The sequence below is a fragment of the Anomalospiza imberbis genome, chromosome 1 (genome assembly GCF_031753505.1).
Source record: "Anomalospiza imberbis isolate Cuckoo-Finch-1a 21T00152 chromosome 1, ASM3175350v1, whole genome shotgun sequence".
In the NCBI taxonomy this organism is placed as follows: domain Eukaryota; kingdom Metazoa; phylum Chordata; class Aves; order Passeriformes; family Viduidae; genus Anomalospiza; species Anomalospiza imberbis.
Genome location: NC_089681.1, coordinates 91,505,015 through 91,649,193, shown reverse-complemented (window position 1 = coordinate 91,649,193; position 144,179 = coordinate 91,505,015). Strand labels below are relative to the sequence as shown.

The 144,179-nt window shown below is 41.3% G+C and overlaps 1 protein-coding gene and 1 long non-coding RNA gene across 2 annotated transcripts; one reads left to right on the top strand and one right to left on the bottom strand.

Moving 5' to 3' along the window:
- The first annotated feature begins 25,567 nt into the window (after nucleotides 1-25,567).
- On the top strand, nucleotides 25,568-81,658 carry MBOAT1 (membrane bound O-acyltransferase domain containing 1). Its single transcript, XM_068200010.1, has 13 exons — nucleotides 25,568-25,725; nucleotides 48,315-48,460; nucleotides 48,984-49,061; nucleotides 52,320-52,415; nucleotides 62,672-62,727; nucleotides 64,910-64,964; nucleotides 67,703-67,886; nucleotides 69,499-69,691; nucleotides 72,414-72,517; nucleotides 75,293-75,357; nucleotides 76,695-76,827; nucleotides 77,976-78,127; nucleotides 79,850-81,658. Exons 1-13 carry the CDS (start codon nucleotides 25,636-25,638, stop codon nucleotides 79,980-79,982), a joined length of 1,485 nt encoding a protein of 494 aa, XP_068056111.1. The 5' UTR covers nucleotides 25,568-25,635; the 3' UTR covers nucleotides 79,983-81,658.
- Nucleotides 81,659-86,903: 5,245 nt separating this feature from the next.
- Nucleotides 86,904-89,838, bottom strand: LOC137479496 (uncharacterized). The gene is made up of 2 exons (XR_011002295.1): nucleotides 89,482-89,838; nucleotides 86,904-89,407 (listed from the first exon to the last, which is right to left on the bottom strand). It is a non-coding gene; the product is annotated as an uncharacterized lncRNA (long non-coding RNA).
- Nucleotides 89,839-144,179: the final 54,341 nt, after the last annotated feature.

The following is a 144,179-nucleotide window of genomic DNA, read 5'->3' as shown; positions in this document are numbered from 1 at the left end:
TTGCCTTTGCTTAATTTCTGGCTCATTAGGGTGGGACCATCTTAAAGGTGGAGGAGGTCATCCCTGAAAAGCAATTGATCTTCTGGTCTTCACTCCATGACTCCCACAAGACTCTCCCAGTCAGATAACTGGCAAAGCCAAAGTCTGTTCTCTTTCAGTCTGGATAGTGATGCTATTTTTTGCTCCCTCCACTGATGATTGCCATCCTTGGAGGACATCTTCTGAATGTCTGCTAAACAGTTGTGAGCTGAGATGTTTTGTATGTTTTACTTTCAGAAAAAAAAAATCAGAAAAATTGTATTAGATTTACTCTTGATCAGATTTCGAGGCTTTACTTCAAAGAAAAGCCTGTCAGATTTTTTAAAGACAGCTTGTTTTCCTTTGCCTTGATTCTCAAGTGATTTCTATATAAAATTTCAGACCAAATTATTTAGCTTTTAGAAGGTGACAGAAGGTTGAAACCTGTGTCCTGGAGTAAGAAATGCTAGATAACCTTAAGAATAGGCACATCTACCCTCCAAAAGAGTAATATTCTAGGGAGCCTTTTGAGAATAAACATAAATAAAAATCTGAGCAATTTCATGAATCACATCTACCCTTCTAAAATTTACAGGGATTATTATTATCATACTTTCTATGATATAGACCAAATTTTAAAAAACAGAGAAATGAAACTAAAACTAAATTTACTTCCTTAGTCTGTAAATTCTTCTAAGAATGTGATCTGAGAATTTAGAAGTGAAATGACTGTTACGAGTGATCTGGTTACTGCATGTATTTACCTAACAGTTTCTGGAAAAAAATTAAAGGATTATTATCCCTTAATTTTTAAAAGGTATCAACCTTGAAATGTCACTTTGCCATAAAATTGTTTGTACACTAACACAATTTTTTTTAATTAATGAGACATCTCTCCTATTTCAGTGGTTTCAGGAAAAGCAGGTGACCACCTAACTGGAGGAAGGACATACAGTTACGGAGCATCACTTGGTAGCATCTCCTCATTATTCCTGTGTAACATCCATTAAACCTAAATATTAAAAGAACTGCATGGTCAGAAATGATTGCCTGGTTCAGATGAGTTTACTTTTCAGGGTTAATGATTTTTTTTAACTCTAGGCAAGGTTATCACACTCTGTTGATATTCCAAAAGAATTTAAATTCTTTGCATGTAGCCATGTATTTATGTTTAAAAAATCCTGTATACATCTATAAACTTATCAATGTCTTCCTTTTCTAGATTTCATTACCTACATACATTGGTAAACATACAGTTTTGATTTGCAGCAGATTTTACTTATGAAAATAAAACAAAAATCACACATGCATTATAAATTCTGTATGTCAGCACAGTGCTGCTTTGGGGAGGGTTTTAGTGAGGAATGTCAAGACTGACCATCTGCTTGATGAGAGGGAAGGGCGCTATGCCCCTATCATGGAAAGACAGAACATACACTTGACCTTATGCAGGCTAGTTATCACAAGGTGACTTTAAGTGTCTGTGAATTGCAGGATTAGGGGATTGGCTGCTTGCTAGACTGCTGGTCCTTCTGTTGCAACTTTCTGCCTTTCCCTTTGCGAGATTACTGCACACCTCACAGTTCTTACCCTCTGAGAACTGTGGCAGTGTGTTTCACTGCGAGTGAGAAGAGACATCAGGTCTGTTCCTCTCTGTGCAGTTCCAGTCCCTTTTGTCAATTCAGTCCGACTCTGCATAAAGAGTTAATGTCCACAGTAGCCTCTTGCACCATGTCCTGACACAGTAATCAATTGAAACTTTGTTCGTCTTGATCAAGTGTTACTTAAAACACAAAACAATTTAATGTAAAGCTGCTCTCAAGCCATCTAACCTCATAAGTCTATTCCTCAGACCTTCAATCTTCTAGTTGTTTCAGCCTTTGTCTAACTGAACCATTTGCCTCCCAACAGAACAATCTCCTTGCAATAATCAAGGCTAAGCAACTGTTTGTAAAGAGATTCTGCACCCAGAGGGGATTGCTTCACCTCAGCTCCTTGGCCTCTAGAGTATGTAGATGTCTATGGGACAGCTATTCATGCAGACACTGAACCTCTCATGCTATAAATTTCATGAGAACAACTTGTTTTCATAAGTTTTTGAGAACAGGTATATAATATTGACAATATATGATCCGTTCATTTTTGTGTATTTTTGTATTAAATGTTTTTGTTTTAAAGAACAAGTTGTTTAGTGACTTTTTGGAGGAGATAGAGTTTCAGGGCATTCTGATTAGGCATCTGTTTCAAACTTCTGGAGTTTTCTTCAGTTTTCCACACTAGACCAAGTGCTTTAATCCAGGTTTTTAGTTCAGTTACTTGAAATCATTTGTTGAGGATTTGCTCTGACAGTGGTCTGGCTGGCAGTGGAACTCCTTCAGAGGGTCCCCACAGCCCGTGCACTTTCCTAGGGCAGAGACACATGTTCAAACCCATGTTCCAAAGTAAGCAGAACACAAATTTGGACCCAGGCCTCTGATATCCTTTGTTGTGGGTAAACAATCAGAGAAAACTACAATTTCTGCTCAGTAACTTGCTGTGAAGAACTGAAGTAAGATCCTCTCTGAAGCTTCCTGCTCATTTTGTTGTTGGGCTTTTTTTTTTTTTTTTTTTTTTTTTTGCGCATGTAAGGACAGTTCTTAACTTCAAGTGCCTGTTTCTCTCCACTCAGTGGATAGGAAGAGCTTAAGTGTTTGGTTCAGACCCGTAGGCTTCACTAGGAGGCCAGGAATGTTGGCTGAGCACACAGCTGCATGGTAGGAGCCTGGGATGGGGGTGAGCTTAGGCTGCAGGCAGAGGATGAGGCAGAGTACCAATGGCCGAGTGGCTGGGAGACTCTTTCCTTCCTGGAGTCGGGGCCTAAAAGACAGGAGCCACAATATTCTATTTATATCCCCTCCATCAATCCAGCTCAAAATTACCTCCAATTAGAGGATACATGAGCAGAACTACTTTACTAGGGCACTGTCTCTTCTGTAACTAGAAGACTTTCATCTCTGTGTACACAAGGTCTCCTTTATCCTTCTTTAAATTATAAGTGGGCTTATTGTAGGAAAGTTATACTAGTGGAATGCCTTAATTCAATCCAGGTTTGTTAAGTCTCTTTTCCACATTCGTCCAGATCAGATAAATCACATGCTGTATTTACTTTTTTGAGTAGTTGCCTAAAATGTTCAGGCACGGAGGCTGTTTCTCATAATGTGCTGACTTTTGGAATGAACTCTTTATTTACAGGCTTTGGCAAAATAGTTAGATGTATTATTTATTAACCAGAAAACCAACAACCATTTCTCTTAGAAAGGTGCAGAGTTGCATGAGGCATACTGTGCTATCAAACTTACAAGTTTTGTTCTGGATTTTTTCATAATTCATATTATCTATGGTTTGCTAGATGTAGAAATTACCATTTTTGGGGAAGGAAATCCTGGTCTCCCTTCTCTTTTGCTTTCAAACTTCTCTAACACTTCAGGAAATCTTTTTGCCTCAGAATATTTGTAAAGTTTGCTTTGAGATCACAGATTTTCTGTGCCTTGTGAAAAGGCATTTCTTTACTGTGTTATTAATCTTCTTCCTGAAATAAATCCACCTTTGACCTCACAGTGGTTTTCTGTAAGTAAAATTATGCTCATCATTATCTTCCTCTTTTATATGGTGTATATAATATCAGACAATATTTTTCTTTGATTTGATTTACCAATATGGCTTTTGCAGGAATATGGCCTTACTTCTCCAATACCTGAAAGTTTGTCCAAAATCTCAAACTTCATCATCACAGGAATGCAGCTGCAAGAAATGCACTTTGGAGGCATCAGAAGTATTTACAACAAATAGTAATACTTTCAAATTATACTTCAATATTATTTCAGCACATAAGGGCTTCAGAAACTCATTCTATTTAGCCTACAGTGGAAACCAAGTTAGAAAAACCCCAAGGTTTCCACATATGATCAGAACTACTCCTACGGGACTCTCTTCTGCCTTCCCTGCTGTCAACGTGCCATAGTGCTTATGAAGACATTTGGGAATTCCTGTTTCTGACTTCTGGCCTCTTGCTTTGTCTAGAGCTGTTCAAATTAGGTACCTTTTGGGGACATATGAGCATGGGGTATAGGCAGAGCAATCAGTCGTTGCTCCAACAATTCAGGCTTGAGCACTGAGCCTAAGAGCCTCTGCTCTGGGGCTGTGGTTACATGCACAACCTGAGCTGGCAGAAGTTCTCACTGCCAACAGCAGAAGCAGTCCTGCCTTTCACTTATCAATTGTTCCTGTTCCCGTGCTACCCCTCCCTTTTGCTTGTGGCTGGAGAACTGATCTGAGTTAGAGCCAAATTTTACTTGGGCTGGGTTAGTCTTAGCTTGTATTGTGTTATAAATGAAAAATGATCCAGCCAAATTAAAAAAATAAAAAGAATTTATTTCAGCAATAGAGATCTAACTTAGCCAGCCACACGGAAAAGGACAGTGCCGAGCCCGGGATCGGCGCTGGGTGCAAGACACAGAGATCAGCCTCAGCAGAGGTTTCACTCTATGCCCCCACACCACCATCCTGGTACAAGCGATTTTTATAGGGAAAATTTTGCCTGAAGCCAGGATTTCGGCATTCAGTCCTTTGTTTCATTCAAAGTCCCATAAGTTGATGAGATTTCCTTCTAGGTGGCAAGGCAGAACAATTTGAAGTCCGGTGTCGTTGAAACTCTTGATGAAATTTACGGGAACAGAGTATTCACATGTATCGGCCCGGGGGGATGTTCCTGATGTCCATCTCGGGTCGTTCACGCGATGATCAGCGCCTGGGTGTCTCCATATCGCCTCAGATAAGGCCCATCTCCTGGCGAGCCACATCCCCTTGCTTGTAAATCAGGTTTCAACACACACCTGGTTTTGCCTGAGAAGGGGGGCTTCTAATGGCAAAGGGTACATCCTAACAACTATTTAATATTATATATATATCTATCATGCAAAAAAAAGGCGCGAATTATACCTGTTACATATAACATATTGGTTCCTGATCTGTTTCACTGTAGTGCTGTAGAGAATTTTTCTCATGCCAACACGAGAACAGAAACAACGTGGAGACAGGGATGAGTGAGGTGCCGGGGGAAAAGGGAGCTGAGATGACAGCAGCTAAAGAGTTAATGAAACTCCAGACTTTTTATCAACTGTGCTTTGCAAGAGTTCAGTTAATGAGGCCAGTGAGTTGAATTTTTGCTGTCTGGCCACGTTCCTCATCCGTTTCTGTACAACATGTGACTCACACAACTTCCCATTCCTCTGGGCTTAGCTTGCCTACCATTCCTGCTTTCCAGGATGGGACGTTAGGAGCACCGAGTTCAGCGGAGCCTTGCGTGTCCCAGCTGTCTGCATCGCAGGCAGGAGAGTGGAGTCTGGCGGCCAAACAGAAAACTGCAGCCAACGAGACCTCACCTGCCACCGCAGGGCTCAGCAAGCAGCTCCTGCTGCACCTGCACAACAGCCCCACACAGGTTTCCTCTTGGCTGAGCCACAGCTGGACAAGCTGCTAAACGCTGCACTACCAGCAGTCTCGGTTCTCTCTAGAAGAGATCTTAACAGAGCTGATGCATTCTGGTTTTGCTGTGGCCCTGGGATGTGTTTGGTTTGCTTGAGTGCAGCTGCAAAATCAAGTTTGCTCAGACCTGGCAGTAAAAGCTGACATAATAGAGACCAGCTTGCATTGTCCCACTCTCCAGGACTCTTCTGCATAAAATGCATGTAGGGGTGATACCATCTACCCTCAAACTCGAGGGAAGAACCAGCAGCAGATGCAGCTGGAAGAACCAGCTCCAGGAGCAGCTGTTGATTGGTCTCTTACTCTCAGTTTTAATACACACCTATCCCTGGCAAGGCCCTATATGCCTACTTTTCTTATTATTTACTTAGGTTGTTTTTTCTCAGAACTTCCACCAAACCAGGCCATTTCCTGCCACCAAATAATGATTTCCATTTGCCTTTGCTTTGATCTCGCCAGTCTTTGGCATTTTAAAATAAAAATAGTCTTTTTATAACCAACTATCATTGCACTCCATGGTTACCATTGCAAGAATAAGGATCATAAATATATTATAGTTGGCTGTTGAGGTTGTGATTGATAATGGTGAGCTGGGAAAGACTCAGAGTAACATCACTGGAGAGGTGGACAAATCTTACTCCCTTCTTTAGAGAACTCCATATGCATACGTGGAAGTGCAATGGTGTGGCTGTCAAAGTTTTATACAAAGATGAAGCTCGTAGAATGGACAGTTGTGAGATAAGACACTATTGCAAATTGTTCTTTACTTCTAGAAGGAAACAGTGTCTCTTGTGATGTACTCCTTCCCCACAAGGAAAACCTCTTGTCAGGTTTCCTGGTTCCTTTGTGTCCCCATGTTTCAGCACAATCTGGTCATGCATAAAGGTTTTAGGATTCAATTCTCAAAATGATCAATCCTGCTATGCATCTTTAAAAAACCCAAAGAGATTCAAGTCCATGAGAATCTCATTAGCTAGACATCAATATTCTGTGACTAAAGAGAGTAGCTGTTGGAAGAAACATACAGTTGCAAAGCATATAATTTTTTATAAATGTTTACAAATGGGAAATGTTTCTCTGATTCTATCTCTTTTATTCTTTTAGGTTTTTTTTTAAGTATCCTTTTAAAATGAGAACAAAGATAATTTGTGTCTTAGATTTAAACTCTAAACTTAGCAGAATAGAAAATAAAGTCTTATGCTCTGTTTTTCATAAACAATTTATCATTTCAATTTCAGAAAATTGTATGATGCAGAAGGTTAAGTTAGCTTTGCTGGGGTATAAATGCATTCTTGTTTTGGTCCTTAATTCACTTTTATGTCTGACTCATCTGGGAAGATCTTGTCTTTCTGGGAAAGAGATGACAGCAAATCAGTTGGGAAATGAACAGATTTCTTCAGATCTGACATTTTTCTGATTTTGTGGAATGCCATTTCTAAGCTTGTGAGACACATGGGAAACCTTAGGAGCCTGGAAACTTTGGAGACTGTTGCACTGAGATTGGTGAGATCTTCATGAACTAGTCAACCACTTCATCAGTGTTATATCAAATGTTATGTCTCTGCATTCCAGGAATCACCATGGGTAAATATGCAATCTCTCAGAGACACAAGAAATCTCATTTTTTAGGTAAAGGGCAGCAAAAACAATAGGATGATTACATACTCCTGATTTACCCAATGGGGCAGCACTACTGAAACACACAAAAAGCCTGAGGAACTTTACAAAATGTGCTGTCTTAATGTTGCTTCCTTGATCTAAGGACTGCCAGAAGCCTCTGAAAGGGTGCCACACTGCTGCACAATGAGCCAAGCATTGTGTACAGGTGCTTTACAAGTCCACATGCTGATGATAGAAGATGCTGGTGTTAATTTAGCAGAGAGTTGCAGAAGCAGAGAAGGCTGCCAGGACACGTGGTGGTTGCGCAGGTCAGTCTCCTCCCTGGAGCTGAACTATTGCCTGACTAGATCAAGTCAGATGTCACCTTGAAATGGAAGCATTATGAGAGAAAGAACACTCCCCTGATTGTTAGCTCCCCAACAACTAATTGTAGATTTTGTTTTTCTTTCACAGGCACCGGTCAGAACTTTACCCATATACACTTCCTCAGTTCACTTACAGTTGTCTGTTCCCTTCCAATTTATAAAGCTCTACTCATCGACCAAAACACCTCCATGCAAAATAACAACAAACAAAGAAAAAGATACATATCCAGGTTTTCTCAGCTGTTTCTCAGAATCTCTTTCCACCCACTGCCAGTGTGGATTATTGTGTACTTAAGAAAGCAAGGATAGCTACTGAGAAAGTACTTAGAAACTTAATAACTAAGTGCTAACTAAGCTTTTTTAGGAACTAGGTTTCCTTGGTGGTGCCTATTTAGGCTGACTGTGACTTAAACAAAATTGGCCGTGCTAGTACAAATATGAGGTCAGTGAATAATTCTGTGAATACTGATTTGACAGGAATGACAGCAGAGTATGTTAATAACATGAATGCTGAGCAATACAGCTTGCCTCTGCCTGCTGTTGAGGCTTTTTGTCTAAACCAGGGCTGTCTGTTTCAAGTGCATCTTCTTGTGCTCATTGACATTATAACAAGTTAAAACTGTTACTGCACCTGCCCTCTCCTAGGCGTCTGAAGACAATGTTAAAATGAAGTGACCCTTCATACAGAGTTAACTGGTTACATCAAACTGACATACAAGCATTAATGGTTTCAACTGGGATGTAAATGAGAGGAAGAGCAGAAGTAACCCTACTGTTAAAGATATGGAACAAAAATAATGCTGCTTCTGAATGTTGATATTTCCTCATCTTTTGTTTCAACAGGACCCATTTACGTTCAGATGATGCATATCTTGAGATCTTTTGGCACCAAGTGTGCAATATTAACTGTCTGGGCAGGGTACATTTAGAAAACAAGGGTTGGAGGGTGCTGGGAAAGGAATTGTTTTCTTCTTTCCCTTCCCCAGCTGGCTGGAGATGGGCCTGAAGAAGGAAGGATGAGATGAGTGGGTGTGTCAATTCGATGTTCTGTACTCATAAACTGTTCCAATGTGTAATTTTTTTCCTGGGTTTTGTGTAACTTACAATTTTGCTGAGGAAGAACTTAATTTTTGTGTGCTACTGAATCATGTGATGTTGTATCATATGATGTTGCATCTTATACCTGAATTAATAAAATGGCCTAATTTCTGCCTTCTTCTGTAAGAAAGAGAGAAATAAACTAAGAAACCTAGATGCAAAAATCTCAAATTATGCTATCTGTCCAGAGACTTATGTGTTACTAAGAAATTAAAAAGCATCAGGTAACTCTTCTGGAACTCTTGATTTTTTTTTTTTTTTTTTTTTTTTTTTTTTAATTTTAAATGATATAGAATAGTTGCTGGCATGATTATGGTCCCGACTAACCATTATCCCAAACCAGTTCTGGGCATACTTCAGGAATTGTTTCAAGCCTGGGACCATTTCTAGTAAACCACTTGAATGTGGCCATTCTTTTTCGGAGGATATTTTGGATTCCTAATTTGGACTGATATCTCCTACTACTTCAATCAATATGTCATATTTTATTAGAATACTACACTTCAGTTCCTGGAAAGAAATTTAAATTATGTTTTAATATCAAAAGAGATGGAACATTCCCCACTTTTTGGACAATTTATTCCTAAGTCTGTTTTGAAGTACATGGCTCCAATTTCCAGCCACTGATTGTCATTTTCATTTTCTTTTCAGTACTTCTTTCTTCAGAATATATTATACACTGTAATCAAACATGATTTTTATAACAGATTGTGTTTTTCAGATCTTTGTCCATAAGGCATTTTCTATAGCTCTGTAATAAATAATGCTGCTGTCTTCCATATCAATACCCATTTTCAACATCTTTTTAAATAATGATGGCTAATGAGGTTTTTATAGAATCATAAAATGGTTTGGGTTGGGAGAGATTTTAAAGATCATCTAGATTCAACCCCCTGCCATGGGCAGAGACACCTTCCACCAGCCCAGGTTGCTCACACCCCCATCCAGCCTGCCCTTGAACACTTCCAGGGATGGGGCACCCACAGCTTCTCTGGGCAACCTGTTCAGTGCCTCACCACCCTCACAGAAAAGAACATTCTATCTAATATCTGCCCTAACCCTTGTGAAAAATCCCTTTCCTCTTGCAGGCCCCTTCATTGTACTGGAAGGCTGCCATAAGGCCTGCAGTTGTGCAGATTTGTGGTGCTCTTCATTCTCGGCTCTCTCTCCTCCCCACCATTTCTCTCTGCATCATTTTCCAAGCCATGCTGAACCTCAGCATTGCACTCATTGGAGGCTTTGTTCAGCTACAGTTTCCTGCAGTTCCTCCTGGAGTCACCACCGCCCAGTCTGCAGCCTCCCATGCTGCAGGCAGAGCCTCTGTGCCTTGTGAAACTTCACCTTTCGCTGCATGTTGTTTGAAAAGGTCCAGGTTGTCCCAGAAAGACTCAGACCACCCTGTAGGAGTGCCTGTCCCTTCAAGTAACTGTGACCAGGCAAAGCTTTGTTGTCCACAGATCTTATGGGAAGTGGGACTTACAGCCTTGAAACCATTTTTCCTTCTTCATTTAATAGTATCCACAAATACAATAAAAATGTCAGACTAACAAGGCCCTGAAAAAAATATCTTTCTGCCACAGCAATTCATTGATCTTTATTTCCATTTAAAAAAATGTATTTAATTTTCATTCTATGTTGGGTTGCTATATCTTCATTCCTTTTCCATTTATTAAACATTTATTTGAATACTGTCCATTTTTATATGGAATAAAAATATGGTTTTATATGGGTTTTTTTCTTTAAAAAGCACTATTAATAAAATAGTAGAATCATTAATTTGTAAAAGACCTCCAAAATCATCAAGTCCAACCTTCATTCAGCATATATTTTAAAAGCTACTACAAATCAGATGTTTAGTTATGGTATTCAAGCTTCAGCATTGTATTTTTGGAGGCAGATTTCTGTGGGTGTGGATCGTTTCTTAAGATTAAAAAACCCTTAGTAAGGGAAAGTCCCGAGCCAGTTTCACTGTGAACTGTAAGGGGAAAATGTCAAAATGGAGCTATCTGGCAATGAAAATAGTATTTGAAAATGCAGGCACTATTGTGGAGAAAATTTTGCCTTTTATAAAGTATTTATCTAATTCTAAAAAGCAATGTATTAGAAAGCAAAACCCTCATGTTTTAATCTAAGAAACAGTTGATGATTATGACTGTTGTAAATCTAGAGTAAAGTAGAGGTTAAAAATTTTTTCCTCACATGTTCTGATATACCAAACCGAACAGATCCCTCCACAAAGTTCAAGGTTCTCAAGTTTCCCTAGGCCAAAGATATATACATAGTTTATAGAGACAAAATAAACAATTAGCACAACTTTTTAAAAATGGCTAATGTGTTTCCATGTGTTATTAGCCCAGCTGATCAATAATTTGCTGAGAAGCCTGTTAACCATCCAGAAGTTCCCACTATTGTGCCCCTAACTATGGATAATATACAGCATTCAGTGCTAACTATTTACAAGAGACTTTACACTTCAGCAGTTAAATGGGCACTTGAAATATTTGCTTGGAGTAATAAGTACTTTCCAGACTATATTTTCTAGCTTTTCCTGTTCACGGTCTTGAAATTCCAACATGAACTTCAAGTGCTAGAAGGTGTTCAGTTTTACTTCTCAGCCCTATGTAACAGGGGCTATCTCATAAGTTACAGAAATTCCCACTGGATAAGCTGCAAGCAAAACAATCTTCAAGTACAGTCACATACTTAGGAAATAATTTCTGGTCTTTCCTTATAGCTAAGAAACAGTAGCTGGGTTTTTGTTGTGCTTGGGCTTCTCAGCCTGAGGAACCCCAAAGATGATGCCAGAAACTAGAAAGTTATTCAGTGATGCACGGGACAGCCTCAGACGTGTTGCCGAGACACAGGATGGCTTTTTTCTCTACAGGGAACGTCCCTGCCATTAAAACTTCTGCAATTTGCAGAAGCTATACAACAGAGAGTTAACACCTACTGAAAGGACCACAGTTTTCAGAACAGTGTGGTTTTTGGATCCTTAGCTTGTTTCATAATTCTTAGTGAGCCATAATATCTTGACATCACAAAAATATTTTAATAACTTAGTGGTTTTAATTTTGTTTTCTTTCTGTTATGTCTCTTGGGAATATTAGAATTACCTGTGTGTTTTGCACTCTTTGCCACATCCAAAAGTGAAGATGAATGCTACATCTGCAGGGATCTTGAAACAACAAAATTTGGACTTTGTAATTTTTTTTGTCTATTTCATGGTACCATTATGTGTGAGAAACCAAAGAAACAGTTCAAGCAAGCAGTCAGCACTTAATTAGCTGCACACCAAACCTGAGCTGAATTAGGCAGAGGCAAATTAGAATGGGAGTTGCAACATTAGGTCATAATTTACCATACTGTAAACACTAGCACAGGTTAGTTTTAACCTTCCAGAAGTCTAATGTAAAACTCCGGGATGTTTTTACCAACCAACCTGTCCTGCCACTCCTGTGACCAGAAAAATCTTGCAGAAGGAAGATTTGCAAAGAGGACACGCAACTTTGTTTTTTCTTCCCTAGAGTCAAAACTACAGTGTAGGGACACATGGAAAAGTTGGCAAACCCAATGGAAAGAGGAATCAGGGACAGCTCAGGGTCAATATACCTTCAGCAGTGTTAGTTCTCTTTACACTCTATTGTTTCCTCCTGGACATCTCAGGAGTCAGAGTGCCTTGTGGGGAGAGTCAGGCCACAGCAGCACAGTCGCTGAGGAAGCTTCTCCAAGGTGGCTGAGGAGAGGGCTTTGCTGGCAGACATGGGAGCTCAAGACGGATGTCCCAAGTATTGCTGTGCTTCAGATGCTGTCCCACTGCCTCTTTCTTTCCCTGGTCCCACAGCATGGGTGTGGAGAAGATGCTTTCCACTGGTAGGCAGAGAAGAACAGTGGAGTTGAAACCATTCTTTGTCCTCTTCAAGACAAACAATTGGATGCATCCCTCTGTTTACATGGCAGATGTAAACTGCAATCCTCTATGGTTTGAATTTAAACCAAAATCATTATATTGCTTGGTTTCAAGAAGTCAGGAAGCTCTCTCTAAAAATCCAAGCCCAGGCCCCTAAAATCATTAGTGACATTTGAAAAACTCACATAGCTGGAATATGTTGCCCATAGTGGCACTGTGCAGCAATCCATAAGATATTATCTGCAGTCTAGCTGGAGAAGATAAATTCAGGTTAGATCAGAAGCCTAAATGCTTCCTTATAGGGATAACTCAGGCAAGCTGCAGACATCAATGGAAACTACAGGACTACAATAACTATGTAATGATGATCCCCCTCATTGTCAGCCTTGCCTATGCATGGGATGGGAAAGGAGACCTTTCATTAACTATATAGGAGGCTGGCACTACAGCAGATCCATATCATACCCTGTCACATAGGATGCAATTTGTCAGTTCCTGCGTAGCGAATTACGATGATATCTGTTTAAGAACACGTTTGCAAGCAGTCAGCTGGCAAGTGCATTGTGCACTGGCCCATCTGCTACCACAGTAATTGGGTCATCCAATTCAGAAGAAGCTGTTTTGCCCATGTAGTGATAGCAGCAATGACCTCCTATAAAGAAAAGCAGCACTGGACCAAGGATTCTAACAATGGGATAGAGGAAAGAAAGTATTCCTATGGAACCAGCTGGAAACAGCAGAGGCCTCTTAGGCACGTATTCAACTGAGGTTCTGGAGCAGGTCTAATTGCTCCTAATTGCTCCTCAGAAATGATGCAGAAGGAAAGCACAGAAAAAGCTTCTGAGAATTATTATTACCAAGGGGACTGCATCCTGCCAAAGAGAAGGTTGCCAGGACTAGCTGTCTTCATGTCCAGTACCACAGATCACCAGCTTCAGCACCCTTCTGTTGACATCTGATGCTGTCCATGTGAAAAAATGGTACTGGGAAGGAGATGGAAGGTATTTTTAATTTGTAGGTTGGCATTCTTGTTTTGGAATTTCCTATTTAATAAGAGTTAATAACAGAGTTGGTATCTGATTTAAATACAATCAGGATTGTGGTTACAAATATTACAAAGTTATACCTTATATTTTACCTGTTCATGACAGGAGAATCAGTCCTTCCTCTACACTAAGTATTTATTTTTCACCTCTCTGTCTCTCAGGGCAAGTGTCCATTAAAACAGCTTCAATAGGACTATAACTCTGTTCTATCCCTAGCAATTTTAAAAGCTAGAGAATCTGCCTGTCTAAAGTTAGGCTCCGGTCTGAACAAGAAATACTTGTTACAAAAAGCTGATTTTACCACATCACTTGGTCCCCCCCAACCCCCCACAATCTTTAACCCCTAAACCTTTTAATTTTCTGAGACAAGCTTCATTACCATGCGTGCAGAATGAGTTTCTGAGAGTTGAGGTGTCCATGATGCCTTGGCCACTTCCATAGTACAAAGTAATGTAAAAGCTTTTTGGAGCAAAACTCAATGGTTTCTAACTAATGCAGACATAGGGAAAACATGTAAAGAAATCTGCAAAATTGACCAAAACTTCTCTTCAAATGTAAGGGAAGCAACTTATGGCTATAATTTTTGGTGCTTAATTTCTACACATAGTACATTTTTTCCAAATGAATTCCAAAGCCTATTTAGTGTAAAGAAAACTACAGAAGGAAGACAAAAAGAAAGATGAATCATTCTAAAATGAAGCTTGTTTAGACTTCATGATCATCAGGGTCACTTCTGGCCTTATAGCCAGTAAATCTCTACCAGCAATATGTGAAGAGTGAAGCTTTCAGCTACATTAACCATTTCCATTGCTTATTTCACACATTTTAAATCCCCTGAAGTATTTAAGAGAGTCATCACTTGAACAAGACAACAGTTATTGAAAGTCAGTAATTTTTGACTTAACCTAGAAGAGTGCACCACTGCCGAACAACCCATTTCTTCGATGAGCTATAAAATATGCAGTGAAAAACATTCAGCAAAGACAAGCTCATCACATTTCTGCCAGTTTAGGTAAAAGGCTTCTTGCTAGTGGTAAGGGAGTGATTTCTGAAAGAGGAGCTAAATAGTAGGACTGAGGCAGAGAGGGAAATACTCAAACATCTTTCCAATAGATGCAGTCTTGTTATGCATATAACATCTAGCCCCTCATTTGAAGGATCTTTGTGTACTTTTCTGTTGCACCATTCTGATGGCACTTGGAGGCCCAATTTTCTGTATGTCATCTTAGCCTTGTGGGAAATGCATGCTGTGCTATGGGATTGGTCAACCTGGACCACTAATAAAGCTAAACTGCAATTTGGATGCCCAGCTTTATAGTAGGACAGATGATTACTTTTTATTTTATTGCACTGCTAAGAAACCTGAAATTTGTTCACTTAATACTGTAGGCATGGTGCTCTCTCTGAGCAAATGCTAAAGCAGACAGTGGCCAACTTAATCTAAATTGTTCTCCTTTACTGTGCCTCCTTTTTTAAATAGAAGTAGTCTCACACTTACGAGACAGCCAGAAGGTGTGCTAACATCCATGATAACTTTGCAAGATATCTGCTGACAGATGTGATTGACATGAGACTTTGAATGTGAGCATTTCAGTTTCTCTTTCTTAAAAGTATTCACAATTTTTCTTTGATTATCCTGGCTTGAGGCAGCAAAAAAAGACTGATCCATCCAGGAAGGTCTAGTAAGTGGCTGCCTTTAAAACAAACATCATCAATGTTTTACAGATCGATCAGCAGGGGTCCTGCTTTTGCCAGTGATGAAAATAAACCTAAAGATCTCATTGTTTACTGGGTCATGTTCTTTCTGGTAGGAGTTTATTGGGTGTTGGATCCAGACCTTTTCCCCACACATATAAATATCACATGCATAATGATAATCCCAGTGGTAATATGTTTATTATATTATTATCACTGTGCCAAGCAGCTGCATTCATGGAGGAAGACCCTGTTTTGCTGGATGTTACACAAGCTCAGAATAAAGCAGGCGGCTCTGGCTGAAGGGGCTAATGATCTAAGTAGGAGGCAAGACTCAAAACTGGATATAGACCAGCTGGCATAGAAGGCTAAAGAAACAATAAGACAGCACTAATCAGTGAATATGCTGTGATCTCAGCATAACAAGTCTCTGTTGACAAGCTTTCAGTAGAAAAGCATTTCCCCCTCCCCCTTGAAACAATAAGAAAAAGAAAAGTTTTAAGAAGTAATTAAAAAGAGGATAGTATTTTAATCTTGCATGGTTATTGGGGTCAACTCCTAATTGTAAAATGGCAAGTTTAGAAGAAAAGCCAAGAGTGCTCATTTGAAAATCTAACATAAGGGCTAACGCTTGTCTTAGGGTGGATGAATAGACAATGGGAACCTAGAAAAGGAAGAATGGCATGAGAAGGAGAGAAGCAGAATATGCAAAAATAAGAGTGACGTGTTCTAACAAGTGAATTTGGAAAATACAATTTGCAGTAGCTTTCTGATAGGACAATGTCCTAATTGCCAATGCTGGAGGAAAAAAGTTTCTGTAATCACAACAAGAGATAGTGAGAGGGTGCATGAGATTTTAGCTGAGCAGGTGTTAACTATATCTCCACAGGTATTCACACAAGCAGGGTAATGAAGCACCATTTTAAAGAAGAAAAAGGCAAAAAAAGTTAAAACATCTTTACAACCCAGAATTTCTTGTAATTACATAATTAATATATTGGTAATCTTAAATAACATTAATCAGCTTCAAACCATGCTTATCCCTAATTTTTTCTTTTCCTTCAGATGTTATTTGGAAAAGTAGTGACTATCCACAGCTAGAACAATAATGCACACAATTAAACATCTGAGGGACAAAGTGTTCAGTTAGCACTAATATTACTAGATATTTTATTCAGACTATACATGTTGCTGATCACTGTTATCCGATAGCATTAGTAGACAAAAAACTTTGTAGATCTTGGCTCTCATCTATACAACAGTACTGTATGATTTCTGCAATATAATTGAATCTTTTCCATAAGACTTTTAACTACAGTTGACAAGGCTTGTTTGATTATACCAGCTTTTTTCTCCTTCTATAAAACTGTAGTATTACACCTACAGCTTTAAAAATTCTGAAATATCTTTCCACTAACTCTAAGTCTTAACTGGTTTCACCTTTTTTTACCCACCTATTATAATTACTGAAAAAGGGATTTCTGGGAAAAAAAAATATTTATCTAACTTTCTGGAAAAGTTAAATTTATTTTTCTCTGTGCTGTACAGTTTCTCCTCTAGATGGTAGCAGAGAACAAAATCTAAGGGACCTGCACTGTGAAGACTGGGATGATATTAAATAAAAACCTGCTGCTGGTGAATTATGATTTAAAGAAGCTGAAAAGTCACTCTATAGTAAATTATCTTCATGTTCGGTTTTCATTTGACATAGGTAAGAAGAGTTATACTGGACACACCGATAGTTTCTAGTAAACTGGAGTTTTGAAAGGCTTTTATTATCAAAAACCTTAATGCACTATGATTTGCCTTTACACAGCTGTTATGCAAACCTTTCCTTAAAAATACAAACATCATTATTTGAGTAGTCCTAACCATCTTCTGTTTTCTTTATAAAACCTTCTCTTGATTTTCTTAAATGTAGTTGAACTGAAATCTCCAGCCATGTCCAGTAGTTACTGGATCCTGAAGTATTTGCATGAACAAAGGTTCATGCAAACTTTTTTTCATATTAGCTATGAGGAATTCATATTAAAGTTCAATATTTACAGTTTCTCATTTTGGACATCAAAAAATACCCTTCCAGGCTTTTAGTTTCAAGCTGTATTACACAGGCTTCTACATCTCAAAATGTTTTGGAATGAAGAGTAGTAGAGCTCACAAAAAGATCCCATGTAAACCACCTTCTTTTCAATTCACTAGTAAATGAAAAAAGAGAATCCTTCTATAGGTACATGTGCCTGCCTTATGACCACTGGTTTTATTAAAGTCAAGACATCCCTCTGCGCAGCAGGAAACTGCTGCAAAAAACTAGGCTGCAAAATTATCTCAAGCCTGGACACAGAAGGCCTCACAAGCTAAAAAGTGTGTGTAAGCCTCTATTAATTGTCTTCTGTTGTCTTTAATTTTGCATCAACAGATTCCGATTCTAGTTCACTATTATATGCAAATATTAAAAGTCATTATCCCATGATCTCTGAAGACTCCTTCAGCAGGCAACATTCCTTTTAGATAAGGGTGAGTGCTCCTTCGCAGCAGGAGGGATCGGCAGCAGCAGCAGCAGCAGAAGGGGCTGTGCTGGCCCTTTGCTCTGTGGTGCTCTGCAGTGGCTGCTGCCCAGGGCCCAGGCCAGGTGAGCTCCAGCTGCAGCAGGGCGCTCTTCGGACAGCCCCTAGCATCCCCCTGTGAGGAGGATGGCATGCTGCCCTGGCCCATCCAGCTCCTTGGCATCCTGCAAACAAGAGGGACCTGTGAGGGAGGGGATCTTCCGCAGAGCTGCCAGCAGAATAGCCCTTCATGAGCCAATGGAGATCCTGGACGCTGGCGAAGACAAGCTGTGCTGCTGCTGGCTGACCTCAAGGTGAGCCCTTCTGACCTGATGCTGGAAGAGCTCCTTTTTGGCCAGCAGTCTCCAAAGGCTCACTGGGAACCCTTGAAGGACTTCCTGCAGAGCATTCCTGACAGAGTTTCTCATGACAGAGCTCTACAAGGAGTGCATGGCAGCCATGCAGAGGAGCAGCAAGCAGGCACAGCTGGAGCAACTGAAAGCATAAGCATGGATTGCAGCCTGCCAGATGAGCAGGCACTGTGAGGGGACCTGCACTTGCCTGCCAAGGGACTGGCTCCTTCAAAAGCTGGTGTTTCTGGTAGCTCACCTTTGCTGGGGTGGACTTGTGTATTGGGGAAAAATGCGTGGACAGAAAGCCTTCTGTAGTGTGGGCTTGGCTGGAATCAAGTGCTGGGAAGCAATGCTGGGCTTCCTTCCTTCCTTAAGCACAGAGCCCTGATGGCTGGCTGAGAGCACCTGCACAGCTGTGCAGCACAGCCTCCTGCCCCAGGCCAGCTCTGGGACTGACTCGGTGAACCTTGTGCTGCTGTTCCCTCAGCGTGGCTGAGAAGCCACTGGCAGCCAACCTCTTCCTGAGGCATCTGCTGGCCTTCTTTTAGCACACGGGCCTCAACACCTGCAAAATCCCGCCAGAAAGACAGCTTTCCAAAGCAGAGTCTTCCACCACAGAAGGTGGCATGGCACCAAAGGGCTCTCTGTCTCACAAGAGCAGAGGAAACCCAGTGGAATAAAGCAGGCAAACCTTTTCTCAGCTGGAGAGCGATTGCAGGCTCCCTAACCCATGTGGTTCCCCAATGAGCCAAGGATCATCTTCCCAGTGAGTGAGCACTGTGCTCCTGAGAGAGGCCCTTGGAGAAAGGTCTGAAGCAAACCAGGCCAAGGGATCTTCTCTGCAGAGCAGAGAGGAGAGTGGGACAGTGTCTGTTCCTGCTCCAGGCTGTCCCTTGCCACCTGCAGACTCCAACACTACTGCTTCAGGCACATGTCACTTTGTCTCCAACCAGCCCAGAGACTGGGTTAGGCTGTCTGGTATGTGCAGGAGAACTGAGGAGCCTGTCAGAGGAAAGAAGGTAAAGGGAGGCAGCTTTAGTCAAATCAAGAGCTGACTGCAGTTGATCCTACCTATCCCTATCTCATCCCACTGTGGGGTAGAAAGCTTTGTAGGCACCTCACAGGGAAACAAAAAGCCAAGAAAAAGGAGGAGGAGTGAGTCCTGGGCAGAGGAGAGGGAATGGCATCCAGCAAGGAAAAAGAGAAGGAGGAGACTGAAACTAAGCACAGAGATCCAGAAGAGGAAGGGACCCAGTTGAGTACCAGGCTCTGCTGCCCATTTTTCCCAGCTCTCAGCCCTGCTCTAAGTCAGTTCAGCTTGCTGGCAAGGGACAGCCAGGACACCATCTCTGGATGGTGCTGCACAGGGTTTGGGAAGAACTCCATGGCAGCTCCCCAGGGGCTCCATTGAGTCCTGTGCCTTGGCACTGGGGCATTGTGCATCTCTGAACCTGCATGGATTCCTAAGGACATTATTTCCCACAGGGATGAGGTGCCAGAGACAGCCTGTCACTGATGTCAGCACTAGCTCTTTCTTCTGGGCTGTAAAAGATTCCTTGTCAACCATGTTTCCCAGAGAAAGGGGAACCAAGGCATGCCTATTTCTGCCTCTGGAGGTTTATCAGTGCTGTCTGGCTCTGTTGTTGCAGGTACTGATCTCCTGTCCCTGGCTGAACCTCTGTGACCCCTGGGGCTCCTGCATCCGATGTCCACCAAAATAAAAGGGGCTTTTCTCTCTCTCTGTTTTACTTTCTCTCTGTCCTATAATTTGTGCCTGTTGCTTCTGGTGGTCTCAGTGGGCACTCTGGAGAAGAGCCGGGCTCCCTCATCTTCATTTCCTCCCAGCACATTTAGAAAGAAACATATATTTCAGTTTTTAGTTTATGTTTCTAGAGAGGTACATAATGATAACATATACACCCTGTCCCATAGTGACAAAGGAAAGGCTTTCCCTGAGAAAGAGCTGGCAGTGGGACGCTGAGAGGGAGGAAATCCTCACCATGATTTTGGTGGTAGGTGGGAAGTTCTGAATCAGAGAGAGATTGTCTGTCTTCCAGAGCACAGCACCGGTGGCTGTACCACAAGTGCTTTAAAGACCCAGCTGGTGCTTTTTTACACACTTGGAAGCCTGGAACATAGCAGCACCTCTTTCCTGGAAACTACTAGTGTTGAGGCTGTAACTTGGGAATTCTGGAGAGGAATTTAGCCTCAGACAAACTTTTTCATAACTTATTTTGGAGTATGGAGAAAGTAAATGCCTTGAAAAATTCTTCTATGGAGGGAACTTGGATTAGAAACTTTTCTTCACCTGCTGCACATCAGTGCTGGGTGCAAAATGTGCGGTCCAGTTCATAAAAGTGAATGTCCAGTGAAACTACTCTTAAAAGACTTTTGTAAGGCAGTGGTTTATACATTGAAATGCATTGACACTAATCAGAGAGTTCACAGTATAAATAACATGTATAAAACTTGTGCCTTTGAAAATCTGTAAACCATAATCATGAAACTATATGTTCTAGATATACAGAACTGTAAATTGTTTTACAGAGAATTAGTTCCCTTCTAGTTTATTCCAAATAAGAGAATTTTGAAACCTTTTAAAATTAAAGAGTGGAAGTTCTCAACAAATAAAACATTAATTTTTAATTAAATTTTGTTCCTACTAAGGACAAGGGATACGTAGGGATTCATTTATAAAATTGCAAATATTAGTGCTAAGTATCATCACAGGTGTAGGTGACAGCAGGAAAAATATGAACATTTAAAGGCATTCCTGGTAACCACAGAGGTTGTTGGAAGTCTGCCTACTGCTTCAAAAAACCCTTTGTTTAAGTCAGATGTTCCCTGCACTGTACTTAGTGCTAAAGACCTTTCAATGTTTGGTATCACATGTGGTAGCAAGACTTGTACTTTCTTTCTTGAATTTTCCAACTCCTGTCCACTTCCTTATGACCTGCATAGCTCCCAGTTGATTTTAGGCTGCTATTTACATTTTACTTCAAGGCTTCAAGAATTCTCAGCTTGGTTCAGCAAAGCACCAGTGTTCATATAGCATAAGAAGATAGAAAACCGTTTTCATGAGGTTATTACTAGATTTAGGTGGATTTTCTTGTATAATTATAGCAAATTTCAGCGACATCCAATAATATTTTCCCATTGCTAACACTGTAAGAAAATTAAACTATTAACATGCACACGAGATATGTGTGCAGTGTGTGTGAGCACACAGCAAATGCCTTCAGTTTCAGCACTCACACACATCTGTAAGTTGATGAATACAAACGTGCACACACAGAATAATCTTGAGTGCAGATGGCTCCACTGTCTATTGCCATGTCCACAGCAATTCTTTTGATTAAAACTTAGATTGAAGGCTGTCAGACACCCAGAACAAAACATCCTTGAGTGCATCCCATTCAATCATTCTGATTGCAACTACTTAATAAACACACCCTTCCTGGAGATACTTCATTTGGTATTTATATTTATTATCTAATGGTTATTTTAATGTCTATTTGGGGTAATCAATCAAAATATCCAAGCAACAATCCTCTCCCTATATTTTCAAATAATCAAAATACTCATACTGTTCTATTCTTCACACAGGTTTGTTTCCCTGTACTTTATATGAGACTGAGAAGGGATTATATTTTCCTTATTTTCACCCATTCTTTTCCACAAACTAACTTTATTTTGGCTCTGACATGTCAAGGCACCAAAGCATTAGTTAAAATTCAATGAAAATTGCAGTCCTATGGGATTTAAGCCTATGCTTTAATGCTTTGCTGAAATTAGGAGTCTCTGCAGGGAGACATATAGAAATTTGGTAATTTTCCCAGGAATTGCCAGTGAACAAATAAAACTCACATCATTTGCTGAGTATTGCCTGAACAGTACCCACATACCAATAACCCAGGCCTAATCTGAATTGTGACATTAAAAAACTCCCTGAGCAAGTTTAACTGCACCAATAGTCTTACATTTATAACTATGTATCAACTAAATTGTCAACATATTTTCTTTCACAGCTGCAATAGGAAAGCTACCAAATATTTTTGGGATTTTTCCAAATTTTAGTTATGGGAGAATTCTATCAGCTGCAAAATTGCGAGGTTTGTAAAGTTAGTCACCAAAAAATAGATTTACTATCAAACAGGCCTTGATATGAAAGAGAACAGAGGAATATCTGTATGCTAGTTCTCTTTAATAGCAAATTACTTTAAAAACAAAACAAAACAAAGTCTTAAAAAGCTTACAGCTGCATATAAGTTTAATAACATTAGATAAGCTTAACAAAATAATGTGTTTATCAAATAAAACTCAGTTAAGTCATCAAACAGCGCAAATTCATACAGGAAAACTATTAGCAAGACCTAATTGTTTCTTGCAGTTTCTTGCAGACAGTTTCTTGCCTAATTTCTTATTTTAATTCAGAATTATTTGTTACTCATTAACAGTTGGTTTCCCTAAAAAAAGGATCCTGATACAAAATTCATGTTGTCAGTGTTGCAAAGTGAATGATAAAATGGTTATATCTCTATTTCCAAACAGTCTGATTTGCTTTTCTGAAGAAATATATCCTGTCTTTCTTACAAGGAAACAGAGGGGGAACCATTTTAAAAGTTTAGTAACACAGGGATTTCATATTCCCTTGAAAGGAAATTATAATATTGGACTGTACTAAAATTCAGTGTAAGCTTTTAAATTACTCTTGTTGATGTCTGTGAGTCTTTTAAGCATGGAAGGCACACAGAAAACTATGATATAATGGGGAAACTATAGTCATTGTACAGAAGTTATATATCACAAATCTATTAGTGTTCTCTAAACACTAAGAGTGATCCTGTCAAGAAAGTATATTTGTATTTCCAGATACAATAGGGGGTAAGGTTTCACACCCGAAGACATTAAATAATCACAGAATCACAGGAAATATTTCCCCCTGGTTTACTAGGTGTTCAAAATAAAATAAATAAAGGATGAGAATAAATGCTGAATTGGAAGTTAATACAAAGAAATCTGTCCTGTTGAACACTTTAAATTTTTGAAAAGGGAGATAAGAAGACCAAGTTAGCAAGGATATGAAGTAATTCAGCATATTCAGAGCTTTCTTATTGAGCTGAAATGGATTTTACAATGTTGTATGTGGTGCAATTTAAAGAGTGTTAACATTTAATATTGGTAAATGTAAGCAGGAAAAAGCAAATCTTGATTATACATACACATTAGGCTGTAAATTAGCTACAACCTCTGAGAAAATAGACTTTGAAGTCCCTAGGGATGATATTAGAGATTCTTGGTAAAGGAATGAAGAACAACATATTTCATTGCCACAAAACATCAGTCTCTTCCTTTCAAAGAAGTGAAAAGGAAGGACAAAGATACCAATAACTTCCATGTAATGAGAGATTAACTAGAGTCCTCAGTGAGGACAAGAGGCAACTCGGGGTATATGAAGTTATGAAAAGCATGGGGGAGATTACTTGTTTATTTCTCAGAGCACAAGAACAAGACAGCCCTCAATGAAATTACAAGGCAGCTGCTTTAAAGCAAACCAAGGGAAGCACTTTTTCATGCAGCACATAATTAAACAGCAGAACCCATGGGATCCTGTGGAGGTCAAAAAGATAAGTTAATTCAAAATATATAAGAAATGTAAGATTGGCCTATCAGTGGCTATTAAACATGATATTCCAGATGAAATTTCCATCTTGGAATTCCTGATGGCTACAGTACAAGGTAAAAGTACTGCTCTGTTCCTTTGTATCTGTAGCCAGCTTTGCTCTAGTTCCCTTCCCCGGGCTTCCTGTGCGAACCCACTTCAGAGTTGCCATCTCCTTCCTTCTTGTGCTCTTGTGCCTGACTTTCTCCATCTGTCTTTCCCTCCTTCCAGCTGTTTTCCAGATCAGCTGTTTTCACCACCACACACAGCCCAGATGGCTGAGCACTGTATACAGAGAGACACGTAATTCCTGTGCCTGGAGCTGTGTGATATCCCATCCTGCTCCTCTAGTGGCAGAAATAGGTGGAGTCCAGTCACATAGAGGAAATACGAAGGGGAGAAGAATGCTTATGGTCTTCAGAAATACTATGTGCTGACCCCCTGAGTATTCACATGGATTATGTGTGGCTTTCTCCCCAGAACTCTGGCAGTCGATGGCTCTTAGGCAGTTTCACAGACACAGTGAAAGGCATTTCCTTGATTCAAAAAAACTACCACGTCTCAACCTGAAGTCACCCTCCCAGAGGTACTAGATTTCCACAGTGAAAAAAAGCTTTGATATTATCTGTACTGTGTGTGTCATAAATCACTTTTATTCTGTTCCCAAAAGCAGATCAATGTTTTTAGCCAAAGCTCAACAAGCTTGTGGCAGACACAGCCCATGGAAAGTTCCATCCGGAGAGTTTCAGGCTGGCAAATTTTAAACTGGAAAGAGCAGTGTATAATGGAAATCATTAAGAACTCTCATGCATGCCTATCCAGTTCTTCCAAACCTCTTACTTTCTCCACTGAAAGTATGTGTGTGCATGTATGCATGTGTATACTTTCACATACATTCAAACTGGCACCACTAAAATGATACCAAGAGAATGTAGTTTCTGTAAACCTCCTTCCCCACTGAACAGTCTTTGCCTGGGTTTTCCAGCACAGCACACCCTTGCAGGGCATTTGAACATGGCACAATACCATTTTAAGCCACTATTACAGTTTCAGCTACCACAGTTGGCAATTACTTGAAGAAAAGGAAACGACCGGCCTATTGATGAGCGTGTAACCAAGGCCGCAAGGATCCTTTGGGATATTCCAGGTTCCGAGCATGCCAGCAGCTGTGAGCTGAACAGAGAGCTTGCAGCGCTGACCAAGCTCTCCTTGGAACACAGTACCACATTGTCCGGGGCAAGCGTAAGAGCACTCCTTCTGCAGATAAGATGAGCTTGGCAGAAGAACTTGCAAGATAAACATATCACTTAAAGCTTACTACTAATTTTTCCCTGTTTTCCCCTGTGAAGGGTCTCCGTATAAATAAATGAGTAAATAAATACTTCTTCCTGGGACTGTTTTGGCTGTGACACTCTAGCTCTCCCCTTCTTGGGGCAGCTGCGAGCTCTGCCGGTGCCTGACAAGCGTGTGCTTTTGGCAGGAACCTGGGGCCGGGAGACTCCGCTGGGCCAGCGGCTGTCTGTGCGCACCCGGCCGCACTGAGCCCGCGGCGAGCGCGATGCCACCGCGCCAGGGCACCGCGCCCGCGGGCGGCGGGAGGCGGCAGATGCGGCCCCGGGGATGGCGAGGGCTTCCCGCTCCCCGCCCCCGGAGCCCGTCCCGCCCCGCCCCGGCCGTCGGCGGCGGCCCCGCCCCACGGAGGGCCCCGGGGCGGGCGCGGCGCGGCGCGGAGCGGGCGCGGCGGCGGCGGGAGGTGCGCGCAGGTGGCGCCGGGGCCGTGCGGCGGCGGGAGGGGGGGATGCGGCATGGCCGAGCCACCCAGAGCCCCGCACCGCACCACCGGCTCCACCCTGCTGCACCCGCTGAGCGCGCTGCTGGGCATCCCGCTGGACCAGGTGAGGCTGCGAGCCGCGCCGGGAGCGGCGGGCCCGGGCGGCATCCTCAGCGCGGATCCCTGGCCGGCAGGGACGGCGGGTCCGACGCTGTCACGCCGTGTCTGCCCAGGGGCCTCGGGAGCAGCGCGGAGAGCCCGCGCTAGGAGCGGGTTTGGGCGGGGGTCGGGCTGCTGTCACCGGGGAAGCGTTTCGTTTTTCCCGGCAATGCCTGGCGCTTTTCCTGCTCTCGCAAGAAGTCGCCGCTGGATGCTGCTGGCTGCTGTCAATCACGGTGCTGGGCTGACTGGGGCAGAGTTTGGAATGCTTCAGGAGCTCGGGTGCTGGTCCACCTCTGGGAACCGCGTGCGGAGATGCGGGGTGCCCTGTAGGGAATCCTTACGTTCAGGCACTGCTTTCGTGGCTACAGGACTGTAGAAGGAAAGCTCAGAAGCCGCTTCCAACCTAGTCCAAGTGCCTGATGGAGTTGTGAAGTGCATATATGGAGATAGGCAGAATACACAGACACACAAGTGGTCTTCTGGGAGGGCAAGTTTGCATTAAATCCTTAACAGCATCATAGATTTTTGGCTGTGGTTGTGTTTGCTAATTGTTTATAGTCTCCTAGTTAACTTTATCCCTGACAGGCAGAAAAACGTTGCTCTCCCCTACCCCCTGCCTTTTATTGTCTCTCAAGCCTGCATGCACCTGCTGCCTTCCTGCATTCTTTCAGCAACAAGGAAGTTAAGTCTGGAAGTTTGTGCTGAACAGAAAAAGACTCCACCAAACTACTAGGAAGTTGATCTGTGCTCTAAGAAACCAGGGCACCAGAGGTATGCTTGGTAAAATATCAACAGAAGATTGAGATTTATTTGCTTTCTTCTGTTTGCAGAGTGAGTGGTGCTATGTGTCATTTTTTACTACTGTTTGTTTTTAAAGCTGAGTAAGGAATATGTCATTTTGTAGATTAAACTCCTTCATCTATCCATGCCAGTTTTCCCTTTTTTTGACAGAAAACAGGTTTTGATGCAAGAAGACAGATATGTTGCTCAACACTAAAACCGTCAAACAATAAAGGCCTATAATTATCTGTGAGCTATTAGTTTAGGAGAAGGCACATGAATAGTGATAGCTTCTTTTCTGAGGTATTCCATGGGATGATTGATGTATACAGTAGCACCAAAGAAACCAGGAATAGCAAACATTTACTGTTCCGGCTTGTTTGTGGTGCCACAGTGTACATACAGTGTTAGGCTGACTCGGTTCCCAAACAATGAAGTCTTGACAGACTGCAGTTTTTCTTTCTAAACTTTCAAAATCTTGCCCTTCCGTTCAGCTGAGGTGATACAAAGATGGTGTTTTCTGTGGAGAAGATTCTTCTCGTGCTCTTCTGGGCCTGAGGATGCTTCACTGCATCTGGTTATGTGCTGTGTTTGTCCCTGGGCTCTGGTCTCATGGGTGCTGGTGGTGGGCACTTCTGTGTTTGCTGGTTTGTTTCTTGAGCCCACATCAGAAAGCAGGGGCCACGTGCTCTGAGGTCAGCAGTGTGGCTGGGCTGTGTGAGTGTGTGTGCAGGTGTGGGTGCTGTCCCTGCCCATGACCCTGCTGGCTCAAGTGGCATGGGGCAGTGATGGGCCAGGAGGAACCCCCCTTTTGTGGGGTTCATCATAGAACTGCAGCATAGCTGCAATGAAATAGAACTTCCTCACCTGAAAATCCCTCTATTTGATTGTCCCTGTGAGATTATGCCATCGATGCTTTTTAAACCCCCCGCTCCTCTTGTCCCACTGCTGTATGCTGCACCATGCCAAGCATCAGGGACTTCTGCTGTCCTGGAGCAGGATATACCCAGATTGTGGGTACGTGTGGAAGCACTGTGCCACCACTGTTCCCTCAAACTGTATGAGTCTCAACTCTGACCTGCAATCTAAGGCCCTCAGAAGCAAAATAAAATCTTTTTTACATGACTTTTCTGCCAGGTGGATTGCTTCCCTTCCTTGTAAGAATGAGAGAGTGTTTTGCTGAAGCAGAGAGAAGTTCAGTCACATGCTCCTCTGCACAGAATGGAGCTCTGTATATGAAGGACAACTTTGCCAGATCTGAATCCCATGTGGAGCAGGGGCTGGTTTTACAGAAGCCCCTTCCTGCAGTGCTGACAGGCTCTCTGTGCCTTCTGCTTGGTGCCCAGGCTGCAGCAGAGGAGGTATCTCTGGTTTGCCACTCTGCGTCCCTGTCATTGTGCTTGGCCTGCTCAATGGTGACAGCCCCAATCTCCCTCTGGTCCGTGCAGCTGGCAGTTCCGCATGGGTGGCCCTGAACCTTCAAAAATTCCAGGATGTGCCTGGAAAGCAAGAGGTAAAGTTGGAGTTTAGACCCTCCAGGTCACTGTAATATGTGAAAGCCATATGTCTCTGTGTTAAATGAACAGAGGACTTGTCCCTTCTTTTATAGAGATGGTTTTCCAAGAGAACTGTGCTATGAGAGAGATTTCACTCAATGTAAAAGACCAGAAAAAAAGTTGAGCTGAAGGTCTGAGGAATGAAGGTTGTAATCATTACCCTTCCATGGCTGAGGCAGAAAAGCTGTGGCAATGGTACTTGGAAAATGTTTTGTCATCTCAGAAGCAGCTGTTGTGTCACTCAATATGGAAAGCATGGATGAGTACGAAAATGTCGTTTTGCACATTGGTGGTTTTCTTAAGAAAAAAATTGCAACTTGGGTTTAAAAGCAGCCCAGAATTACAGAGGATGGAGCTCCTCTCTGCACTGTGTACCTGGCAGACAACTCACATTTTGTCTAGGAGACAGTGCACTGCATGAGGACATAATGGTGTTTTCTGCTTTAGATGCTAAAACAATCCTGATGTGTCAGCATGTCTCTTCAATGGATGATTATCTTTGAATTTAGCATTGAAATACTATTTCTTAAGAAGTGCTATATGTGGTAACAAGATTAATGATCTTGAAAGAGGATGAAAAGACTCTCTGTGTTCAATTAATTCTCATATCTCAGGAAAGCAGACTTTGAAGTTTAGCTGACTTGTGCTCTAAAAATATCTGTCTAGGTCAATGGTATACCTTCAGCAGCATTTGCAAAAAAATTTTGGGGTGTTTTTTATTTCCATACCATGTATTCCCCAAATCATTGATGCTGGAATTTCGTCTCTCCCTTTTGCTTATACAATGACTTTTGGCAAAGTATACGCTTTTTTGTTATACATGCTCAAAATCACCAATTTCGGGATATAGTTCTCTACAATAAATCAGTGAGATATGGGAAGTTAAACATTAAACTTGATAGTGTAGTTTATGTAAACAAAGCATGTGCATGTAAAAATACTGTGAAGAAATAAATATACTATTTCAAGCTATATTAAAAGTAAATTTAATGGCATTATTTATTCATATGCAGTTTTACCATGCCTTCCTAAACTCTAGGCATCTCCAGAAGTAATTCAGGCTCAGAGGGTTAAGACATGTGATTAAAAAGTTTCTCTTCCCAAGGTTATTTTGTAGTACCCTTGATACGCCAGGTTACCTATTGCTTTAGAAGTAGCAACTCTAGTGCAAATGGTGAACTGCTGTACAGCAAACCTTACATTTTAACAGGCCTTGTTACCCTGACCTATTGTCAGACAGTACCAAGGCTGTTAACTTTGAGGGAAGTAAGTTCAGAGGAAATTCCCTCAAAAACCTGTATGAGCATCTTCTCATGTTTCTGTCAGATGGCTTTTAATTTTGGTGTTTCCATTGATAAGGCCAGCCATGTTTCCCCAAAGTGGAAAAAAAATTCACTTGAACTTAATTTTGTCTGCTGGTGGGAATGAAAAATTTTTCATTTTAATTCTTTCATTGTAGGTCATCTACATATTTATATTTTGGCAGCAGTTTAAATAAAAAAACTAACTGTGGAGGGATTCTGGGACATGCCTCTAAATCTTGGGATAGTTGGAGTATTAAAAATGTCTTTCCACCATTCCTTAAGTTTGAAAAAACTCTCTGCACAAAACATGCTGGTAAACTGGTTTAAAAAGGAGAAAGAAGAAAAAAATATATGTATCTTTTTTAACTTTTACAAAAATCAACATGTATTCTAATCCCAAATCAAGGATGGTTTTGTTAGCTTTTTTTCTTAACGTTTTTCTTTTACTTTTTTTTTTCTGTCTGACTTCAGTTTTACTTCTCTGCTTTTTGATTTAACTAATCAGAAGATCTGTTAGTCCCAAGCTTCTTTGCATGACTTTTCTTATCCAGTTTTTTGGCAGTGTAAAGTCAAATAAAAAACTGTCTTTCTAGGAACTTAATGGACTTTAGTCTGTGAACTTTGAGGATCCTTTAATGGTTGTCAATAGAGACATTAGAAAATGTAATGCTGAGGAAAGAAAGGTAATTTGTCATAGACCATAGTGAGATAACTGAAGGTGGAAGTTCATTAAAGATTTAAGCAGGGTTAGTATCAGGTTTTTAGCAGAAAAAATGCTGCTCTGAAGCTCTGGAAAAAACTGTCATGGTTGGTATGAACTATGCTACATTTCAATTTCCTAATGTCATTATTTTACAGTTGAAAATTCTACATTTCCATTTTGAATTGCAGCAGTATTTGTTACATTAGATCCCTCCTTGCCTAACACATTCAGCTACAAAAAAAAAAAAAAGCCATGTAAATCTTAGTTATTTGAGAAGAAAAAAAAAAAAAAAACAAATGAAATTTGAATTCAACACATTTATAGAAAAATATTATTTACATTGCCAAAACCAACTTTACTTTTGAGCTTTTCTGATTTTTGAATACTTAGGTTTTGTAAAACTGTTTTCCTTAAAAGAAACCATTAGCTTCTTATTATAATGCCATGAAGGAGAAGGCATGATGTAAAGAACAGAGTAAGAATCTTACTGACCCTCGTTTGGGTCCCCAGTTAAACAAGTGCATGTGAACAGGGCAGTTCATAGTGCATTTACAGTAAATTCAGTCTCTGACTTGTTTCAATCACTTGTGCAAGGTCCAGGAGTCTGTATCCTCCTGGGACAGTCCTGGGACAGCGCTATGATCCTTTCTTCCAAAGTTTAGGGCTCCAAAGCATTTTTTTTTTTCTGTTCAGGTCAGCTATGACTGACAATTGCAATAAATACACTTTCTCTGCTTTGGAAATGTGTGCTGCCTTTTCCAACATGTTCTCACTGTGTTTGGCACTGTAGTTTTGAACCTTATGGCTGATGTCTTGATACTATGAGTGTAAATATTTCCACATCCCTCATGCCTTAAAAACAAAGCCTGTCCTAAAACTCCATCCTGGAGTTTTTTAATTTGGCAAGGGACAAAAGTGCAACTGGGATCAGCTGCTTACAATTTTCCACCTTTTAAGCACTTTCCTTCTCATCTGTGTTAAACAAGATCTGGAAAAATAAACATTGAAGGGCTGCATAAAGCTCCCTGAAACCTTCTCTGCGCATTAATCATGCCAGCACTGATTTAGTGGTGCTCTGCAGCTATTTTGAGAAAATCTAAAGTAGTGATGAAGATTCTTGGGCTCCAGCCTAGGGGTCTAGGCACTGAGCACAGAGCTGGCTCTGTGTTTTCGGGGGAGCCCCTGATGCTTAGGGATTTGCTGTGCGTTTGCCAGCCTGGCACGGTATTTAACACTCTGGCTGCTCCTTGGCTCCAGTTACAGCTCACAAGGATGGGCAGCGCTGGAGGCAGGCTTGCCAAACTACAAAGTGCTGCTGCTAGTCCCTGGGCAGGGGAGGCTGCAGCACTGGGCTTGGCATTACTGCAGGAATCCAACCTTTTGTACTTGTCCAAAATCAAGTAACAGGTAACTTGATTTTTAAAACATGTCAATGGGCCACATTTTACTTTGGAGTGAAAAAAATCTTTCTCTGTGTTACTTAGTAGTTACAGATAACCTTGAGGGTACCGAACTTCATCTCCTGGATAGTCTAGTGGAGGTCATTAAGGAGCTCTTCCAGAAAATCAGGCCCACTCTTAAAAGTTCAGCCTGATGCAAAAATTTCCACAATTAGTTCACTAATAGTGATGAGATTGTTTATGTTAAAATGTAGTTTGGACCAGGAGTGTGCTTTTGGAAGGAAGTCCTTGACTGTCCCCACTGGGCACACTTTGGACACAAAATGGCCCTAGAGCATCTACACAGGGTTCCTTTCTGAGAATGTGAAGCCAGAAGGTGCTCCCCAGGGACCTGCAGTGCCTCAGCTGTTGAGGGGCACACAGCACTTGAGTTCAGCTCCTCTGACCTGAGACCCTCCAGACAATGAGTCACAGGAAGGAGGCACCTCACCCTCACCTGCTTTGCTCTTCAGTGCCATTTTTGCTCCACCTCAGCACTTGCTGAGATGGACATAGTGGAATTCTTTGACCTTCATCTGGTGGTTCCTTCAGCATGCAGCACTGGTCAGGCTTGTTTGGTCACTCCTGAATAGGTGGAATCCAGCCCGTTCTGCACAGGACTCAGGCAGGTCAGCCAGGCCTGCCTCTGCCAACAGAGAGAACGAATGGCCCATGGAGAAAAACAGCGAAGGGAAGCCCTTTGGGTGGTCCTTTCCCAGAGCAAGATTGCATCACTCTCCCTTCTTATGACCTTGATTGGGAATGTTTATTTTCACCAGTCCTTTTTTTCCCCCAGCTTAAAGCATTTTAAACAGCTTTTGCAAAATCACAGGTGAGCACAGATGCACGACCAAAAGCACACATTCTGACATAAATGGTTTTTTTAGAAGTTTTTTTGGATGGGGCCTACTTACAGTATGTTGCATCCTTAATGGAGTTGAGTGGAAATATCTTTTCTCTTGTGTATTTAGCTTCCCTCATGATAAGAAAACTTCAGGCTTTAAAAAACCAATCCTAATAGTGTGAGGAGAAAAACTCTTGTAAATATATTTTTGAATGAAATATGTTGAATCATTTCCAAATTTCCAAAGAATTTGTTCTCAATCATTCCTCTAAGTGTTAGTAAAATACTCAAATAGAAGGCAATTTTTAAAACCAAAATCCAAAGTATTAACTAGACAGCTTTTCCAGCCAGGAATTATTTTTTTCTTCAATGGGAAAAGGTACTCATTGTTCTGAAAACTTCTAATAAAGTTAATCAATCAGTCTGTAGAATGAGTATTGCCATGCTATCTGGTCTGAGGCAAAACAAATACTAAACATCAGAACAATTCTTCATTTCCCTCTTTCTGGTTGCTTTGTCCTTGTGAGATTTGGTGTTTCCCTTGTAACAGACTGGCTGGATAATGGGAGTTTTGCCTGTACCCTCATGTCACACTCTGCAGTGTAGTGGGTGGAAAGCTGTCTCAAAGCATGTGAGCTGCCTACCTAGATGACTTAAGCAAAAAGCAAATTGACCTGAATGTGTGCATCTGGCTGCTAAATCCCAGACAAAGACCTGGCAACCCTACGGAATAGCAAGTTTTAAATTTTTGATCAGTGAGAGATTATATTCTGTGGTCTTCAGTGAGTGTGTTAGGTTGGGGACATCTGAGATGGAAAAGGGAGGCAAGAAAATACTCTTTTAAATAATTTCTTTGGATTACGTGCAGAATACTAGAAAAGCTAAATAACAACGTCAGGCCAAGAAACAGACCTCAAATGCTGACTGTCATGAACAGGGTGAGCGTTTGCTGCTTCCATAGGCCCTGGTCTGCTGACAAAGCTCTAATTGGACCTCAGCAATTTCTTCATTTGTGGTTTCTTGTTCAAGTGCAATTTGGCCCTGGTATGTAGATAGAGCAGGAATGGGGAAGGCAAAATGTCAAGGCAAAGCCTAAAACAGTTGAGGACCCCCCGCTTTCAATATTTTTTGAATAATTCCTGTGCTTGTTTTCATGCTCATGTATTGGTTTTAAGTAAAACTTTTTATTTTTAAAGGACCACAGAGTAGAAAAGTTTTCATTTTTAACTCTTACATCTGGCTTAAATGACATTATAAATTGGTGAAAGTAGTTTTTTTCCCTATTACCAGTGCGAAGTAGTGTTAAAGAGAGTACAGTAGTGACTGTTTATCTCATGTGCACACACACAGAAGGCAGGTTCAAATCCCTGACTCCTACAGTTTGCCTTAAGTATTTATACCAGCAAATTCCAGCTGATAGATCAGTAATTTATCTGTTGTAGAGAGAGTTTTATAATTACTCTGTTCAGTCATAAGTGGTGTTTAAGTAGTCTGACATTTACAATTCTTATGTGCCAGGGTTTCTCAGGATATTTTGCCAACTATGCTGTATTGAGGGTGAAAACAAAGTGTAGACAAATGGAGACAGTGACTGAGAAGTTAAAGTTCATTTTTTAAAAAATTAAATCCAGTTTTTGATGGCAGCATTAGGCATCCAGAGCGAGTTTTAGGCATGGTTAGGACCCACAGCTGTCTTTGCCTCAGTATGTATGTTTGTGTTCATGCTAATTCTCTAGAGGCAAAAAATTGTGGTCTGTAGTTGCCACAGCAACAATAACACTGCACTCAGAGTATGGGTGGGTTTTCCCTACTTTGTACAAGATTGTTGAAAGTGTAGGCATATTGCTGTGAGAAACTGTGCAATATGATAGACTCTTGAGAGAGAAAACACTTGTTTGTTTTTTGTTCAGAGAATATAATTTTAATTTTGTGTTACCTTTATTGCGACTTCTCTGATAGGGTGTTATTTCCCAATTTGCAAAGCTAGCATTGTAGAGAGGAAAATGGGCTCAGCAGTTTGGGAAAAGAAAGTTTCAGAGGTGTTCTGCTGATGCTAATCAGTAAATAAAATGAGGATTAGAACAAAGAATGGTCAGGACAGAATGACATAACTATATTTCTGTTCCACTGTGGTTGGTTTTGTCAATGAAATGATGACTGTAGCTGTTCTTTGCCATGAACCAGGATGAAAATTTGTACTAGATAAAAGAAAACAAATACAGGGTAAGCTTATTTTCTTAAACCTGCTAAAGCAAAGTGAAGTCACGGAGAGGTTTGCTTTAGAAATGACTTTTACGAGGGATCATGGTGAAAGTGTATGTGAGCAGCATGGAAAACATCGATCTAGGCCTTAGATCATGTCATAGAATGTGTTGAAAGATCATTTAGCTTCAACCCTGATGCCAGGGAACTTCCACTAGGACATGTTACTCAGAGCCCCGGGTGGCCTTGAACACCTCCAGGGATGAGTTCACAGCCTTTTTGGTCAAGCCAAGAAGGGACTTATTCACTTCTGTCTCCCAGTGTTTTTTCACGTTCAGAGAAACATGTGATAGGCTGCAGATTCAACAGTGATTAAAATTAAGGTGTTTTTCATGTAGTCCAGACCTGGCTGTGAAACCCTTTCAACAGGAGGCTGGGAAGACCAAGAACTTGGCCAAAGCCAGAGTGCACTTGGATGTTTATCTGAAAGACATGAGTTTCTAGGGTAAGCATAGCTTAAAAGAAAAACCTTTTGGAAGTACCTGTTTTTTGCTGGCTCCTTTCAGGGCTTGTTCCCTCTGTAGGCACTGGTTTCTGTCAGCCCTGCCTCTGGTGTTGCTGATGCCTTTAGATTCCCAAATCACTGCTGACAGTCCAAAGCATGGCTACTTCTGTTATGGGTGGGTGGCTCTGCTTGAGTCATCATCCCCTCCCAGACCTTGACTAATGCTGGATTTATTACTTGAGTTTCTTCACATGGTGATAATATAGCAGGAAGCACCAGATCTCTGCAGGGAAGATTAGCCAACACCCAGGAGATGTCACTTCTCTCACATCCCGCTTTCAGGCAGCCCCATCTGCAGCTGTCCTTCTGTTTATTAGTTAATATAAGAAGTAACTGGCTCCTTATATGATTTGTAATGTATTCCCCTGTTGGGTTATCCTCTTACTTTTCTGTTCTGATTTTTAACTGCTGGGGGATTTTTGTCCATATGCTGAGCACTTCCCCTCTGTTCAGCTCATGCTGCATATCTTTAATGCTGTATTTGATAGTTTCGTGATCTGCATATATTCTTTGAATGGATTATGCCAGCAGGTGTCTGGTGAAGTCTGCCTTCAACCTTTGATAGGGTTCTGACATCCTGATCTGTAGTCTATTATCTATCTGTTTATCAGTCATACATTTTTATGTGCACCATTACCTCAGTTGCCTAGGTGTCTCAGGCTTCCTGTTTATTTTTTTGCCTAGATAGAGTTGAGTTAGTGTTTAAATGATTATCAGGAGAAAATAGATTCTGTATCTGCCTTCTCTCTTTCTTTTTCCTGTGGCACTTCAGTTTTTGAACACAGTCACTAATAAAGATGACGTACCTGCCCAATTTTAGAAGGCCCTAAATGGCAAGTGTGCCTGTTTGCTGTGTCTAGGATCATGTTTCTGCAATTGCTTGGAGAATTTCTGCCTATGAGACAGTGGCCTCATTTATTTGCTGACAGGTGGAACTAGTGGTTTGTGCCCTGGAAAAGCTTCAGGTGGTCTTTGGGAACCCAGGTCGCTGGTCACCTCCAGCTCCTGAGTCTCCTCTCCCTTGTCCCATATAAACTCCGTGCCACTCGTTACTTGGGTGACTTCCAGCATCAGAGAAACTGAAATGCTCCCCAAATCTGAATCTGCATCTTGGTGTACAGCAACAGCGGGAAGAACACCATGTGCGTTTTGAGATAGCAAAGTTTGCTAAAAATCAGACCTGAAATGCTTTCTCAAAGTGTCTCTGAAGTATCCAGATGTTAGTGGTATAAAACCTTGTGATAGAGAGGTGGAAGTACATTTTCTAAGCCAGCTGGGCAGATCGTGCAATGTCCTAGTTCTTTCAAAGCATGTTTTTTAAGGCTTTATGTGTAAAGCGCTTACTTGAAAGGGAAATTATAATTGTTTATGAAACTTAAAGGATTGTTGAATTTCTTTTCCCTGGCAATGTTCAAATTCTTACGGTACTTTGAGAAGAGTTCACTTGGAGTTTTTGAAATTTTTGTTGTTGTACATTGTTTCTTGGATAAGAAGTTGCCTGTCACTGCACAGTAGGAGCATCACTGTAATAACTTTTAAATGTAAGGACATTCTCCTCTTTTTTTCCTAACTGTTGAAGAGGAAAAAGTGAGACTTATTGCTGTTGCCTAAGAAAAGCAAGTTAAGTTTCTGCTATTGCTGACTCATAAGCATGGCAAGAATGCAAAAATACCATGATTAAGCAAAGGTGAGTGAGTTTTTTCCTCCTCATATCGCAGTTATCTTTGGAAAATATCAGTGTTATAAACCAAAGTTCTGCTGTACTGCATGCAAATAGAACTACAGAGCTCCAGTGGGGGGATATGGGGGGGATATGTGAAGAAGACTTTAATGAGGCAAGGGAATTAATTTTTTTTCCTTAAATATAGTATTGTGCAAATAAAATTAATTTCTAGTAGGAGCCAAATATCTCTTCTTTTTTTTTGTTTGTTTGCATTTCTTTATTCACCAACTGACGCTTGTTCATGCTGTGTGTTTTCCTGTTAGTTTTTGTTTTGATTTGGTTGCTAAGTTTGAAAACTAGGAAATGTGGGCTTTTTTCATTTTTTGTTATTTGTTTGTTTAATTTGATGGGGCAACCCCTCAAATTCCTTCAGAGCGCGACTTCTGAAAGGTACTGATGATTTCCAAATATGTTAATTTAGCGGTGGTTGAGATGTTTGACTTGTGCCAAGTCCTGAGCACTTGTCATCTCCAAGTTACTTGTTTTCAATAGTGTCTGAAGCTGAGTGCCTAAAATTAGACGTGCTCCAAAGTTCAGCTTTCAGAGATATTTGCTGTAGATGTAAGGTGCTTGTAACAGGCATAACTAAACAGCTGGGATTATGTTCTTGTCTTTTTGCATGGTTCACAATCCAAAATATGACCATGAAGCAAGTATGCTGCAAATTCTGAGCAGAAATAAGGAAGGAGAAAAAAAGCCACAACAGGATATTGTCACTGTGCACATTTTTGGTGTCTTCTCTTCCTGCCACGGTTCTGAAGGGATTAAAAATAAGTCTGCAGCTCACATAAATGAAGGTTAGATAAACATGTCATATATTGAAAGACAAAGAGTGATAATTTCACTTTTAAACTGTGGAACAATAGGAAGGACCAGTATTTTGTGGTTGTGAAAGTGAATATCTGGAATTGGAGTTAAGAGAGGTTTGCAGATTCTACATTGTCACTGTAATAGCAAAGGAATTAAATTATGATAATTGTGTTTGAATTAGGAAAAAAAAAAGCAGCACATACACAGTATTTTGGAAATAGGCTAAAAATGAAGAAAATAGTTATCTAGAAAATCTGCTGGCCAGCAGAATCAAGTGCCTTGGGGGAAATGTGTGACTCGGCAAGCTGCTGGAAAATATAAAGTTTTCATTGTTTTTGGAAGCAAAAAGAATGAGTTTTACTATCTCTTATGTTTGCAAATATAATTGTCTAAATATAAACTGATTTTCCCAATTAAATGGTTCTCACTAAGGTTTACTGCCAAAAAATGTGGCTGTGCATATATTTCCTGCCCTTGTGCCATGCTTCTTTTTTTCCCCATGTGAAAAACCTCTCTAGTGTGCATCTGGTTGAGCATACTGAAAATTAATTCTAAAGAAAAAAAATTCTCTACAGATTCACTGTATATTTTCCCTGCTCTTTACTGCTGACTACCCAAAAGTTTTGTGTGTCCTCTTCTGCCCATGAAAGGTAGCTGGGAATACTTTCTGTACCTCTTTCACCAAATTCTGTTGACTGCATTAGTGGAGAGGGTATGGTCTCCCTTTATTTTGCGAGGCTGGAGCATAAGGCAGCAACACAGATCTTCACCTTTCCATGTTGATGTACCCCAAAATTCCATTTCTCTGCTTGTTTGAAGCATTTGCTTTGTTCTTCACTCCCTCTGCAAGTGTTGTTCCTGTGTATTTCTGAGACAGAAAACTGCTTAGGCAAGGAAGAGGACCGGAAGAAGTGAGGTTTGTAGCGCCTACTTGGGGAAGCAGGAAACTGAGTGTATTTGACTACACCCATTGTGTGGGAGCATTGTTACCCTAAAACTCTTCCACACATATCCAGCAATAGATATACTAGTTTGCTTTGACTGGCACCTTTTTTTGGTTGGTTGGTTTTAGGTTTGTGTTTTGTTTTGTTTTATCCCTGTTCTGTTTCAGGCACTTGAAATCAGTGTAGAGTACCAGCTTCTGGAATATGATACCTTTTTATGGTGTCTTTAAGTGTTAAACCAAAAATTGAAGCATGAGAAGCTATGGGTCATTTTTGAAAACTTTGTTTCTTAAAACTAAATTAAGTCCAGTTTCACAATCCAGGGATTTCTTTTTGCTTCTGGTAAAGTTAGTGTGTGTAGAATAAATACTGTTTATAAGTCTGCACTGTACATTTCTGCATCTAAACTTTCTCATCTGGAGTACTTTTACAGTAGAAGTACCTGTTTTAGAGTTATGCTTCAGGATTTGATGAACTGCAACCGAGAATTGCCTTTTTTCCCCATTGAAATGAAAAGAAATTTAGATTGACTAGCTCTGCTATTGCGATGAGAGTAAGGACAGATAAAATCTATCCTTTTCTCTAGCAAAGTCCATGCATAACTTTTTAAGCTCATCCTAATATGCTAATCTTTACAGCGCCCTCGTTTTAAGCTACTATGAACATGACTGAGCATTTAAATACAGGATGTTCCAGATTTTCTATGTTTAAGGGCCTAATAAAGTGTTACATAATACCATTGTGATGTCTGAAAAGTTTAGTCTTTGATCAAGCCACTCATTCCAAGGATAATGTGCTTAAATTTAGCACAGTGCAGACAGTTTCTACAGTGGGGAAAAAACCAACTTTCTTTTGGCATAGAATTACCTGTCAAGTTGGCACTTTTTTCCCCTTACCTAATATTTGTTTCTTTCTGTTGTGTGCACTTTCTGGGATATCACTGGGATAATGAGAACAAAACTACTCTGTTTATATTGGTTTGTTTTTTTAAAGACCACTGACATTTTTCTATAGAAAAGGAACTGAAAATAGAATTGCACAGACATTGCAGCAGCAAGAATTGGGCAAGTTATTTTAGATGTGCCAGTTCCCATTCTAGTGACGGATTGCACTTTAAGCCTACTGTTTTATTTTTAAATTGATGAATATGTGCAGGCTCAAGGCTTTCATATGGCCTGAAAGTTAAGTGTGTTTGTGAGTTGGGACTTTACAAACACTGCTGTAAGGATCCTGCCATCCCTGCATTCAGGCAAGCCCTCTTGGTATTTGGGGAAGATAATTTACATTGAAGTCACGGGAGGGTGGTTGGGCAGACAAACATTTGTCTGTATTCCTTCTTTGTGTTTTGAATAAATCAACTGTGTACTTATCAGTTACACAGACAAAATGTAAAGGTGCTTGGATTACTGTGTTTTGTTCTAAGTTTTTAAAAACTAAACCTTTAAATGTGATGGGAGAAAAATCAGGTCTGTGTTGATGCTGTTCTTAGTGCTGCTTCTTTGAAGTTATTTACTCGAGAATACAGATGTAGAAACTGGACTGAAATCTCAGGATCAGTTAGTGCTTGAGGCTGGAGAACTCGAGCTGGATCATGTCTAATGAGACCTGTCTTGGTCCTGCTTCCTTTTTGGTGCTGTGAGTCCATCCATTGTCTGTGTTGGATGAAGGAACAGAGTGTTGTGAATTGGGAGCTCAGCTGTGCTCTTGAGAGGTGGTATGGAAATACCTGTTTGGGATTTGGGGCACTCATCACATCTGAAAAGACTAGCTGGGGTCAGCATCTGTTACCCAAGAACTCCTTTGTGAGAAAAAGGTGGGGAAGTAGTGTATTTAATGGTTATGGAAACCAAGGATCCAAGCTCCAGATAGGTGCCTGAGCCCTGCAGGTGGCTTAGAAAGAGAGGGGGGAAGCATTGCTGTGGTGTTCCCACCCTGGGAACTTCTTAGAATTCTAGGGACTTTCAGAGAAGGCTTTGCAGGGACTCAAGTGTCTGCTTTATTTTACTCTCCTGGAGTTGTTGTCTTCCTTGTCTCTGTTAATTTTCACTTAAGCATCTCTCTCCTAACTTTACATATGTTTAAATGGAGCCTTCTGAGCATACCTGACAGAAGACCTGGAGTTATGGAGTAATGTATGATAAAGTCATACATACAGTCTATTCCCTCTCCATCTATGCATAACCAAGGAGGGTGGATGTTACAAGATGCCATCTTTCCTATCAGAAGTACTTGATCCAAGTACCTCTTTTCTGAGGAAGCAAAGCTGGTAGTTCTGGTATTGGGGTTTTTTTTCTTGTTAATTTTTTTTTTTTTTTTTTTTTTGTGTGCCAAACTTCTTGTTTAGATAACACTACTTCAGTCCTCTTTTCCTTTTCTTATTAAAATACCCTCTATACTCTGACCTCCTAGCTGTAGTTCTGCTTTTAGACATGTCTGACACGTAATACTGTAAAATACTCCACCTGCACAGAAGTATGTCAAATTATTATTTTAAAGTATTTTTGGACTTAAAGGTATTGTAATTAGTGTGCCTCATTGCTGAGCAGCCTGAAGAAGCAAGACAGATCTTCTAATAACCTAGAGGTGTTCTGGTTTAAAATAATCACCAGAATGACTTAAGGCTCCAGATTGTTTGATTTTCCTGCTGTTCCTATTACAGGTAAGAATTAGTGCTGACTATCTTAAATACCAGGGAATTTCATAATTTGGCATCACTCGCTGAGAGAGCAGTAATTAATGAGGTACAGGTAGTGGCAGAACATTGCTGCACATAAATGATCATTGCTTAAACATCTGTTCAACATACAGAGTCATTACAGCTCAATGTGAGAGCTGCTGACAGCAAGCTAAAGCTGTTTTTGGATCAGGTCCACATATTAAATTTATCAAAGGTAAGTGTATGGGAGTGTGACTTTGCATTATGATGTAGATTTGACTTCTCAAGCTTACATTTGACTTAAAAGTTTTTCTTTTAAAAATTTTGATGACTTAGGGTTTAATCTATAACTGTATTTTGCATCCTGCTAGTGATTATTCTGCTAGTAGTTTCATAGAGGTAATCCAGAAAGAACATCTGTTTCAAGTTTACAGTCTAAATCATGGAAGGATATTTGACCCTGTAAGTAGGGAAACAGAATTTACCCAGGAAAACAGCACAACAAGCCAAAATACTGTCAGTTTTGTATATTCTACTTCACCAACTCCATCTTCTGCATGCAACTGCACAAAAAATGCCAAGGCTATGACAACTTAGTGCTGCTTCTGAAAAGGACAATAATCTTAAATTAGTCATGCATATACACTTTTCTCTCTCTGTCTCTCCCATGACAGAAGTTCTATTTTCAAGCCTTTGCTTCTGCCCCCACAAAAATCTTCCATAGGACTCCTACAACACAAAGCCAGAGAAATAAGTTGTTTCTGTATAGTACTGGAGATGTGACATGTCAGCAGTGGAATCAATATTTCCCTGATATAAATTATTTTTTCTCCTCTCTGATCCATGCTGATTGCAGTCCGCAGTGCCTGGCTATGAACAGAAAGTACAGCATCCTGCAAGTGACAGTCCGATCTGCTTCCTTTACAAATAAATACCTGTTTGTGCTGGCTCTCAGTGCACTGAGTTCTGTGCAAAGCAATACCACTGTGGGCAATAAGGGGAACTGCATGGACAATGTTACACAAATCCTTTTCCTTCATGGAAGCTAGGTCAGAATTCTAGCAGTGGGAAACATGATCTCTATGGTATTGACCTCCTTTTTGGAGGTGCTTGTCCGCTCCCTGTGTAGAGCTAAATGATCTCTGCAGAGGATATTTGTCCTTATGGTTCATAAAAATAGTCTGGAAAATCAAAATATTTTGAGAAATTTCAGCAAGTATCAGATAACTTTGAGATCTGATTAAAGACTATTCCATCTCTCATTCTCAACACGTCCCTTCTAAATATCACACTCTAGATGTTATGAAATGCTGTAATAACAGCAGATCTGTTTCTCAACATCAAAGTAGAAATGTCTCCAGCAAAGTGAACTTAAACATCTTGTTTGCCAGGTGTCTTTGGTTATATGTGCAAAATAATATTTTAAACATGGAAAACAAATTACTGCATTTCTGTAGTTCTTGCTTTTTTCTTTGGGAGAAAGGCATCACCCTGGAAGAAGGGGCTGATCTCTGGCAGAGTGGAATGCTTTATTATGGCATTCCTTTTCCAAAATACTACCCAAGTACTGTTGTACTCCACAGACAGTGGTTTGATTTGAGTTGCTATTGCTGGCAGTAGTTTCTGTTAGCAAGGTTCTTTATGCTTTTCCAAATAATGAAAAGAGCTATTTGGTAGTTCGTGGTTAAGTTTGTGAATAGAGGACAAAGTCTAATTTACCAGATAAAAACCTTGTAACAATCACCTAAAGTACAGTTCAGCAGCTCATTAAAATATGGTAACAGAGTATCTTGACCATGAGACGCAACTTCATCTTTATTCTGAACCACCATGAGAGGCCTCTCTTGTACTTTTGCTCAGCAAATGAAATGCAGATTCTCTCATTTGGCTGGTAAGTCTAAGGCCTGGAATAAATTAGAGGTATCTTCTGTCATATCTATAACCTGATCGCATCATCTGCTACATGTTGAAGTGGACATGGACCTGAATGCTGGCTGGGAATATTCTGACAGCCTGGCTGTGCTCAAACACACTCGTACCTCTCTCTGTGAATGTGCAACGTGCCTGGTTTTTATCTACAGATTGTGTGCTCTTGAGGATACACCAGCACCTTATCATCCAACAAGGGGCAAGTTAGCAGTGTGACTGTCTGTAGTGATTTTCAGAGTTACAGCATTAATAGGACTTTTGTTACAGAGGATGGTCTGGTTTGGGTAATGGACTTAATTGGCATTTGGAGTTTAGAGAAAACTGCGTGGTCAATTTGTTACATCCTCCTAGATTTTTGGAAAGTGAGATCAGATTTTCTGCAAGCCTAAGGGAGGAAAAATGCAGTAGAAGAAAAACAAAGTATTTTTGTGGTCAAAACAGAATGCAGGATATTTCATTCCAATACTTCACTGTAAGGAAAAGGTTAAAAGCACTAAAATAAGAAGCTATGTGTTTGTGCCTAACTAACTCTTCCTCGAGTGTGATCTAGTAGCTCTCAACTGTGTATTGCCACTTTTTTAAACAGGGAGATTTGCAGATGCAAGGCTTATGGGGTGAGCAGAAATGAAACTTCCTGAAGTAGGTTATCAGTAGCCTACACTTCACTTACAAGATGCAGTGACCAAGACTCTTTGTAATGATTTGGTTTAAAGGAGTATACTCAGGTTTTGAATCCTTTCATATTTTCTGTTTCCCATTTCAAGAATTTCTAGCTAGGAAAAACACTTTCTCTTTTCTCCTTTTAAGATTTTGGTGGGATTTTTTCCAGTAATTTTTCAGTGTACCAAACAACACATTTACCTCTCTCTTTGGAAATCCTCTATGGCTCCATGGCTTTTCTTTCATAGGGATTTGACAAGTTACTACTTTTGTTTGAGGTTTTTTTTCCCCTCCCCAGCCTTCACCATGGAGCCAGTTTGCTTCCAGCACAAAAAGTGATAGTTGTTCCTATTCAGTGTTACTGACATCAGGCTCATGTCCTGCAAAGGGTGAAATTTTTAGATGCATCTATTTAGCTCCATGTATTTAGAACCTTTATTTTGTGATTTGCCAACTGGCATTTGCCCTTAGAAGTGCCCACTTGCAAATGGTTAATTAGATCAAATAAAATACTGAGAAAAAAATTGTATGGATTTCCTCTCAGAGTGGTTAGGAAGTTGAGGAGATAACTTTCCTATGGAAAAGGCCCTGCTTGTTGATGAAGGTGACTGAAGGTGGTTCCAAATCCCTAGGTGTTAGTGTTTCCCCTTCATACAGTACCAGTCCAGTATTTGCCAAGTTTCACCCTGTTAAAAATGGGAGAAGATACAAAAGCTCAAGACAGATGGAACTGACCTTTTATGTACTTTGAGGGATAGGATTACAGCATAATCCAATAAGGGGATCTTGAAACCACTGTGTTTGGCTATTCTTGCAGCAACATCTTGGGTGCTTGGTGGGTTGGTTTGACCTGATTGCTAACTTTGTGTAAAACTCAGATTTGCAATCTAAACATCACTGCTGAGTTATTGCTACTACAGAATTTGAAAGAATACAGGGAGGAACTACAGCTTATTTTTTTCCTTTGTTGTTCATCCTACTCTGGATCCATCAAGCCTTTTAAAGTTGAGACTAATAAAGAATTAAAGGATTCATTAACCAGACAACAATAACGATCAACTCGGTTGCGCTGGAGCTGTTCCAGATTTTCTCTCTCTCTCCAAAAGTGTGGATATCTTGTTTCTGTGTTGCAAAGCTGTCTCCAGCTGGCTGTGACTCAGATACAAGTCTTCCAGATGTCATTGCAGAATACTGTGATGAGACTGCCTTTCTGTGTTCCAGTGTTTAATAATGGAAAATGAAAGGAAGATACTGTCTTCTTTTGGCAGCATATCATGTGCTCTGGTTCCTAATTTTATTACATCTTACTCTCTAGAGCATGGAAGAAAGTGACTGTAAAAAGCAAAGGTGTTTCCTTTCTGCTAGGAAAGTTGAAACCAGATGTGCAAAATTTTGGTGGCAACACCAAAGAGACCTGGCTAGCTAAAACCACATATCAAATGACTTGCAATTCTGAAAAAGGTTAATTGGTATATAATTTTTATTTCCATGTTATTTTTGCCTGGATACCATTCATCAGTGTTCAGAAGCCCTGAATTTTCTGTTTATAAAGTGTTTTTAGCAACAGTGGAAATAACCAAAAGGGATTAGTATGAATCCTTTTCTCTTTGGAAAGGGAAAGAAAGGAAAGTGTGACTTAGTTCACTTGTGATGCAGCACAACATTTGTTAAATTCTTAGGGATTTGTTTACTTGGATGCCTTAAGTATGTAGAAGGAAGAATACAACTAATGTCAAATGGAAGGCAGAAAGTCACTGTCAGATGAACTCTCAGCCTTTGTGCGTATGCATGTGAACACTGCATGTGTTTAAAATGGACGTAGAAATAAGTAAATAGAGGAGGTTATATGAAAAGCTGTTGTGTCCCTCTATTCCTATGTGTAGAACAAAGCAAATGTGGTCTATTGCCAGGTTATTGCTTGCTGAGTGCATGGGGTCTGTGATGTTTGGCTGCTCTGCAGAAACAATCCTTATAAACCAAAAACTCATTGAAACATAACAGCGACATTTTGATTTGGTACGAGGCTTTGCACTGACCCTTGCAAAAAGAGCACAGAGTCTTGGTCAATTGTCTTGGTTAATTTGCACAATAAAATGAAGATGTGACAGTGGCATGGTTGGTAGCACAGGTAACACATACTCAAAGGCCAAGGCAAGCAAGAGCACATGTGTGTGAGGCTGCTGAGCTGCCTTTGCTGGATGTTATTGTGATGAAGTCGCAGCTGCTTTTTTGCTGCTGCTGCCACTCTCATTCCCTACCTTAGCTGTTTAAATAATGTTGCAAGTGTGTCTGCTCTGGGGTCTTACACTTTCCTTATGCTCTGTCTGTGAACCTCTGAGATCCCAGCATCCTTAACATCTCAGACTGGGCCTACAAGAGTCGGATGAAAGTAAAGAGCAAATGCCTGCTTATCATGATGGCTTTTACTGGTGCAAAGTTTCCATGAGTGGCGCTGCACAGAGCGGGGCATTGTCTTTCAAACAATCAGCCACGTCAGTTTCTGTGAGTCTTTGCTCTTTCCTTCTTCATACTAGATCAGAGAAGCTCTGCATGCCACAGAGTTGAGCTGCACTGGATGTACCAGTGTGACCCTGAGTTGGAGCAGGATGAGGGGGGATTAAGGTTCATTGAATTCGCACTGATAAGTTGGCACCCATCAGTCTTGGCAGCTTGCTTGGAAAGCATACAATCAGAGCCGCCCTGTAGGAGCTTCAGTGGTTTCTGATGCACCTCTCTCTGTGGAAGGGTGGGAGCAAGGTGTTGGAATTTGAATGTAACTCTGTGGTAACAGACAAGATCAGGGCTTACAGCATCAGGGTTTTGTGAGACCAGTGCAGTTTCATTCTTTTGTTCTTTTTGTTCTGTAGATCTTGCACTAAAAATGAGAATTACTTGCTTTGGTTATAATTCTATTCATTATAAATGCTGGTTGCTTGCATGAGCAAGAAATAAATTGATATTGTCTCTGCTCCAAACAACTAGAATTCAGCATACCTAAATATTTAAATTATTGCATTTTTCTATTGCATGACTGCCTGCATCACTGAAATAAAGCAACCGCACCAATGAAGCCAACAAAACTTTATAGGAAGCATTTGCATGAAAAGCTAACACCATGTTGGATGTAGTCCACCAGAATAAAAGCACTTTGGGGCTATAGTGTCTTGTTAAACACATTGTAAATATTTTTGACAAGAAGCCTGGCAGAATCGAACCAGCCCTGGACAACCAGCATGTCAGAGCATTTCCGAGTGAGATGTATTATCCTGTGCTGGACTGATAGCTTTGGATAATCCTCTAATCCAAGCGATTGCTTAAATGTTGCAGCCTGCTTAGTTTTGCTTGGTCTGGGATGACTTGCTGCTGGAGAGCTCAGGGTGAATTTAAAAAAACCCCAAAAGATTAAAAAGAAAAAAAAAAAAAAAAACAAAACAAAACAGGACTGTGACACTGTATATGAATAAATGAATTTACCTCCAGCTGTCCAGAGTCCAGGCTGGACTTAAGGATGTTGTATCCCAGTGGTGTATTTGCTCTGTTAGACACAGCTTCTGGCTCTGTTTTGACTCTGACTTTGATCTGTTTTTCCTCTGACTTCTGGGATTTTTGCTGAGGCTGTCAAAGAGAAGGTGACTTGAAGACGGCAGCCTGATGTCAGTTTTGCTCCGGAGGACACTGAAGCTTTTGCTTGTCCTTTTGTCTGACAAGAGTAGCCTCTATTCCTTTACTGTTTGCCCTCTGCATGTCTTGTGCTCCCACTTCCATCACTACCTCTTTGCTGCAAGGCCAGACTGATTTTCTCATGCAGTAGCCAAAGAACATTTGAGAAGCACATTCCTTTAGATGTCTGCTTGATGGTAGAGCAAGATTGTTTTCTTTGCACTCAAACCACAAAACAATGGGGAGTTGGAAGTTCTGTGTGGAAGATGCTGTGGAATGGAGGAATTCAGCTAAGGCAGCTGCCCTGTTCTCACTGCTAGTGAGCAGTGTTGACTTTGCCCTTGTGTTGGGATGGGGGAGAGTCAGGTACTGAGGTAATATTTCAGAGTCCCAGACTGCTTCCCGGCCCCTGCTTCTCGCCAAGAGGACTGAGAAGGGGAGTGATGTGCCCTGGGCCCGGCTGGCAGCAGAGCAGAGCCTTCCTCTGATGAGAGAGAACCACCAGAGCCCCACCAGCACCCTGTAGTAGCTGGAGCCTGACTTTCCTCATCTGGTTCTGGGTGGCTGTATGCCTGTTTAATCCCTTCTGTCACTGGCCAAGAAAAGTTACCACACTAGTTCACAAGTGAGAATGCTGAGAAGCAAAAGATTCATAGCTCACAACTTCCCCCCCTTTTCTTACCTCTGTTCTTAACTGTTCTGAGAACAGAGAGAATCCTCCCCATCCTTCTTCTCCAAGAATCAAAACTCTTTTTTGTTTTTCTTGTCTTTTACAGATCAATTTTGTAGCCTGTCAACTGTTTGCACTTTTGGCTGCATTTTGGTTTCGTATTTACTTGAGTCCCAGTCATGCCAGCTCTGCTGTTCGCCATGCGTTTGCCACACTCTTTGGAATATACTTTGCTGTCTTCTGCTTTGGGTGGTGAGTATTTAGTCACCATTTAGACAAGCCTTGGGTAAAAATAATTTTAAACTTCATATAAGCTTTTTTTGGATTATATCTTTTTAATCTGAAGGCTCTTAATGCTACCTTAAAAAAATATCCTAACCAACATAACCATTCCAAACCCTCAAAGTGGAATGACTCATTAAAGTATTTTTAAGTGAAGTATTTAATTTAATTTGTGATGTTTGTTCTGGAAGTAAAGGCTGCACCAGTCTGCTTTGAAGATACCTCTTCTGGAAAAGATGTATCCAACTTGAATGTGCACTTTGAGCCAGGATATTCTTTCAGTTAAACATATGGATAATATCTTTTTAATAAGTATCAGTCTGTGTTGGATAGTCAGGCTATAATGATGTCCTGTGGTAATCCAGGTTTACTGGTACCCTGATATAACATCACATTGATGTCATTTGCATGGAAAAATATTCTCTTGCTCTGAACTGCCAGCACTTCCAGGTAAAATAGAAATTATCTAAATATTCACTTTGTTGTCTTCAAGGTATTCCATTCATCTTTTTGTCCTGGTGATGATGAGCTATGGCATTATGAATATGGCGAGTATTCCCAACATCCACAGGTGAGCTGATGGGGCTGCAAGTGTGCAGCTGTCCCTCTGATAACTTCTCTGCTTTCAGGGAGAATCATGAGAAGTTTTTAGAACCACCTCTTCTTTCCTTCCCTTCTTTTCTTTCCCAGTTACTTGCAGGAGCTTTGTTCATGGAGTTACAGAAGCAGCTGTAATCTCAATTTGTGTTTTTTTTGGGTTGATGTATTGCATTTTCCTATGAAATTGCTGGCCTCAAAGTTTGACTTTTGCAGGCATAATAATTTATGGACAAACCTTTGATTTCTTAAACATAATGAAGTCATGTTCTCCTTGGTCTTGTATTCTTCCAGATTGCATTTGATAATCCTTTCTAATGTGTTTTCCCCATTACTGTTTGGCCTTTAGGTATTTTCCACTTATTCTTGAGTTAGATTGTTCAAATAAGGTCACTGAGGCATCTTAGCTTAGTGATCCACAAAATGAAGTCTTGCTTTTGGTACTGGGCTTTGTGAAAAAGTAGAATACCAGAACTGTTATTGCTTAAAGTAGAAGCTTATGGTTTGAGTGTGTATCAGGTGTTTTCTGTCTCTGCACTGTCTGACTGTCTCTGTAGCTGCTGCTGTATGCTCAGAATCCACATAAATCTGGGCTGGGGAATGAAAAACCTTTCTTCACTTGCCTTCATGGCCAGGGCTGTCTAAGAGTCTGATGGTCAGATAATTTTCTCACCTTCCTTTTTCTCCTGAGAAGACCCCTCTCTAAATGGGAACACTACTTATGATTTTTCTAATATTATTTAGAAATGTGAACTGTAAGAAACAATCCTGTCTACAGCAGTTACTAGCATTTTGCACCAGCAAAATAGGGTATTAACGAGGTATTTTTTCCACCCTCTCACAGTGTGCAAAGCCCAGAAGTCTAGAGGTAATTAATAATGTCATAAAAAAGAAAGGTAATTGGACAATGTGTGTTACAGAAATGCCATCCAGAGACCAAAATAAAAAGGAGTTAAAAATTTGTAGTATGGTTTCCTGGTCATTGTCCCTGCATGTCACTTGAGGCAAATGCAGGAGTTAGTGGCTGTAGATCAGAAGACCCAAGTCTACAAAGGAATCATCCACTAGTTATTTACATGTTCCCTGACAGCTTGGGGTGGTGTTAAGGAAAAGGACACAGCTTCAATGGGAAACCCTCTCACTCTTCCTCTTTAGCCAATTAGCCACAGTGGCTAACAACAAAATAGCTTTATACTGAAATACAAATCAAGCCAGTTTGTATAATGTCACCCACTGCTGCAAGACAGTCATGTGTTGATTTGAGTCAATGTGAAATGCCCATCCAACATGCTGAAAAACCTCAGGAGTTCTGAGGGAGGATTAGGTTCGGACTTTTCTATTGTATTCTACTAGCCACAGCAGTGTGACTCATAGTGCATCCACATTATTAATTTTGGCAAAGTAACAATGTATTCAAACCAGCTGAGAGTAAGCTAGAACAAGGCCACTTTAAGGTCTCCACCTGTTCATACAGGGAAACAGATCACTGAGTGGGGCTTCAAGACTTGGCTCTTTATTCCCCCAGAAAAACACAGTGGAAGAGAACAAATTAAATAAACTGCATAATTTAACCTTCATACTCTTTCCCCAGGTTATTTTTTGCTAGTTTGCTCTCTGGTGAAGCTGCTAGCCTTCAAGGCCTATAAATGGACAAATTAATCCAGCATCAGCAGCAGTTCAGTGTATCTCTCCCTGCTTGCCCCATTTCAATCTAAGTGCTTTACACCTCAGCATGGGGGCTTATTTTAGATCTTTCATCCTGCCTCTCACTTTTACATATCTGAGCTGGGTGATTTGCCTTTGGATGGATGCTTTCCATTCTCTGTTGATGAGAGGAGAAACCAAGGACCCTGCTGAGGCAGGACTAGGTGCCTGACCCAGATAAAATGCGATATGTTCTACTCTGAATCTCCTGAAGAATCTGTCATGTCCCTTCAGCCTTTCATCCAGCTGTTTGCTGTGGGCCACATGACCTGCAGGTTGCCTTGTGATCTATCACTGTCACTCACACTGCAGTTTATTAGCCCACAGGGAGGAAAAACTAATTTCTTTTAAAACCAACCATAATTTGATGCAGGTCTGGCTCTTTTTCAGTTCTCTTCTGCCTGATCCTCTTGTCTGATTTCACCTTTAGTTCTCCCCTGTGGTGGATGCTTTCATGGGTCTGTGGAGGACCCTTCTTGGCAATGTGTGCTGACCAGCCTCCCGAGGCTCAGCCCTACCAGGCATGCAGGATGTGCCATCTCCTTCTGTAGTCTGTTGGTCTTTGCCTCTTCTCTCCTACGAGGATAACCTCTGCTGTGGAGGACACCAGTAGACCTGGTCCTGGCCTGTCCACATGATGCCAGCCTTTCATTCTGGTGTCCTAGCTCTCCATTGCACAGTGTAATTTGCTTCATGTGTCAATCTGTCTCCAAACATCCATCCACTTCTTTCCTCCCCAGTATCCTCTTCCTTGCTCATGTAAATACAGGGAAGAAGTTACTTGTATGAAAGGCTGCATCTGCCCACGCAGACACTGCAATATTTTCAGTCTTCAGACTGTTCAGCTGTTAAGATAGAATCATGCTCCTGCCTTGCCCAACAGAAGTGTGCTATCATCTTGAAACACAGAGTGAATTTGTCACATCCTACCTAAGGAATGCTTCTGAAGTGATCTTCTAGGTCCTTTCCAATCTATCTGATTCTATGATTTTTCTGGAAGATGGTGTGCTTCAGTATGGAGAACTGAAAAGACTGGGCTATGTGCCATCATCTGCCTTTATATAAAATCATGAGAGAGAGAATACCTTAAGCTTGAAATATTTTAGTCTTTGCTAGATCTGAGAAAGAGTTGTAAATAAAGAATATTTACAGACAAAAATGCAATGGATAACTTCAGTGAATGGCATACAGTGTCATCTGGTTTCAAATACTTAAGTTGGACAGAAATTTCAAAATAATATGTGAAGATGGGAGCTTTGAAAATTCAATTTTGCAACTTGAACTGATCCTATTTCTTCTTCCATTATTCCCTATCCCCAGAATGAGGAGACACCTCTGTAAGGTTTCAGCTGAGTACACAAAACCATCAGCCCCCTTTGAGAATTTCTTCCAGGTCTTGTAGCATAGCTCCAGACTTTTTAACAATCTGATTTGAAAAAATTGAAACAAGCCCAACCCAATTTGAGTGATTGTAGTTCTTGTTGGTACTTGTGTTGGTAACTATGTGTTCTGTGTGTTATGTTTTTAGGTACTCCTTTGTCGTAGCTATGGGATACCTCACACTGTGCCACATAAGCCGAATATACATATTTCATTATGGTATTCTCACTACAGATTTTTCCGGGTGAGTGAGTCTGCAAACTGGGTCCTGTGTCAATCAGTATTAGTTGATGTTAGTAAACTGTAAGAATAATTTTTATTTTATCTGTGGAGTACCTGAAATTTTGTTTCCCTTAAGCTTTTTCTGAGGCTTTTGTTGTGATCTTTGAGGTTCTGTTGGGGTTCATTTTGTTTTGTGTTTGGGTGGGGTTTTTTTTGTTTTTGTTTTTTTTTTTTTTGTTTGGGTTTTGGTTTTGTTTTTTAAAAAAGGAAGAAGCAATGTATGACTTTTGTACTGATTTGTTGTTTCTATTGTTTTCTTGCTATAAGCTGTGTAGTTGGGAAGGTAGAGCTTAGCTAGCCAGGTTTCCCTGCAGAGCAGCCTGGGAGGATAAGTTGGGCAGTCTCTCCCTGGAGCTGTAGGAGTGACTTCAGTGGCTGATGCTCTGCTCCCTGGTGGTTTGCCCTGAGAGGTGGGGTGGGCTGCTCTCCTTCCAACTTCCTAGGCACAGCTGTCAGCTCTGTGTCTCCTTTCCTCCATTGTGATTTATCTTGAAGCCCCAGCTGGGAAGGTGTTTCCCAGCCCAGTCTCTCCAGGGTGTGAGGGCAGGACTTGGGCAGGGGTGAGTTGCTGGTGGAGCTGGGTGAGTAACCCAGGCAGAGAGACAAGAGATAGCTTGGGTTGTCAGCACTGGTTCTCTGATGGGGCCAGCTTGTGGCTGCTGCTTAAATAGCACAACTTTTTGTATGCTGTGATATGTGTGAAACGGTTTTCATACATACTGTAGTCTCTGATTTCACTCAGAGAAGCAGTGGAGGATGCTTTGCAGAGATAGAGACAGCTAACACTATGTGCTTTGTTTGTGAGAGGAAGGTATGCTTTTGTGTGATTTAAAACCAGCGTGCTAATCTGTATTCCACTTGTTTAATTGAATGTCTGAAAGCATAGTAATTAGTAACATACCATGAAAAATTTCTGTAAACTCATACAGTAAGTTTTACACAACTCTTCCAAGTCTCTTTCATCTTACAGGCACAGAGTAGGAGAATGAAGGTTTTTGCTGTCTTTGTGCCTGTCTCTCTCTCTTTGAGGTGGTGGGTTTCAGCATTTAATTAAACTTCAGGTGGTGGAGGGGAAGTTTCTCTCAAACTCCTGAGGTTTTTTATTAAGGAGGCTGCAGTAATGGGACCTTATATCTTTAAAGATATTTAGTTCTGTAACTTTTTCTGCAGTTCTTTTAATACACAAAAGCATGTCCTCAAAGAGCATGTCATACCAAGAAGGCTATAAATGGGATTGGAATGCTATAGCTCAGTGTGTTTAAGAGACAGAGAAAGAAATGAGAGAGATCATGCTTTTCTGAATACTGTGTTCAGAAATGCACTGTGAGGCATATTAACTCTCTCTCTGAATACATTTAATAAAGATCCAGCTGAGACTGGGGGTAAAAGAAAAGGAATGGGGGCTGTTTGTTATGGATTAGGTAGTGCTCTCTGCTCCCTTGATGGAAAAGTAACTACTCTTATTTAATGATGAGCTTGAGGATAATAATGGTATTGAAAAAAACAATGCTTGAACTTACTCTGTTATTTGATTTTGACTTGATGCTTCAAGATACACACAGATTCCTAAACTTCAGTCAAAAATAAAACTACCAAGTAGTAAATAAGTGGAAAATGTACTACAGATATGAATTGCACCTTCATGGTATATTTTAAAAGCTAAGAATAAATAAAAATACTGTAGTGGTATCAATAAAAACTTGCAATCCAAAGTGTTGAAATCCAGATCACCCTCATAAATCTGTCTTAAAATCTGTTTTCTTCAGCTGTAAATATGTGCCCATTGAGGCTTTTTGCACATACCTGAACAGATGTAATGACCCAGAGAGCCAAAATATACTCCCTGGACAAAGTTTTACCATGTTTGAGCAGCAACTGAACCTCCTCTTGTTTGTTCTTCCATATTTAATGGTTCCTCATCTGTTGCATGTGATAATAGGGAATCATTAGGACAGGGTCTGGCTGGGAGGATGGCATTAAAGTTCTCCCTCGGGGTTTCAGAAATGCATCAGACTGAACCATGGAGCTGTACCCATCTCCCTCTGGCCTCCCACCATTTTGGGTGAATGTGGCTGGGGATATATGTTAAGAATGCAAGACACTGGATTTGGAGGAATCTTTAAGACGCAACAAAAAACCCATCAGCTGTTGACTTGTATTTGAGGTTTCAGTACCCCCTAAGTCTGGTGATATCTGGTTGCAAGGAGGAAGTTTTAATCCACATCAAATAGGCACATAACCAGTTCTATTGCCATCAGTTTCCAATGTCAGTTCCCTAAAGTGATGAGCCATTGAGTGTTTCCCAGTGGCAGTGCTGAAAGCCAGCATCTGTCATTTGCTCTCTTGATTTGCCTTGTGCAATTAACAACTTGCATGCATAACCCTCTTGAAGTGTACTTGCAAATACATTTTTGGGGTGTTTTTCTAATAGCTGGTCATGCTATTTGTTTGGAGCCCTTCCATTTTGAGAATAGAGCTTGTAAAATGCAGGTAGACATGGAGAGAGCAAGGTGACTTTTGAGTCATATCTTAAGCAAACTGGATAATGAAAGATCAAGCTGTGGCATATCACTTCCAGGTTACAAAATAAGAAATAAGGGACTTCTTACCTGCTGGTGACTAGTTAATTCTTAACACCTGCAAAGGGGAGGTTTCATCACTGGGTCCCATTGTCAAAACTGTATTCAGGCTGCTTGCAGCTATTTCTTGATTTAAGAATTTTTCATGTATTGCATAGCACTTAAGGAAAAACTCATGGCTTTTTTTAAACTACTGCCAGGTTTTAAGGAAAAAAATTTCCAGCTTGCTGCACTTAAATTTTAATTATTTTTAAAAAAAGTGTATATATTTTATCAAACTTCTTTCAGTTATATTATCTCAACTAAGTGATGATATAATTTAGGAATTTTCTTTTTTCTACTTCCTCAAAAATCCTATTTGTTTTTGAATGCTAATTGTAGAGTGACTGAATCCTGTGCTTCCCCCTTAATTCAAATCAATCTTTGAGAGAAACATGCATGTTTTATTTTGCTTGGTTTGCCATGACATTTGTACATTGTACCTGGAAAAACTAAATCCTAACTCTTTCTCTCTCTTGTTTCTTCTTTATGCTAAGAGGATTATGCTGGTAAGTTGCCTGCCTATACAACTTTATAAAAACACTAATAATATCATACAGTTTGTGTTTTTTCCCTTTGTATCACAGGGTCAGATTGAGTATAGCAATATGATAGCTTTCGGGAAAACTATTTTAAAATAAGGAATCTTGATTCTGATTTTTGGAAAGTAGAAGTAGATAGGGTTTCAGTCTAGCAAGCTTCATGACCAAATGCAAGATGGACATGATCATCCAGATAAAATTCAGAAGGTATGGAACTTGTGTCTGTTTCAATCCTTTGCTTGATTAGGGCCATAGAGCTTTTTAGTTTCCTCTTTGAATTCTTGTAGTGTCTGAGCAAAATTTCCTAATATTCCAGGTTATTCAGTGAAATATCAGAGAATGATCCTGCATACGGGAGTTTTTTTCATTTATGAGTAGTGGCTGAGAGATCGGGGGTTATTTAGCCTGGAGAACAGGAGGGACCTTATCATTCTTTACAGCTGCTTGAAAGGAGGTTGTAGCAAGGCTGGGGTAAGTCACTTCTCCTATATAACAAGTGATAGGACAAGAGGAAATGGTCTCAGGTTATACCAGGTTATACCAGGTATACCAGGAGAGACTTAGTTTGGATTTTAGGAAGAGTTTCTTCATGGAAAGTGTTTCCAAGCATTGGAACAGGCTGCTCAAGGAAGTGGTGGAGTCACCATCCCTGGAAGTGTTTAAAAAAGATGCAGTTATGGCACTTGGGGACATGGTTTAGTGGTAAAAATGGCAGTGCTGGGTTAACAGTTGGACTAAATGATCCTAGAGGTCTTTTCTAGTCTTAATGATTCTATAATTCTTGCTGCCATTCCTTACAGAAGAGAAACTCAGTTTGTGGAAATCACCACACAATCTTTGCAATCTTCTGTTCAATCTTCTATTGGTCTTAGACCATAGCTGAAATATCTGGGAGACTTGAGCAGTTTTCCTCCCCACATCTGTCAAATCTGTAGCTCTTACACAAATGCTTTGGTGGACATCACTCTCCAGGCACCACCTTTGTGTTTGCCCTATCCCAAATGCGGAGCAGCAGCAGCATTCTCAGCAAACCACCTAGAAAGGGATGATCGTTGAGAGAACCCTCTCAAAAAGCCATATATATAAGCAGATGCTTCAGTAACAAGTGTCACTTCAGGCAGTGAATTTTTGTTGGGTGGTTAGTGCTTTGTTTCTGTTTTTTTTCCTTTATCAGTGGCTTCTAGTTTCAACCACAAAAGGAAGGAATAAAAGTACAGCGGCCGTTTTTCACAAAGGAAATCCATTTGCTGATGAAAGCAAGGATAGATGTTACCATGTGAAAACACAGAACAGAAATGTTGTCTGGTCCTGCAAGTTCAGTTGGTTATTTTTATTTTCTTGTCTTCTAAATATATGACATGCAGTATACTGGTGCAGTGCTGGGTAACCTTGGTGTGCAGCTGGTCCCCAGAGGCAGTGCAGCAGTGCAGGTGCAGGGTGAGTAAGGGGGAGGGGTCAGTTTGTTTTCCATGCCTGCTAGCTGCTTTGCTGCTCAGCTGGGTGCTTGTCCACTGGAAAGCCCTGAGATCACTTACCATTGGATTCACAGGAGTCCTGCAAGAACTGCTGTGTGGGAACTAGGCAGATTTCAAGCAGGCTATCACTACTAGAGAGCTCCACACATCTCGTATGTCCCTGGACACTTCTCCAGAAATAAACACTCTTTTAAATGAAATGCTTCTATCATGAAGGCTTAAGAATACTTCACACACACACACACACACACACACACAAAAAGGCAACACATCATATGAAGGAAACTGTAAGTTGCTTTGGAGGTGGCAAGTGTGTTTAGATAAGTGTTTTTCCTCTTATGTACTGCAGTACTTCTTCCTTTTACTGTTGAAAGCAAAAGTACAACCTCACTGCCAGCTTGGCCATCCCCTTGTCAGCAATGGTTACTGTCACAGCAGGGTGTGACTGTGTGAACTTCTTGTCATGGCTTCAGCGCTGCAGAGGTAACCCCGAAATACATGTTCTCTGTTTTGGAGTCTTGTCTGCTATGAGCCTTTTGACTCCACCTCCTCTCTTAGTGAAATCAGGTCAGTGGAAACTATTTCTAGCAAGCGTGTGCCAGACTTCTCCACGGGATTACCTGAGGTCAAGCAGGCTGTGCTTGGAAAATGTCTTTTCTCTCGTAAGCATCGAAACTTGCTCAGTGCAGAAGCCAGCCTGTGATGCGGTGAGGACCCCCACAGCAGTCTACAAACAAAGCATCTTTACTTCCATTGGCCTGTGCTTCTGGCAAATTTATTGCATTGGGGCAAGCTGTATTTAAAAATTATATTCACTGGTATGTTTTCATTTGGAAGGGTTTATTTAGGGGAGTAAACCCCTCTATTGAGCATTCTCTGTAAATGGTTGCATCTTAGTATTGTGTTATTTTTCAAGGCATCTAATGTGAGGTTAACAAAAACCCAAAGCTGTCTTTACCTTATGTTAGATGCCTTGAAAAATAAAATTGTCCTTGGGTCAATTTGTTGATTTTTTTTTTTTAATTAAGAGTTAGCCACTATGACAGCTACAACCTAAGATTAAACTCATAGCCAATATACAAAACATGGGAAGGGAGGGGAAATCCCACCACACAAAAATCAGATTCTCTCTTTCTGTGGTAGTTTGTATCTGTAGTGCTTAATAGGACAGCTGAAGAGGGTGTGGAATCACCACTCAGCGTGTGGCTGTAAAGCAATTGGTAAGTGTTCAAATGTGATGGATTGCAAGTTGTTTAGGCTTCTAAATGTGTTTTATTTCAAATGCTTCCTTCCTAGGGATAAGTCTTTGTGCTTCATCTGTAGTAGGTAGATTTTCTTTTTGAATTCAACCTATTTGCTCCCCTTCAAAAACCTGTGCATCGTAAAATTTGGGAGTAAGAAAAGGAATTGGGAGATTGATAGTTTTGTTAACTTCCCTTGTTATTTTTAGCACTACTGACTTTTTCTAGTAGAGTCTAAGGGTTAAAATAGTATCATGTTGGAAACAGTTGACTGTATGTGATATGGTGCTGATTTAATGTATTAACTTACTCAGTGTTTTATTGCTGTTTAAAGTTACAGCTTGCCTGAAAGGCTGAATAGAAATGGTAATTCAATACTCTGGTAATTCAAAGTTTTAATAATCAAAACTCACATGTTTAGGAATTTATGATACTTCCCTCCCCACTCCCCACCCTTAAGGGAGAGTTCCAGTTATGTCATTATTTTGTTGTGCTCTGCCTTATCCTGCAGCAAAGACATGGTTCCCTGAGATCAAGTCAGTGGGGAATGGTGGGCAGGAGGAGAGGAGGGAGGAGAATGCTCCTTGTTCACCTGAAACATTGCTTACCCTTTGTGTGAAATGTTGGCTGGTACCTGACACTGATCTCATGAAAGATTTAGTGTGTGTCATCCTCTTGCCACTCTACAGCACCCTACACTCTACAGCATTTTACACTTACCTGAGTAGGGTAGAAAAGAGATCACAGAATCAGTTAGGTTGAAAAAGACCTCTGAGATCATCAAGTCCAACTTATGGTCGATCGCTACCGTGTCAACTATTCTATGGCACTGAGTGCCACATCCAGTCATTCCTTAAACACCTCCAGGGACAGTGACTCCACCACTTCCCTGGGCAGTTCCAATGTCTAATCACTCTTTCTGTAAAAATTTTTCTTAGATGTCTAACCTAAACCTTCCCTGGTGCAGCTCAAGGGAAGAGACCGACTCCCACCTGGGTACACCCTCAGACAGCTGTAAAGAGCAATAAGGTCCCCCCTGAGCCTCTTTTCTCCAGACTAAACAATCCCAGCTCCCTCAGTCACTCATTGAACTTATGCTTCAGACCCTTCCCCAGGTCTGTTGCCCTTCTTTAAACATACTGCAGTCCCTCATTGTCCTCTGAATTGAGCTGAACACAGAATTGGAAGTGTGGTCTCACCGGTGCTGAGTACAGGGGGACAATCACTGCCCTGGTCTTGCTGGCCATGCTATTCCTGATACAGACCAGGATGCCACTGGCCTTCTTGGCCACCTGGGCACATGCTGGCTCCTGTTCCGCTGGCTGTTAACCAGCATCCCCCAGGTCCTTTTCTGCTGGGCCACTTTCCAGCCACTCTGGAAAATATGTATGACATGTAATATGATGATGTCAGGAGGTAGAACAGGAGGTATCTAAATGATACCTCCTTTCAACTCGGCTTGACAGACATGTCACTTTTGTTATCCCTTGTCTCCTCTGGAGCTAGAAGATTTGAGGGAGAAAGACTGTCCATCTTTTCTGACGAAAGTGCAGGAAAGGCTGACTTGTTCTGTTGGCTTACAATGTGCCATCGATGAGGCAATGAATTCCTAATATAGATGAGGAGAGGCTCTCTCCTCTGTGTTTATATGTAGTATGACTTCAGTGCAGGCTTTACTCCTGGTGCCCTCGGATTGTTTGCATTTTGGTTCTCTCTGGTTTACCATGGGGGCCTTGTCTAAGACCAGTGTCTAAATTTAGACACCTGAAGTCATACAGTTTTGGCTTAGAGCCTGAGGTTTAAAGTTACCCACTTCAATATTGGTGTGAAGTGCTTGCCATAAGAAACATGAAACAAATAGAAGCAATTTGAAGCAAGTTTTAATGTTCTCCCATAAAGCTAAAGAGGTCAAACACTTTCAAAATAAAAATTTGTGTTTATTGCAATAAAACTGCTTGATTCAGTGACAGCCGCTGTCTCTCCTAAGGATTAAAATATCTGCCTTTTCATATGCTTGAAGGATTAGGATTTATTTATCTTTGAAAGCAAAGCTAAATTTTGTCTGGGAAAATCTACTTTGAGAAACAGGATGTTGAAGATAATGGTAAAAACAGCTTATAAATCACTTTTCTTGAAAGATTAATTGGAATAAAGTTGAGAGTGACTGTTTGACAATATTGCTGGAAGGTGAAAAGTCATTGTTGAATTGTCCATTCCTTAGCTACTATCAGTGGTCTAGGTGATCCAAGAAGAGCTGCTGTAGAAACCCCTCTGTTACAATTGTATTCAAGTTCTATGTATATTTAAGGCTATTCTGAATTTTTTGTGCAAACTTTTTTTAATTGGCAGTTCAAGTAGGTACTTCTGAAATGATAAAAGCAGTTTCTGATTAGATAATTGGCTGATACTGCATGTTCTGGTTTTGGGTAGAAAATGCAAATTACCCTCACAGAATTACTTGTGGACTCTTGAAAAAGATCAACCATATTAAGTGTTAAAAAAACCCACTTAAAATGAAATAATGTCTTTTGCCAGTATTTGTGTGTTTACCATGCTCATCCTATGAATTACCTTGAGAATCTGTTTGATTTATATAAGTGGGGTAATCAGGTTGTAAATAGTTTACCTTAGCCATTGGGTTTACATTTGATTGTAACCAGTAGATTGATTTAGTTAAGGATGATCCAGAATCTCTTGAAAATCTCTGTAGAACATAAGTATTTGACTGTTTAGACAGAGACATTACTGAATGTAAGTTCCACATTTTTTTCTTTACCTTGAGAAATCTTTGACAAAAAACACAGTTCTTGAACTAAAAAAAAAAAAAAACCCTCAACTTTTTTTCTTTAATTATGTTCCAGAAAAAAGATTTCACTAGTTAAAATGAAGAGCTGTAATGTTTGGGGCAATCATCTATGTCTCTTAAAAAAGTTCCATATACTAGTCAAACAGTGTAAATAGTTAAATAAATGTGTACCAACTTGAGTTTTCATTTCCAGGTTGAAGACATCATTTGTGTTCAAACAGAAACCTCCATCTGGTTAATGCTGTCAATTTATTCTCAAGTGGAGAAACAACCCATTGTATTAGTCCTCAGTGAAGGCAGATCTCTTTTGTGAGACTGGTTTTACATACAGTCATCACAACTAATGCTTTTAAAATAGTGGTGTATCCTCATCAGCCATTCCCATCTTGTGGCTATTGTGGTTGTGAGAAATCTGGGCACCCTGTGCTGCTGTCCCCAGTGGCAGAGAGACTAGGAGAAGCAGTGTGATGGGGTGCTCATCCCTTGCTTTGCCTGCCATGAATCCTTCCAGATTGCAGATGTTCAGCACCAGGTTTCATGTCTGGGGTGCCACCCTGAACTGATGGAGGAACTGGTCAATTGTCCCCACGGTTTTCCTCCCATCTTTCCTCTTACCGTCCTCTAAATGCTCTTGGCTGTGTCCTTTATCCTTGTGGGAACCAGCTCCTGATGCCACCAAGCTGAGTTTAATCTTTTTCCCCATTCCATAGCTGCAGCAGCTCACATTTGCCTTCAGTGCCAAGAAGCTCTGTTAAGCTGGATATGGGAAGTATGAGTGGCCCTACTGGGAGTAGTGGCTATTTCTGTGCGGCATGTTTAGTTGGCACCAAAGCTGCTGGGTGGCTGCAAGCCTGCCTCAGGTACAACCAGCTCCTTTTTCCAGGGACTCCAGATCCCACATGCCTATACACTCCCAGTTGGATGGTGTATCTTGTATGGGCTGTTCACAACGCAGATGCGTGGCCAATAAGCAAGTGGGAAACTGCTGTGCTGACAGCTATTCTGGTATTTGCACACAGTCCTAATTGATAGAGCTATTCATGTGGGGAAATAAGCATCTGTATCTGCAGTGTCAACATTTTTTTAGGGCACTGAGGAGACAGACAATAGGAGAGTAACAAACAGTAAGAAGAGCCAGAGTTGGGTTACAGCAGCACTGCTGTATTCTAGTGTTTCAATGTATGGGGCTTCAATTTTGTCTTTGCCTGAAAAGAAGCTCAGTGGGCTGCAGAAGCTGGTATTTCCTGGTGGTGCGATTTCTTCTGAACTACAATTTGCACTGCTGCACGATAGGGAGATATAAAATAAGGCTTTGTGTGCACTTAGCAATTAAAAATTCCAGTGCAAGTTACTGTGGGGCTGTTTTGAACCCAGGCAATTGTCTTATGCCTGAGTGCCTCCTTCAGCTTTAATTGGATGTTTTCCACTTGTTGCTAATACAGTTATGCCTTTTAAAGGCATAAAGACATTCAGTGAGAAAGTTGGGAATAATTTGTATTACAAGTCATGTAACTGTTGGTTCTGTCTTTGTTATAGTCCGTTGATGATAATTACACAGAAGATCACAACACTTGCATGCCAGCTACATGATGGTAAGAAAAGGAATCTCTTCCCATGTCCTGAAGACAGCCTTTATATACCTGTGAATTCTATGGCTGATTTATGGAGTGAATGAATGTAGTTCAGTGAGTTGCTCCAAATGAAGAGGAAAAACGCTTTATGGAGGAAAATGGGAAACTTAAAGTTTTGATCAGTTTTTAGGATCAAACTGTCTTTGCAATATCAGAGACAACTGTTTTCCTCTTTGGGTATTCTACTTCCTTGGGGCCCAATTTGGATTTTAGCAAGTACCAGTATCTCCTGTTTAGATGCTACAGTGCATCTCCATTAACTTCTCTGAAGTTGTTACCGATTCTCAGAAGTCAAGAGCTGTTGATACATATGTTCAGTCATTCATGTTAATTTAGCAAAAAATATGCTAGCCCTGATATATGTGGTGGTAATATACTCCATGAGTTGGGAGAGATAGAATTCAGTAGCTTTTCCCCAGTGCAGAGAGAAGCACAGTTGCAAGCAAAATAACATTGTCTTCAGTCTTGTGCTGTGCTGTGACAAAGAGCACTATTATTTCCCTGTAAAACGCCTGTGTCTAGTACAGTGCAAAGGCTAAAAATGTCACTTGTCATCAGTAGCATTATTGCTTGTGCCTACTGATGTTGATGTGTGAATTTCTGATGGTCTGAGGCCCACTGCCTTACAAGCTGTGGGTGACTGAATAAGTGCCTTGCTATAGAGATGTGAGCAAAGATTTAGGTGATGGTGGCACACAGGGATCTGGCATTGTTTGCACGCCCGGTTTGCACAAGTGAATCTAATGCTTTTATCTGGCTATAATAGGTACACCTGGAAGCTTGGCAAATTGACCATATTGGCATTCATGTTGCCGAGGCTTATCTGCTTCTGTAAGTTGAGACAGCTCAGGTATTGCTGCAATTCCACAGCAGACAAGGTACACACCTAGGATGTTGAAGGTAAACGACCAGACAGAAAGGAAAAAGACAGCAGAGGTAGAAGCATTCTAAACAAAGCAGAAATCCTATAGATTAATGGTGGTGGAAAAGGCTCATTACATTGCAAACATCCATATATGGAGCAGTTGATCAAATGAAGGCAGCTTGCACTTCAAGCATCAGTGGCAAATTTGTATTTGTAAAAATTTAACACAGCTGTCAGTAAATTGAAACAGACAAACAAAATACCCAGTTCTTTAAGTAATTAAGTGCTAATTGTTTCTCTGAAATTCAGACCCTCCCAGTATTTACAAAGTGAAAGAGTGGAGAGAGAATGTAAATGAGCAGCTTATCAGCAGTCGTTTTAGGATGTGGATCCTGTATCTGTATTGGTAATTATAGCCAGTATGTTTAGAACAGTAGTGTCGATTGGGGCCAAGCCCCTGATCTTCTGGGGCTGTGCACATGCTCCACATCAAGTGCTGTGACTCATTCCGTGTAGTTCTGCTGAAGCCAGTGGGATTCCCTGCAGTATGTGCAGCTAAAACTCTAGGGCGAAGGTTTTGAGGTATGTGCTATAAACAGTATCTGTTTACCAATGGCTGTGACACAAGATTTTTCCATCATTTTCCTGGGACATTGAGTCTGTGTGCTACCTCTGGCCCCAAAGGTCTTGTGCACTCAACAGGAGGTCACCCTTCCAGTCTGGACCTTGTACAATTCCAGATTATTACTGTTGTGGATGTTTCGGCTTGCTCCAGCAGCAGGCAGCTGGGCTGCTCATTCATACTAGTGGAGCTTCTGTTCCCTGAGCGCCTGTTTCCCTTCCCCTGCCCACTCCTCCTGCTGTGAAATGCTCCATTTCTCACCAAGGAGCCAGCGGGAGGCTTGTGCTTAAATGAGCCAGCAGCTTCTGGCAACAGAGGTTTTTCCAGCCCAGGACAGTCTGTAGAAGCTGTTGGGGGTCGCAGCCAGTTGGTGGCATTGCCACTTCCATTGTGTGTGTGGGAATGCTATCTATGGTTGCTCTTCCTGACAGCGTAGCCAGGGTGAGAAAGGGGGAATGAGGTAAGGAACTGGGTAAAGAGGTACACTAGAACTTGACATAGAATTTAGGGATTGAGATGTTTTTAAAACAACCTATGACAAATAAATTTTGAAATTATGGCTTTAGAAATTTATTCATGGGGTGCAAGCATAAGGCTTTGGGAATAGCTTTTACTGTTTGTCTTTTGGAAAGATCTAATATGTCTTTTCTTTCCAGGAATAGGGCGACAAGCTGAGGAACTCACTGCTGAGCAAAATCGGCTTGCTATAAAGTAAGGATGCAATTATCTGAGTGATTTGTGTCTAATTTCTTCCAAAGAAGTTGACTGTTAAGGTTGTTTATTATTTGTTCTTTTGGGTTTTTTTTGGTTGGTTTTTTTTTTTTTTGTTTTTTTTTGGTTTTTTTTGGGTTTTTTTTGGTTTTTTTTTTTTTTTTTTTATTACAATGTCAGGGACAACATAGTGGCCCAGCTGTGGAAATGTTTCCTACTACTTTCCAGTCCATGAGATGCCAAAAGTCCAAAGTCTTACAGGCTTTTTCTATTTGCTTGAGAAGTTTTGTTTTTGTAATGCTGCTGTCATCACCCTCCTTACACAAACATACCTTCTCCCTTATATTCCTTATTTCTTCAGTTCAGGACTTCTGCCTTTATCACCTGTGCTGGTCAGTAAAGCACTGAAGTACTTGGCAATGTCTCATTGACTTAAATATATACTCCAATTGCAACAGAACTAGTCTTTGCTGTATTAACTCTTCTGAATTCAGGCTAAGACTACACGATACAGACTTGTTGGCTGTTATTTTCATCTAATCTGTGATGTGCTATTTTTCCAAGTAATTACTCCTCCCCTGTCAACAATCCACTGCATAGTAAAAATCCATTTTGGTTTGAGTCTGACAGTTCAAGTGCTGCTTTTCCTTGCCATAATTTTTGCATACTGGATTTTATTTTTTTTGGTCTCCCTCCATAATGTTAATACTCCTAGGTCTCCGCATTATGTAACTTCTCATTTTTCATATGGAGAGAGCACCTCTTTGAGCACCCTTTTTTTCCTAGTTTGTCTCTCAATACAAGTGCAACATGTGAGTGTTTTGTTGTTATTGTTTTTTGGGTTTTTTTTTTGTTTGTTTTTAATGAAGAATTAGTGTTACAGAATTATTCTTAGAACCATAACTACATTCCACTGTGATATGTTTGTTATGGCCAAGGAAACTATTTCCTTAATTTCCAAGGCAGAAGAATCAGTCATCAGAAAATCTGCCTATGAACTTCAGAAAGTAAGAGAGGCATTTTTTGAAAAGCAAAAATCTTGTAGGTAGCTGTGACCCCGTAGTATCTATTTTTAAAGCTCACAGCATAATTTTTAATTGCACTTGGCCCTTAATTCTAGTCAAATTCTCACTAAACAGGCTTGGTTTTTTTTCTTATACAATAGATGAGTTCATAATAGAAAAGAAGATACCAATAGCTTAAGTGTCAGCGGCAGACAAGTCACAACTGAAGAGTTTTAAATCCCCTTTGGTAATACAGCCTTTTGTCTTCCCTCCTGTTCTTGATCTGTTTTTGTTTCTCACTCATCCTCTGTACATTCCTTTGTGCATTGCTCATGTCTCCCCACCCAACCATGTGCAGAACCCAAGTTGAAACTAACGACTTTATTTTTAATCTTACTGTAGAGCTAGGAAGCCCACATCATGGGCCTGTTTTTTCAGGACAGAAAGTTGACTCTTACCCCAAATTGTTTGCTCCATCTTTCTGTGAAATGCTTTCACCAGAGAACATACCATTTAGGCACTAACATCTACAATAACCAGCAGGGTGAATGCAGAAAATCCTTGCTAATCTAACTGTTTATTCAAACTAATTCCACTTCAGAATAGAAGTAGGAAACAGAAAATGTTTAACTGTTGCTTAGTTTTTCTGCTACAAACTTGTTTTAGTCTTAAAGAATTTTAAGTGTGTTTTGGTTATGCATGTCCATCTGTGTTGTGGGCAGGAGAGCCCTCAAGCACTGTGCCCAAGTTTGTGCTCTCATCTGAGGGCTCCATGTTTACTTGAATAGTAACAATTAGGACACTTGTAGAGAGCACTCACTATAATGCAGTGCAGAACATGGTGCACAGTTTGGATGTTGGCATTTTCTGCCACATAAAAACCCCAAGCCTAACAATTTGCAAATTACACTACTGCTGAGAGGCCTTTGTAGCTTTCTTTTTTCATCGTAATGATCTGTAGCAATGGCAGTGGATCTTCTTCACTTTACATCAAATGTACAGCCCCAGAAGGAACTGGTAGGATATGCACTTGCAAAATGGAAAAAAAAATAATATGACAGACTTTCTTGACTTTCATCTTCAGCAGTCTTCAATTAATGTTTTTTTTTTTTCCACCTTAGTTCCTTTTCTTGTTCATGATGCAATACAGGCAATTATTTCCTTTATTTGAACAGTAGGAGAGAGTGCTTATTCATTCTCTTCCTGTGTGTCTCACATGACACTTCCTATTTTTCGAAAGGCTGAACTGAAGGATGGGCAAGAGCTCTTCCCAGGACTGAGAGTCCTGGTTTTGGAGACTCCCTGCCCTGTGGTTTGTATAACAAGGCAGCATGATCCCTGACATCCTAGACAGATGTCCAAAACCAAATACCAGCTTCTCACTCCTGGTACTGCTGACTGTCCAAAATGGACACATTTATTACTGTTTTTAGCTAAAAAGTTTCTGAGATTACAACTTTTCAAATCATTAGCATTAGTTCACCTGTAGTTTAAACACTTCCATGTTACCTTTGCTCTGACTGCCATCTACCAGACATCACCAGAATATGACAGGCTGTGTTTCATCTCCCCCAGAACAGATCTAGAGAGTTTTCAGCTGGAGGGAAAGGAGCAGGAGAGAGGTGAGAACTTTGGCAGACAGTGCAACAAAAAACATTGGTGAAAGCCTTTGATGTGTTTTACCTTGTTTTGGTTTTTTCTGTTTGTTCTGTTTGTGTGGCTGATTTTTCACAGGTCAAGACCTTCTTTACTGGAATATTTAAGTTATCTCCTCAATTTTATGAGCATCATAGCAGGGCCTTGCAGCAATTACAAGGATTATATCGCCTTCATTGAAGGGAGGCATGTGCACATGAAACTGTTAGAAGTGAACTGGAAGCAGAAGGGTTATGACAGACTTCCTGATCCTTCTCCAACTGTAAGTTTTAAAATTACAAAGATTGATTGTAGGGGGCAGGAAAGTACAGCTTTGTACATGATTCTCATAATTAAAAGCTAAGAAGAAAAACCAGTTTTGGGTAATCTTGCCAGTAAAGGTTACAGAGAGTTTTTTCTGTCAGTGGCTGCTGGTTTTATCACAAGGTCAGGGGTGAAGAGGCTAGCGAATTTGCCAAATGGTTTTGGCATGCAAAAAGGGTCACTTGTTAGTGGTTGTCCTTTGTGCAGTGATGGGAATGGGCTGCAGGTTCTGACAATGACAAGTTGCAGTTCAGCTCTAGACAGAAATGTCAGAAAAACCCAAAAAAGTCAAATCTCCCCCATAGTGCGGGTGATATTAGAAGTACATGAATCACTGCTAATCAGAAACCATAGCCTGTCCAGGTGGTTTGCAAGAGTACACTTTATACACTTTAATATGATTCAAGAGGAAATTTTTTCACATAGTTTTAACACTAATCTGGTTTTATATTTTTTAATATTACTTAAAATGCTCTTAGAAAATAGCCTTTTTGTAAAGCAGGATAGTGTAGCATGAGGTTCAGATTTCTCTCTCTTATCTTAAGGTGACACTGAAAGTGCAGTTTTGTGAATGTGCACAGAACATCTCCTCTGAAGTTGAGCATGTGCTTTTGTATAATGATTCCTATTGCACACAGTTGTCTTTCTACTGACCCTAGTAGTGTTAGTTCTGATTTACATTAGTCTGACTGAGGTCAGAATAAGGCCTATAATTGTGGAGGCTGCAAGTCAGGAGAGAATATTAAAATCTGCATAAAAAACAATTTCACATTAATTTATTCCAGAATTTTGAGAATATATAAAAATAGATCAAAAATCAAACGCATAAAAAATACTTGGTTGTTTTAATAGTATATTGCATTTTTATTAGCCTTTTGAGAACATGAGTCAATTTTCACATGGTATCCAAGTGCCAGATTACTTTTTAATTACAGCTGGATCAAGAAGGGTCTATCCATGGTGTGTATTTGCAAACAAGCTTTGAACTACTGCAATGATTGTCAGTAATGGTGTGTAGGAAGCTAGGGAGCTGGAATAGAAAACATGTGGCAGAGCACATACCCTGTATCGTGGGTACAAGTGTGCTGTAACAACACAATGCTTTTTGGACAAATGATTTTCAGCAAGACTTTTGGGTGGTAGCTGGGTAGTAAGACCCACTGTTGCACAGAATATCACTGCTTTTGGCTTCCAGGAGGAACCCAGTCTTTAGTTCCAGGAGAGGACAGTACATTAGAGAAGATTTCTGCTTTCCACTGTAGGGCTTGATATGTTTCCTTTCCCATTTTAGAATCTCCACACACTGATGTGGAGTCTGTCATGAAATTCATCACTGATTTTGACTTGTGATTGTCCTACCTATCTACAGGTAGTTCAGTAAGCCAAATTAAACTGGAGCTGTGACTCTGGCCTTTTCTTGGTCACCTCTTCTAAATTAATTAGTATCAACTTTGTCACTGGTAACTTTAATGGTTCTTGAAGCCCATAGTTTTTGTATGTCATGAGCACTGCCTTGTTCTTCCCCTTAAGCAAGTGTTTCTAATGAATATTTCATTGTTTGTGCTTTTTAGGGAGCAGTGATGTACAAACTGTGTGTCACACTACTATCTCTCATTTTATTCTTGACACTTACCAAGAACTTTCCAATGGCATATATTATTGACAATGAATTTCTTGATAAAACTCCCTTCTTGTCAAGACTTGGTTACCTGTATGTTGTAACACAGGCAGCAAAACCAAAGTATTATTTTGCATGGACGTTGGGTAAGTCTGGCTACATTACATACTTTTGTGTGTAGCAAATAAGTTCCTAAATGGGGGAGGAGGTCTGAAATCTGGGATGGGGGGGAAATAAAATTGTCCCTAGACCTGTAGTTCAAGTTCACGTGAGAGATGTGTTGGAGGGCTGATGCTAAACCTTACCTCTAAAGCACTGTGGGGTCCTGTACACACCTTGGCTTGTCCAAGAGAAAAGACTGGAGTCCAGAGAAAAGATTGGAGAACTGTGGGGAGCAAAGGAAGTGTTGGGAAGGACCAAAATGTCTGCAAGGAAAAGGGAGAGGAGAAGTAAGAGGGCTCACTGAAGAGGGAAGCAAATTTTTTTAGGAGCCAGTCAGATTGATGGTCAAAATAACATTTTTGCATTTTACCTTCTTCTTTTACAAGTCATATTTAACCATCAATGTGTGAGGAGTCAAATCCTTTAGGCCAGGCTGAAAATATCCTGTACTTTGTACTGTTGTTACAAGACATTGTGTGTAGGGGAGATCCTGGAAGTCCAGCAAGGAATGCATATACCTTGAAGTGGAGCAGGGTGTCACTGCGACAGGATGAAAGTAGCCAGGGAGATTCATTGCAAGGCTGTGATTAAACTGCTGGGAATAAAACTGTCAGATTCAGGGAAGGCAGCCAGGACTGGCATGTGTGGGATGGGAAAGGCTTTGAGATAAAGAATGGCTTGGTCACAAACTTACTTTTGTGGGATTCAATGTTAAATTGTTGCCTCCATTTTTTCTGGCATTATAGTTAACTGGAAGGCCATTATTAAAAAGATAAACTGAACTTGCATTTGCGACAAGACCAAGCTGCAGAGGCTCTAGAAATGTCTTACAAATGAGGCAGTTCACAGAAAAGTATGCATTGCATAGTGGAGGGTGAGGCCTCATCTATTCACATCCCAAATCCAGGCAGGAGAACAGCAGGCACTTTATCCTTTTTTATCCTTTCCCAGTTTTGCTCCCAGTGGCATGGCCCAGGGCATTACAAAAGCCCTGCTGAAATGGGCGATGGATGCTTCCAGTCCTCAGGACAGGCACACTATTGTGTGAGAGCTGCACCGCCCAGATCCATGGAAAGAAAATTCAGCTTCTCACAGCATTAGGGGTAGTTCTGGGAACCCGGCTGCAAACCTAACTCCGAGCTGTCACTGAAACCACTTTGGGTCCGACTGCCCCCATCCAAGGAGCTGTGAAAGCCAATACACAGCCCGAGCTGTTCAAACCTGTGGGGAAACGAAGCTCTGCGCTCTGCAGAGCTTGTGGGGATTCAGGTTTTGTGAGCAGCTTGAGGGTGCACAGTTGTGACTTTTCTGTGCTTCACACCTTGCTCTGCAGACAGCAGCCTGGGAAGCAAAAGGCCAAGCGGGATGCTATATAATTATTGCTCATTCCATGATTCCTGGTTTCTTGGTTTTGGTGAAGAAACACTAATTATTTGGTCCCTGCTACTCTTGGAACAAGGAGGAGCAAATCCAGGAATCCACTGCCCTAGGGGGATGGTTATGGGCAGCTCCAGTCTCAGAGATTGGGCAGGATCCTGTGGACCAGCTTCAGGCAGAATTGTTTATTGTTTGAGGAGTTTTTAAGCAGGGAGAAGATGAAAAACATGGGGAGCTTTCTTTCCATCAGTAAAAATCATCTCATTTAGGAAAGTGGAAAACAAAATAGAAAGTTTCAGGTTAGAGAAGGTTGCTTGTTTATTTATTTATTATAAGTTTTGTTGCTGATAATTAGGTTCCCTCCCTAGTTTTGTGCACTAGGGCTTCTCCATGAGCTGGTGCCTGTACTCACAGCATTTACAAAGTAAAATCAGTTTTCATTCTTGCGGAAGAAGTGCCGACCTTTTTAAAGAATGACCAGACTTGTATTTTGTAAATGACCTGGAAGGAAAAGCCTAACCTGTATTTGCGCTTCCCTTTTTCTTCCAATGATCCTCAGTGTTGGCTGCAACTAGTGATCCAGAGACAATAAAGAATTCTCCCTTCTGTTTCCATAATCGTCTAAGTAGGTATTTCTAGCAAAGGCACATTGAAATCAGAATCTTGAGACCCAGTGATGAGGTGACTCCCAGGCACTCTGAGAGGGGATGTGATTGACAAGAGTGCATCAGTGTGTAATGCCTACTGTTATCCAAGATTTTACTTGCTTTAAGGTGGCTACGTGTGTAACTGAAGTTACGCAATATTTGGTTCATAGAGATGTTGAGGCACTTTAGTGAGGGACTCAGTAACAGGGTTAGCAAAAGGCTTTGTCTGCAGAATTCTGAATGACAGTCTTAATTAACATAGCCATATTGGAACTCTGTATAGAAATAATAAGCATGTCTTTGAGATATTAAGGTTTTTTTTTTAATTATGGAAAATGCTGTGACATCCAAGTGCCCTTTCGAGAAAACTGCTCATTCATTTTATGGTAATATCAGTCTCAGATGAATAATAAAGGCCAAATAAAAGCAAAGTGATTTATATTCATTGTTATTTTATTATTTTATTTCTTCTGCACAAGGAGTAGCTAGTCTTTCCTTGAGGATATTACTCTTGTGTAGCTTTATAGAATGCCCTTTTGCAAAGAAGAAGCTTCTCCTAGAGAGAGAGGTTGCTAAATCCTACAAATCTGGCTTGAATGTTTGTTTAGTGCCATAATGACTTGTAAGAAAACAGGCCTCTTCCAGCAGTCTGATTTTGACCTGTTTTGCTTTGACATTGCAGCAGATGCAGTCAACAATGCAGCCGGTTATGGATTCAGTGGAGTTGATGAGAGAGGAACTTTCCGCTGGGACCTGTTGTCCAATTTGAATATCTGGAACATTGAGGTGAGATAAAGGAGTGCCTGCATTGGCATAATTATACAGAAATGAGCATGGTATTGGGTAAAGGCTTTACTGAAAGGAAAGTGAATCTATATTACCAGACTGCTCCTCTTAAGCACGAAGAGGTTTTGTATTTTATCTGTTGGACAGATAAAATGCATCTGTCTCACAGGCTTCCTCATGTTCTGTATTCAGGTGGTATTTCTAAATAGCTTCATGAGGGCTAAAAAATAATGATATCAGATATTTAATAAATGAGCAGTCAATTACTGTAGATTGTGCCTGAGCTCAGTGGGTCAGTAAATTGTTCACAGCTATGATTCTTCACCATCTGTGGTGTGTTCTGTTTATTTACTTTTAACAATCTTTCACTTCTGTAGCCCAGTTGAGATGAGTGGTGGTAGTGAAAGAGGCTGCCACAAGTGGCACAGACACGTGCAAGGGCTGAACTGCCTCTGGTACGTGGAGAAAAGCAAGGGTAGGAGACATAAGAGGTACAAACCAAGCAACCTGAGTGGGAGCTGACAGGGGCACACAGGGTTTAGGTGGGTGCCGGTCTAGAACACCATGCAGCAAGCCACACTATTGCTCAAAACATCTCTCATTCCTTCCTTGTGACTGCTACATACTTTTAAGATCCATTAGCCTTCTGAAAATTATTCATGTTTGTGTCTCTAATGCAAAAGATGGCCCATATAATTTGTTTGCCCCGAAGAATATTTTGTGAGATGTGTAAGTGCCAGTGAGATGTGGAAATATTTATGTGTCTGCGACTGCTTTCTAAAGGCTTCTTTTTTAGAAATAGGAGGAACCTCCCTCTGTAATTCTCTAGTTGTGATTTTAAAAGTAATCACAGATAAAAATAAGTTGCCTGCTTTATTGCTGAACAATCTGTGACGAAGTGAATGTGCTGTAATAGCTCTTCTCAAAAATGAAAGAGCCCCTGTAATTCTTCCATGAAGATGCCAAAATTGGAAGTCTCATTATACGCTCTCTGTTTTTCAACATTCTTTCTCTTTTTCTTTTTTAACCATGATTAATCCTCAATGTAGTCCTTGATGAGTACAGGATACACAGCCCAGAAATGCTTTACACTTCTTGATGACAGCAACACCCTAGATAGCACTCTGAGATCTTGAATCTATATCTAATACAGTTTTGGAGCAGGAGATGATTCTTACTTTGATGGGCTGAGGCAGCTTCTGTTTGAAAGAGGAAAGTAAAATGCAGCCAGTACTCTTCAGTTAAGCCAAATGAAGAAAACAGGAGCCTTTGCTCCTCTCTACCCACTGAACTGATGGCATCTCAAAACTTACTTCCTTTCTGGGTCACATGGGCAACAGAGATCAGAAATTGTTTCCAAGAGCATAAAATAGGGTCCTGTCAGATTTTTTCATGTTTGCAATGAGAAAAAGAGAGTCTATGGAGACCATGGCTTTGGCTAAGCCTTGAACCATCACTTTCTGTGCCAATAGCAATGCTGGCGGTTAAAGTGTGATTGTACAGTGTATACAGATACAGTCTACATATTCAGCAGGTAGAGCCACCTGCATGTGTAAATTTACCTTGGAGTTGGGAACTTGGGTGCTAAACGTGACTACCTGATCTGTAGAAAAGATAAGCACATGGAAGGGGTTGTGTGGGCCTTAAAACATGACAGGGACTGAGCCCATATGGGGGACTTGAAAGCCTTGGCAGCGTGCTTGTATTGACAGCCAGCAACTACTTCCTCTCTTGGTAATGTAACAGGGGAACTTAAATGAGGCCAAAAGAGAGCGACAATATTAGTCAGAAGAGAAACTGTGTTTTTCTTGGCTTCTTGTGGTGCAGTAATACAATTAAAATGTGGCAGTGCTGCATTGGGAATTGCTAATAATTTTAACTCTTTAAATGCAGAGGATGAAATGCTAGCTTTAAGGATTCTGTGTGAAAGTGCAAAGATATCTGCAGATTCCCCTTGGAAGCCTTTGCCCTTAATCCATTTTTTCAGTCATTTTTTCCATCCCTTGGCTTCGGCTGATATAGCAAAATATTGCGGTGTCCCCACTTGGCCAGGGTGTCCTTGGAGGTTTCTGCCAGCAGGCGAGGGACCAAGGTGGAGTTGGGAGGTGAAGTTCATCAGCACTGGGGGAACCAATGCTGAACAATGGCGTCCAGCAGTCCTCTAAAGCTGGGGGAGCTCAGAGGAGGAGGTATGGGTGGTTTTCTCAGGATACTGGGGTCCACTCTAGTTTCTCAAGCTCAGCAGTGGGCTGAGAATTGGCTTCTCAATTTAGTCCTAATTTTTTTGCCTATGTTTTTCAAGGAGCAATGTCTTCCCCCTTCCTTCTCCAGAAAGTAATAATAATAATAAAAATAACAATAAATGTATTTTTTTAAATAACACTTTGTTTTAGTACCACCGTAGGGAAGTCCAGATTACATAATGGGTGGCAAGATATCTCTTCCAGAAATAAAACAATCAACTGAAAGGAAGGCCAAGCATATAAAGCAAGAAAGCTTCTCAGATTGCCCATTATTTGAAAAGTAACCAAACACTGTATTTAATTATATGAGACAAAGTAAGATTTTAGAGCAAATGCCAAGTGTTAGCAGTGAGCCATCAGCCTAGTTAATGTCCCTCCCAAGTCATATTAGTAAAATGATGGATTGTGGCACAGTCATCATAAAAGTTATCTGCTAGAATTAATATTTTCCATGTACCTCCTCACTAATTTAAATTGCAAGTAGTATTTCACAGGCTTCATTGCTAACATTTCATGTGAACTTCTTTCCTAGACTGCAACAAGTTTTAAAATGTACATTGAAAACTGGAACATTCAGACAGCTGCCTGGCTGAAACGGTAAGAGTAATGGAACAGTTACGTGCTCGTGAGATCCAAAAGCTCTCCATGGCCTGGAAAAGCATTGCTTTGGCTCTCATAAATGTAAAGCCTCTTGTTCTTCCTTTGTTTCCTGTGTCTGTAATAGCTGGTGCAATGCAAGGGTATTTGGTGTGTAATGTTTTATTGCTGCAGGTGTAAAATGCTCCTATTTTATATATGAGCAGCAAAGTCATAAACAAACTATTCAAAATTTCCATAATAGAAAGCAATAGCATTTTGTTGTTTCCCTCCATTAACTTTCCTGTACTGTTTTGCTTTGCTATGTTATGCTTCCCACACTGAGGTGAGTCTTGCTGTGTCACTGGGATCCAGAAATTCAGCGAGAAGTAAGGTCAAAATCTTCAGAGCACCAGCGTAGTCTGGTTCAGTTACCCTAAGGTGCTTGTTAGGCAGTCCTTGTTTAGGACATGGGGAAGATACTTATAGCACTGAGATGATCTGATTTTAACCTGTGACTTTTAAGGCACGTATTATAAATACTATCATAAATGCAAATTTTGTAGATTGGACTGTGTCTCATTACTCATTTCATTTTCTGGTGTAAGTAAAGCTCAGCATACAGTCAACATAGAGTCTGAAATTCAGGCACAGATTTATTGTAGTTTTTGTAACTATAGTGATGGTAAATCTATACATCTTAAAAATCAATGTATACTATTTTTCATTATTCAAATGGTTCCTGGTAAGAAATGCATTATCTTGACTTGTTTCTGTGGAGCACAGCATTTGATTTAAACTTCAGATAGCCACATAGACTGGGTGTTGTTTTCTTGAACTGTTATCCTTGCATCTTAGGAGTAAGATTTTTGCTGCTAAAGTTAGCTGGAATCCCCTGTTTTGCAATAGTTTACGGCACTCCCTGTTGTTCCCAGCATCTGCCAGATAACTGTGCCTAAAAATACGTCTCTTCACTAGAGTGAAGGGTGGGGTCATATCTCTTTATCTTTCAACTTGCTCTTGATCTGTCATCAGTGTTTGGAAGGGTAATGTATGATTCCAGATAGAGATGTAAAGGTGAACAAAGTCTTGCCTGCCCTTTATTCCATTATTGATTTAAATGCTTTGAGCACCAGAAATATTTGTACAGGCACACTTTGGGAACTCATTTGCCTATAAGCATGCTTCCTCATTCCATCTAAACCTCCATTTAAATGAAGGGAGAGTGTTTCATGCCCTAGCCTGTGACTGAACCAAGATAAGACAGCTAAGAAAACAGAGTAAGACCTTAGAAACAGAAGGATTTCAACTGCAGTGGCCATTGTTCAACCTCTTCGGTTTTGTTTTCATTTTTGCAGTGTCTGCTATGACAGAGCTCCCTGGTACCCTACGGCTTTAACATTTATCCTGTCGGCCCTGTGGCATGGTATCTATCCTGGATATTATTTTACGTTTCTCACTGGAATCCTTATCACACTTGCAGCCAGAGCAGTATGTACCTTTCATTGTTCTCTTGTAAGGCTAGACACTATCCAGCTGTCAGCTGCACCCTCACATAGTCAAGCAGCTTGTCCCTGCTGTGAGCCCTCTTTCATGCCTTTGCAGGCTTGATGTTCGCTGAAACTCTGTTCTGTGTTGATGCTAATTGCAAAATACCCAGCAGTTATAACCAGCACCAATTCTGGATGTGATGCACTGCTGTCCCTGGCTGTCAGAGGAAATGTTGCTTGAGGATGTACAGTTAGGGGTGCCACCAGCTATGTCCATACAGTCAAATTAGCTTGGGATTCAAGGTCATGTTGGATTCCAGACTTCTCCTGGGTCATGTTCCTGTATGCTGGTTTGTAATTAACTTTGGGCCCAGTCTTGCGCAAGAAGCTGCTGTGGGCTGAGCATTAGCCCAAACTTGAACAATTTGTGTGGATACAATTGATGCAGTAAAATGGTCTCTGTGTTTATGGATCTTATTTTGTGTAGAGTCACAAAACACAGAACAGTGTTCATGTCTCACTGTTAAATTTATCACTGCTGATCTTTCGGGCTGAACCAGCCACTTGTGCAGGGCTGGGAAGCACCACTGTTGTCTTTTGGAGTTGACTACAGATAAATAACCAGGTTAATCTGAAAGGAGAATTAAATTAGTGACCAGTATTAACCACTATCACTAGAGCAGGTTGCTTTGCCTCTCATTTATGAGGATTTCACAGATGTGAAACTAACTTAAAATCTCTAGGGAATGGCACACACTTGTAGGTATAAGCACTTACTTGTTCATTTAAAGTAACTTTGATTTACTGTTGATAATCAGTTAGAAATTAAAACCAGGAGGAAGAAACAGCATCCCTCCCAAAAAATATTGTGCCAGACATCCTGAATGAGAGAGAGTCTGCACCTGTGGTTATGACAGAGTAAACTGGGGGCCACTTCTCTGTTTGTCACTGGTTGACTATGAAATCTTGAAAATGCCAGTCCATACATGTCTGTATCCCTGCTCCCAGTGCTTTGTAACTGGTGAATAAATCTTGCTGTGATACTAATGCTGATGGTAAACAGAGAGTCACGCACTGCTTTTTGTCTGTGTGGCTTTTCCTAAGAAATTAATTAATATAATTTTCTTCTTACTTTTCCCTGACCTGCAGATAAGAAACAACTGCAGACATTACTTCCTCTCGTCAGTGCCTCTTAAGATAGCCTATGACATTGTTACCTGGGCGGTCACTCAGCTGGCTGTGTGCTACACTGTCGCACCATTTGTTATGCTGGCTGTGGAGCCCACCATTAAGTTTTACAAGTAAGTCCTCTTCCTTTGACTTTGTTCTCCAGGGTGGCATAGACTTTTGTTAAATCACCCAAACCACACTGAAAAGCAGCTAGCATTTCATCAAATTTGAAAGGAGCTCAGACAGGGTGCTTGCTAAAGTATAAGAGGTGACTTTTGCACTCCTGTAACATAATGAGATTATAACAATGCCAAGGCAGAGCACTTTGGTTGTTCTTCTCATTCTGTGTCCTTACGTGACATTTCATATACTTGGTTTCCATTTTCAAAACAGTTGGGCCTCAGCCATTAGCAGTAGCCAAGGCTGAAGAGGTTAAGAATAATGTGAGTTGGCAGTAGGAAGGAGGTGCTGAGCAAAGACCAGGCTTCCAGCTGCTGAATGCGTATAAGGGGAGGTGTGATGGATCAGCAGGAGATATGGAGGGCTCCTGGCAGAGCATTGCTCCTTGAAATCAGTATGCTTTTTGTTATGAAAGTATGCTTCTCTTCTTACAAAGGGAGTACTTCCCCAGATTCCTTAAAAATAAGAAAACACAGGTGTTGCAGAGCACATTGAATGTGTTGTAATAAAACCAAGTTGAAATAGAAAAATTGAGAAAATAATTAGAAAAGGGAAACAGGACTACATGGCTTTACTATTCTTTCATTTTACTGTCAATATTGAGAAACAGATTTTGGTTCAGAAGAAATACAATTCCCTCCTCCAACATAAAAGACACAAAACTGGTAGTAAAGATAGCTGCTGCCTGTTTGCAGGAGGCTGAATTTCAACACTTTCTATTCCTGTTAATTGAAACATTTGATTTCAACACAGAAAACTTACCATGGAGTAAAAATTTCTCCAGATCTTTCTTAGCTTCATTTCTTAATAAATTTGCCCTGGTTAACTTTTAACATAATTAACATTTAAACTTAGAGACTTGTAAGCAAGGAAATGTTATGCTTTTGGACTAGGGCATGAATTTTTGGAGCACTTGACACCACAAGCAGTGGTCTTAAGCACCTTACAAGGATATTAAGAACTATGGTAAGAAGCATAGATGAGACCACAGAAATGTGCATTGCTATGTTTAACAGCTGGACCATACTGGTCCCAATCGTCATCTTCCCCAAGCTGCCAGAACCTCATCTATTTGGTTTAAGTATTTTTTATTTCTCTTCGAACTTGTGTATACTGAATTATTTGAAATGAAAATATTTGATGTTTAGAAACATACCAAATACAGATATCTCTGAGCAGTCACCTTCAAAAATGCAAGCCTTCTGTAAATGGCATTACCTGACCTTCTCCAGTTAAAAGCTGAGTGTTTAGATTTATTTCAGATCTCAGCACTTTGGCTGAATTTATTTCTTTCTGTCACTTTTTAAAATTCTTTTGGAACCATTAATGATATTTCTTCACAACTTGGCCATGTGTATTCTAACACTAAAAGAGAGATGGGCTGAATAAGTCTGGGGTTGAATTACATGGGTTTATCTGAGCTGTCAGACTTTGGATTCTAGGGTTTGCTGATGGTTACCTTGCCCCATTATCATCCACAGCAGCATTTTCATCCATGCCAGCAGACACCATATTGCGAGACTGTGTGAAATTCAGGGGTATATTTTTGTGTTTTCTAGGTCAGGTTCATACATTCTGCATTCATCCCTTAACACTAAATTCTGCATATTGGGGTTGCAGAGTTCATGTTATTCCCAACAAAAATATAATATTCTTTCTGCTTTTGTTCCCAGGTCTGTGTATTTTCACATGCATATTCTAAGCATCCTGGTGTTGCTCCTGTTACCAATCAGACCTCAAACCCACTCTGTAAGAAGGGCTCAGAATCAGGCCATGCAGAACTCTACCAAAAGTAAAGACAAATGATGCCTCCAAAGAAAACTGCCAGCATTGGGAAATCAAACTGTTGTATTGTAAACAAACAAACAAAAAAAAAAAAAAAGAAGAAAAACAGGTTGCAGGAGGATTGAAGTACAAGACAAGTGGCATTTCTTTTGGCTGTTTTAAAATCTTACTGGAGAGGGCAGAGAAGAGCCTGAATGACTGTAATTCAAATTATTCCACTTAATGGAGATTTTACAGGCAACGTTTACAGGCTCATGGGGCATTTAATTTTTTATAATAAATATTTTTATGAAGTGTTTTTATATATTTAAACTTTTTCACAGAGAGACATTTTTTCTCTTTTACAGAAATACACAACTATTAATCAACAAATAATCTTGTGATTAGAGAGAGGGACAGAAAGCAGCTAGTAAAGAGTTAGACCAGCTGCCTGATAGCCTGGAGCTGTGGGCAGCTATCAGGGGAAACTTTTCATCTCTTGGTTGTGGAGAGAGATGGTGCAAGTAGAAGACTACAGGCATGGGGTTGCTCAAGGTGCTGGCGCTGACTGGGAGCAGGGCTTTCCCTGGCAAACCCCGGAGCAGGGACTGCAGCCTGAGCTGGGCAGCAAAGGTACTTCACATCCTTCAATGTGACACCTGCTGGTGATGAGGGCAAGACAAGTCCCTTGGGATTCCGTGTCTGGGAGCACTGATAACTGGCTGAGCCAAAATTTAAAGCCAAGCAAAAGAAAAACAAAAGGCAGAAGGCGGAACTCAAATCTAGAGTAAAAGAAGGGACATACAGCCTGTGGTGTGTAGAGTTGCGCTTCTCTAATGACACAGCTGGTGCTCATTGCTACATCAGCCTTACTTTGTAGTCTTAGTGATGCAGCACTTCCTTTTTGGTATCAAAATGAGTGAGGAGCCATACAGGGTTAGTGTTTTAAAACCTGCAGTTATGGGTTAAATCTGAAAAAGCTTTGTAGTGGATCAGACTGTTCTACTCAAAAACATCCCATCTTAAGGAAGGGTTACATTCCAGCAGACAAGTCTAATAGGAAACCTGAACATTAATTATCACTGTCGTAATAAATAATTCTCTACAAAATATTGTGATCACCACAAAAGTTGAGACTGAGTCCTTGTGTGATCTTGACATCTGACTTAACTGTTGATGCAAGTTTCCCTGCTTGTAAAGTCCTTGACTTACAGGGATGTTTTGAGCCTTGATTCCTAAGTGCTTGCTGTGCATTGAGATAACCTGCTGCAAAATGCTGTGTCAGGGTTTTTTATTATTTTCTTTCTTAAATCCACTTAACCCAGTAAAATAGACTGGTACCACACATCAAAACCAACTGAAGCATTTTTAAAAAATGTTTCCCAGGAATGTTTTTATCAGGATTTTGTAGAAGCAGTTCCCTTGTTAATGTATTGGTATTACTTTATTGATATTTAACTAATGTGTTATTGAGGAAAACATGATTTTTGTGTCAGATTAAAATTTTGAAGAACTTCTCATGTTTTGAGAAGAAACAAATCAGTGAAACCAGCAAAGTTCCAAAAAAAGTGATTTTTTTTTCTTTGATGGGAATTTTTTGTCCCGTGACCACATTATGATTTAGAGCATAGTTCGTGGAGGAGTTTATTTGCTAATTTATTTTAAAGGGCAAGACGGGATTAAAAGATTGATCTGAATAAACAATTTGCTTTGTGTCACTGCCTGGCATTATTGATCACTAAGGTCTAATGTGAAAAATGGGTGAGTGGGTGGGTGAAATCACACTTGTGAGGGAAGATGTTCAGGTCTGCTGGATTTTACTGCGGCTGCGCTTTCCATCCTGCTCCTGCTGAAACAGAGACAAGGTGACCCCTGTCTGTTTTCATGGCAGCTTTGCCCTTAACTTGGCTGGTCATTTTTTGTCATGGTATGTGTGTTCTCCTTGTGGCACCAGCCTCAGTTGCATCTTGGGCATTTAATGTTTCCCTTGAGGTCTGATTGTGCCATTCCTGTATCCTGTGGGAGGGAACCAGGGCACATCCCCAGAAAGGGATGGGGAGTTGGGTGCTGCTGGTCCTGGAATCCTGTGGGCTGAAACCAGTCTGCAATTGCCTCCCAGAAATGAAAGAATCGGTGTGAGCTCTGGCAGAGCCAGCAAAATTCATATCAACTCTGGGCTTTGGCAATACTGCAGAAGGCAAATGTTCCCAGCAGGTTGGCCTTAGCACCTGCTTTGGAAAATAAGTGCTCTCAAAGGGGCTTGTGGGTTTGTACCTGCTGCTCTGTGCCCTGAGATCTGCCCGCATGGCTCATGCCCTGTTCTGCAGTTCTTCCTGAACTGTGTACCTTCAAGAGAGGCCAGGTATCATCAGTGGGGTTTCTCATCTAGTGTTTCCCCAAGTGAAACTTGCTTATATGTAATGCCATTGACAATGTTGTAGTTTCGGCTCATAAAATATGATGAATTAGTCTGGGCTAGTGAGCAAAATGTTACTCTCCTGTCATGATGCCTTCTCAGCCTGAACCACTCCCTGAAAACAGCCACCCTTGGGAATCAAAGAGAACCGGTCATATGGATTTAATATGATATGTTACGAGCCAAAATTGAAACTGGCTTTTTGAAACATGGCATTTGCAGGGAAATTTGGTGGTTAAATTAGTCTTAAAGCTGGGCGGAAAAGAAGACAATTACCTAAAATCTTTGCTGTACTATGTTACTATGGATTAGGCAGCATACCCAGCCAAATGTGGCAGTCCTGCAAAGCTAACACAGAATGGATATAAATGGCTGTAAAAAATTCCTTTGAAAAAAAAAGGCTGTAAGCTTTGAGGTTACCTTGATCAATCTGTTGTGTTGAGCCTTCCTCTCCTTTTCTTCTTCTCAGGGGCATGATATTTTGTTTTATAGGAAGACTGCAAACAGCCACTACATTTTACAGGAGACTTGTGCTAGTAATGTGCATCTACTTTGCACAGGAGTATGTAATTCAAAGAGCCAAAGTAAAGATTTAGGTTAGAACAAAGATGATGTCAGGAACTTGAATTCTGGTAATTCTAATTCTAGTGTAATTTGAGAGTGCGTTTCAGTGATTAAAATACATCATGGTTATACATGGTGGTGATTACCAACATGTTATTAGTTTCTAATCCCTCTCTGGCTTCTTAGTGCTGCAAAAAACTCAAGAGCATCTAGAGAGATTCTGAAGAGAACAACAATCTTGATGGCTTGTAAGAAAGAAATACAGGCATATCACACAGAAATGAGAAAGGTGGATTGTATTGGATGGACAAAGGTTGATTTTAAATATGACAATACCAAAAAGACACTACCACTGTTACCCCTTGGATTGAAGGCATATTCTAGCTGCTGTTTTTCAGCAGATTTTGATTTTTCTAAACTAGATGTTGAGATGCACTTGGAAGAGAAAACTGAATAAAGAGTAATACTTAATTTCAACTTAACTATGGGTCTGGTATTTAAAGAAGCAAGTGCTCAGCAATTTCTTCAGTGAACTGAATGCACAATGTACATTTTTACTGTCCTGTAAGCTGTTCCCCATCCTAAGTACATTACTGCATGTCCACTTGGAGCTTGCCAAGCAATGGAGGCAGCACAGAAGTGGGATACAAGGTGGGCAGATATTTTTTCTCCCTCTTTGGCTGCTCTGTTTTCTGTGCATACATTGCACATAGCTGGGATTTTCTGTACCACTTAAAATGAAGTAGCTGGGTGAGAAAGCTGTAGATTTTTACTCTATTGGTAGATGTTTGCATAAAGCTGCACTTACCTCTCTACACATGTAAAAGCAGGCTCAACAAACCTGATCTGGGGTCTTTTGTAGAAATACAAGTTGAAATTCCAACACCCAAGGAAGTTAAGGGGCAAAATTTCTATCAGTGAGGTTAGTGACTCAGGTTTAAACCCTTTGTCTTCTTATCCCTGGACTGAGGACTTCAGAAAAAATTATCTACTGGCTGCAGAATAAATAAAAACTTGTCTTTAATGTTTAATGGTAGAATCCCCGTAGTCAACCTGCTGTGGGCAGAGGAAGAACATATGTGTCTTCCCATCCTAGCCCAAGATGAAGTGACATGCATGGTTGCATATGGAAATATCAGCTATCCTTTGAGGTACCGTCCTCTTTCCTGATGTCACTGAACTGATGAAGTTCAGCTCTCAGGGACTGGAGGCATTCCACAGCGATACGGAATGGGAAGCCTTGTCTGACATCTCAGCATGAGTGCGAATGCTCTGTGTGTGCTTTAAAATGGTCTTCTTTTGTGCACCATCAGCCTGCTGCTCCCTTTCTTCCCGGAGATGACAGTAATGATATGCATGAAGGGTTTGGGTTTGTGCTGGTGAGAGTGAAGTGGCAGCAGGTTTACTCAGATACATTTACAAGTGGTGCCCTCTGTGGGCGAGCACTGGAGAGAAGATTTTCCTCCTGTGCCAAGCGGGGGACACGGCAAAGGTGAAAGGTTTGGCAGCAGCCCAGACACCCAAAGTGCCAGGCAGCTGATGGGTTTCAAGTCTGTGGTAACACAGGTGTGCTGCGCAGGAGAATGGGAGAAATGCAAGACCTTAGATAAATTGGGGGAAACCCCTATTATTAAAGGAGGAAATGCTGCTTAATTCATAGAAGAAATTGTGTTTGTATGCCTTAAGAACTTGTGGTACACTTTCATTCTCCTGACTCAAATACAGTCTTTAGAAGGGGCGCACAGGATGGGGGTAATATCAGTTTTAAGAAGTGCCCTGACAGTGCCCTTGGGACCCAATTTATTGCCCATCCATAGAACAGCTCTGAAAGTGAGACCTCAGGCTTGCCTGGAGGCTGTTCTGCTGGAGCATGGTTACCTGTGCACCCAGATAAGGGGCTGTGCAGCTGGCCTCTGAAGCCCTGGCATCAATGGCAAGCAGTTGATCCAGGAGCATGCTATGCTCACAGTCAGTTTTCCTGATCCTTCTGTCAGATGCTTTATAGGTAAATACTGTGCTTACCAATACTGAAAAAGAGTGTGGAACACATCGAGGCCAAACCAGTCATGGATGAAGAGAAATGCTGCCACAGCCCAGACATGCTATGCAACCCTTGTCCAGGGATGGAAACCCCTCTTCATCAGAAACCTCTTTAGACAGTGACATTGTCACTGCTCTGAGACAAATGGGTTTCCTCTTTGTTCATACTTATTCTTGCCTTGATGACTTCTGTATTAGTGCACTTTAGTCTTTCTGCTTTAATTTTTGTGTTTGAGAATGGCGTTTTGTGGCCATTTTAGATCTGATCAGGCTGATACACTACTAAGGGCAACCTTAAAAGAAGTGAGTGCCATGAGTATTGAAAGAGATAATGTGAACACATTCAAATTGATTTACCTGTCTGTTACTCTGATGTGTTTTGTTTTTTTTTTTTTCCCCCAAGCACCCTTAAATGACACCTTCCAGTGTGGAGCAGATGGTTCGTTTTCCCTTGGAGATGTCTTGGGAACCAGCTTAGACAAAAAACGTCCATTTCTGACACCCAGAGACCCCCCTGGCTGGCCTGGTGAGTGGCTGCCCAGGACACTTTGGGATAGTGGGGGGTGCCATGTACTTCCTCCTTGTCTCCACTCTGGGAACACGTGTGTGATCCATAGCATGCGTGAGAGAGAATTCTTGCAACTGCAGCCCTCAGTGTGTAAACCAGGGTGCAGGGCCTCTCAGGTGTGTGAAATAAGGGGCAATCCTCAAACAAATAATTGCATAGGTGGGGACTGGAGGCACAGAGTTGTGACAATTGACTGTGAGCAGGCAGCTCATGCCACGAGAAGAGGAAAAGGTAAATTTTCACAGTGCCAGCCTATGGCTTCATGTGTCTGCTGCCAGGGATGGTGACACAGTTTGTCTGCTATTTTAGAGGGCTCCATGTTGGACCCAGGACCCACAGGGCTGGACACAGCCCCTGTGGGAATGTCTGTCTGCCACAGCATAGCAAGGACCTGGGTGGCACTGAGGGAAGGACTGCAGTCCTATGAGCTGCTCTGCTTTCTGCTTTTTTGCCTGATTGCCAGTCCTGGACATTTCGGCTCCTGGCCTTGACTCTCCCATGTTCCTCCCACTCCAATGAAATCAAGACATGCTCTTGAAATATGAAATGTCATCAAGAATCTTTAGTGTCTTTATATTCGCCTTCTGATCTTGGTGCCTTTGAAGCCTGTGCATCCAAGCTGTTCCCAGCTGCCAAGGCCAGAGAGGCATTTGGAAAGCGCAGCTGTCAATAAAACCATTTCCACACTGTGCCCAGTCCCCTGGTGTGTTTTGCAAATGATGTAAAGCCACGATGATGTGCATGGGAGCTCTCCTCTTTCCTTCGTGCCCAGAGTTTCAGCTGGCAGGAGTGGCAGTGGCAGAAGTGCCCAGAGGATGGGAAGTGGCATTACTGGCGGCTTTCAGAGAGCTGGCTTCTGCAGAGCAGATTTGTTTGCAGCCAGCATGTGGTCCCAGCGGCACGATATGGGCCTTCCTCATTTAGACTTCTTGACTGATGGCCAGTTTAATGAGCCCATGTACAGAGGGTCATTCAACATGGCAATTATACCTATAAGTCTATTTGCAGCAGGGCTCGAATAACCTTTTGCGCACAGTTCTCCATAAAATGACTGTCTGATTAATTAACATTAATTTATCCACTGTGTGTAACCAGATGCAGTCTGTATGAAAGCCTCTGCTCTGATGTACAGGGCACCGTGTGAACTGGGAGGATTTGAGGATGGGAATGGCTCTGATGTTGTTTAAAGACTATATTTTAGATTTTTTTTTGCCCTCCTTCTTTCTTCCTCTTTCTCTCTCTCTCTAGTCCCAGTTGATTAACATTCCAGGGCAGCATCATATAACAGGGGGCAAAATTCAATTAATTGAATATGAAATATTTATAACCCTATTCTATGTGTCTATCAGAGAAGGGTCCTTAATAGATCTTCTCATTAGCATGGACTGGTGACTCACTTCTCTGCTTTCAGAGTCATTTGGAATTAAAATCCAATTAATCTAATGTCCCTGTGAATATTATTAAACTATTTGAAAAACTGCATAGAAGAGATATGAGGCAGGGGGTGAGGGGCTAAAAGAAGAAGAGGGAATATGTCTTGAGCTCATGAAGATTCATTTCTTCTCTGTTAAACACATAGTCTGGAAAGACTAATTCCCTGTTTTCTGGAAAGTGGATAGCTAATTCTTAATATCAAAAGCCTGAGAATAGAAAAAAATCTCGCTTTCAACAAGCAGAACTGTGTCATCTTTGAACAGGCAAAAATACATCCTTATATCCTCCTGCCTTTCAGGTTGCTCCACTTCTTGGCTGCCTGAAGCAATGGACAGATTTACACAAGGTATTTGGACACCCCAAGATAATTTTGGAGCTCGTGCCCAGCTCTTCAGCAGTGCTTAACTGCAGGGCTGGCTCTGTGGCCAGAGACCCCAGTCACCAGCCCTGAGGACTGGGAGGGCACTGTGTGTCCTTCCTGACCCTTGGAGAGAATTTTCCTTCCTATGGGATGGGGAGTGTGAGGAGAGGCAGGGTGACACCATTCCATCATGAAGTGAAAACAGTCAGGGCACATAGAGCCTTGGGCTGGTAGGCACTCCTGGACTACCTTGTATGGATGTAGCCTAGAGGACTATTTAATTGTTAAATATCTCTCCCTCTTCAGTGGATAGGGCACTGACCTGAAACACAATGAGGAGGGATGTTAACTGTGAATTTCATATGTGAACCTTGAGCAGAAGGCAAGTTTCTAAACTGAATATTCCCCTAATGGGAATGACTTGAGGACAAAATCCTTTAATGGCTCAAAGGAATTCAGAGATTGCTGCAAGAAAGTGCAAGTCAGGAGATAAATATTTCTGAACTGGAAGAATATTCTGGATATCCAGATTAAAAAAATGTTTCTTCTCTGTTTTAAATACAATAAAATAAAGGATCTAGCCACAAAGGTTGTTCTGGTTTTGTTTGTTTGCTTTTGGTTTAGGGGAAAGTGGCCTATTCCTTTGAATATTACCCCCTTCTTTGTTTTCCCCTCTGTTAGAAGCTTAGTCCAAACATTATCACAGAACATATATACAAATTAGGATACAACTACTATACTTCTGAATGTCTTTATGAAACCTTATAAAGCCAGAGTGTAGAGAGACCAAACATAAGTCCCCTGTCACAGAGATACAAATCATGCAAATGTCATCTGCTCTGGACTTGACATAGCAAATAGATAATTGGTGAATATATGTGGTTTTAATTTACTGAGGTAAAGTTATACCTAACATTCCCCTTTGCCCATTGTTGTAAACCTACATGCCACCTAGGTAGGCTTAAATTTCTCAATGTATTAGTAGTGAAAATATCACAAGCAGTTTGATTTGCTGCTCATCTGCACTGAGGACTTGAAGACAGACCTGGCAGAAACATATTCCCATCCACAGCAAACCTCAGCAATTCAAACCTCTTAATTCAAGCCACAGCTTTTCAGAGAGCAGAAACCAAGAACTGAAACCTTGACCCTCTTCACTCTGGAGAAATCACAGCACCTGAAGTGTGGTGGCACCTCACAGGACAAACCCCAAACGCCCTGAGAGTGGACTGTTGGTCTGCTGAAAGCTGGTGCTATGGCCAAAAGCTGCTAGTTGGCCTTGGTGGCGTTACATACCTGTTTTATATGCCTGTCTTTCAATCCTTATTCATTTATTGCTGCTGACTTGCTATGATGGATATAGAGAAGTGACTGAGTCTGAACTACAGGCTTAAAATGTTATTATCTAAGGCTCTAATTTGGTTTGCTTTTGATATTAGAAGAGACTGATTATGGCAAAACTCTGGAACACAATCAAATTAAGAGAAGGAACAAGTTTTTCTTTTCTATAACTCTGCTTTTTCTGCAGCTTGTCAGTGGATGTTGTCCCCAGCTTATTCATATTGCCTCTTCCATCTTAGCCAGAGATAAATGTGGTAGCTCTTCTCAGTGATTTCCCTCTCCCTTTGTCTGTTGTTTATGGTCTCTGTCCTAGCTTAGGCTCCAAGCCCCAGTGGTCAGGGACAAATAGTGTTGATTGCCCCTTTCCCTGGGAGCTTTGCAGCAGGAAAATAAAGAGAAAGGCAACATAAAGTGCACTTGTTCTGTGCTATGAAGATTGCACTCCCGCTTTGTGCTGGTATAAAATGACTGCTGCTGATGAAGGGCAGTGGAAAATCAAATCTCTGGGTCTTTTTTCTCAATCTTTTGTGGTTCCCCTGCACACTTCAGGCGCTGTATTAATGATTATAATTTCTTCCACATTGCCACTTTGTCTCTGAGCTTCCTTTGAGCAATGTTTCCTGTTTTGTGCTCCCTTCCAGCAGGCTCCAGCTCTTCTGGAAGTGGCTGCCTGAGCTCTTTCCCAGAGCGAGAGTATGCCAGCCAGTGCATCAATCCACTTTTGTTTTCATTATGCCAGCTTCCTGCAAAGTTTTCAAATTAATTTTACTGCCTTCCTCAATTTTAAGGCCTATAAAAAGAACTTGGTTCTGCTTACCTTGGTGAACTGGGACCTGTTCAGGAATCTGGAGGATGCTTTTGCCTTGGTGCTGTGGGTAGCTGTTTCCCCTGCCTGTATTCAGTGGGTTCCTGGCACTATCAGTCGGAAAACATCCGGACCCTTCCTCAGCTTCCATCCTGGCTCAAAGGATGGAGTTATGCCTCGGATGTCACAGCCCTGTCCCATGCTGCGCTGGGTCAGGCAATCCCAGTAGGGCAGTCCCGAGCCTCACACCCGTGTCTCCATGCTCAACTGGCTCATTCCAAAAAAGCCCAGCTGAAGCTGGGGGGTAGCGGTGAGGTTGAGGTGAGAAGTGATTTGATTTTCCTATGCAAAGTAAAAAAAAAAAAAAAAAAAAAAAAACCAAAACAAAAAAAACAAAACAAAACAAAAAAAAACACTTAGGTTTGTGTCTGTTCAAGTCAAAAGGGTGCAGTTCATGGTGGAATTATTTACTCACATTAGCTTTGAACTATGTGGCTCTGTGGCAACATGGACCTTGGCATGGGCTCAGAGTTGGCAGAGGTGAGGGGGGATGAAGACACCCTTGTACCTGTGACAGCTGCATGAGTTGCACACGAAGCCAGGGGTCTGTGACTTGTGGATGCTTGTGGGTCTGTGTACAGCAACCAAGACCTCAATGAGAAAAAGGCAAACCTGGTGCAAGCCTTACATTTGTGATTTAGACATCTTCACCACCAGCGAAAAAAATGTTTAGTGGCCTACAGATCAGAAAAATAAAAGCTCACCCTGGGGCAGGATGCCTGATTGCACTGGATAACCCCTATTCTGCTCTTCTCTTAGCTCTCTGCAAAGTGTCTTTGAAACAGCTCCCCTTTCTGATGAAAGAAAGGATGTGTGTGTGGTAAAACAGTCTGGAAAATGTTTGGTTTGCTTGCAAGGGGTTGGTAAGTCTGTGATTCCTTCTCCCTTTTTAAGACCCGTCTCTAAGATAGAGGGGGTCAAAGCAGACAGTAGAGAAATAACCGTCCTGTACCCCTGGAGTCACAGATCTATGCCACTGGAGAGTGGTTGAGAGCTGCAAGAGATCATGATGGAGCCAAACAAGTTTAAACCACTTTGCACCAGCAGGAGGTCACAGAAGCAGAAAAACTGAGGCTGGGGGAACCTCTGGAGTCAGATTTTCCAGGCCCACTTGCTACTGCATGGGGCTGACACAGGGACAGGGGTGGGGTGAAAGGGAAAAATATTGATGAGTGGGTCCCACAGCATTCTTTCTGTGTCTGGTTGTCTCTTGTTCCCACCAGTAAGAAACCCTGCCACTGAAGTCAGCGGAGTGCTAGAGTGTTGTGTGAAAGGGACCAGAAGAGAGACTCATGCCTTTTCCCTACTCTCAAGAACCTTTTGGGTGTTTTAAATAACAAGAAGAGAATAAACTTCTAAAAACTCTCTATTCACAACAAAGAAAGCAAAAAAATTGCCAGTTTTTCAATTGGCTGAAGCCTCATAGTCTCGACTCCGACATTACCTGGTTTCCCCAGTCAGATGGTGAAAGGAGTTTCTCTGCCAGTCGAACCTACCCACCTGGTGCTCCAGACAAGGCTGAGGCCTAGGTGGCTGAGAGACAGCCTCCTTATTGTGCTTTTTTCCTTCCCAACATCAGGCTGCAAATGAAAATACCTTTTCAGCACTGGTGTTATTGCCTATGTGGATGGCACCTTTAGTGTGTGCTATTCATTGCTGTAATAGCTGCACCTGTGTATAGCCAGTGTAAAGGCACTGCAGCAGCTGCAGGCCCTAATTGCAAAACATTATTTTCTGTTTCCTGTTGTTGTTGCCATGAAGGTCCATTCATAATGACTGCAGGCCTCTCTCTTTCTGCAGGATTCTCTGTTAGACCAATTCCTCTATGCTGGAGTTCTTCAAAGAGCACTGTCTCACTTGGGCTTGTGCCTGGCAGCCTCCACGTGCGTGTCCAGTGGCGTCCAGAGCAGACGGGATGCTTGCTGTGGGAGCTGCTGCTGTGTGGTTGGCTGAGGGGCCAGGCTGAGCCCCTCATCACCACCACTCTGGGCAGTGGGCTTTTATGTGGGTTAGCACAGAGGCTCTGAGATGATTAATTCATTTGTTCCTGGAATATTCTGCCCCTGGGTGCCTGCGTTACTGTGAATCAATTTAGTACTTTCGGGCCCGGATTAATGCAAGTGCCAATGGAGCATGCACAGGAGGAAGGAGGGGGGTGGAATGGGGGAAGCAGGGGGATATGCAGGACACAGCTAGCAACTCTTAAAAATGAAAAATACGGAGATGGAGTGTTTTAAAAACAAAATTTGTTCATTTGTTTTTCAGTCCTCTCAGCTATCACGGTAAATTCAGTTCACTGAGAGGCAACGAGCTAGTCAGTGTTTCAGGTTGTGCCTTATAAATCAAGGCTGTAGTATGGAATTTGAAATGTATATTGAAGCTGGCTGTTCTCTTACCTCCTGCTGTAATGAATTCATGTCTGCAGACAACAGACACAATTATTATGGAAATTGCACACACACACACACACACACACACAAACACTCAGAGGAAAACGGGTTTTTTCAGAGCTCTTGCTGTAATGCTCCTAGTCCAGGCCTCCTGTGTCTGACTGGGTTGTCACAGCTGGTGGCAGGATTTTGCCCACCTTGTCAGGCAGTGCTGGAGTACGTCACCCACACCCGAGCAACGGGCTGTGCTTCCAGGGGTGCCCCTGCTCCCAGCCTGCTGCCCTAGGACAGATGCACCAAAGCTCTCTGTACGTGTTCAGGCTGAAAAATGGCTCAGCAGTGCAGCGGGAAGTGGGGGAAATGACCATGCATCCATCCGTAGGTCGCTCTGAGGAAGCTGACCATAATTAAATTAAGTTAGCAAACCCAAATCCTGCTAAGTGTTCAGGGGTGATATCATGGTGAAGGGAATCAAACAATGAGTGCACAGGACTGATGGGATGGAAAGCTAGCCCTTCCTGTACTCCATTTTGAAAGCTGGAGGGCTGGAAAGGGACTTTTTACAAAAGCACGCAGTGATAGGACAAGGGGCAATGGCTTTAAACAAGCAAAGCAAGTCTAGATGAGCTGTTCCGAAGAAATTCTTGCCTGCGAGAGCGGCGATGCACAGGCTGCCCAGAGAAGCTATGGATGCCCCGTCCCTGGCAGTGTCCAAGGCCCGGCCGGAGGCGCGGGCGGGGCGGGGCGGGGCGGGGCGGGGGGGCCCGCAGTGCCCGCAGTGCCCGGCAGGGGGCAGTGCTCCCCCAAGAATTCGGAGCGGGCGCTTCAAGCCCAAGCCCAGCGGTTTCTGCACAGAGGCGGCTGTGCAGACCAAAGGAAAACCAAAGGAAAACCAAAGGAAAACCAAAGGAAAACGTGGGCAGAGCGCTGGGATCCTTTCCCCTTTCTTTCCTGCTTTTTTTTTTTTTTTTTTTTTTTCTTTTCCGAAGGGAAGCATAGAAGTATTTAGCTCTCTACTGTGTTTAAAATAAATCCTGAAGGTTTCCTTTCTGTGCCTAAAAGTGATCAGACCTTCAGCTCACTAGCAGGTTAGGAATGAGAAGGTATTCTCAGTATTGCCAGCCACTAATGCTGCTGTATTTTGTATCAGTGAAATGGCTAAAATCCTGCAGCTTGCACATAAATGGATTTAGTTCTCCTTCCCCTGAAGCAAATGCACTTCTTTCTCCTTCAGCCCCAAAGACAATTTATGCAGGTTTTGTAAAACCTCAGGTTGTGTTTTATTTGTATTTTTCCTTCCTTTTGCATGTGTTCTTTTTCATATTTTATGTCAGAGAATCACAGAATTTGTAGGGTTGGAAGTGACCTTAAAGATCATCTTGTTCCAACCCCTCTGCTGTGGAGAGGGACACCTTCCACCAGACTAGGTTGCTTGGAGCCCCATTCAACCTGGCCTTGAGCACTTCCACGAATGGGGCATCCACCTGTTCCTGTACCTCACCATGCTCTGATAAATAATTTCTTCCTGACATCTAACCTAAAACTCTCCCCATTTAATTTAAAACTGTTCTCTCTTCTCCTATCACTTTTTGCCCTTTATTTCCACATCATGATGGACTTTTCCTTGCTTACTTTGTGTTTGTGTCCCAAAGATTAGGGTAAGGGCAGGAGTACAGTGCAGGCATCTCAATAATGCAGGGAAAAAAAATAAGCCTCACAAGTAAAATTATCCAGATAATGATGTATCTGAGTGCTGCAAACAAATCCTCCTTGAATGTCACAGCTCCATGAGAGTCTCTGTAGTAGAAGCTAGGAAACACACGTGTATGGAAGGAATTTTCTTTAGGGTAGTTTACATGGGAGTTCCCTCAATTCAAAATTCTTTTGCACTGCATGCATACATGAAGGCTGTTCTGGAAGTGCAAGTGAGGTACAGAAGGGGCTGGATGGTGGCATGGTATAAAGGCTGCTCTATAATGTTATGTTTGTTCCACGGCTGCCTGTATTTCTGACCCAAAAATGCTAGCGAGAAGCACTTGAAAATGTTTGTTTTCTTTCAGGTCCTTTGAAAATGGCACCCAAAGTCCATTCTAGCCATTTTCCTGAGGAGGGCAAACATCTGTGAGGGACGAGGCTGAGGGTTCACGGCCAGCTAACCTCTATGTAGTGCATTGCTTTTCCATCTCCTGTGAATTCAATGAGTGTGGCAGCAGCAGGGCGGGGAGTCCCAGGAAGGAAAGGAAAACCCTCTGTACACAAAGCCAGCACAGCAGCAGGGGCAGCTTCCCTCACATGCACTGCTCCCCTCTGGAAGCTCCTCACACCTTGCATGCAGGTTTTTCATTTGGTCCATCCCTTGGGATGCTTGGACACAGCTTTGAGCCTGGCAGAGCTGGTGTTAGCTGAAGTTACCTGCCTCAGACATGAGACCAAGGCCATAAACTGTTTCCAAAGAGGCTGTTGAGCGACCTTTACTGATTTTAAGTAGCTTGTCAGGTTGAAACTGTAACAGTGCGCAGGGAAAATGAATGGTAGGTTCCCCCATAGCCTTGTTCATCTCTATGCCCCTTGGCTTCTTCCTGGCTTGCCTGCTCTGGAAGAAATAGTTTTACAAAACAACAGGACAATGCTGATAAATCTTTCCTGTGGTGGCAAACAGCTTTATCTAGATTTCAAAAACCATACTGAGCCTTTGAATGTTCTCACCTTGCTGCTCAGTTAGGGGGAAGCAGAGAGAATCCTATATCCCTATTAAAAAAAAAAAAAAAAATATCCTAGTTAAGAAATTAATTTCAAGACAGAGGAAAGCAATGGGGGTAAGATGGCTTTACCAGTGAGTTGTGTGACTGCAGCTTTTTTGTGCATTTATTTCAGAGAGGAAATCCTAAAAGATGGATAAGGTGTGTAGGGTTTGATCATGATACAGCAGTTCTTACCTCCATTTCTCTAGCTAAAACCAGCTGAGGGCTGCATGGATGGCTGTTACCATCTCTCAGTTGTGAAATGATTTGATGGTTTTGAGTTGTGTTTCTATGGAAAGAGTTTCTATCTAACAAGAAAACACCAGTGAAACAGGCGCTTTTGCTAATCATCAGAGGGGCCAGAGATTGAATAGATGATGGAAACTGCATTTCTTTCTCATCTTGCTCTTGTCAACACTGCATGAAAAATAGAGCAGGCCTCAATTCAGGAAAACAGCTTCGTCAAATTTTGAACTTTTTAAGTTATTTTCATTGTGCAGAGAGCAGAACAGATTTTTTTTTTTTTTTAATTTCTTGTGAAACAAGCCATAGTAGCCTTTAGTGAAATTTGTTAGCAGGATAACTCTTGAGATATTTAATTTACTGAAAGCAGTCTTTCTTTTTCAGAGAGCAAAACCACTCAGCAGTAACTTCAGTGCTAATTTTGTTAAAATGATGGCAAATTTTTGCCAGAAGGAGGGAAAATCCTGAAAAATGTCTTTTTTTTTTCCAACTAAAATGTATTCAATGTGAAATTCTCCATTGTTTCTGGGTGCAAAATGTGTCCTAGGCATTATTCATTGATGATTCAAAGCCGAGTTTGGGTTTTTTTTAATTTGTAATAATTAGTAGCAATGCTGTAGATCAGCTGTGTAGTTGAGGTTCATTTGACCTCCCTTCAGTTGCCTGTCTTTCAATATTTTACATATTTTGAAGTGTTTACACCTTTTTTTCTCTCACTTTTTTTTTTTTCATCAGATCCATGCCAGCAGACTTGAGGAAGGACTAGGACCCTATTGTGAGCAGTGTTGCACAAGAGGGTAGCAAGAGCCAGTTGCTGCCCCAAAGAGTTTTGTAAACAGCATGATGAAGGCAGATGACATTTGGGAGTGTAAGCAGGCAAATGGAGACACAGGAACTTGTCCAAGGTCAAGACTGGGATAAAATCCAGATTTCCAGTGTCCTTGTCCAGTGCCTGAGTCATGAGTAGCTCAGGCTTTTCCACCCTGACCCCTTCTTCAGTATTTTGCAGTTGGGTGCACTTTTCCACCAGCCTTCTCTCCCATTTGGCAACATCTTTTGGGGAGCCACATCCTGCATGGTCAGGCTTGAGAGGGGAGGTCAGATGTCAGTAGAGATGGCTCAGCTGAACCCTGAGCTCTGAGCCTATGACCAACAGTTGCTGGGGCCATGTGCTTTGAGGAGATAGAGGAGAATCCCACAGCAGGTGGTTATGAAATGGCTCACACCTGGAAAACTTTCCTTTGAACTGCTGTCAATTAAAGGGTGACTTATGGCCTCGAGCACTAGTTGATTTTTTTTTCTTAATATTTACTATTTAAATTCTAGATGTTCTTGTTATCCAGACTTGTTTGTGCTTGGTCTGCCTAATTTAAGCTAAACCAGCTCCTCAGGGCAGAGTTCTGGTCTTCTTGTGTTTGTTAATTGCCATGTCACCCCTAAAATCATGCAGATTGTAATAAATAAAATAGCAATGCTGGGTCCTTCTGGTTTTAGCCAGTCATTCCCAAAGCCAATCTTTTCTTCTCTTTTTGGTGCTGGTTAGGTATACTCCTTGTGTTGAAATCATCTTTGTTTCAGATTTTAAAACAAAACAAAATTGTATTTAAGTGAACAAAATCACATCCAAGGAGATGAGGACCATATTTGGGATGTCTGTATCTTTATTCCTGTGACCTTTTTGGTTTGAGCACCTGGTTCACCAAAAATTCCTCGGCAGTGAAATTCAGTATCAAAAGTGAGACCTTCAGGCAGGATAGATCCGGCTGCTTCCCTGAAGGAGAGGGGAATTGAGGGCATGGCAGCTTTGAAGTTGCTCCAGGGGCACCTGCCAGACAAGACTCATTTTGGGATGGCTTGTGGGTGGAATGAGTTCCCTAGGAAAGAGCTCCAGGGAAGCCACAGCCGTCCTCTTCCCTGCTCCTGGCACAGCAGCCAGACTGGCTGAAACCAGTGTGTGATGGGAGAGATGGATAACACAGCTCCTTCCTAGATGAGGCAAAGATGTAGCTCTTATGGGGTCTTCTCAAAGCTGTAGTTTTGGGTGATTTGGATACAACCTGCCCTGGAGCTTGCATGTGCTGAGCAGGTGTGTGTGCTGAAAGGGAAATCAGCTGCCACTGCTTTGGAAAAGTAAGGGATACCACCTCACCTGTGACACTTGTGGACCTGACGCAAGGTGTACTTGGTTTATGAAGGGTTTGGCACAGTTATCATAACCCTTTGGATCATACACCTCCACAACAATATTGTGAATAGCTTCTCTCCAGAGCATAACAAAGAAAAATGGTTTTTCAGGGCAAAATGAATTTGTTTCATGTAGTAGCTCAAGTTTACATTTCACTGTGCTTGTCTAAATGTTGCTAACCCAACTGTGAAGCAGTTGAGGAAACCACACTGCAGCTACACAAATATGGTGATGTAAAAAACCAAACCTGCCACCCGACTCCAACCCTCCATGGTCCAGCCTGAGAAAAATTAAGATAAACAAAATCTCATGTGAATTCTGGTCCAACCCCTGTCTCCAGGTCTGGCTTAGATTGAAGATGACTCATTTGCTGTGACATGGTGGTGAAAATGAGCATCTGGATTGGTTTTCTAGCACGCAAAAACCACACTGTGCATGCTGCTGTCCTGCACACTGAAGTGGGATTGTTTTAACAAGTGGATTGCTAGAGCTCTTTTCCATCTTCTTGCACCTCCTTTCCTATCCTACAGCCCCACAGACCAAGCTGGGAGAGGTCAGGCAGAGGACCTCCTACCCCAATGCATGGTATCCTGCATCCTCAGAGAGAAGCAAGCATGCTGCATGCCTGCTTGGGAGCAGTGCTCAGATGCAAGCCTCCACCACAGATGGCTGAGACTGAGTTTTCAGTTCACTGGGTCTGTTATTTCTACCCTGTTTGAACCAGAAATATGTTTGTTTAAATATTTTCTCTGAAATTTCACTTTTGGAAATTTGCCTTGTAGCATTTCAGAAGTAGATCACTTGGTCATTTATTTAATTTGGAAGTTAATTATTACAATTTTATGGTGTTCCTTGATGTCAGTTATCAGAACTATCCTGATAAGAAATATAAATAGTACAACCCCCAAAATAAACCACCTAAAACCATTTTGACATTAGATTCTCAAATATAATTTCAAAACTCAAAAAATCTGACCTCAAAATGCCAACGTGTTCTGGACTGAAAGCACCTAACTCATTTCTATTTCATTCCAGTATCTTTTTAATGACACTTTTATCGTGATCATTGCTGTAGAGATTAAATTGGGTAAAGGCTTCCGTTTTGCATTAGAATTTCACTCTTTGCCACTACCATTCTGTTGCCACTACCCTACACCTGCAGCAGAAACATTTATGTAAGGTTAATGTTTCCACTGATTCTGCATGAGAGGCTTCTGCCTCGGTCTTAGAGAAATGTTAAATGAAACATCCTGTTAAGAGTTTGATTTAATGCCACAGTGAATTTATCTTAATGTATCTTTATTTTCTCAGACCTATCTGGGCTCCTGCTCTTTTCATTAGGGGTACATACTCAGAAACTAAGTCACTGCCTACTTACATGTCATACCTGACTGAGCCAAGCCAAGAGGGATTTATGATGTCAATATTAAATATGATATGAAATATTAATATGTAAAAATGGTGATGGATAGTACCAAGAGAAAGCTTCTGCTGTATTTCTGTGTAGCTTTCATTGCTCCTTCTGAGAGGAAAGAGCTGAAGGAGAGATCAGAAGACAAGGTTAGGAGATAGGGCAGCAAGGCTCTAGGTTTAATGTTGGATGTGGCAAATCTTAGGGTCATTTTAATTTCTGATGGTGGTGAGTTCCACACCACATAAATCACGGGTCTGTGGGAGAGTGGCCACGTGCTGCTGTCAGGAGGAGATGGATGGCTGGTGGGAGAGGTGAGCTCCCAGGTGAGCCGCACACAGCCACAGCAGGCAGCTGAAGCCTCTCTGGCTGCACGCAGGAGTCTGCATCCCACTAGCAGGATGGGGGGGGAAGGTTTGTTCCCAGAGACCTGCTTTGCTTTGCAGATGTGCTGCTCTGCTTTGCACCACTGCAGGTTTTTTTCTTGTTTGGTTTGTGGTTTTTTGTTTGTTTGTTTTAAATTTTTTTGTTGTTGTTTTTTTTGTGTGTAACAGCAGGAAGCATCAAAACTGTGCCCCACCTCACTCACCCTGGGGACTAACACTAATCATGGGCAGGTGAAAAGCACTTTGTTTTGTACCTGCTGTTTCTTATCTCACGGTGCTCAACCCAGTCCCCAGGGCGCCAGGACTGACCCCAACAGCTGAGTGGGCATTGCCAGGCAGAGGAAGACAGCTGAAACCAAAGAAGCCTCTCCCACAGGTGGCTGACATTGCCAATGTCCTGTCAGGACACGCATGGGAACAACACAAAGCTGCTCACAATCCATCCCTGCAGAGACCCATCACTCCTCCTGCCAGACTGCCTGCCTGGCATCTAGAAGCCCTTCTCCCGACTGGACCAAGAGCTGGGGCGAAACCACAAGATGGCTGAGGCTTGTAGATGGCCTGCACAGTTCAAAGAGAGTGCTGCTGTTATCCTCCTGCATGAGGCTCCTCATCACAGGACAGCAGCAGGGTGGCAGGGCTGTACTTCATCTCATCCTTGGTTGTCCCCTCCTGTCTCTGCACTTCTTGCCCTGTGCTGAGCCCGATAGCAGAGTGAAGATAATGATCCTCATTTGTATCAGTTAAGGTCTCAGCCCACTCTGGAATTTACTTCATTAGGACTGTAGGCTGAATTTATTTTCATTTCTCCTACTCTAATGCCTTGCTGCAGTGTAACTGGAGCATCTCTTTTTAGTGTACTAAAATACCAGACTTGTCTCTTCTCATTTCTTTTAACCTTCTTCAGGTTTCTCTTCCACCACTTCCCACTTCTCTTTCTCCCACTTTCCTCATTCTGTAAGCTCTTTACCACCTCTTTGTTCATCCAGCCTCTGATGCTGGGCATCATCTGGATTCATCATCTGGGTTCATCCTCTGCTAGCAATGGAAAAGCAGCAGGCAAGGATGCCTGACACACTTGGTACTCACCTGGGCTGTGGGTCAAACCCAATCTCGCTGCAGGGGACAGGTACATATCCCTTTTCCCCCAGCCACAGAGGATCAGAAGATGTACTTAAGGTAAGAGGCTGAGGGAGTGCAGAAAGCTCCTGCCTCTAGGGCAGGAATAAAAGAGCAGGAGAGGCGAGAGTTAAAATTTAAGAAGCAGGGGAGCCGGTGGGACACGGGGAGTGGAGATCAGGGCCCACTGCACAGAGGGGTACGTGTGGATGTTGCAGTGCAGCTGTGCATGGTGCAATGCAGCTGTGCATATCCTACCCTGATCTGGTCAAAAGCCATTCTTCCTGCCCAGCCCTGCTCTCCCTCCAGCCAGGGGCTGGGATGGGACTGGTCTTTGAGAAGCTGTGCAGTCTGCAAGGAAGCTGGTTCCTCCCATTGCCTTCTACTCCCAGTTGTGCCTTTGAAGGAGGAAAAGCAAGACAAAGGAAACTTTTGAAGTGGCCTTCTATGGGTCGCAGCCTCTCAGCACTTTGGTCCGGTGCTCCCTCTGCTGGGAAAGGTAAAGAGATGAAAATCAACACAAAATGGGCAGAATTGGCCTGGAAAGTGCTAACACGACACTTTCCATTCTGTCAGAGGCCTGTGTAGCTGTAGCTGCAGCCACTGACTGCCGGTGGACACACACAGAAATTTGTTTGTTTGTTGTTCCCATGGGTTTTTTGTGAGTCTATGCTTTAAAAGAGATGTACATCCACCTTTTATGATGGCCTAGCTTTACTACAGCTGGTCTGGTCCCTATGTTTGACCCTAGCATGGGACTGTTTCCAAATCCTCACCCTACACTTGGTGTGCTGAGGGCTGGTGGCTCAGCACACCCACCACTTCTTGCTCTTACACCTGGAGTAAGACCCTTAAAAGCTCCCTAGGGGCAAAAAAGTCCTTCATTGTGAATTCCCTTTTCAAGTAGCACCGGTGCTGCATTATAACACTAGGAATACCTGTTTTCAGCAAGGGAAATGGCAAGGTTTAACTGTGTGTGCTTGTGTGTTGCAAAAGCCTGCATCCTGCATGTGTGCTGCCAATGGACAAGGAGAAGGCGTGTGCCAAGCTCTTCATTTGTTTTGGAGGTGGTGGCAGCACATTTGCTTCTATAGAAAGCTTTACAGACTTTTTTTCCCCATCAATGGGCAGTCCCTAACTGCATTTATTCATTCCATTGAAACAAATGAGTCTGTGGCTGGATCTGGCTGCATGGCCTTCAAGGGAATTTATTCCATATCTTTCGTGTTAGTGATATCTGTGAAAAACAGGAAACTGTTTTCCCATCTCATTCACATAAATAGATAAGATGAGAAATTAGCTGCTGGATGAGTATCCCGGGGGCTGTTCATTTTGTCACAATAACTAAGGCTCTGCTGCCTCCTGTCCACACATGTGCACCAAGACACACACACACACACACACACACACACACACATGCACACTCACACTCCTACTGTCTCTCCCTCAGGGTCATTTTCTCACTTAAGAGTGGGTCTGCCTCATTGTGACAAACCTCCTGATTTGGAGAGATTTCCCTCCCTCAATTTCTCGTCTCTCTTGCTTCCTCCCAGAACTGCTGTGTGTGGAGTGCCTGGTCTCCTGACAACTGGCTGTGTGCACCCCTAAGGGAGGAAGGTTTGGATGAGGAGTGGATTTTCACCAGTACAACTTGGAACATAACCCCTCCTGCTGGCTACTTTTCCTCCTTCCACGTCCAGGGCCAGGCACACGACAGGAGGCCCTGTATACTGCTGTGGTGAGCCCCAGAGAGTGACTCCCTTAGATGACCTCCACAGCTTGTGACAGCAACAGTTCTTCCCCAGCCCCATGAGTGCCACGCTGTCCTTCCTCCCTCTGCAGATGGTGACCAGTGCCATGTCCAGGTACCAGGTAACCCACTGGTGACAGGCAGCACCTACTTTCTTTAGAAATTTCCTACCACCTCATATTCCCACCACCTCACATTTTGCCCTATTTCAGACAGTAAAATGAAGTAAAAAATGGGCAGAATTTGTCATGTCCAAGAGATGCAGTTAGTTCTTAGGATGAAACAAAAGTATTCCCAGGAGGATGCTGGAGAAGGAAAGGGTTCTTTGCCCTCCCTGCATTTGTCTTCCTGCAGACCTGGGCTGGGGGATAGCTCACAGTCTTGGAGCAAATTTGAAAAAAGGAAAGTGTAGTCAAAGCAGAGGTTGGGGTTTTTTGTTTTGTTTTGTTTAATGTTTAGAAAACTAAAGAAAAGGAAATCAATTATGAGGCCTACCTGAATTTTATTTCCTCACCAAAAACCAAATTACTCAGCAAACTTATCGCTTGCTATTGCAGGCCTTGGTATTAAAGAAAACAATCAGGCCAGCAGGATTAATCTCTGACAGCTGCCTTATCTTTAACTTGCACCTTTGTTATTTTCTGATGAGCTTCTCTTTTTTTGCTGCCACGTTGTACCATACCTCACTGGTTCCTTTCATTTTATCATCAGGCAGGAGCGGAGGACCTTTCAGTTTATTAAAAAACCTTTATTTGTGAAGAACAAAGAGAGGGGAAAAAAGGCAAACAATGAGGTCAGACAATCTCCTTCTTGCCAGGAGTCACTCACCTGTTATTTAGAGTGTTATCAGTTCGAGGAGACTTGCATCATTGAAAATCAGTCCCTGACAGCACACTCTGTAAATGCACGCACACATGTACGTGCACACACACAAAAGACCCTCACGATTGACTCATACCAACCTCCAGACAAGGTCCTCTCCTGCCAAAGCTATAATATTTCTGGGGGGGGAAGTCCATTCTTGCTCTGGCTAGGGGGTGGCAGTCAGGGTTTTGGTGCAGGAGTACGGCTTGAGCAAGTCTAGCTGTACCAGGTTACCTGCATCTCAAGTAGTGTCCTCTGCCTCCCAGAAAAGCCTCCTGCCCTCCTGCTCTAACCTGCTTTGTGCTCTCCTGATGGTACCTTGGCACACAGTGGGACTTCTAGATTTTCGAACAACAGCCTTCCCTTTTGCAGTGCCTCTCCAATTCTGTTTTGCTAAAGAGGGTGATTCAGATGGCACCCAAAATGACTTTGTCAGGTAGGTGTAATTTCTCAGCTGCAGTCCTCAGTGTTGTGCAGATGCCAATCCCCTCAGTGCAGGAAATGCCTCCTGCCTTTGTCCTGCTGGTGGGTACCTCTGTGGAAGTTTACACAGAAGTCTGTATGGGCAAGATGTACTCTGATTGCAAAATGTAGAGCTGGTTTCCTGTTTTTCATGTAACAAGTCCAGCTTGCAGTGTTTTTTGCTTCCTTTCATCCCATTGAGTTCTGTACTTGGAGGACATGAACTCATGATTGAGTGAATTTGAGTTAGTGACATCACACTGGTTCCTTAGGATGGAGAGCTGCACATATAAAAACAGTTTAAAAACCCAGACTTCTCTTCCTGGAGTTCAAAGAGCAAACCAACTTTGAAGCTAACTTTAAGGAAGAACCTGTTGAAGATATTGAGGTGACTAACTTGTGACATTTGGCAATGGAGTTAGTGCAATTGAGAAAATTTTCGGCATTTAAAGAGAGCTAACAAGAAAATCAAAGAACAAACCCCAACCAACCCCAAAATAATAACAATAAAATGGTGTTCCTCAACTCCCACAAAAACTGAAAAGGCCTGGAACACAAAATGTGAACCCCTGGATAGATACCTTTATCCTGCTCTGTCAGACTGGTTACAGACATAGCCGTGTACACAATGGCAGAAGACATGATGATCCAGCATGATGAACGCTCTACTGGCAGACGTTTAAATTGGTCTCCTGTAGGTCATGCTGCCAAGAGCGGTGCATGGCATTCTTGTCCTTTGCCTCTCCTCTGAACCGGAGGGGGAAGCAGATGGTATAAACCTGTTTCTCCCAGAACTATGGCAATCCTCATCGCAAGAAAAAAGACCAAACCTTCTGCTGCCTGTTTGAGGCACCTTTCAGTCCTCTTTATACCACTGGAGACTCCCTCAACATAGCTTTTCTAAGGTAAAGAAAGCACAGCTCAAAAGAATTGACATATCCTGCTCTTTCCTGGTTATATGCTTTGAAGCCCTGGGTTTCTTTCCTTTCCTGGATCTCGGAGTGATTTCTGCAGTGTGTTTTGTCCATGTTTTGTCCTGTAAGCTCTAGGCAAGAAGCTCTGCCACACATGGCTACAGAAATTGAAACACTACAACTGTCATTGCATACCCAAAAGCAATAATCAATTATAGCTGGTTTATTAAATAAAAAAATATACACAGATGTCTAGCTAAAAAGGATACAAGTGTCCATAAAATGATTAGATGTGTTTCCAGAGTTACACAAAGAAGCATATCTCAAAGAAATGCTTTGAGAAATCATGAGCTATTTACCTGTGTGTGTCTGTGTACATGTATGTACAAGTGCCTTTCAACAGAATTAGCTCTATCATCTGGGTATTTTCAGCAATCTGCCTCTCTTCTTTCTAGGAGTTTTCATTTCTGCTCTGGAAGAATTGTTTAGTGTGACTGCTTAGTTCTAATCTGCAATGTTCGAGCCCAGATGAAAAGAACCTGAGAAAAAGGGCAGAGATGGTTACACAAAGGGGGGACTAAAATCTAAAGAAAAGGAGAATATAGTTCTTTGACAAAGGAAATTTTGGGATCTCTTTTGATGTGTTCTGTTTTTGGACCCCAAGCTTTGTTGATGCTTATTTTCCTTCCCTTTCCCTTTCCCTCCCTTTTCCTTTCCTTTCTTTTTTCTTTCTTTTTTTTCTTTACTTTTTTCTTTTTCTTTTTCTTTTTCTTTTTCTTTTTCTTTTTCTTTTTCTTTTTCTTTTTCTTTTTCTTTTTCTTTTTCTTTTTCTTTTTCTTTTTCTTTTTCTTTTTCTTTTTCTTTTCCTTTTCCTTTTCCTTTTCCTTTTTCTTTTTCTTTTTTTTTTCTTTCTCTGCCCTTTCCTCTCTAGACCACTTGCAGTCACATATTGCAGCAAGCTCTCAATATGAACTTGAAGGACATGAGATCTCAAGGATCCCCTTGCAAGGAACTTATCAGTGGCATCCCATAGTTTGAGCTAAGGAAGGCAGCCTGTTTAACTCCCTTTTGTTTGGTCATACCTTAGTCCTTTCTGGAAATACAGTGCTCTTGTCTTCCCTGGCTCTCCTGTAAACAGCACTGGCCTTAAACAATTGCAATTATTTATTTGATTTCATTTATGCACTGCACAATCTTAGATTTCGTTAGCTGCAGTTAAAATAAAAACAAATCAAACCTCATATTCCCTACTGAATTATACTGCCATGACAACAATGAAAGTAAAAGTGTCCTCATAAAAATCTCCCCTTCCCAGCCCACCCCAATATTTTAAATTAAAGCTTAACAAAAGAGACAAGTTTTGCAATGTGCCCTGAAGGTTTGCCACACAAGAAAGCAAATTCAAGAGTGTGGACCTTCTTCTGCTGAGAAAAAAAAAAAACCAAAGCCATTTCCAAATGTTCCAAGGACTTCCAGTTCAAAGGCACCAACTTATCTCCACGGTGGACCTAGTGTTCATGGGCAGATGTAGTTTCTGTGGGACAAGCAGGTTCAAATCACAAGGAGATTTAGAAACTAAGGCCTGAATTGCACCTGGAAATGAACTGAAAATTGGCGCAGCCTGTGTGCCATCTGCGCTCTATGGTTTGTGTCTGAAATGTGGATATGTAAGCAGGCAGCTGCATACTGCAATTAGCTGAAGTTTCTGAGTGGTCCTCAGACGTAGAGCTGAGCAGACCACATGGCAGCGATCCAGTCTGGAGATGAGAAAAGCACAGACAATGGCAGCACAGTCCAACAGGACAAGAGGTTGAAATCTCCTCACCAAGCAGATAGGAGAAGGGGAAATAAACACTCGTAGCTCCTGCTGCCACTGGAACATTCAAAAGCATCTGGAAATCCAGGAGGCCTTCTCCAGCCGGGCAACAAAGGGCAAGGCTTCCCTCCATCCAGATGGTGAGCACCACTTTTGCTATCTCCCCCAATTATTTCCTGCCACCATTATCGTTTTGATTTCATGTGCAGTCAGCTCTTGTCTTCCAAAACCTGGATTTAGATTGAGCCTGAGAAAGCCAAATGTCTGCAAAACCTGAAGTCCCATGGAATAGGAGTCACAGTTGCTGAACAACATGACCATTTTCATGGCATTTTTTTCCAGCACTGTGATGGTCCCTTTGTGAGCACCACAAGCCATCTGTGAAAAAAAAAAAAAAACAAAAAAACACCCAAAACAATGAAATAACCCTCTAATAACATCAAAATACATGTATTTTTTTTATTCACATGGCAGAACCTCTTGACCATAAACTAGGTGAGTGCAAACTATAAATGCTGTGAAGTTTCCTGTTTTGGAATACTCTGTCTAGAGTTTGTCTTAAAGGTGGTAGTCTTCTTGCTGCAGTGAAAAACCTATTTGAGGCCTGCTGGGGCTATCACACCCAGGATTCACTTTTAGCCATAGTTATAGGAGTGAGGAAGACTGCAGAAACTTGCCCAAAGGAATTTTTGGGAGGAAAATAGTGACTCAAAGGGGGAAGTTGAGGTTGGAGCTCTACTGTTGTCCAAGAATTGCACTGAGAGCCCAAGTATACTGTATTGTGAGAGACTGATATATGGAAGGGATGCCAAAGAGATGGATTACATTACAAGGTGACAACTATTTCATCAGGAACCCAGTGCATCCAATCTGCCCTGCCTTGCTCAGATTTTAAGCTGGTCTAACTCTTTTAAAGTGACTTATCCCTGCTGAGGCATCCTGGAGCAGTGCATCGCCCTGGAGCTCTGTGATGGTGCAGCCAGTGTTGCTTCTTGAGGGACAGAGAGCAATTGTGCTTCTGGGGTGAATAAATAAAATCCCTGTGCCTCAGAGTTTTGACAACTGTGCAATTTGATGGAAGCCACTCATTGTTAAAAGGAGTTTCATCAATAAAACAGTGAACACGTGGAAGTTCAGGCAAACACGGGGAGCAAACTCCAGTTTTTGGAGAATCATTGTATGTCATAAAGAGTAATATAGAAACATGCCTTATTATATCACCTGGATGTGAAATGTTTAGTGTAAAGTTAGATTTGTTCACTGTGTTAACTGAAATGGAGAGAATACTCCTTTGTGTTCAGGAAGCACTGAATATCCAGCCCAGTGTGGGATGCCCTGCTTGATTTTGCTCTGACACACCCAACATCCCAAGGACTGGCACATAATTTCAAATTGGATGGCTTTGATTGTTACTGGTGTGTGAGACAGAATGGCAGCACAGGCTGAGGCTGTTGCTGACAGTTAAAATAATGTTCTTTTTTACTAGTGAACTGTGCACATCTTGAGTCACTGAGAGAAAATGGCTTGCAGAGAGATCCAGAAGGCAGCTTGTGTACTCCTTTTTATAATACAATAGCAGGGGAGACTCATACTTGATATTTCTGCTCATTTAAAAGCAGCTTTGATTTTATCCAGCTTTGACTTTGTTCCTTGCACAAACTGCACCTTGGTTCAGACCTGCTAGTTTGTACTTATGCCTAGGAGAATACTGTTGTGATTTGTCAGTGTAATTTTCTGCGCAATGAATTTAGTAGTCTTGATTTTAAAATTTTCTTTTTGAGCTCTGTGACCTTCTGAAACTCTGGGACCACGCTGTTTACCAGGCCACTCACCTACCCAGATATCCCAAGCTTTCTATGCCTTGTTGTGTGGAACGTGCCAGTTAGTCTTGAGGGATCTCTCCCACCTGCTTGTTTTCGCATGCTGCATTGAAATCAGTTACCTATCTTAGTTTTCAAGGCCTGATTGCCCAGTTAGAACATCACTTATTCACCACTATCTCATGCGTACTCATGAAATATCCGCTTCCACCTCTAGTCAGGCAATCTTCTGGTGTCTATTACTCATTTGTTAAATTTTCAAACAAGGGCCTCTGTGTTTTTTCCCCTGTTGCATTTGTTAAAGCTTAAAACAAGTGTCTCTCTGTTTTCTTTCCTGCTGCATTTTGAGCTCAAGATGCATCCCCTGCAGCCAAATCCAAACTTGCCTTATTGCTGTCCAACCCACCTTCAAACTGTCCTTCATAATGGTAGCTATAAAAGACTGAACAACTGCTTTGGGTGTGCTGGAGTGACTGCCTGCCCAGCTGACTTATTTTCCTGTTATTCCCTCATATTTCCTTCCTGTCTGCATTTGTCTGACATCTTCTTTCTCCCATTAAGCCTCATTTCTCAGTATTTTAGACCATTTTCTTGTGTTGTGCTTATATAGCACATGACACAGTGGGAGCCTTGCCCGTGGCTAGGGATCTTAGGCTTGGTGATGGTTTACAGTGGGTGGAGATGTGCTGCTGGGAGAGAGGAGGATCCCCGTGCTGCCTCTGCTAGCCCTGGTTAGCGTGAGACACGTGTTCTTCAACCCCCTGGCATGGCTGTGCAGCCTCCTGGCACCCTCTGCAGAGTCCAGCCCTGGGAACTTGGGACATGAGGGAGAGGGGAAAAGAGAAGAGAAGAGAAGAGAAGAGAAGAGAAGAGAAGAGAAGAGAAGAGAAGAGAAGAGAAGAGAAGAGAAGAGAAGAGAAGAGAAGAGAAGAGAAGAGAAGAGAAGAGAAGAGAGAAGAGGCATTGTTTAGAGCTATGGCCAAACACGTTTAAAAAATATGACTGTATTTTTTCCACCTCAGTGGAATAGAGAAATTCTGTGAAAGTATTTTAAAGATAAGTACTAGTTAAGTAGCTCCCAAATAATCATATTTTTATTTGAGCTTTATATTTCTCTTAAGTAAAATCCATTAGTAGATTAGGTTTTGCCGGCTCTATTCATGGCTATTTGATCCTTGAATCCTTTCAAGAAAATCAATGTGTGGCTTTCCAGCTAATTAGCATAGCGTTAATAAAATGTATAAGGCGGCCAGAGCTGCCTAGCCCCTCGCTTCGTCTGACGAGGTTGCAGGGAGGGTCAGCAAATCCTGGGGCGCCCGGGCAGGGCGGGCGGGGTGCGGCATCCCGGGCGGGCCGGGGGCTCGGGGGAGCGGCGGGGACCGGGCGGGCAGGCACGGCCGCCCCTCCCCGATTTTCCGCCCCCCTCCCGCTTTCTTCTGCAAATCAAAGCCGCCATCTGCTGTGACAAGTGTTCCCATTCACCTTTTCCCTCTTATCTGCTCCCTCGCAGGGAAGTGCTCTGGAGGCTGACAGCCTGGTCTCCCTGCTGAGGCTGCATTTCTGCAGCCATCGCCCCCCGCCCCCCTCCGGCTGCACTCCCTCACCGGCGGGGGCACCAGGGGGCTCCGGGAGAGAGCCGGGGCTGCGGACGTGTGGGCGACGAGGGGCTGTGGAGGTGCTTCCTATGCCCGAGACACCCCGCCGGTCTCCAGCATCCCCCAGCATCCATCAGCGGTGGTCTGCTCCTCACTGTATTTATTACTCCGATTTTTGAAGCAGATGTTGGGAGGGGGAGCACGATGAATGGTCAGACAGACCCCTTTTCTCATTTCCCCTTTGCCTTCTTTGCCCTCAAACTTGAGCAGCTCACTAGTATTTTTCGTTTGTTGAGAGAAAATCATTTGGGTGACTGAGAAGCTTAAGGTAAAATGTGTAAGAGGCCCCGATAAATCACAGCAGTAATGGCAATGCAGCAGATCTCAGAAATGCTGGGGGTAAATATCTTTTTCCTTTTCCACCCAGTCAGCTGACACATCTGTGGTTACATAGGTGTCAACAGAGAGAGAATTATTTCCCTGCCTGAAGGAAACCTGAGAAGGCCAAAAAAAAAAAAAAAAAAAAAAAAAAAAAAAAAAAAAAAAAAAATGGAGGAAAGGATAAGAAGCTCCTGTGAGCCTGTGAGTACCTTTTTTCCCTTGCTGTAAGGGAAAAAAAACCTCTTTGTTTTGTTCTCTTGTCTGGATGTGACAGATGTGACATTTTACACCACTTCCCTTCTATTCTTCCTTATCCAATTCTAAAGGCTATGGCTGTCTTACATAAGCATTCCTGTGGCACACTGTTAGCCCACTGAGGGCTGCCAATGTGAGCCAGCAGCAGCAGCTTCGTTCCCCAGGCTTCACCCTTGCAGTCCCACAGCCTTCTCAGGAGGGTATTGAGTGGTTTCTCAGGGCTAATGATGATTGCTTGAGAGTTGATGAAGTTTCATTGTAGAGTAAATTCCACGCTTTCAGCTTTTCACAGCCTTTGGTCCAAACCGTGCTGTCCTGGTGTCTCCCCGCACAGCTGCACAATAAGACCTTTCCCTTCATTTGAACCATTGGAGGGTGAAAGAACTTCTCAAGTTCAGTAAGGGTTAAGAGCAAAATAATGTCATTAGAGTTACTGGTAACTGATAGAACAACATCACTAGATGTTACTGGAATAAAACTGAGAGTGGGTGGTAAGCCTGCCTCTACCACTGCTAAACTTGGCTTGAGACTGGCTCCAGGTTTTGTAGCTTTTTGACCCTCATAGGAGCTTCATCCATGGGAATGTGCTGCTTAGTGCTCTTCTCTTGTGAGCTGTTACTTGAAGTTTTCGCTAATCAGCTAACAATATTTGAGATAATACAAAAGCCCTTAGGTTTCAGAGCTCTTGAAGACTGTGAGGAACTTTGGAGTAACTTGATAAAATCAAGTAGGTTGATTGGTCAAACCCAATTCTAATTAGTGAAAAAAAGGTGAAGAACATCCATGGAAATAGTTGGAATAAATCACAGAAGCTAGTGGAGTATCCAGAAAAAAAAAAAAAAAAGAAAAGAAGTAAGTAATGTGTCTTGGAAGTATGTGGAACTTAAAAAAGCAACTCCCCTTTGTAAATCGCTCTTCAGCCAATAGAAGGAAAGTTAGTCTATCTTAAAAAACTTTTCAGTTCATTGAATAATAAAGAAATTTTTAAAAACGCTTGATATGCAAGATGAAAAAATCTGCAAAGTGAAAGGCTGGAAGCTGTCTATAGAAGCTTTGAGAGATATGGAAACATGATCTTGGAGAGTGAAGGGTAAATGCATGAAATCTAGAGCAGACCAGAGGCTTGCGAGGTGCTCACAGAGGTGTGCAATCCTGAGGATGTCTAAAGAGGAAGGAGAGCTGCACTCTGCCCAGTGGCATAAACCCTAACACTCCATGGTGTACCTCAGACACCCACTGTCCAGCTTCAGAAGATATTTTTGAAGTTGGTAAGTTATTTCATAACTCCTTACTACAAATAGATTTGTCATTGAGACTGCTCATACTGGTTGCTTGTGGAGGCCTCATACTTGTCTCCACTGTTAACCTGTACAGAGATATAGTGACATGTCTCTGTGCCAGATCTGTAAGGGCTCTCAGTGGATAAATTCTTTCAAAAAAGTTCCTAGTATTCTGTCATGTAAATGACCTTGAAAAATGTCTCAAGGTCTTCTGCTCATATTCTTGGTGCTTTCTCCCCAGTGGACTGTATTCATGTGGGCAACGCCATGGGTCCCTGTTTGAATGAGTCAGGAAGTTTCTGTGGGAGGACACTGGTCTGGATCCAAGATGTGCTTTTAAATAAAATTACATTTCAACAGTAAAATAATAAATAAAATAAAATAAAAACATAAAATGTATTGGGCTTGTACAGTGTCAAAGTGCTGAGCAGTACATTTTCTGAGCATGAAACATATTGACAAAAATTCCCTCACTAGATGGGATTATGATAAAGTGCTGTGGCTTCATCACTGTTACTGCCATGCCAGGTTTTTGCTTGTTGGTTTGTTTAGGTTAACATATGTAATGTTGCTAAAAAGCAATTCTCTGCTTGTTCCTGATTCAGCTGTTCTCCTTGTGTGTGGTGGACTAAAAAAAAGTAAAAGGATGCAGGATGGAAATATGGTGAGCTCCGACAGGCATGGATGGGACAGAGGGCAAAGCTTGACAATGTCTCTGCTGTTGTGTTGCGGTGTGTGTGTGTGTGTCCTGCAGGGCTCTGGGGGCATTACCAGTGATACAGAACTTTGGCTTTTTGATTTTTTCCATGTGACAGATGCAGACTCCTTTTCAGCTTGGCTCACTCTTGCACCCACAGCAGCGATGCCTATGTCATGGCTCAGGTGGTCTAGCACATCAGGAGTGATGAGGTTACAGGGGAAGGTCTGACCCAGCCCTATGGCTAAAGCAGAGGGAGCTGCTAGATGTCTGCAAGGATGGAAGACATTTATATCATCCTTCAGGAAGCTTCTCTACCTTGAACTGACTGGCAAAGGTTAGACTGAACTTTCTGTGCTCATTAATAAAGCCTCTGTGGATGGGGTCCAAGCCAAACCTGTGAACAGTCTCTATCTCTGAATTTCAGTTTGTTACAGCATTTACATTAAGTTGTAGATAATGTGCTCATAAAGCATTAATCTAATACTCTGAATTATGAAGCCGTTGCAGCTGAATTAATGTATTTTTTAAATCAAGTCTTATTTACCCCTTATGTTCAACTTCCCGAAAGAAACTCCCTTCAACCTAAAATTTGCATATCTGCTTTTTAACAGATCTGGTAGAACTGTTAGATGGAAAGTATGAGGTAGATTAGTGAAGGTATTTCACAGGCTTGGGCATGTAAAATGAGCTGCAGTATTTATTTTGCAATAGCTTCCTCCATTTTTAAACCGTGTCTTGAAGTTGTCGTGTTTTGGAAGCATGAGCTGTAAGAAAGATGCAGATTGCAGAGGATACATGCTGTTCACTTTGAATTTAAATCAGTTAGACATGCAGTAGCTCACCTTGTGAGTTTAGGGGGAAGTCAGATCAAGGCTGGAAGATGAATTTGGCACATATTTATAAAGGCAAAACTATAGGACCCACCAGCCAAGCGTTTTATTAGAAAGATACGTTAAATTCTGCTGGGACATCCTAAAATAAGGTAGCTCTGAAGTCAGAAGCATGCATAATCCTAATACTGAATGTAGTGGAGTAAATATATTTAAAAATAATGAAATACCTTTGCATGATGGAAAACCCTAAAGCATGTAGATTTGACTTTTTTTTATTTCACCAGGGGGTTATTCTGCTAATGAACTGTGAGTGTGAAGTTTGAATATTACAGTATTTGTCAACAAATATGTTTTCCAGACTGTTTTATTTATCAGCTAATTATTTTATTCAGATTGCCAGTAAGGTAGAATTATGACACAGCAAGTATGGTAAAATTTCATTTTTCAGTGATTTTCTATGAGTCTCATTAAATCTTCAGGCTGACTACCTCAAAATACCTCAAAATTTTCAAAAAAGCCATTTGTTATACTGTAGGAGAAAAACTGTAGCTTGGCAGGTTAGTTTTGTAATTTTATATGTTCTTAATATCCAGATAAATTTTTAATCCTACTGAATTCTTTTTTTTGCCTTCAGTCATATCAGTTGACACTTAGATCCTGAAGTTACTTGCATTTAGTACAGAAATAAATAAACCCTTTTATCAGTTTTCAACTGAATGCTTTTCATTTTTTTAATCTCTTGTTCTTTCATTATGAGAAACAGTAGATAACTCAAAAGTAGATTTTTTTACTGTCACATAAAAAAGTCCATTTTTGTTACTTGTCTAAACTAGAAGTCCTGTTCTTTTCAATCTCTCTTCCTATCGAAATTTCCCCCATATCTCTAATAACATGGCACTGAATTACATAATGATGAACTGAAACAGGCTGTTTCCTGTTGTGCAAATAGCTCTGATGAGTGGGTCTGCCAATACCATTGACGATCAATTGTCAGTTATATCGAGTATGTGGGACTCAGGGTTAACGGATGGAGTAGGAAGTCTTCCTGGTAGGAAAATGCCAGGAGGGATTTGCCAATCTAATTTTGGAGCGGATGGTAAGTGGCACTGTTGAAGCGGCGATGTTCCAAATTCTTTCAAAGAAGTAATTGTTGAATGCTTTCTCAATAAACTATCTCTTGTTTCTGATAAACTCACCAGTGTTTGTTCTGCCTCTCCTTTTCCTGATAGGAAGATCAGGCTAAGCAGAACCAGCATCATCTGAGCCTTTTGCCTTTCTTAACCCGAGTGGTTGTTGCATGTTGTGAGACTCCTGTGGAAGTGGTGCTGACCAGGCTGTATGATAGAATTGCACAGGGTCACATTGGTTGTGCTGCATCCCTGGGGGCAATCAATTGTGGAAGGGCACATGCTTTCCAAGAGAACAGAAACCTGATGACCATGGTGTTAGCACAAGATCCACGGTGGGCTGTGGTTGTCCTAAATCCTTCCCTGGGATAAATTACACCTATGGTGGGCCTTGCTTCTGTTCCTGTCCTGTCATTTTCTGGACCGCCCCAGCCTCAAGCCAGCTCGTAGCTGAGGAACTTCCAGATGTTTCATTCAGCACTACGTCCATCTTTCTCCCTCAGCCTATGATGGTGGCCCAGTGTCCCTTCAACCCCCTTCCCTTTTCTAGGCACTTTCCTCACAGCAGTTTCCTTTCCCCATCACTCACAACTCCCTCTGGTATCTTTTTCTCCACTGAGCAGGTCTTTATTTTGGATTGTAACAGGAACATTCAGATATGAAGAACTAGTACAGTGTAAATAGTCTGAGAGGTGCTTCTCAGGAGTGTTTAGATGTTGTCTGGGCATTGTGGAGAACCAATAACCTTGGCTGTTGCTTTGCCTGTCCAAAAACCTACCTTTCTGAAATTCTGTGTCCAAATTATGAATACTCACTTCTTCCAAAACTCTTCCTTTTCCTGAAGTAGGTGAGAAAATAGCTCCTGTGGTTGTTTACTATTTACAGAAATGTCAAAAGTAGTCTTGACTAAAAACTAAACATTAGCAGAGGCAGTTCTACAGTGGACATTTGATTGATATGGACATTTGATTTAACTTCCAAACACTTTGGTCTTCATTCATAAACGCAGATCTGGGAATATTTAATTTGTATGTATGTGCCTGGGTGATGAGGAGTTTCCTCTGTTTTAAACTAACTTCAGGCTGTGTGGTTGTTGATTTGTGTCATAACAAAAATAAAATCCCATTATCCAGATACCGTTTCTCAAACTTTGATCTGACATGAGTAAAATAGTGATACTGAATTAATTTAATGTCATGGGTTCTGACTCCTATATTGTATGTGTGAAGAAATGTCCATAGGGTATTTTTTCCTATAGACATAAATGAATTTGTGGTTTCTATATTTCACTCTGGATTTATTGCCTTAAATACAGTGCACCAAAAAGCATAAAGGCCAGAGAAGAAACATAAAAATGTTGTTACCAGCCCCTGGGTGACCCTGCTAAAAGTAGCTACAGGACTGACCCTTCAATGCATCCTCTCAGGCTTCAGAGTTCTGAGCAAATATTCTGATAAGGATCACTAGAAAGAGAAGTTACTGTGTAGAAAATAAGTGTGTGTCTGTGTATGTGATAGAGGCAGTCAGGGCAAGTTTTTTTAAAATTAATCTTTAAAGTCTTCTGTAATTTGCAGCAAATCAAAACACATTATTGTGTGAATAATATGTAAAGAGATAGTATTATAAATGCATGCTACATTTATGTGTCTGCATACCCAAGGAAAGAAAATTTTATTCAATCCCATAATTTTTGTCATCCAATTGCTGTAAAAAAATCTCACTTCTTTTGCATCTGTCACTATAGTATCTAAAATATGCATATACATTCAGGCAGCAATATCTTGGTAGACTGCAGCGAGGTTTCTGTTCCTCCCCAGATAAAATGGGAAGGAAAAAGTCCTCTTTTGCTATAGAATCTTTCCATTTTTATTTTACTGAGAACTCCTTTAATGTTTTGTTTTCTGTTGGTTTTACTACTTCTTTTACCTCAACTTGTTTTTCCTGAAAAGAAATAAACAGAGCTGTGGGGTAAAGCAAAAGAAAGCAGGGAAAGAAGCAGGATTTACTCATCCTTAATGTTGACATAAAGCTTCAGAGAAGAGTGAATGAATGAAAAAGTTTGTCCCAGAGCTGTCAAAGTAAAACATTACTGTTACAATTTTTGAGGAATTTGAATCGTCACCACTTGCAAGGGTGCAATCAGCTGCATTCACTTAGCAATGCAGTGAACTGAGGTTTATTTTTCCTGACTGCTGATGCTGAATTACTGGAACTGTTCAACTACTTTCTGAAATACTCCATTCCTAAGGCCCAACATTTTTTGGGATCCAAGCGGCAGTCATGATTCCTGTAGATTAGATTTATTTGAAATACCCTCGTGGAACCCATTGCTTTGGTACAGAGGTCTCAACTGATCCCTGCTTTTAACATGCACATTCCAAAGTTGAGAAACCCATTGTTCTGCCTTAAACCAGTAAGGACACAAATTAAACTATCCAAAACCAAAGCACTTAATAGGGAGTAGCCTTCAAAACATGTATACATATGTTTGTGCTTGGGAAGTGCCTGTATTTTGTGCCACCCAAATCTTTATTATTTTTAAAGGGGTGAGAATCGTTATTTCTCAAAACAAAGCATGAGGAAGATGCAAGGTGGCAATGCTTACTGAGATCTCTGCAAAAATACATGATCCAGAAATTTCAGTGTCCTCAGTGTTGGCAATGCATGGATTGCTTCAGGCAGATGTGTATGTATGAAAAGGAATTTTAAATGTTTGGTTACATATATTTAAGTGCGTGTGATTTTATAGGTAGTGAATGAAATGTATGAAAAACACATTTGTTTTTCACAACTAAAATCTATTAGAATGCAAAATGCCCTTTGCTTGACACAATGGGGAATATTAAACAGAATAAAAGTTTTAAAGTGCTTCAACTGCTTCATGTGCAAAACCAGCAGATAAACTTTTTTATGCTTCCCCTTGTCCTGTGACATTTAAAATATCCTGCTCACAGCCATCCTTACCTTACCTAATTCTGACGTTATATCTGACACGAAACACTTCCATCCTGAGGTGGGTCCTTGACAGTCTTTAATATGACAAAATGATTTGGGCTTCCTGTCATTCAGCTTAAATCACTTTTCTACCCACGCATAAAAATAGCTCCAGCACAATCCTTGATGGCCTCAAGAAAAACACGTCTGGTCCCAGCCTAGCCCTCAGCTGCATGGCACTGCATTGTCATTATAATTGGATGTGATAGATTTTCACTCTGCTTTACTAAAATTTTGTTTGTAATTGAGTAAATGTGCCACTTGCAGTTGAAAATAAATTAGCCCGGAGCAACAGCAGCTTTATGTTTTTTAAAACTCTGTGTGTGGGCTTTTTAAATACACACACACACACACAGAGAAAATAAAAATAAAAATAAAAATAAAAATAAAAATAAAAATAAAAATAAAAATAAAAATAAAAATAAGCATACAAAATAAAACAGGTCAAGTGTGTAACTAGGATTAGAAAAATATCCCTTTCATTGTTAAATGGCGTCCTGAACTCCATTTTCTCTATGTGCATTGTACATTTTCCCCCTCAGAGAGGCTGAAAACATAAAAGCAATACAGCAGTCTGCAGTGTGAAGGAGGGTTTTTTTCCTTCCTCACATTTTCTACTTTTGTCAAGCCACCTGAGAAGTTGATATGAGAAGGGCATTTTAGAATAAAGACATTACTCTGACAGCAAATACAAATGAAATAAAATTGGCCTAAGGCTTTGATGCCAGAACCTGAATGGAGAGCTGAGACTTAGCAATGTGCTAGTTGAATACACCAGAGAAATAGAACTAGAATAATTTGCAATGCAGCATGATGAAAGAAGAAAATATAACAAACCCAAAGATTAAAATAGAATTTCCAGCCTGTGTATATTCTCATTTTGTACTCAAGTTGACCCATAAACATTTCAAGAGAAGCAAATGTGCAGTTTTCCCTTCTTTTAGAGCAAAGCTGTTTGATATGTGGAGATGCCATGTCAGGATCTTGACCTTGACACTCCAGAGGGAAGGATCAGAAAGTCTCACAGTTTTGGATGAAGTCTTCTTCATGGACATCTCCTGACTCTAGAAATATCCACTGCCAGCCACATCAAGCCACGTTGCTCTGGTCACTGAGCGGACAAATTGACTTTGTGGTGGAAAAGAAGGAATCGTTGAGAGAAAAAAGGCACTCATAGGGCACCTTGTGCATGTGGTTGATGCCCCTTTTCCCTGTACATATGTACACACACCCTCAGCTCTCTCATGATCCAATTACTTTTCTTAGTGTAAAAACTCTAAAGTTAAGGACTTTTTTGGGTTTCATGCTTGTACAGCATTTATAACCAGAAGTGATCCTATGTGTTGCCACAATGCAAAAAGAAAAACTAATAGCTAGAGGCTTAAAGACTGAATTGTTTCACATTAACATAGGGGTCTGTTTATTTTCATATCCTCCAGAAGACCTCATTTATTGGTCTCTAATGTTTCTCAGGTTTGTATGACCCAAATATGAATTGTTGACTTTTTTGCAATAGGCATTTTGGCAAGTACTGAATTCATTTTTTGGTATTAAGTCAGCTGTAGAAAAAAATAAATAAATTGCTGAAGTATCAGAGCCAATTATGGGCACCAGTTCATGTGCTGGATTCTGCATTTCTCTTTTAGATATTTAAATTATTTCAATGCACAGGCCCAGTTATTCCAAGTCTTTGGTTGTATTTAAAGCAATCAAAAATCCCTTTTCAGCACAAAAGTCAAAGAATCTTATAGCCCCTTTAACAAATACTGATGTTTACCTTAAGGTTGTGTCAGGATATAAGTTTTAACACAAAATTCAACTTGCTGGTAAAGGAGTGTTTAAGTTACACAGGAAAAGTGACATAAAGTACAAGTAATAACAAGTACTCTTTTTTAAAAAAAAACCACAAACCATGAAGACTACGCTATCCTCATCTCCTGGTATAAGCCACTTCACTTTCTTTAGATGTAGAGCTTGATTGAAACGGAGAGTGATTTGCAGCAAATAAATGTAAGTCATACAGAATTATACAGGTTTTTCTTAAAGGGAGACTTTGCTATCATACAAACTACCCTTAGGAAGGAAACTAACAATTCAAATAAACCAGTCATTAATTTACATCTAACTCATAAGTCTGAGTCCTCCAAGCCATTAATTTTGTGTGGGAAGGGCAAGAGTACTGCCCTTGTCTGATTCTGTCTGTGGAGTAAGAACATAGAGCAGCTATCTCTTTCATCAGGAATTTATGTACATTAGAAAAGCAATAACTTTTTCACAAGTATACCAACTATCACAAGTAAACAGCTTCTTCAAGCCTGATGGCAAAACCTCCAGCATGCCAAAACAGCAGTGCACTTGTTTATTATCATACAGAGCTTAACCTGTTTTTACACTGTCTGATTTCCTGCTTTTCACACAGACATAAAAAATCTAGGCTAGGGTGTAAAGGAAGGCAAAGCTTGTAAGCAAGAGCTGGCCAGCTGGTGATGGAGGTTATTAACTGAGGACAAAGCAGACATTTACAACAGTGGCACAGAAAAGGGAGAATTAAAAAGAGATCTTCAGCAGTGTTTTCCTCCTTCAGAAAGACCCCTTCGTCTACAGCCATTCAAACATTTGGGGAAAAGAAAGAAAAAAACGTAATATGAATGTTTAGGCTTCCCCTAGGCATTTTCCGTGCTCTAGATATACTGACTGTAGCAGAGTATCCTAGCTCATCACTGAACAACGTCTCAAATATGCCCTTCCCCTCACTGGCTGGAGGGACTAATTTATGAAGAGAGATTAAAAGAATTAAATATACATAGCTTCACTAAGTGAAGACTACAGTGGAACAAAAGAATAGCCTACAAATACATGGAGGGGCTTAATTCCTGAGGGAGGTGAATTATTTAGGACAATAGGAATGGGTTTAACTAAGAGTAATAGGATGAAACTAAGAATAGGAAAAATTAGGCTGAATATGTAAAAGGATCTTTCTTAACAGCTAGATCAATTTGGCCATGGACAACTGTCCCTTGGAAGTGACGGAAGACCCATCATTCGGTACATTTTGAGTCAGGCTTTGACAAAACATCATTTAATGCACTATGGGAAAACACTTGCAGGGAAATATGTGAGGGGATAGGTGTTGTTGGTTTCCTCAATCTTTCTGTAATAAAATTAATTAAACCAACTCTCCAACTCAGCATACCAGCTTAGTCATCACCACACTTGGACTATATGAATCCACGTTGTTGCATGAGAGCCACAACACCACCATCCCCTTGCCTGGATGGAGCCTGGTAAATCCTATAAGCTCTTCTCTTGGCCTGCGTTCATTTGGCAGGTCAAGATGCAAATGGTGGCCACCTCCATCACAGGGCTCCTTCTGTACTCTCAGATTATGCTTTCCCTCCTGTTTTTTCTACACCAGCCCATGGAGGTCCTGCGGCAATTCATTCCTTTTTCAAATCCTCCAGTACAGATGGCTTCATGCTGTGAGCCCCCCTAAACTGCAAGTGTTTGAAATGCCTCCCTCTCTTTCCAATGTGTTTCAGGAAGACAGTGCTTGTAGCCACCATCAGTGAGAGCAGTAAGCACTGCAGCGTAAGAATTATATTACCTTTGAGTTTTGTTAGATATAAAAAGGCGGTGATGGCTTCATCTTACATCTAGGAGGAAGAAATTGGTTTCTGTAGCTACCTGCAAGATTCTCTACCCTGTCCTGCACTTGGGCATAAGAAGGAGATGCAGTACAGTAAAGTTTTTACATAAGTTCATTATAAATAAAACTGCATTAAATAGACTTGGAGTCTATAATTTTTAAAGAAGTGGTGCAGAGAACTAAATTCTACATGGCTTTGCTGTTCATTCACACCTTCAAAACAGGAATAACATGTCATGATAGAAAGGTGTGGCTTTTCAGGTGCATCTGACTTCCATCATAATGAGGAGCTCCAGTTTGACACCTTAAAATCCTTAAATCGTCTTAGTTGAGACACAGAATGTTTCCATATTACATGGAATGTTTCCATATTATTCCCTACAAATCTTTCTCATCCTAAGTCTCGCTATGACCCTGTCAACTCCTGATGACTGTGCCACCACCCTGAGGGATAAATACCGCGGGGAAAGGCAGCTTTGAGAAGGAGCAGTCTCACACAAAATGAATTCAGAAACTCTAGTTTGTCATTTTGCCCTTCTTTTGCAGGGAAAAAATACCCACCATCAACAAAAAACCCACGCTAGTGATTTCTTTTGACTTAAACTGGGCATTCAAAAAGCTGTTTTTATTAATGAATCATATTAAGCCATCAGTGAAAGGCTCCCTGACTCTGTTTAAATAACAGGCTATGATTCCTCCCTCCCACACCCCCCTTTCCTTTGGCTCCACTGCTATTAATTGAGGAGTTTCTTTGTTTCTTTTCTAATGAAGCTAACAGAACACATCTGTCAGGTGCTTGTATTCTTCACCCGTCTATAGTATGTAATAGCCCAGCTGGAGGCTATAATGCTACACAATACCCCTGGCCGTTACAGCAACTATTTATTCCTGGGCTTTTCCTCAGATAGGGATTTGAAAAAAGTCTGAAATTTGGGCCTAATTGCTATTTACACAGTGATAGACACCTGTTCTAGCTGAGACACTGGCTCATGAATCCCACACCTGAGACCTTAGGGAAAGGGAAGGGAAAAATTTCAAGCAGCTGCCAGTCCAGTTCAGAAACAGAGAGCTTTTCTACGAGATATGTACGTACAGTACATAAATCCGTGCCTGTGTATTGCCATAGCTACTGTTTCACGGCCAAATGTTCATTTAAAGGCTTAACATATGCTGGTTGTGTGGACACATGTACACAACCGGGAGGAAAGAGTTTTCTGCCTTTGCTTCTACATTTTTATTGGACTCTCACAAATTCTTGGTGCCAGGATTTATTTCTCCAAAGATCTGTGGCTGCGGGTTGCTGCCAGCCACCAAACTTCCACTCCTGCCTCATGTTGTGCAGCACAATTGCTCCATTTTCCCATTGTTTATGCAAAGGGTCCTGCTCTTCCTCTTTGTTTCTGTTCAGGGGAGCCCATGTGCTCCTCAGGAGCAGCAGTCCACGGTGGAGACTTTGTTCTCATAAGATTGCTAACAGTGAAGGGGCAGTGTAAAGCCATACATGAATATAAGTTAGCAGCCTCTCCAATGCAGTTATGAGTGAAAATCGATTAATGCAACTAGCTCATTAAAATCCCCATTTATTACCTCAGATGTGCATTGAAGACACAGACCTGAAGAAAAGGTTTCTTTCCTTCTCTCTCTCCTCTCCTGGTCATTGTCATTCCTCCCCCACTATATGTTTCTGTCATTCTTCCTCCACTTCATGTTTCTGTTTTGTGCCAAACAGCCCCGTTCATTAGGTGTTGGACAGAAATACAATGTTATTGCCCTGCTACTTTATCAGATGACAATGTCCTCTGCTACTGCCAGGGAGAGGAGCTGGGGCTCCTGCTTTTTACAGAACTTTTCCCTTGAGTCAGGGGGCCCTCTGAGATTTTCAGTCAAGACCTCTCTTTTGTGAAAAGACCTTTAATTCAGGCTGTTTCTTCAATCCAGCAATGCCCTGTCATGCCAAGCCCACCGTCATAACACTTTTGTTTGGGGGGAGGGAAGAGGCATGAGAAGGGGTTGAATAATTAACTGGAAAAATTGGTTCTTATGTCATGCAAAAGACTTCTGAGAGCTGCTGAACATCAAATGCAAGAAGGGAAGGTGAGGAATAGGAAGGTTAATAAATGGATTAAAAAAAATAAGTGAGAAAAGCTCACATGACAGATGAAATAAGAGTACTGAGCCAAGCGAAATATTCTAGACTTTCAAAAACATGTATACCAGAAACAGAAAGATGAGTCAAGGAGTCAGCAGTGCTTTTAAGATGGGGTGGGGCACCCAGATTGGTTAGAGATGAAGGGGATACTGCTAATATTAACTATTTGCTGCAGGGCTCACAAAAGCAGTTCAGTAGCTGAGAACAAAAACAGAAATTCATTTCCCAGAGGAGAAAGAAAGAAGTAGTGAGTGATCCCAGGGTCATTCCAGGACAGGCGATAATGAAATTAGAGTTAATGAAGATGAAGAAGACACCAGAGCCAGATGAGCCTCCATCCCAAGATTATGAAGCTGATGCTGATAATAAATGTTCCCTGCACATGAAGAGGAACCTTAAAGGTAGATGGAAACCATGTCTGCATCTGATTTAACAGGAGCTCTGGGATAATAATAGGCATAAACCTTTTTCTTCTAAAGACTGAGGTTTTAGTAGCTGCTGAGTACCTAGGAGCATAGATTTACCCTGATAATGTTGTTAATGCACCTTCTTTGTCTATGGAATAGATCCAGATTAAAGAGTAATACAGGATGGATCAGATATAATTTCCTTGTTATTTGGCCCTCTATGGCATTGGGACAACTGGTGAAACGAAATCCTTGATCTCTGGTAGAAGTGAAACTATATATACACATACATGTAGGTATTTACATTCCTCACTGATGAAGCTGTACATGACTGTGAATATAAACCAGAGGAAACAAGATGAAAGGAAACAAAAATATCTCTTTCAGAGACAATGAAGTGATGAGGAGACTATAAAGTGGAGAGTGCTCTGACCCACTGCTGGCTTGTGCCAGGGTGATTTAGGGGGATTTTTCCTCTAGCTGTAGCCTGATCAGTAGGTAAGGACACAGTGAGTGAGCCTACACTGTGGTGGCACTGATTTCGACTGCCTGATATAATTTTATATTTAACAAAGGGGCAGCTTTGAGGATGTGCTCTCTGTTCTGCTGCTTGTGTAGTCCCTCAGAAACATGTGTGGGGTTATTAACATCCTCAAAGGCAAGACCTTGGGTCTGTGATCCTTGCTACACAGCACTCCTGCTGATTCACACCCCATGTCTAGCACAGCACACAACTTTTCATCATTTTTAAATGCCATGACAGGATGTTACTACCCTATCAATCTCATCTATGTTTAACCAGTGTGATGTTTTTACTGCTTTGTTCTGGACTTATGATTTTGTCCTCAGTACCAGTCTCATCCACTGCTTCTCTCTATTTATGCCTATATACACTTTATTTCACCTGGTTTCATATATGAACTCTTTCTGAAATTTTTATTATTAACACCATTGTATGTGTTGCAGATCAAATCATCTTCCATTCCATTTCTGTTGCTACAGATATCTTCACCTGAGCTACAATAAGCTGGTCATCAGGGCAATCCCTTGAAACACCTTTCTGTTGTGAAGGTTTTGTAGGAGAGCCTTGATTTTTTTTTCATTATTCTCTTTTTTGTAATTAAGTAAAATGCTTTTGAATTGAGAATGAAAACATTATGCTTTTGAGTAGATGGTAGTTATCCTCTCATAAATCAGCTTTTTGTACGATGCTGCCTCAAGACTTTTTTGTTGCCTAGGTAAATAATGCTCAGTGGTCTTCCTCTCACTGATTCTGGGTGTTACTTCTGAGTGATCTCTCTCAGCTTTCTCAGCCACGATGTTCTTCATTAATGGTATGCCTATACTGTTGGTTGGACAAAACCCCATTGAATATTGCATTACTACAGCTCTGTGTGGTTGGTATCTTCCTTGTTGTAGAATTCAAATTTACAACTGTAAAAGGTTTTTCCCAATCATTAGTTGCACATCTGAGTTTAGCAGTCTCTGATGTTCACCTTGCTTTCCTCTGTTATTTCTCTATCCAAAATTGCTACATCAGGAAGACATAGTTGTCAGGATGCCATTTCTGGCTCTGTTACATTTGTCTTATGTAAAGTTCAGGATGAGTAGCACTGGCCTCAGTAAATGTAAATAACTTTTTAGGCAAGCAATAGATGTTTGCAGTCTGTGTGATGCCATCATTGCTTTGGTTTGACTCATTATTAATGGATTGAAGTTCTAGATATAAGGGAAAGAAGTTGTTTAGGCATTTCAAAAGTTATTTTTTTATGAAAGCTCTTTGTTTCTATTTGTCAGCAGTCAGAATAATCAGCAGCAGTGATTTGTTTCCAGCTCTGTATGGTTCTCAGATTTCTGTCTAAACTTGGTTAAATCTGAATGGCAGGTTACTTTCAATCTTCCCACCATATTCTTTAAAGAAAAAAAAAAAAAAAGAAAAAAAAAGAGTCAGTTGGTCATTCTGAAGTTTTAAAGTTAAGAGAAATGTTTTGCAATACTTAATAATTATTTAAATCTCAGCCAATTCTGATCATTATTGCAATATTATCTTGGTGCCTTTGTTGAAAAACATATAACCTTTGAGAAATCCTGTTTATTTTTGGCAGCACTGCACCCTACACTACAAACACAAGATCAAACACAGTTAGTTTTGGAGAGGGAGAATTTAATACTCTATGCTTTGATCTTCCTCTGTGAAATATTCTCAAGACCAACTTTTATGCCTGTTACAATCTGAAATACAGACTATACATACACATCCAGTAGCATTTATACATATGCCTAAACCAAAAGCACATACATCTTAGAAACAGGTCTCTTGAAGACAGTGAAACTGTTCCCAGATAAAGGCATTGCACAAGGTATGCAAAGGTTGCAGATTTTAGGACTTTTAAACCCAGCTCTAGAAATCAGATGAAAAATAGGTGGGAAGAGGGCGATGAGGACCTCTTTGGGCTATGAGCTCTTTGGACCCAGGGTCTCACCACACTCTCTGGTTGCACACTGCCTTGGGCAAAAAGATTTTTTTTTCTGGCTGACTCTTAGACACAGCAGTAGTGAAAATGATTAACAATGAAAACATGTCTTAGTGGGGCTCTTGGGGTCAGTCCTTCCCATGTGTGAACATCTGGCCATACAGACCATCTCCTTCTTACCAGGAACTGCAAAACCTTCTTGTAGCCAAGACAGTAATTTCTTATAGACAAAATTAATATTGTGAGACTATTTACTATACTTTAAGCTGCCTTTTAATCCTATTTAGCAGGTGGAAACAAGAAAGAGGTTTAGTAGTATGTGAACCATCTCTTCTCAGTAGAGTACAAAAAGGCTGGAGCAACTGAATTGAGCTATCAGAGACACTTCCAGATGTTGTCCAACAGCACCCATTTGACCAATTATATGGAATCCAGATGTGATCGAACTACATCTGTGTTCTAAGGGCATGAAACTTGCCTATACATGATATAGATATTACACAGTGGTTTGGCACAGTCCAGCAGTTTATTTTACATCCAGTGTTTAACCTCTTTTCTCCCCAAGGTATAAATGTCAATATTGGATTTTCTCTGGTTGAATGAATGTGTCACAGAGCAGATTAACCACTGGCAGTGATAAAGGACTTCCACTTGCCAAACAAAATTTCTCACAAATAGATCAAAACAGTCTGAGGTACAGAAAAGAAGCAAGACAGGAAATCTTGCCAATTTTAGTCATGATGGTCCATTAACTGAAATTAAAACCTCAGTGTATGTACTTTATATAGAAGCTCCTGCTTTCAGCTGGCAGGACGTAGATGCTTGTGTGTACCCTCATGTCTGTGTGTGCAAGTACATGTACACCTGGGCATGAGGTGGCAGGGCAGTAGATAATCAGACAGATGAAGCTACTGCAGAGCAGTACACACAGCAGAGCACAGCAGAGCTCCTCCAGAGCTCACTACTCACTTGGCTATCTCCATTTTCACAGCATAGACTGAATTTCCCCTCTCACTCTCTGGGTAATGCTGCTGTTCCACCACTTCATGTTGTGCTTTGCTAATTGCAGAGCAGTGTTCAAAGCATGTGGGCTGGGGAAGGACCTGGTCCTTGTGAGCCAGGCTGGGTGGAACATTTGCCGCTGAGGCAGCACAGGCTGCCTCTCCATGCTAGGTACAGCTGCTAACACTCTTGGATGTCTCAGTGCCTGAAAAAATATGTCTCTTGTCCCCCTCCCTAGACCTGAATGGCATCTGTTATTCCAGCATAAGGAATTTCTCTTTTTGCTTACATGATAAGAAAGGTTGTGGGGTGTAGTTGACACATCAGAAAGACGTGGTGCCATCCACAGGGACAGGCTTGAGAAGTGGGCCTGTGTGAACTTCATGACATTCAAAAAAGCCAAGTTCAAGGTCCTACACCTGGATTGGGGAAATCCCAAGCACAAATACAGGCTGAGGGATGAACAGATAGAGAGCAGCCCTGTGGAGATGGGCTTGGGAGTGCTTGGGGATGAAAAGCTGGATATGACCTAGAAAAAAGCACTTGCAGCCCAGAAAGTCAATTTCATTGTGTGTGGCAAGCAAGATGAGGGAAACAATTCCCTCCCTCTATTCCGCTCTCTTGAGACCCCACTCTGAGGTCTCAGCATAAGAGGGACATGGACCTGCCGGAGCCAGTCCACAGGAGGGCCACAACCATGATCAGAAGAGGTCTGGAGGACCTCCCTCAAAGGCAGGCTGAGAGAGCTTGGGCTGTTCTACCTGGAGAAGAGAAGGCTCCTAGAAGACATTATAGCACCTTCCAGTACCTGAAGGGCCTGCAAGAGAGTGGGAGAGCAGCTTTTCACAAGGGCATGCAGTGACAGGACAAGGGGAAATGGCTTCAAACTGACAGAGGGTGGATTTAGATTAGCTATTAGGGAAAAAAACTTTATTGTGACAGTTGCGAGATGCTGGAACAGCTTTCCCAAAGTTGTGGGTACCCCATCTAAGGAAGTGTTCAAGGCTAGACTAGATGAAGTTTCAACCAGGTCTAGTGGATGGCACCCCTGCCTATGGCAAAGAGGTTGAAACTAGATGATCCAACCCAAACCACTCCTTGTATCTATGGCAGGTTGTTCAAGTTAGCTGAGCTCACCGTAGATTCAGTTCTTGCTGGAAAACTTAATTGACCTTGTTATTTATTATTCTTTCAATTTTTCTGCTCTCTGCAAAGCTCAATAGCAATAACTTTATATGTTCTTCTGGTTCACTGATTCTTTTTTCTTCCTTGGTATCATTTCAGAGGCCTTTATCAGTTTTCCACTTCTGTGGTTTTTAAGTTTTACATGTTTATTGCCTTGTTAATTATCGTAAAAAGGGTAGGACAGGAAAGAAAGGGAAGAAAAATAGGATACACGTTTCTGTTATTAATATATAATGGATGCAGTAATGTCCCAATTGTTCACTACCATCCACAACAGTGAATTGCAGTGCAATGTGTTGTTGAACTGTGGAGACTGCAAGGATCAAATCACAGCTCTGTTTTCTGTTTCTTTTGACTTTACATGACTGTTCACTGGTAGATAATTGCAAACACAGTCATCTAGTAGGCTATGGAAAAGGGTAAATCAAAGAGCTGCTGTGAGTCTATTTTTTCTGTGATGCTGGAGTACACATGTAAGGTCAGAAGTGGTGTTGCTGGATGTTAAAAACCATTAAAACTTAATATATATTTTAAAATTACAGTTCCATGTAATTCATACTGGAAGAGTTTTTAAAGCTGCCTAAGGCTTTCTTATTTCTGAAAAGTGGGGGACCTTCAGTAAAGTGGGAGAAGGTCAGTATGGAAAGAGAATCCTTACTCCATCCAGGTGTTTAAAATTACTGTTAACTTGAAGAAGATTCTGGACCAATAACATTAGGGTTGTTACTGGCATCAATACATAGTTAAGTGAGTATGGAAACTAGGTAATGGCTAATTTTTATGTTTTTTAAGACAAACTTGGTACCTTTCAGTGGCAAGATTTCAATGCAATGGCTAAAAGTACCTGTAGTGTCAAGGTGACCAACTATAAAATGCTTGACTTCTTGCTGGATCAATTTGTTTGGTTCAGGACAGAACAGAAGCCCAAGGTGGTTCATCTGGACAAGCAGTGGAGTAGGACGTGGAACTTACACCAAATCTTTCTGCATCCAGACCATGTCTTGGGTGAAATTGTCTTGTCTTCACTGAAAAACACATGTTGATCCAACATCAGTGGGTCAAGAATGAAATTGATCAAGTTTTTTTTTTTTTTTTCTTTTAATAATCTAAAAGCAACTGTATCACTAAGGTAGTATATTGGAGTGAAATATTAGTACACATAATAGTTTGTAATGACATTTTTATGACAGTTAGAGTCAAACAGACTGACAGATCCAATAATTTCATGGAGAATCAGTATCTAAATGATCCTAAAATGATCTAGGGAGGACATTTCTGCCACTGACGGCACAGAAGATAGTTGAGAGCAACAGTTTGATCCAGGTAGTCTGTAGCTAGGTCAAAAGTTGTGTGCAGCCTAGAACTCTTCCTTTGGATACTGAGAAGTGCAGGGGAAAATGTTGGAGCAATGGCCTTTCCATTTAGTTTGATTTTTTTTCACGTCCATGTCTATATCAGGCTGACAGCAAGCAGACAGCTGTGTTACTAACAGATTGTCTGGATAGTGTCTGTTCCTCAGGAGTGCTGATTTATGAAGTTTTACCAAAGTACTGAATATAGCATAAGCAGGAAATACCCTGAAAGATAGAAGTGCTGTATTTGTTAGGGAATGCAAATGAAATTGTCAATATAAAGAAGAGGAGGATATGGCCAATAGTTAGGAGCTGCTCCAGGAGCAGGTGAGTGAGGACAGGGAAATCATCTCATGCAAGACAAGAGGAAACTCAAATCAAGAAACTCTGGAATAAAGCAAGAAGCCCAACCCTGGAAGAGCAGCCAAGCTGGCTGCCTCCACTGGGTGTGTCTAGTCCAAACAGCTGGTGCAAAATGGCAGGATGTGACAGGTTCTCAGGTTTGCTCTCGCCTTGAACAAAGGACACTGTAGCTCTTTGCAGACTCAAGCATTTGATTTCCTCCTCACAGGGGTGCAGGAGGAGAAGACCTGTGTTAGAGTACGGTGAAATGACATCCAGCCTTCTCTGGTGTTGTCTAAATTAGCTGAAGTTTGATCTTGAGATACAGTACAACACTTAGTTGCTTGCAGGTTTGCAGTTGAATGTTTGACCCTGAATGAACAATACATGAGGGAAGTTTTCTGCCTCCGGTTTTTACCCATCGTGTTGCTTTGCAATAAACACATTTGGTGTAATCTGTTAGTGAAAACTGAAGTATGGTTTGTAGGGAGGAATAAATAAAAAAGGCAGCTCTTGTGCCTATCACCCAGCATGAGCTGTACAGGTCTCAAAAGCAGGGATGTGCTCTCTGCCAGACTGCATGCCAAGCCAAAATAGAGCTAGGGAGCTGCTCGTTGACATCTTTGACCTCCTGCATGGTTCTTGCACAAAGGGTCTGGTCTAGGTCCTACAAGCTCTGAGCATTGTTCCTCAGAAGAGCTGCAATGCTCAAGGGTTTGCTGTGCTTGGTCTGCAAGGAGAACCCTTCCCTCTCCCAGTGCCATCAGCACTGCTTTTCCATCAGCACTCTATTTGCATGCAAAAAAATTCATACCGATAACTTAAAAAGTCAACATCACTGACTGGAGTCCGAGCAATAAAAGTGAAGTGCATGGCTGCTGCCAGGCTTCTTTCTCGCTCCTTGGTGTTCTGGCTCCAACATTGAAGCGATAGATTTAAATATAAAACAGATCATTAACGGCTGGCTCAACATCTGCTAATATTATTTTCCTTGCATTGTCTGTGCGTCTTTGTTTATCTCAGTGTGCTACTTTGTTTTTCCCCTCTTATAATAAGGATCATTCCTTTATTTTAAAGCACCACATCAATTTTCAATTGCTTGGGCTCTTGGAGCCTCCCACGCTTTGCCCACATGCTTGCACTGCACGAAGAGGTGGAGAAACAAAGCGATGTGAAGCGTGGGATGATTGTTGCTTCAAAAAACAGTAATTAAGAATCTGTTAGAAAAATAACAACTGAGTTTAATAAGAGCTTAACTTAGCTGCGTGAGCTGGACCGAGAAAGACTCCTGGGCTGTCTCACAGAAACCAAGCAGCTTGACTCCTCGGGAGTCTTTCAAGTGACATCGAAGTGGATTCATGGAACTCTAGTAAGAGGCATTGGTTTTGTTTCTATTGGAGAGATGACTTGCCTTTCTCTTTAAAACGAAATTATAATAACCAGCACTGTGACAAAAAGTCAAATTAAAAAAGTGAAAACTTTAGTATAAAATCTACCCTTATACTAAGATAGCTGACTTATATTCACAAAGTCCTAGCTAATTCTCAGTTAAATCCCAAAGCCTGTTGTTATTATCCAGATCTCTCTACGTCCCTACCATGGTGCAGATGATGCAATATGCAAAATCACCAGCTGTTCACATTTTCATGAAGTACTTAAGCTGAGTGAATTGAGGATTGAGTGTACTTTTTTACCTTGAAATTAGTCTATATTTCTTTTGCACCCGCTCTCTCAACTTCATATCTCTTAAAGTTCATAACATTTATCCTGATGAAAAAGAACTAAAGAGAGAAATTAGATCTGTAAATACCTACTGAACGTAACTTTCTGGGGAGCAGATGGACCTCTAATATGTTATTGTATGACTACTGCTGTCTTCTGCTTAGAGCTGTTCAAGAGGATCTTACTCCTTACTTGCTTGAGACAAGTAAAGGAGTCTTTCAAGTGGTCTTTCCATTTTTTTTTTCTCATGGGTAGAAGTAAAAAGCCCCTTTCCTCTTCCTAGATATCCATAGGTCTTTACTACCTCAAGAGATCTTTCACTGCATGAGAAGGTTTCTGGTTGTCCGGGGGGGTTCCTGAAAGAACATGGAATCTCTACCACTTTTAAGATGCTTTAAATTCAGTGAATCCAAGCTCAATACTTTATTGCTGGTCCTGGGGCCAGGAAGTACTACATCTCCCTTTGTGCCACTCACCTGGGCCTGAGACAACAGTTTTGAGCTTCTGGCATGCTTACTCCCCCTGTCTTGGAGACAAATGCCAGAAGATGACTGTAAAACATGGTCAAATTCCCCTTCTGTACCATCTGTGTCTTCAAATGTCTCCTGTGCCTCTTTTAATCTTTGGTTCTTGCTGAGATTTTGCTGGTACTGGTAGCAATTATTGTTCATTTGCCTTAGGAGAAGTCTCCCACCAGTGTAATAAAGACATGGACTGTTTAGTGTCACCCAGAGAACTCTGGACAGTTCTTCTCTATGGCAACACATTGTCATTGTTTTTTTAGGGCCCTTAAATTTGTGAGAAATGACAGTAGTACATTAATGGTGACTCCATAAGTAAGAAATTAAACTTCTCTGCCTTGGCATGACTAGTTCCTTTATGCTACCTCTGTCATGCTGAAATTTTATTTGGGAATGTCCCATTTCCAAGACGTTTGATCAATAAAATGTTGCCGCAAGTGTAATGATGCCTGGTAGCAAATTTAAGGCAGAGAGAAGTGTGAGTTATATTATCTAGTGTCTCGGGATGGTTGGGCTGGAGGAGAAATAGATTACTTGCAAAATCCATCACTAGAGTGACAAAATTTGGAGTTGTTTTTGGTGCTCACCCGCACTTTGATTTAAGGGGATTTTGCAAGACCCTCTTTGCTGGTAACTTAAATATGACCTTGTTACAGTGAAATGTTAGGACAGATAGTAGCTGCAGTAGTTCAGCAATGATAACTCAGTAGTCTGAAAATTTTCTTTGGGTATCTCACACAAAACACTTCAAAAGCTGAGGCACGTCATTCTCAGTATTAAGCAATAATTTGAAATTCTGCAGATCCAGATGCTGACTTTCCACTGAATTAATTGTAAATCACATGCATTTGTACTGTCTAAGTCTGGGCAAAGAGCTCTCACCCAAGGAAAAAAGTTATGCTCAAGTCTCCATAAACAAACCCACACACCAAGCTTATTTCATGAGGCAAAAGTCCCCTCCTAAACACAGGTGGGGAAATCAGACTGTTGACTTCCCTACATGGAGACAAAAAAGGCTGTGTTCCATTGTTGTGGAAAGCCAGAATGTTTTCACTACAGTCCTTCAACCATCATCCATCTGGTTGGTGCTCCACAGTGTGCATTCATACAAAAAGTGGTTTTGGGTCAGGGTCACAGTTTCTTCACTAGCCACTTACAAAGTGACTGGCATGCATTTGGAAAATGCATGGAAGTGGAGGAAGGTCATTGCTTCCATGAAGGGAGTGTTGCAGGAGGATCATGGGAAATCAGGTGGATCTCAAGCTGTTGGAGCTCATTACCAGCCTGAGCAGACTCCATGAAATAGCCTAAACTAAGGTTTCCCATCTGCTCCAGGCCTGGAAGCTGCTTCACTGCATGAAAAAACTGAGGACATGACACCATTTTTCTTCTCTGCTTCTACAGTGATTCTCTCATGTTTTAGATAAACTTTTGACTTCTGTCCAAATGTAGTATCTGGGAGGAAAAGGAAAACTCAAACGGTCTGCAAACACATGAAATAGGTGATAAATAGATGCAATCTGCATGATATTATATGGTAACTGAGCTTGCATAAATAATAACTTTTCAGTCTTTCATTACACTAGTGGGACTGAGTTTTAGCATACTTTTTTTAAAGACTAATAGTAATTTAGCTGTGATGAGGAACAGATCACCCACACCAAATTTGTTCTGGTTCATCAAAATCCAACTTCTTATGTGTAACTTGTTGATAATTTTTCAGAAACCAACTTGAAATACTACCTGAACACCTGAAAAAAAGCATTTGCTTCCAAAACATCTGGAAGACTTCAGCAAATAATTGAGAGCTACCGGACAAAGAGTTTCAAAGGCCCTAAATTCTTCCCACTGCTTTGAACTGAGGCTGTATGATAATTCTTCCCACTGCTTTGAACTGAGATTGCTCTCATCTGTGGGTCTTGCTGAGAGAGCTCCTATGAAGCAGGTGCCTGTTGGTCACGCTCTCATGGCTTTCCATGAAAGCACCTTTTGTCATTGTAGAAAAGAATTTTAGAGAAAATTATTGATTTATGAGAAGAAAATTTCTTTACTGTAGCTACCAGCCATGTATATGGGGAAGGTTAAACAAAAAACCCCTTGGAGGTTTCCTGAAAATTTGAGTCTGTTACAACCACACATTTTTGCAGGGAAGCTGACACTTGCTCTGAGCTCTGACTGTTCTCATACACACTTTTTCTCATCTGGGCAGATTCTCTGAGGTTTGGCACTGTACTGGTGTAGCCACATGTTTCCTGGCTGGTTTGGAGTGTGGTCAAATCAAGCTTGAGTCTGCCTGCAAAACGCTGTGTAAACATAGCTTTTGATGTGTTCCTGAGCCAGATGTAGCACTTTCCAGAATAAGGAATGTGGAATAGCAAGTTCCATGAAATCTGGTGGTGCAAATGATACCCCAGATTGAACACTGATTCCTATCCAAAATTACAATCTCATTTTGTGGGCAGCACTTATTTAGGGTCTGCATCTCCAATGCTTGAGTGTTTTCCTCGCAGTTTGCCTTTGCCTATTCTAAATATATTGTGCCTTGCATGGATATGCATGAAAACAGTTGATTTGCAGGTGGAAATTAATTTCTCCTAATATCTGGAAATAATGAGAAAAATGAAGAATCACAGAGAAGCTGATATTCTTGTGTTAAATATCTTGTAAACAAAACAAAGAAGTAGCAGCATATGTAATAGGGCTGTTTATTGTCCCCAAGTTATGAAATGTCTTCTTGACTGAGCAAGATCTCTCCCAAATGTCTCACAACAAGCTTTGTTGTGACATAAGTTGAAGGCAAGGAAAATCCATATTGTTACAGGCATTTTGATCTGTCATGGACTGTGTCTGCAGAGTGACTGGACTGTGTTCTCTGCAGTGAAGTACACATGTCAACGCCCACTAGCTAATGCAGACTGGGGAAGAAGCAAGATAATAAAGCTGTGAAAACTTTTGGGAAAGAGGCTGAGCAGGGAGCATCTGTACATGGTATCTCTGGGACTTGTGGGCACTCAGCAGCTCCAAAAAAACAGCCTGCTGATGGTGGTTCTTAATATATTGACTTAGCTGCTGATCTGGAGGCAGAAAACCAGAAGTTCTGGGGGGACCTGGCAGTCTGTGCTTGTTTGTCCTCCTTGAATGTGTGGCAGAAGACATCTAAGCACATGCTACTCATGTAAGAAAGCTTGGAAGGATAAACAGAAGCATGAGAAGGTTGCTGAAACCTCCAAAGTAATTTTTCTCTTCTCAAACAATTGTGCATCAGTCCATTTACTTTGAGCAGGATGTGGTGTAGTAGGGTGTGAACCTGACATGAAAAGCACATGCAGCCAGTCAGGAAGAGTTAGTTTTGCTATATTGTACATTCCTGGAAAGCCATGGTCATCCTGATATAGAAGTGCCACTGCAGACCCTGTTGGGATAGGTACCCAAGAAAATCCTGGGAATAGACCAGATGTAGTCTCTTGTCCTAAAAGTGCTGTGTCATGTGAGCTCCAATACCTCTCATCCTGCTGATTAAGTGTGAGAGAACAAAGAGTACCCCATCACCCCTCCCAAACTCAACAGCTGCTACTTGGAAGAGGCTTTTTTCCCCCATAATTGGTATTAGATGATGATGATGCCACAGGCTTTGAAATATTGGAAGCCAGCACTGATCACGCTTACAGATAGCTGAACAATGCAGTGCAATGTAAACTAGGCAAACAAATCCATCTGGGTTGCCAGAGAAGGCAGAGAAAAGCTCTAATCTTCTAGAAGCAGCTGTTGGCCAAGCTGACATTGAAAGGCATTATTTTTAAAATGAAAGCTTCTGTGCGGGTGATGAAAGCTGCTGCATTTCTTGCTTTGGACTGGAAGTGCTTGTCGGTAGCCCAGACAGAGATCAAAATTATTGAATGCTGCAGAGCAAGAGTGATAAGCAGGACCCTCTTCAGTGAGTAATGGATTCCTGTCCACTCTGGGTCATGATGGGTTTTGACAGGAATATCTCCTTACTGGGGCAGGGTGGAATCAGTGCTGAGCCAGGGTGGGACAGCTGATGGTCCACCTGAGCTGGCTGAGAGGCTGTGGTATGTATCCTGCCTTGGATGCTCACCAGACTGAATCAGGCAAGAGGCTGGTTTCCCCACATGATTCCTACCGGAGAAGTCCCAGATGGAGAAGTCCCATGGGGAGTTTAGAGCCAGACTTATTAACGCTTTATATATCCTAGGGTGGACCTTGTCAGGATGGTTAGGTGAGCAAAACCTTCCTTGGGTAGCTACAGCCTCTGGCAGAACACAAGTAATGTCAGGAGTCTGGATGTGCCATTCATGTGAACCAAGCTACATCAGTCAAAGCAGCTTTATTTCAGGACAAGTGAGTCAAACATAGGGGTTTTGCCAATATAATCTTATAAAGGTAGTGGAAAAAGCCCCTAAAGCTTAAAATTACATGTTTGTACTGGCAAGTGTCTTTAGAAGACTAATCTTAATGCCTGAAAAAAATTCAGTTAAAAAAAAAAGTGAAAACATATATAATAATTTAATTTATGAGGATAGCATTGTTAGTATCAACAAACTGTGGTTTTCCATCCAGGGTGAGAGGATACAGTTCAAATTTGGAGGAGCAAAGGAGATCTCCCGTTCATACAGTGCTCCCAGGAGGTTAGTGGCAGCAGCAGTGGGTGAAATAGTTGTAATTTGTATTGGTTTTAACAGTCTGTGATGCCTGAGGGATGCTACGAAGATGTGTACTTTTCTTCTGTGCGCTGTGACTGACAGAGAAATAAAAGCCACCCCTACCAGGATAAGTAGCATCATTATCCATGCTGCAGACAGGGACACTGGGCCACAGAGGGGTTTTCTCAGAGCTGTGGAATCATGGCGGGGCTGTCAGGTGTTGGTAGGGGCCAGGACCCAGGGCTCCTTCACAGGGAAGAGACAAGCACTGGAGGATGCTGTACCACGGTCTGCAGTGAGCAGTTAGCAGTTCCCCTGGTACCTGGCAACCGATGAAGGAGTAATCTTGACTTAAGGCTTCTTGGCTTGAAGGCTGGAAGGAGGAGAATAATATCCAGGGTTAGTACTAAGCCCCCTCTCTGAAAGCAAGTTTTCCTTTGGGCATTGATGCTGGTGGTTGCCTGGCAGAGCAAACATGGGAGCGGAGGAGCAAGCAAAACGTCTCATTATCCTTTTTGCCAGAGAGTTGAAAGAATCTGACAGTGAGATTTGTTTAACTGCAAAGCCATATAGACCATATTGTCTAAATACGTTTTGTTTTCCTGTTAAACTCCATTTATAAGACTGACAAGAAGACTAATAAAATCTACTAAGAACAAGGATGGTAATTTAGCACTCAGAGAGTGAGAGAAGCACTGTATCTGAGGAACGCCTATGCTGCTCTCATGTCTTCAAGCCATGCCTGAAGCACAGATATTTCTTCTGATGAGCTATGAGCGGGCACAGAAGGGCTTTTTTTTATCACTTTTTTCTTCTGGACAACACCTACTGCCTGTGTTCTGAGGCTTTTCATGTGAAGTTGTTGCCAGGCAGCTTTACAGAGAAAAGTTAAAAGGCTCAGTAGGTACCATAGTGTTCTGTGAGACAAAAACGGAAGCACCCCAGAATCAAAGGTTACTTTTGGAAGAGGTCTCTACTTCAGTTTGCACTGGTTTGGGTGGCTTCCATCAGAGCCTTGTCATTCAAATTTGAGATGTCTTGTTTTTAAAACTGTGTCCACCAGCAGGCATGCATGGGTCTCATGTGTCTATCATCTACTTGGCAATGCCAGTTGGTGCACTGCACAGTCAGATGCAAGATAAATTAGGGTCAAAGCTTAAACCGAAATTTCAACATCTTTGTTCTTTCATATTTGCTTTGGTCTAATATTTTTCCAGTGCATTTTTTGAGGAAGAAAACAGATGCATTTTTAATGAACATTTTAAAAACTAATTCAATATTGTTATTTAAACATGTCAGTGTGAATAGTGAAAAGCAAGAAGGAAAAACAGCAAAGAAATGAAAACTCAAATCCAAACTATAGTTTTGTGGAATGACTCAGACTTGAGATTTATATAGTCATATTTTGTTGTCCAGAATTTTCCCTGAGATCTGCCTTTATCTTAATAGTTCCTGCGCAGCACTGCTTTGTGAGGTGAGCTTGTGTGTGGTTAAACAGCTGCTGTACTTCGACCAGAGGTGGAAGCATTTCCATGATGGTTTGAAAAGAACTAGTGTACAGCATTTGTACAGCTCTTTGGGGATCTTTCTGGATGAAAGGCGCTATTATACGGGTAAGATCATTATCATTATCATGAAAAACCTTCTCAAGGAAGCAATTCCACCTTCTGCTTCTGACACCTCATTTCTCTGTTGTCTCAGGAGCCTCTTTTGTATCTCCTAGGAGTGTCAGTTCACATCTTAATCTCTTTGTATGTAATCTCATTACAGATAATCCCATTTGCTAGAGATGTCAGTCCTTCTCCACCATGTGAGGAAGGATTTCCATACTGCTCATTTTGTAACTGAACCCAGCTATATTCACTGTACAAAAAAACTGGCTGTACCTGGAATCTCTGTTAGGTTAGGTTAGCTGTGAGCTGGGAAATGGAAAAATGGAAAGGGAAAGGAAAGGAAAGGAAAGGAAAGGAAAGGAAAGGAAAGGAAAGGAAAGGAAAGGAAAGGAAAGGAAAGGAAAGGAAAGGAAAGGAAAGGAAAGGAAAGGAAAGGAAAGGAAAGGAAAGGAAAGGAAAGGAAAGGAAAGGAAAGGAAAGGAAAGGAAAGGAAAGGAAAGGAAAGGAAAGGAAAGGAAAGGAAAGGAAAGGAAAGGAGACCTTTTTGCTAATATCATCCAATTATTTTTTTCTCCATTTCATTGTTTATGTGAGAGAGAAATTTACCCTTAAAAAATCCAAGTTTATAAAACAATGATGATAAAAGAAGTTTGAAAACTACTTTTACATCCATCTTCAGTCAGGTCTGCCTGGTAGAGGCAGACAGACTGTGAGCTTTCCCCACTTTGATTCCTTATCTTTTAGTAACTCTTATCAATTAAGGAGGGTGTAGTCTACTCTCAATTCATTAAATGCACCACAATTGTCAGTTACAGTGGCAGGCTCTGGGGAGGCCAGGACTAAGTAAACATAAGGGATAAATTATGCAAGAAGACCACAATTTGGAGAAAAATGAGGCCCTCTTTACATAACATGTTTATCCTGAAATTCTTAAGTAAGCTACTATCATTGATAAAAGTACAAACCCCAATATTCTTAGAGGGAAGAGTGGGGAAAAAAAATAGCAGTCGCTCTCCTTTGACAGTTTGAGAAAAGAAAAGATGTTTGTACCACTCACTGACTGGCTAATGAATAATCAGATTTCACAGCTTGAGTGCTGGGGTGGTAATTTGGTTGCACGCCATGCTCCAAATCCATGGAATAGTGCTTCATTAATGTGAAGACCTGTATAATCAAACAATTAGCAGTCTCTCTGCTGCTAAAGCAGCTTTTCATCAGCATATATACTTCGTTGTAAGATGAAACTCAGATTACTGGATCTGACAGCAACTAGTCTTTTACTAAATCACAGCAGTAGTAAAGCAGGGTGGACAGAACATTCATTTTTTAACCCATTTCTACATATGTAAGAGGTTCATTCTATCTATGCCACATGCCATATATAACTATCATCAAGAAGGTCATGACATTGTAGGTAAACTGAAATTGCACTTAAATGAATAAATCACAGATTAGATTTTTCTTTCAGGTGCCAGAAATTGGCAGTGATATGTTGCTACTTCTCACTTCCCCTACTTCTCACTTTGTTTCTCTTCCAGGAAGGAATAAGAGACTTCTACCTGTATTCCAATACCTGAATGTCACTCCTGCCCCTTCATTGTAGGGGCTTTAATTGTGTAGGCGGAAGGAAATGCCACAAGTTTCGGCTCTTTCTATATTTTGCATTTGCTAAAGCTCAAGGGCAATTGCTCTCTGCTCTCCAGTTCATTTTCCAACATCACAACTAGGGAAGAGGAGGTGGAAATAGTGAAAATGGGTCCAGAGTGCAGCATCAATCTTCACGTACGGATATGAGTCTCCTGCATATTTCAAGCCTAGAAAACCCTGGTGCATGAAGTCTCTTATGCTTTTTATCTCCATGCCAGCCTGGGATGTGGTTGGCACCTTCCAGGGGACAGAAGCATCCATATGGGACTGAGCAACTGCTTGTGCACCTGCTGCCACCAGCCTGGTGGGCAATGGAGCTGTTTGTTGGAAGGATGGGACAACACATAGAATCAGAGTAAGCTAGAAAAGCATACTGGATGATAAAGTCATTTGTGTGGGGATGCTTTGTAGAGAATTCCTTTCTTTAATTACAGACAAAGTAAGGCTTAATATTATTTATTTATGTACAAGCTACATGGTTTTTTTGTTTCCTTTCATACTGCCTTGATTTTTCCGGAAATGAAGTGAGCACCAGTGGGTTTGTTTTGCTGAGTGGCCCAGCAGGTGCTAGCTGCTGAGTGCACTGGAAACATCCAGCGAGTGTTTATGATGTTGGCAAAGACATTGTACCAGAACCTGAGCTTGTGTGAGACAATGCCATGAAGTTCATTTGTGTCAGCTGAGACATTGATCCATTACATTAAAGATCTAATCAGCAATAGCTGATTTATGGTGAAACAGTGCTGGACTGTTTTCATGAATGCAGTGTTTTATTTGACTTTCTTGTCTTTCCTGTTTGTAAAAAATAAAACCAAATCAACAAAAACCATCTTGCAGGTGCTGTACCTGTTTCAGGACCCAAATGTCTGTAGTGAAACTCACTGATAGCTGAAAGGTAACCATTATTCGGCCCTACATGAATGAGTGTTTTCTAAATATCAGATATAGTAGTGATTATGAGTTCAGGTTCATTCTAGGGAAGGTTTTCTCCAGTAACAATCTCAAACCTGACCATTACAGAAAAGATGAAAGGAAAGGTCTCATGCTTTCAGTATATGTGTCAGTCTAATACCAGCTTGAGAAGTGTGTGCTGCAGAGGTTATCCTGTTTGTTTTATTAGAAACAGAGAGATGGAAAGTGGAAAAGGTCAAAATATCCCTCAAGCTGACTACCTGGTTTTTGAGCAAGAGGTGTGAGGGACTAACACATAATCGCTTTTAATGCAGCTGACCTCCACCAGCATTTTCCCTCAAGCTGTGATCTCCTTTTGGTTTTGAAGACTCTGTAATCACTGAATTCAGAAAATCTGTCACAGTTCAGTGGTTATTTGTTGGTCCAGGAACTGCCCTCACTGTCAGGAACACAAGTGAACAGATGACAGGACCCAGCACAGGATTTGTCCCCTGCTCCTTGCCTGTATGTGCTGTCACTGACTCATGAGGGGCACCCCTGGGTCAAAATGGGTACAGTCTCCAAAAAAATGCAATCTCAAAATAAACAGGTAATATTTTTCTTTTTATTTTTTAATAGTATGATTTATCTTAACACTTTTCTCCAGTGTACACTAAACATCTCTCCAGCATAGGCCATGCCTCTGCCATTGTCTAAACTAAGAACTGCACCAATGAAGATTTACATTTCAGGTGGTGGGGTTGGCTGGTTTGAAAGCATTAACGCCTGGATTTAAGAGAAAAAAAAATTCCAACATGTATCTTTGAAATGCTGATGATTTTTAAATTCTTTGTAATTGTATAACTCATGAGGTCACATGCAGTGTTCTCTTCATTGTCCTAGGCAGAGAAAACAGAGTCTATTACTAAACATTAAATATGCTTATTAATTTTCTTAGGCATTTATTTTGCTTATAACAATTTCCATGTGTATGCAGAAACTTATGAACACATTCATAAAGCTGCTGTTGATTTATGAAATGATTCTGTGACACATTTCCTCCAGACACAGCTCTTTGTCCAATCCTTGCCTAAAAACCAGTTAGGAATATTTTTTCCATTGGATTTCTTTACAAATGTCATTGATTATTTACTACACGGAAATAAACCAGAAAGGGCTCTAATTCACCTGGGATGAGGGCCCTTGGTCTGGGACAGGCTCTGTTCAGCCTCCCAAGCAGAAGAGACATGGGGGGTTGTGTTGGCCACCCTGCACTGTAGCACTGTAGTTCAGCGGCACTGCCCTGCAGGGGATGCCTGTCCATCTCTGGTGCTGTTCACCACATTCCCAGAAGCTGCACTTGGGGCAACTGGTGCTGCCTAAATTTTCAAGGGTTTTCTACAGCACAGCCATGAGAAGAGGGTAGACCTGTGACCACCTGCTGACAGGCTACAATGCCATGGGCTCTGGTAGGGGTAGCATTTATCTTCAGAAGGACAGAGTGTGAAAGAGGCTCAGGAAATTCATAAGGAGGAGTAAGCCTTAACAAATGCCCTAGAGGAACTAGGCATAAAGTCTCCTCACAGGGGTCATGTGCCTACATCTCACCAATGCTTTTATAATCTTACCCTTAAGCCACTTACTTGATCTCAGGTTCACCCTCCCTCCCTGCAAACCACTCGAAGAGAAAAAACCAGAAAGAAAAAAAAAAACCACAGGCAGAAATGCAATAGAAACAGGGAGGCAATAACTGTGTTTTCTCCTTGCTTGTGGAAATGGTGGGTGTCCCAATGCAGCAGGGGATGCAAACCCCTGCCAGGGGATCCCAGCTGCAGGAGGAAAGCAGAATCAGCACCTTGCACCTGCTGCAATGTTTTCTGCTTCAGAATGCTGTCCATTGACAAAGCAAGATACATTGGAAGTGTGGCACTCTGTGTAGAAACACAGTGTGAATTTATAGTATGATATTACATTCACACATACAGACCCTTACCATTTTCAAGCACACATTTTTAACCATTAATTATATTTTTTTGGTGTATGCATTCCTTGGTTGTAAAAACTCCTCTCCTTGCATGAGACCCCTGCCCCTGCCATAGCCCACATTCTGCAAATGCTTCTGTGTGCTTTCAAGTTCAAGTGTCTCTGTTATAATAAAAAACAAAGGATACAGTTACATGAAACTTGGATTGGGAATAAATGAATGGAGATACATAAAAAAAATCAATCACGGTCTATTTTAGATTGATCACAACAAATACAACAGCTCTAAAAAAAATGCGGTCCAATACCCTTATTAAATGAGTTTCATTTGTTGTTGATTTCTAAATAATAATAATAATAATAATGTTATTTTCAGAACTAATTCTTTAAACTCTGACGATTCAAAATAAATTCCTCTCCCACCATCTTTATAAAGATATTAATTTTCCCCTATATTTTGAAAAACACTTTCATTTTTCCTTTTCTTTTTTTTTCTTCTATTTCATAAAACTTGTTTTTTAACAAATCACTGCCATGAGCTAACCCAGATCTGAATCCAGCAAATACTCTCAACATTATCCTTCTCTGTTCACATATATTTGAAGTAAATTACATCAAATTGTATTTGAAATACCAAACTGGCATTAATGGAAGCTTCTTTTGCTCCAGGCACCATTTTAAAATAGATGAGCATAAAAATGCAGTCTGCATCATTAAGTTTATATGAAACTAGTGAGAATAAAAATCACCATGTAAGTTCTAATAAGATGTGTTTTTCATTCCAGTTTAATAACCCAAGACTATATTCATCTTCCAGTATAATAAATACACTGAAAGGAATTCATTCTTTTGTGTTTTTTAACATGTTGAGGGTTTCAGAAGATGGAGTTTTCTGGGAAGCTGGGTGAAGAAAATTCTTTAATATGGCAGTGCGGAGTATTATTATCATAAATAATTAATGTGTGCAGCAGAAGAAAGCCCAGATTCATTAATAATTCTTATTTTTAGTTGGCATAAGCTAGAGGTGCTGTATCTTCTTTCATCCGATCTATGTCAATTTCCTTGATTTAAAATTACTACATGTTAAAATTTTAAAGGTATGCTACATTTTGCGATGGATTTTTATTTGTGACTTTGCATTAATATCCTACTGTTAATTCTTACCCGCTGAGATATTTTTAGTAACAAGCAAAAAAAGAATAAAAAAAAAAACCCCGGTAGCAGCCAGGCAAGGTAGAGTGGGCATCAGTGTCAGCGCCTTTCATCTTTCATTTCCCTTTGGGACCAGTTAAGATGCTTCTTTGATTAGAACCTCAGGAAATATTAAAAAGCTCTTCTGTGAATTTAAACTCATCAAACTTGTCTCTGTTTATTTTTTTGAATACTGAGATAATTCACCTCCCACATTTTAAGAACACAGGCTCCTTCCAACCCAACTGCGCTCCTCTGATCAGCAAAGTCACTTGTCAACATCGCTGAATCTCTCTCCTAACAAATGTTAGTGCTTCATTAATGCAATGCCGGAGCCGGAGCTGCTCCTAAATGCTCCTTATTAGCAGAGATGAGGAAGTGAGATGACACTAGAGATGGCACAGAGCTAGCACACCACGAGATGGGTGCAGGTAGTGCTGGATTAAAACAAAGGAGAGCTATGTGACACCTGAGAGAAACAAAACACAGAGTCGGGGGGGAAACCGTTTTCTCTTGTTGCAAAATATTTGTGGGAAGGAGACTAAAACTCTCATTGTGACTGTGGAAAAACCAATACCATGGAGATGTAATGTTAACC

Excerpts from the sequence above, each read along its gene's own strand:
- MBOAT1 (XM_068200010.1), top strand. The coding sequence starts at position 25,636 with ATGGCCGAGCCACCCAGAGCCCCGCACCGCACCACCGGCTCCACCCTG. Across the intron at positions 67,887-69,498 it reads TTCCTGATCCTTCTCCAACT|GGAGCAGTGATGTACAAACT; the intron begins GTAAGTTTTAAA and ends TGTGCTTTTTAG. Across the intron at positions 69,692-72,413 it reads TTATTTTGCATGGACGTTGG|CAGATGCAGTCAACAATGCA; the intron begins GTAAGTCTGGCT and ends TTGACATTGCAG.